A 117,032-nucleotide genomic window follows, 5' to 3' on the forward strand; every position below is an offset into this window, starting at 1 on the left:
TTTGGAGTCAGGAATCCGGTGTAGGCTCCCGTGGCCCCAGGGAGGTGCTGGGGAAGCGGAATCATTGCAAGGTGATTTCAACAATCACTTCCCAGGCCAGCGGGAAGCCTGCTTAGAAAAAACCGGTGTGTGTAGAGGGCCAGACCCAAAGCAGCCTGGGACGTTCCAGATTGGTATCACATCCTCTGGCTGGTTCTGAGGCCATCCAGAGGCCAGAACCCCATCAGAGGAACTGGAAAGTGGAGAGTGGACTGCAGGGTTTGGAACGAAGTGAGGACTGTCTGTCGCCCAGAAGGCGGGAGGGAGGAAAGGAGGAGGGCAGTAGGGAGCTGAGGCCCCACCTCATTCCAGCAAAGTGCAGCAGCGGGGCAGGGGTGAGTCAGAGGCACTGGCGCTCAGCCTCCCAGTAGGTGAGGGGCTGGCTCTTCTCTCCGGGGAGCAGCGCGGTTTTGTTCTTACCGGAGTGGCCTTGGCAGGCTGCTGGAGCCCTCGGTCTGCCCGGTCTGGTCTCCGCGGCCAGGGCTGGGTTCCCTCATGTATGGCAAGAGCCCTTCGCGTGCTGGGCTGCTTCTCCTTGGCATACAGCTCACAGGTAAGGGCGGGGGGGGGGGGGGCTTCTCTCAGCCTCTGCTCCTTCCCTGCCTACCCCAGAGAGTTAGCTAAGTGTCTCCGAAGTCACAAGAGCTTTGTTTGGTAGCCTGAGCCACAGTGACCGTCCGTTCTGGTTTTGACTTTACTGAAAACTGAAGTTGGTGGGTTGTTTTTGGAGAACTGATTTCGGACAAACAGGTTTAGGTGTGTTTCGGCAGCTAGTGATTCGGGCACAGAGAGGGCTTTTTAATCTCAGGTTACAAGCCTTTTTTCTTTTTTCCCGTCTGGCTACTCTCAACCTCCCACTGCAGGCAAGACTTGGCACAAGGATTTCTGTGTGTGGGTCTCATCTGGGACTCACAGCAGCCCTGGAAAAGCAGAGAATTTAAGGAGAGAGGACCCCCCCACCCCGTAATTTTGAAACTGCCCCAATGTGCAAGTTCTCAGTGTAAATGTCATGATAAACAAACAAACAAAAAACCCCAAAAAAAACAAAAAATGCCACGTGGTATAGAAGTTCCAGGGGTACAAGCAGCAGAAGCTGGCGGGGGTTGATGAACTCAATTTCTGCAGAAGGCTACCAACAGCATGACATCATGACCTAACAAGGACCCTGTCCGGAAAACTTCTAGGGGACCGTGATTCACATGCTACATAATGCTTAATCTGAATCCGTGTCTGATTCATGTTATGATTAGTTTTGATTTGCTTGTTTGTGCTTTCAATTGTATTTGCCGACATCTGTAGTTTATTAGAACAGCTTGGAGTGGGTACCCGGAGGCTGGGGTACGGTGCCGTGGAGAAAGTGAGGGCACTAAGAAGGCTCGCTGAGTGGTATTCTTCTTTGTTCTAGGGCATGGGAAGGTCCCAGGGGCACGTAGGTGGGAGTATGCAGACTCAGGATGAAGTAAATTTGAGAGCTGGGGCATCTCTGGTTTCATGCCTCGCTCGGACATTTATTTTGGCTCACAAATTCTCTTAATACACTTCTTCCCTTTTTCTTTTCTTGGCAGCAGCCCTTTGGCCGATAGCAGCGGTGGAAATTTACACCTCCCAAGCGCTAGAGGCTGTCAACGGGACAGATGTTCGGTTAAAGTGCACTTTCTCCAGCTTTGCCCCCGTGGGTGATGCTCTGACGGTGACCTGGAACTTCCGGCCTCGAGATGGGGGGCCTGAGCAGTTTGTAAGTAGATTATTGTCACTGGCCAGGGAACTTTGGTTGGGAGAATAAGCCAGTCTGTTTCTCCTCGCACTTCCTTTGCTTTTCTTAGCAACGAGGGCAGGGCAAAGCTGAGAAACAATTCTTGGGACAGAGACAGAACTTCGAGGTCCATCAATGGGAGAGCAAGAGGTTCTTTTTAAGAAAAAAAAAGATTTTATTTATTTATTTGGCAGTGAGAGAGAGCACATGCAGGAGAAGTGGGAGTGGGAGAGGGAGAAGCAGGAGTCCCGCCGAGCAGGGAGCCCAGTACTGGGCTCCATCCCAGGATCTGGGATCATGACCAGAGCTGAAGGCAGATGCTCAATGACTGAGCCACCCAGGTGCCCTGAGTGCAGGAGATTCTAGGCAGAGAGCTGCAGATGGGGCAGTGAGTCTGGCTGCCTCCACTTCAGCCTCCTTGCCCACGTACTGAAGAAGACTTTTGGCCGCTTCTGCCTTCTAGGTATTCTACTACCACGTGGATCCCTTCAAACCCATGAGTGGGCGTTTCAAGGATCGGGTGGTCTGGGACGGGAATCCTGAGCGGTATGACGTCTCCATCATCCTGTGGAAGCTGCAGTTTGATGACAATGGGACATACACCTGCCAGGTGAAGAACCCGCCTGATGTTGATGGGCTGATAGGGGAGATTCGGCTCAGCGTGGTGCACACTGGTAGGTCATGCGGGGTTGGTGGGGAACGGTTTGGGGAAGGGTGAGAGCATGTTGAAAAGAGGGGGGGTAATCTTCTGTGATGGCTGAAAGGGTGGAGAGCGGGGATAGCCCCTCAGATCTGCAATCTACAGAGGGAGACTGAAGAGTCAAGGGGTAAAAAGAGAAAGGCTTTGTTTGGCTGTGGAAAGAAACAGAGAGTTAAGCAAACTGAGGAGGGACTCTGTTACAGGAATGGCATTGAGACTGTAAAACAGAAAGGAAGCAATTCTCTGGTAAAAGGCTAACAACAGATCCGTTCATCCACTCGTTTGTTCTCCAGATATGTATTGAGTACCTACTCTGTTTCAGGCACTGTCCCACACTGGACCCACACTAGCTCATTTAACTCAGACGACCATCCTAGGCAGCACATACCAATATCAAAAGCTCTCCTTTACTAAGTCCTGCAACATGCCAGCGGTTTTGCATACTTCCGTCTTTATGTATCATGTCAGTTTATTGTGCTCTCAGTGCTCCCCATTTTACTAATGAGGAGACTGAGGCTCCCAGAGATTAAGTCACTTGTCCAGATTCATAGAGCTGATACACGGAGCCATTTAGAACTCAAACCCAAGCATCTTTAACTCCAAAGCTGTACGAATGCACCATATCGCTTGCAATCCTGTAAAGGCAAACCCGGGAACTGCGCCAGATAATAAAAAGCAAAGACCATAAAACTTCAGAGCTGTAAATCTGGGTTTGAGCCACTGTTATCATTTACCAACTGTCAATAAATCTTTTCTTTCTCTCCTTACACTAAGAATAATAGAGTGAGGATTATAGTGAGGATAAAATGAGATAATAGATATAAAAATTCCCTAGATTCTCACCTGCACTGAAAAAAATATGTTTGCATTGAAAATGATAATAGCGACCACATATTGAGTGTTTATGACGTGTAGACACACCATGGAACAATTTACACAAAATTTTATTTTTTTAGTTTATTTATTTTAGTGGTTGCCACGCCCAATGTGGGTCTTGAACTCACAACCCTGAGATCAAGAGCTGCACGCTCTTCTGACTGAGCCAGCCAGGCATCCCAGGAATAGATTTTTTAAAAATACGAACTCAAGAAATGGATACTGTTACCCCTGTTTAATACCTTGAAGAAACTGAGACTCAAATGTTAATTACCCCAAATCACACAGCTGGTGAGTGTTGGAGCTGGTATTTGGACCTAATTCTCTCTGGTGCATGCTCTTAACTAACGCATAATATTACTACCCAAAATGTATAAGCCTGTAAAGTGGTAGGGTTTTTCCTCTTTTCATTCCTAGTATCACCCTTGGGGCCCCATCAATAGAGCTGTGTGACCTTGGAGAAGTCATTTGAATACCGAAAGGAGTAGTAGAATGTCCTGGGACCTCAGTTTCTGAACTCATCTGCATCTAACCTGCATGAACAGGTTAGACGAGAACATGTGGTTCTTAAACATACGGTGATCACTGCTCTGAGAATCTAATGAAATCTGCAACTCTGCTTCCCACAAAAATGTACACATACACATACTATGACACGGGGTTTGTGGACTTGCAGCCCCCCTTTCTCCCCATCCTCCTTCATGGACTCCAGGCTGGGAACCCCCGGGCTAGACATTTTCTTTTTTTTTTTTAATTTTAATTTTATTTTTTTTAGACATTTTTTCTAATGTCTTTTCTGTCTCTGAGGGTTTACTGAAGTTTATTTATTTAATTAAAAATGATTTTTTAAAAAGATATTGTTTATTTGTTTGACACAGAGAGTACAAGCAGGGAGAGCTGCAGGCAGAGGGAGAGGGAGAAGCAGGCTCTCTGCTGAGTAGGGAGCCCAATGCAGGGCTCTATCCCAGGACCCTGGGATCATGACCTGAGTTGAATGCAGATGCTTAACCAACTGAGCCACCCAGGAAACCCTTTAAAAAAGATTAAAAAAAAAGATTTTATTTATTTATTTGACAGAGAGATCACAAGTGGGCAAAGAGGCAGGCAGAGAGAGAGGGGGAAGCAGGCTCCCCACTGAGCAGAGAGCTCGATTTGGGACTGGATCCCACGACCCTGAGATCATGACCTGAGCCGAAGGCAGAGGCTTAACCCCTGAGCCACCCAGGCACCCCTAAAAAAAGATTTTACTTATTTGACAGCACAGAGGGAGAAGGAGAAGCAGACTCCCCGCTGAGCAGGGACTCAGGTCTCCATCCCAGGACCCTGAGATCATGACCTGAGCTGAAAGCAAATGCTTAACGGAATGAACCACCCAGATGCTCTGGGTTTACTGAAGCTTAAATCAGAAATCAGACTAAAAGCCAAGAGACCCAGGCTTCACAGTTTCTGCCTGGTTTAGGGACCTTTCCCTCTGGGTTCCCTCTTGCATCATTTTATCTACTAGACTATAGTTACTGGTTAACTTGCCTATCCTCCGGGTGGGCAAGAGTTCCCTGAAGGTAATGCCTTTTTTGGCTTTGTATTTCCATTGCAGTGTCTGAACATAGTAGGTCCTTAATAAGCTGGAATCAATGACTGACTGAATGCCAGAGGTGAGAGGGAGTCGGGGAGAAACGTCTCTGGGTTTGATGAGGTCAGCAATCACCTTACCCCACAAAGTGGTTCAACTGGCTCAGTGGTTCTGGAAGTTTCAGGCTGCATCAGAATCACCTGGAGGACATGTTAGAACAGATTGCTGGGCCCCGCCCCGCCATTCAGCCCGTGCCTGATAATTTTCATTTCAAAGTTCTTAAGAGCGCCGCTGCTGCTACTCCTGGCACCGTCGTTTGAGAACCACTAAAGTAATTCATGTGGCTTGCTTATTGCTCCTAGAGGTCACATGGTCATACAGTGGGAGAAAGGAAGATTCCATTTAGTGGTGAAAATACATCCTTCTTCTCGCTTTAGGTTTCAACACGTCCCTTCTCTTTTTAGAAACATGAGATCCGCCTTTTCTCCTTACAGTCCGCTTCTCTGAGATCTATTTCCTGGCCCTGGCCATTGGCTCTGCCTGTGCACTGATGGTCATAATCGTAATCGTGGTGGTCCTCGTCCAGCATTTCCGGAAGAAACGATGGGCTGAGAGAGCTCATAAAGTGGTGGAGATAAAACCGTAAGGCTGGGCAGTTCTGGGAGGTCTTCTAACACTCTTCTGTGTGACTCTTGGTATTTTAACGATTGTTGAACAGATGTTCTTCCCTCTGAGTAAGTCTTGTACAAGAATTTAAATTCACAGGATGGATAAATTAGAGGGTGATTTAGTAACTTTGCAAAAGCTTTCTTAATGTTATAGAAGATTTCATTATAGGCTTTATTATGGAGGATTTGATATTATCAGGATCTGCTTACATAAAACTTTTCTAGGCTATTCCTTACTTTTAACGTAAAGTGTACATTTGCGAGGACCGCTGGGCAGTCAGCAGGGGTGCCGCAAACCAGTGCCTAGGAAATGCTGATAGAAGGTGCTCAATAAATTCATAGTTTCTGAGATGAAATTGACCTATCATAAATAATCACCTTTTTAAAAAAAATTTTATTTATTTATTTGACAGAGAGAGAGATCACAAGTAGGCAGAGAGGCAGGCAGAGAGAGAGGGGGAAGCAGGGTCCCTGCTGAGCAGAGAGCCCGATGCGGGGCTCGGTCCCAGGACCCTGAGATCATGACCTGAGCTGAAGGCAGAGGCTTTAACCCACTGAGCCACCCAGGCGCCCCAATAATCACCTTTTTAATGTTCACAAAATTGTTGACCATCACCACTAACGCCAGAATTTTCATCATCCTCAAAAGAAACTCCATACCCGTTAGCCGTCACCATTGTTCCTTCCACCTGCTGCTGGCAGCTACTTATCTATCTGTGGATACGCATATTGTTCAAAGGTGAGGAGAATGTAGAGTGCCCCCCAAGCTGAGGAGGCACTTTGAAACATGAATGAAGTAGGCAGCCCCATACAGAATACACCGAGTTTTATGTTGAGTGACTACTGACAGGGAGGGTTGAGAGGACCGCCATCTGGACAGCTGCACAGGTAGTCTCCTCAGAAGTCCCACGTTTTAGTTTGCTGGTTTTATTTATTTGTTTGTTTGTTTGGCAAAGAGAGCACAAGTAGGCAGAGCTGTAGGGAGAGGGAGAAGCAGGACCTTGGGATCACGACCTGAGCTGAAGGCAGACACTTAACTGACTGAGCCACCCAGGTGCCCCTCATTTGCTGGTTTTAAAGGAGCGGGACGTGTGGGGGAGTGTCAGACACACGTGATTGGTTGCTAACGTTTAACGGACTTTCTGGCACCACCTGTGCCTCTGTAGAAAACTGTTATCTGCACCAGTATCTTAATGGGCCCGTTGAAATCCAGAACAGCCTCCCTGGATATTGCGGTTTTGGAATGTTGAGTACGGAGTTTTCACATTTAACTTTTACATTACATCTTTTTTTTTTTTAAGATTTTATTTATTTGACAGACAGAGATCACCAGTAGGCAGAGAGGCAGGCAGAGGGAGAGAGAGAGGGAAGCAGGCTCCCCACTGAGCAGAGAGCCCTATGCGGGGCTCGATCCCAGTATCCTGGGATCATGACCTGGGCCGAAGGCAGAGGCTTAACCCACTGAGCCACCCAGGCGCCCCTAACTTTTACATTACATCTTATACATTACTCTAGAACATGTAGCCACGAAGAGGTCATCAAGGAGACTACAACAAGATGGTGGGTCAAAGATAGAGTCAGCATGGCCAGCATTCCTACACCTACTCTGGACATTCATGTAAATGGATGATCATACAGTGTGGCCTCTAATGTCTGCTTCTTTGACTTAGTATAATATTTTAGGTTCATCCATGGAGAGCATATAGTAGTAGGAGTACTTCATTCCTTTTTATGGTTGTATAATATTCCATTGCATGTACATCCCATACTTGGTTATCCATTCAACTGATGGACTTTTAGGTTTTTTGTTTTTTTTTTTTACTTTTTGGCCAATATGACTAATGTTGCTATGAACATTTATTTATGAATTTTTGCATAGACATGTGTTTTCAACTCTCCTGGGACTGGAATTGTTGGAACATATGGTTACTATATGTTTACCTTTTTGAGGAATTGCCAGACTGTCTTCTAAAACAGCTACACCAATGCATACTCTTACCAGCAACATACGAGCTTCGAATTGGTCCGTATCCTTGACAGCACTTGTTGTTTGACCTTTAGATTATAGCCACCTACTGGGTGTAGAGTGGTATCTCACTGAGGTTTTGATTTGCATTTTCTTAGTGACTAACGATGTTAAGCATCCTTCCATGTGTTTATTGGCCATTTGCATATCTTATTTGGAGATCTATCTATTCAAATATTTTGCCTATTTACAAGTTGGGTTTGTCTTTTGTGGGTTGCCTTTTCACTTTCTTCTTCATGTCCTTTGAAGCACAGAACTTTTTAATTTTGATGAAGTCCCAATCATCAATTTTTTCTTTTGTTGCTTCTGCTTTTGGTGTCATATCTAAAAAACCATTGGCTAACCCAAGGTCCTGAAGATTTATGATTGTTTTCTTTTTCTTTTTTTAAGATTTTATTTATTTATTAGACAGAGATCACAAGTAGTCAGAGAGGTAGGCAGAGAGAGAGGGGGAAGCAGGCTCCCCACTGAGCAGAGAGCCTGATGTGGGGCTTGATCCCAGGATCCTGGGATCATGACCTGAGCTGAAGGCAGAGGCTTAACCCACTGAGTCACCCAGGTGCCCCTTGAGTTAATTTTTGTATATGGAGTGAAGTAGGAGTCCAAATTCATTCTTTTGCAATTGCAGTTTTTCAGTTGTCCCAGCACTGTTTGTTCCTTTTCATCAAGAAATATTTACTGAAGGGGCGCCTGGGTGGCTCAGTGGATTAGGCCACTGCCTTCGGCTCAGGTCATGATCTCAGGGTCCTGGGATCGAGCCCCGCATCAGGCTCTCTGCTCCACAGGGAGCCTGCTTCCTCCTCTCTCTGCTTCCTCCTCTCTCTGCCTGCCTCTCTGCCTACTTGTGATCTCTCTCTCTGTCAAATGAATAAATAAAATCTTAAAAAAAAAAGAAATATTTACTGAAGCAAAAAGAATTGATTTTGAGATGCCCAATAAAGCCAACTCTACATTAGGGATTGACCACAAAGCAATAAAGATGGCTTCTAGGTCAACACAGAACTTTTTCTTTTTTCTTTTCTGAATAAGGAATGGAATTAGAGGCTGGATACTAGTGATAAACTAAGGTGTCTGTTTTACCCCCTTCAGGTTCCCAGGTTCCCATCTAAAAGTATTCTGAGGCATGTAGAAGTTCACAGACCCAGGGGCATGTGGAGGCATGTGTATTATTAGATAGAAGGTACTAGTGGTGTAGCTTTCTGTAAGCTTGGATCTGTTCCCAGATGCAGGTAGTGCTTCCCAAAATATGGGAGAAAATACATCGCCCGGAGCCTGCTTTCTAAGATTTGCCTCCTTTTCTTCTTAACATTTTCACCTGACGTTGGTTTCTCCTTCTTTGTTACAGAAAAGAAGAGGAAAGTCTCAATCAAGAAAAAAAGGTCTCCATTTATTTAGAAGACACAGACTAACATTCTTAGATGGTGAGGCTCATAAATGAGTTGATTTCTTTCCTTAGCTTTCTCGTCTGGCCCATCTCTAATGTGGATCTCCCAGATTTTAGGACTGTTAGGTGTTTTCTGCATGAAACTGGAGGAGCCGCGTCAGGGAGATAAAAGTCTTCTACTAGTGTTATGGACAGCTTCCTCTTTGGGTTTTGTGCAAGGGATGAGGCTGTTAGACCGTACGGCCATTGAAGATGGGAGAATTCCAAGATTATTCGAGGGTTTGTGGGTATGTTTACCACGACCAGGAATAATTCACTTTCAACATGTAAATAAATCTTTATTTTTTTAAATGAAAGAAGTGATATCTGCTTGTTTTATTTTGTTGTAAACCGATCGTGGCATCAAGAGAATGACTCAATAGATATGTCTGACATTTTGACAGAACTTTTATACTACTTGGAATTGATTTCAACTCCATTCATGTAGTTATTGGAACTACAAATCTAATTTTAGTATGTATAGTTTTATTTTCCCATTTTCAGGTTTTTTTTTAAAGATTTTATTTATTTACTTGACACAGAGGGAGAGAGGGATCACAAGTAGGCAGAGAGGCAGGCAGAGAGAGGGGGGAGAAGCAAGCTCCCTGCTGAGCAGAGAGCCCGATGGGGGGCTCGATCCCAGGACCCTGAGACCATGACCTGAGTTGAAGGCAGAATCTTAACCCACTGAGCCACCCAGGTGCCCCCGTTTTCAGGTTTATTATGCTTAAAGTGTAGGATGATTTATTTTTTGTATGATCAGAATTTTTTCTATTTTCTGAAGTAAGTCCACTATTATTATTTGCAAAAAGAGTCACATTTTTGTAGCCTAAAGTTTAGGGAAAGACCTCAAGGATTTATAAAACAGAATATGGAAAGAAATTATTCTGTTGTAAAACCAGAAGAATTTGATATCAGAGAGAGATTTTACTGAGGGCAATTGCCTTTTTAAAACCAAGCAGATATGGTTTTTATAAAACTTGGATCAACAAAACAAAAAGCAAACATCATCTGGATACTGAAAGAGTTTAATGGTCAGGGTTATGGAAAATGAAGATGGAAATGAAAAGAAATTTAAGGAACTAACGCAATCAAGTGCAGTGTGACTGGATGTCCTCACTGGATGGATACTAGGTTTGAACAAACCAGTTGTAAGAAGATTTGGGGGGGACAATGGGAGTCTTTGAAAAGTTTGAATATGGATAATATTGGGGAATTACTCTTAATTTTATTAGGTATAATAAAGGTATTATGGTTACAGAGAAAAATGTCCCTATCTTAAGTATACATTTATATGTAATATACACTTATTACATATAAATTTATATATACTTATATGTAACAAATTAAAAACCAAATAAATATATGGCAAATAATGCAAAAATGCTTTAAAATTAGATGATGGGTAAATTCTAAACACTGACTTTTCTGTTTTTCTATGTGCTTGATTTTGTTTGTAATAAGAGAGGACAGAGAGAGAGAGAGAAAGAGAGAGAGAGAAAGAGAAGGCGTGCATGTATGGGCGTGCGCTACGGATCTTCCAAATGTCCATGCAAGGCAGAGGCTATGAATTAATGACACTAACACTGAGAAGTATATAATAAGGATCAGAAACACATTTTAAAAGTTGAATTAGGAGGAGAACAAGTACATTAAGAATATTTTCCTTCACAGTGGAGAACATGCCTAATAATATACATTTAGTTTGTAATTCCAGGTACATTACTGCACTCTTCCCAAATGTGTTATCCATTTAAACTTTTATATTTCAGGAAGCTGAAGGTTCCCAAGAACAAGAACCCTAGGATAAGCTGAAGTTAATGGAAGATTTCTTTGGCTTCTCCAGTTGTGACCTGGCTTCCAACCAGCTCTGCAGTACATAACCATCTCGATGAGCAACATCTCTCTGGAGCTGGCATAGGGCCCTTTTGAGCAGATATCAAACTCACACACAAACTATTACTAAGGTTTTATTTAATTTCAAAGTGCAAATATTTTTCAAATGCTCATTATTGGCCTTTTGTACTAAGAAGCTATATTTTTGCCCTCAGACACTCCTTGTGGATGATTAATTGTACACACATACATCGGTATCAAATGAGATGAAAGCCAACATGTCTGTCGTGACATTTCCTTTAACATGTTAGTTTCTTTAGAGTAGTACTTTTGCTACTAAAGTTAATGTGTTTACTCTTTCCTTTTCACTTAATTAAAAGCGAGCTAATTCTCCCAGCTATTTTTGATTGATTAACAGGAAGACTTAAATTCAAACTGTTAAAGAACAGTTTGATTTTTTTGTGGCTATCCTTAAGGATGGGACACATCTTGTTTTATTGACTTTCTTTCAGTAACCTAGATGATGTTTGTTTTTTGTTTTGTTGATCCAAGCTTTATAATAGCACAAATCTAAATTACAGAGTAGCTGGAAAAGTTTATAAATGCTTGTAGATTGACAAGTGCCACCCCAGGATGAATTACTTGTCACCTTTTTTTCTGTGTTGTGAAAAACAACCCATAGTGCAGGTTTTTCATGAGTGGTGAATGCTGCTTAGCTTACGATTATTCAGTTATTTTATAACAACAGAGCAAAATCTATGCTCACTTGCGGAATGGAATCATTAAGCAGTTACATGGGAGGATTCTGAAACAGTAAATTATGACTGTAAAAATTTAGGGCTGGTGAAAAAAATCAACCCTAAGTGATGATAATTTTGTCCATGTTATATAAAAAGCTCTGAGAACTGTATGATATTATTTATTCTTTCCTTTTCTTTATCTTATTTTGCTTTAATTTACTTCCTTTGTGGGAGGGAAGATTTAGTATGGGGCAAAGAAAACCAAAACTAACAATATGAAACCAACTTTGTTTTTTCCTTTATATTAGTAGAGAAAACAAACTTTATAAGTGGGCTTCAGAAAGAAGAGTGCCTTTTAAAGTGTTTAATCTCCCCAGTGTCTTTCCAAACCTAAGCTATAGCAGCATTTATTCAAAATGTACAAAACTTTTGAAAGCTTAGTTGTCCCTCTCCCCCATCTTTATAGCCTAATATTTTCAGTTTTTACTGACTGGGCCAAAAGTGTTCTTTCTTTTAACAGACTGGAATTTTCAGATAGGTTACCTGTATTTAAAGATGCTGAACTTTGATGTTTTTTTGAGTATTTTAAAAATAATTGGTACAATTTACACATGAACCTTGATTCTGAATTCATTCTGTACCTGCCTTATTTTGTCTATTACACTAAAAAAGTAGTTTTAATACTTAATTTTGAAACTAAAAGTTAGATTTAAGGTTTATATTATCTTTAACTCACATTTTCTATTTTTCTCCATAATTCAACCTTTGAAAATAACATATTTTTTCCAAACAGTTGGCTTGGATGATATTCCATAAGTGTAATGAAGAAGTGGTTAAAAACTCATGGAAAGTCTTTTCCAGTAAAACCTGTAGCTTGTGTCTTGGCTAAATATTATTCAGGGGTTAATACGACCCTGTTGTTCAGTGTCTTCTTCCTAAAGATAACTTTTGTATTGTAATTTATTTTTTATTATGCCTTAAACACATATGTAAATAACCTTTAGTAATAAATAATTATCAGTTATATAATTTGCTTATATACAAATCTAAATATTTTATACAGCAAGTACCCCAAAAACAGATGGTTATATATTTTATCTTCACTGAGGAATTTTCTTAGAGGGAGCCTGGAAGTCAATAATGGATAAAATTAGTTTATACTGGATAAATGTGTATTCCACATTGCTTTGGACAACTGGGAATTGGGCACAACAAACTGCTTAGTTTGCGAGCTCTTCTGAAGGAAGGGTGTCATCTCTTCTGCTCGGTACCTTCTCAATTGAGAACATCACCAGCTTTCAAGTCTGGTAACGGAATCGGAATTGAAAAATGAGAGCTTATCAAACTTTCCCAAAAGCTGAAGCATACTTCTGTTCCCCTCGTTTTCATTAAATACACGCAGATTGGGGCACCTGGGTGGCTCAGTGGATTAAGCCACTGCCTTCAGCTCAGGTCATGGTCTCAGGGTCCTGGGATCGAGCCCCACATCAGGCTTTCTGCTCAGTGGGGAGCCTGCTTCCTCCTCTCTCTCTGCCTGCCTCTCTGCCTACTTGTGATCTCTGTCTGTCAAATAAATAAATAAAATCTTAAAAAAAATAAAAATACACGCAGATTCCGAGAGGATAGGGTGACTAATGATGGGAGCAGGGTACCATCCCATCTCTTTTTATTAGAATGGGACACTATTACTTCATTTCACTCCCAGCACTGTAAAAAATTACTTGCTCACTTTTCCCACCAAAAGAATTCCTTTTTTCCTCTATTATATGTTGTAGTCATTTCATCATTGCCACTGCGAAGAGCAGTTTAATAATAAAATGCCCAATTTAGGGGCGCCTGGGTGGCTCAGTGGGTTAAAGCCTCTGCCTTCCGCTCAGGTCATGATCCCAGGATCCTGGGATCGAGCCCCGCATCGGTTCTCTGCTCCGCGGGGAGCCTGCTTCCTCCTCTCTCTCTGCCTGCCTCTCTGCCTACTTGTGATCTCTGTCTGTCAAATGAATAAATCTTTAAAAAAATACCCAATTTACATAGGTACTGAGCTGGATGCTGTGCTGGCTAAACACAAAACACCAACCAGAGACACTTGACGTACAGATTCGTCACGAAGGCCTAATACCTATTTGTTGACGGATCCTGTACAATCTCCTAGGTCTCTTCTAACTCTAAATTTATAGAAACCCATTTTGAGATAGTTCAAATAAAATAATCTGTAGGGAGTAAAAAATGATTTCTGAGGAGAGTCTGAGGATCGAGACTCGTACGACAGAATTCCATACAAATAAATTGTGATCTTTCCAAAGTCTGTGGCTTATTTCACTGTCAAGCAGAAGTGAATAATTGATTCCTACTGGAGGTTTAAGAAAATCGCGGGTCGGAACAGGTTCAGGTGTGGCTCTGGAAAGATGCCACGTTGCTATGGCAACTTCGAACCGCCATTTTAAGTGTTCTCGCGCCTCCCGCCCTGACGTCACTTCCGGTATCACCTGTGTGGTTACCGGGAGCCGTAAACAAGGTGTGCAAGCATCCAGAGAGCTGTCGGGATGCAGCAGAGCGGAGCGGCTGGAGGCCGTGGCTGCGCTCTGTTCCCACTGCTTGGCGTCTTGTTCTTCCAGGGTGAGAGCGCCCGCTGGGTCCTCCAACTTCCGGCCGGGGGGGGTGTTAGGGGAAGACGGTCGGCTTTCCGGTTCCGGTGGGGGGGTCTCAGGAAAGCCCCCGTATCGCGTCTAGACGTGCAGGAAGTGGGGCCGTGTGGGCCGTGCGTTCTCTTGTGTTCACCGCCCGCTTGAGGGCCGTTGGCAGCTTCTCAGTGCTTTCCCGAGCCCGGGGGAGCGCCACCGCCTTGCGTGACTGCTTTGTATTCGGGGGATCACGGCGGGCTCTGGCGTTGTGGGCACCCCGTGCTATCTGGTGATGAGTTACCAGCGGTCGTCTCTGCGGTGGTTTTGTGGGCTGTGTGTCCTGATTAGGAAGGGCCGTTCTAGCGTTCAGCAGTTCGTCTCTAATTTTGCGAAAGGAAATCGTGACTGTTGGTACTTTATCTTTTGTAGGTGATTGATTGTCAGGGCCTCGGAAGTAAAATGTTTATTCGTCCCAGAAAGGGGTGTGCTGTGATTTCGTTACAGGAGAGACGCAGTTTGTTGAGGAAAAAGCAACGGCTGTAGCATTTTACTAACATTTTTGAAATACAAGAAAGAGCCTATCAACTCTGTTAAAAATTTTAATCTATTAACCAATATCCTAAGTACAGTTTTCACACTATGGCATATTTTTAGAGTTTGGATAAAGTTTGTTTTCATGCAGTTTTAAAATTGCATGAGTTTCAGCCCAACCTAATTACCTTCATTTTAGGGCGCAATTATGGATTTGTGTGTGTGTGTGTTCTCAGGAACTTGTGTGTTAATAGAGCTATGATCAGAGTGAATTGTTAACTTCATAAAATCTCCCTGTGGGTAAGTGGGAATTTCTGAAGAGGGCCTTTGACATAAAGAGTTCATTTGTTCTAAATCTCAGCGGGTAAGGCCAGGAAGTTACTTATTTGGTGACTAATACTCATGTTGCCAGCACACTCCCTGATCCCTCCCAGCGCTCTGTCATCACAAGTGTCCAGTTTTTCAGCTGATTCTTTTGCAATATAATATTTAGGCTGACCTATCACTCCAAATAATCCCAGTTTCATCTCTCTGTCCCTCTCACAAATACTCAAATATTTTCCCGTTGAGAAAAAAAAAATGCTAGCAAGGATAGGTGGTTTCTTAAACTTGATGCCATTTCACATTGAAAAGCATCCACCAAATACAGCAGACCAAATAATTCAAAAGTAAAAATTTATTTTATGACCCATATGTACTTGAATTGATTTATCTTTTTTCTTAAAAAAAAAAATAGCAGAGGCATGTGGGTGGTTCAGTGGGTTAAAGCCTCTGCCTTCGGCTCAGGTCATGATCCCAGGACCTGGGATCGAGCCCCACATCAGCCTCTCTGCTCAGCAGGGAGCCTGCTTCCTCCTCTGTCTCTGCCTGCCTCTCTGCTTACTTGTGATCTCTCTCTGTCAAATAAATAAATAAAATCTTTAAAAAAATAGCTTTATTGAGATAAAGTTCACATGCCATACAACTTTCCTATTTAAAAGGGAAAATTGGGTTCATACATTCACGATTTATGGCATCACTACAATTTTAGAATATTTTCATCATCCCAAAGAAAAGTTCCATACACAGTAACAGTCACTCCCCATTCCTCCCTTCCTTCACCCTCTGACAGATACCAATCTACTTTCTGTAGCTATGACCTGTTTATTCCGCACATTTCACATAAATGGGATCATACAATATATGTTCCTTTGTGGCTTGTTTCTTTCACTTAACATGTTTTCAGGGTTCACCCATTTTTTAAATGTTAGGCAATAGACTTTGGTTTCATACCAGTGTTTATTTGCTTTTCCTCTTCAAAGATAGCACCCATTAAATGATTAGCTTGTCTGAATTCTCCAAGTTATAAACATGGTCCTGTTACATCAGTTGTCCTAGTACATAGAAACAACAGATCAGATAGCTTACGGTTCTTATACTTAACCTCCATTTAGGTATGTACTTTTATAAACCAAACGTTGACAGATTGTATTTTGGAAAATTAGGTGTACAAAACTGGGAGTTTTGTTATATTTTTCATTCCTTCTTTTATAAAAATACATATATTTAAAGTGATTTTCTTGTTTTCCTCCAAAATTTAAAAATTGTTAATTATTATTATTAAAAATAATTACTATTTCTATGGTTGACTATTTTGACCTGGCAGTAATTTTTTTTACTCAGGAGAAAAGATAAATATCCCAAAGGACATTAGGCCTAGGATGAAAAAAAATTTTTTATTTTTAAAATTTATTTATTTTACAGAGAAAGATACAGTGAGAGAGGGAACACAAGCAGGGAGAGTGGGAGAGGGGAAGCGGGCTTCCCTGTAGAGCAGGGAGCCTGATGTGGGGCTCAGTCTCAGGACCCTGGGTTCATGACCTGAGCCGAAGGCAGACTCTCAACCACTGAGCCACCCAGGTGCCTGTAGGATGAAAATTTCTAAATGAGTGTAACAGTGGTTTAGTAATTTTTTTCTTATTTTTTGAGTGGAGTAGACAAATTATTTTACATTTGTTGATTGTAAAACACTTTTTTAAAAAATCTTTTTTTTTTTTGGAAGATTTATTTATTTATTTATTTGACAGACAGAGATCACAAGTAGGCAGAGAGGCAGGCAGAGAGAGAGGAGGAAGCAGGCTCCCCTCAGAGCAGAGAGCCTGATGTGGGGCCCGATCCCAGCACCCTGGGATCACGACCCCAGCCGAAGGCAGAGTCTTTAACACACTGAGCCACCCAGGTGCCCCTCAAAAACATAAATCTTTTTTTTTTTTTAAGATTTTATTTATTTGATAGAGATCATAAGTAGCCAGAGAGGCAGGCAGAGAAAGAGGAAGGGAAGCAGGCTCCTCGCTGAGCAGAGAGCCCGATGCGGGGCTCCATCTCAGGACCCTGAGATCATGACCCGAGTCGAAGGCAGAGGCTTTAACCCACTTTTAACCACTGGGCGCCACCCAGGCGCCCCTCAAATACATAAATCTTAAAAAAAAAATTTAGTTTCAGATGTAATAAATGTTGATTTGTGAAAAATAAATTACCTTTGACTTTAGTCTAAGATCTTACCTTAGCTGAAATTAAGAGTTGGATGGTTAACCGACTGATCCACCCAGGCACCCCCAAACACTTTTAATTTCAGTATAATATATATAGAGAAAAATGAACATATCGTAATTGTACAGCTTAATGCATTTTTAGAAACTGAACATACCTGGGTAACCAGCACCTAAATCAGAGTACAGGGTGTTTCTGGTATTTCAGAAGCCTTCCTTATACTTCCTCCCAGTCATTATCCATTCTCTCCCAAGGGGAACCAACATCCTGACATGTAGATTAGTTCATCCAGGGATCTTACCTTTCTCTATACATTTAAGACCCATTTGTCCAGTGTTTAGATTTCAGTGAAATGACTTTAGATATTGATAACTTTGTGGCAAAATTATGCTCATGAATATGAAATTCATATATATTAACAAGAAGTTGGTTGGTAGGTAGATTTATTAATGGTGTACTTACTCTGATTCAGTAACCAAATTTTGCTCAGAACTTGAAGTTTTTATGCTTATTTTGCAATAATTTTTGTTTCATAAAAAGGAAACTGTTGGTTTGGTTCAGTTTAATATTACTGAGCATCCACTATGTGCTAGTTTCTGTTTTGAGGAGCTCAGGGTCTATCGGAGAAGATAGACAAGTCAACAGATAATTTTATTTTATTTTATATTATTTTATTTTTTAAAGGATTTTATTTATTTATTTGAGAGAAAGAGAATGAGAGAGAGAGCGAACACGAGAAGGGGAGGGTCAGAGGGAGAAGCAGGGAGCCTGATTGGGGACTCGATCCCAGGACTCCACGATCATGACCTGAGCCAAAGGCAGTCGCTTAACCAACTGAGCCACTCAGGCACCCCAACAGATAATTTTAGAATCTGGTACTAAGAAATGGGGAAGCACAGAAGAGGTGCCCTGAATATGCTGTGAGGATATAGGGAAGACGTCGTGGATGTGCCACCAAAGTTAAATCTTGAAAGAAGAGTTAAAGATAGGGAATGAGTAAAATTCCATCATGGAGAGGAACATGAGCAAGGCATAGAGGCATTAAATAATTTTCCAAGCAAATTTTCTGAAACCTACACTTCGATTGGGTTAACTCAAATCACATGTGGAGTTTTATGTGTATATAACAATCAGTGTACTAAGTTAGCTAGAGGATGTTAATGAGATTCTGACTAATAACTGTGACCTATACATTTCTTCTTTGCTCTAAACCAGGGTTGGCAAACTTTTGTGAAAGGCTAGAAAATAAATATTTTAGGCTTTGTGGGCCATATGATATCTGTTGCAACTACTTAGTTCTGTTTGAGTAGCACAAAAGCAGCCGTAGACAATACATAAATGAATAAATATGGCTGTGTTCTAATAAAACTTTATTTACAAAGACACATTGGAGGCTAGATTTAGCTCAGGGGCCATAGTTTGCTGACCTTTGCCCTACACCAACTATCCACTGGCATTATCTCTTGACTATCTCAAAGGCAAATTAAACTTATCCAAAATCAAGCTCATTTTCTTCCCTGCCCTGCCTGCTACTTTTCTAGTCTTTCCTATGTCAGTGAATGTTATCACCAAGTCAGAAACCTGGGAGTCATCCTTGATACCTCTGTTTCCCTGACATTCCACATCCAATCTACCACCAATTCTTGATGATTTTACTCTAAGTATTCTTAGTTCTTTCCATGTCCACTATCACCAACTTAGTTCAAGCTTTATTTCTCATTTGACTATTGTAGTAGCCTTCTAAGTTTTCTCCTTGTATTTACTGAACATCTCCTAAGTGTCTTCCCTAGAGTGATCTTTTAAAAATGAAAACTTCATGTCCCTTCTCCCTCAGTCCCACATTTAAGTATTTTCCATGGCTTTCCCATTACTCTAAGAATAAGGGCCCATATTTGTGAAGTTCTGCGTGATCTACTTCCCGCTTACCTCCTAGCCACATCTTTCTTTCTCTCATGCTTTTTGTGTTGGAGCCATACTGCCTTCCTTTTGGTTCCTTGGCTGATTGTGCTTCTTCCTGGCACAGGACCTTTGGATATGCCGTATTCTCTGCCTGGAAGGCTCTCCCTCTCCTCACCTTGCACCCTTCCTTCAGAGCTCAACTCAAAAAGTAACCTTTACAGAGAAGCTTTCATTAATCAATTCCTGCTCCTCTCCATAACTGATGAAGTTCCCATAGTCACTCTTTGTCTTTGCTTCATAGTACTTATCAGATTTGTAATTATACATTTGTCTTTGTGATTATTTGATTAATGGGTTGAGTTTTTGCTGTATTTTAAGGTCCAAAGTAGGGAGTGTATTTATTTTGCTCACATTTAATTCCAGGCTCAGAGGGTGGCACAAAACAGATCCTCAATAACTATATGTTTGAAGAATGAGTGAATGAATAAGAGTATTGTCATGGAAGCCTGGGGATAGAGAAAGATAGAGAAGAAGAAGAGGTCACTGCATCAGAGAGATCCAGTAAGATCAGGGTAGAAAAGTACCTAGTGGAGTTTTTAATCCCTTGGGTTTTGTCATTTTAAGACATGACACCCTTTACCAGAAATGGTAGTAGAGTGTGTTTTGTACTCAGTGGGATCCAGAAGTGAATGGGAAGGGAGGAAATGGGAATGCCAGGTGTACACTGCTCTTTCACAAAGTTGTCTTAGAAAGGAAAGAGCGGGTAGTAGTTGGTAACACGTAGTATCACAGGGTTAAGGAGAGAGCATTATTATTTTGTTTTATTGTTACTTGTTTTTAAGGATGGGAGAGACTTCTTTGAGTTTAGAGGCTGAAGAGGGAGAGAGCCCCTCTGGAAAGGAAGAGTTTGAACAGAGTAGAGAGAGTTTTTCTGCTGAAGCAGGGCTTGGAGGGGAGGAATCTAAGGGCAGAACAAAAGGGGTTGCCTTGCATTGGAAAAGGGATACCATACCCTTTCACTTTGGAAGTATGGATGGTGTAGACACAGGAGAGTGCATGGCTGGGCAGTTTGTATAGCCTTAAATTTCTCGAAAGAGTAAGAGGAGACATTTTCTTCTGAGAATGAGGGATTTGGAGGTTTCATAGCGGGTAGTGAAATGGCAGAAGTTGGAGGAATTAGAAAGAGGAGCTGACTGAGGCTGGTTAAAGGGTCATCATGCTTCCTTAAGGGCTCAGCTGTAGATGGATGCCATGAATCGCTTATGGGAACGATCCGTGCATTTGTGTAATTTTTTTTACCTTCTTTGTACACCAGCCATTGTACTCCAGCCATTGTACACCACTTCCATAGTCTAGAAGTTGTCATCTAGGACTGAGCTTTTCCTGAATGGGTTCACTGGAGAGAGAGGAACGTACAGGACTTAAGAATGTTGGAAATACTGTATAAAGGGAATAGGAAGACAACGGGTGACTGATGAGCACTTGTTCCTATCCTAGAATTTTTGGTGACCTGTCCACCTCTTTCTCTCAGTCTCCATCTGCTCCCTTCCCTCTTGAGTTTCTGCCCTCCAGGTGCTTATGTGTTACAGGAGAAATAGTCTTTACAAACTGAGGTACATGTGCTTATTTGGCCTTATGGACTAAATGTTATGAGAACAGTGAAGAAAGAGCAGTGAGCTGTACCAGGGAATTTGGGAAGGCATTCCAAAGGGGACTGCTGTTTGAGCAGGTTTTTGAAGGTTTGTGAGAATTGGGGGGTGTGGTATGGTAGGAACAGGCAGGATTGGTAGAAATGGGGAGAGCCTTCCAGACAAAGCCATACTCAGAGAGAGGCACAGTGGCATGAAAGGACAGAGTAAATTTGGGAAGTGGTGGACATTCTGGGCATGGTGAAAGGGATGGGATGGGTAGGTGGGCAGAGTGGTAGAAGTTTAGGGCCAGATTGTCACTTTATGGATTTTATTCTATAGCCCAAGAAGGAAATATTGAAGGTTTTTTAATGTATGTGGTGTTCATTTTAATAACAACAGCTAGGTTTATTGAAAGGTTCTCGTTTAGTTGCTGTGCTAAGCTTTTTTAAAAAAAAAAAGATTTAAGAAATTTATTTATTTGACAGAGAGAGATCACATGTAGGCAGAGAGGCAGGCAGAGAGGGGGGAAGCAGGCTCCCCGCCGAGCAGAAAGCCCAATGCGGGGCTCGATCCCAGGACTCTGAGATCATGACCTGAGCTGAAGGCAGAGGCTTAACCCACTGGGCCACTCAGGTGCCCCTGTGCTAAGCATTTTATGTATTATCCTATTTAATCTCATTGGACCCTCTCAGTGATCCAGTGAAGTAGGTCTGGTTGTTCTGCCCATCTACTGAGTAAGGAAATTGAAACTGGGACAGGTTAAGTAACTGTGATTAAAATCTTAACAGCTAGAAAGTAGCTGGGCTAGAATGCAAGTCTAGGTCTATCTACTTCTCAATCCATGTTTTCAAACCCCTCGACCGTACTTAACTTTTAGGATAAGGAATGGAATGGGGGAGAGTGTGGATTATCCATCGATTTCCAGCTTCCGGTTTTAGAGCTGGATCTTTAGTGGTGTGTAGCGTGGGTTGGGAGTATAGGCTTGGGAGAAAGCAGGAGCTGAGGGATGAAGGCTTTCCAGGCAGAGGAACAGCATTTGCCAAGTTACAGAAAGAACAAGTTTAGCAACAAGTTTAGGCAAAGTCAGAGTGGATGCTATGGAGGAAACAGAGGCAAGCCTCATTTTTGGGATGGGTCAGATGCTTATTAGAGCTGTGAGCTCAGTCTTGGTCTCCTCCTTTTAAGAAGAATGTGAACAGACTAGACTGTCCTGAGCGGAGCAAGAAAAACCGATTCAAAGCAGACAGAGGTGAAGGTGTTGATGACTCATGACTGTCTGTGATGGGGAAGGTTGAGGGAGAGCAGGCAGAACTGAAGAGGTGCACTGAGCTCTCACACTGGGGGGCAGGCAGGCTTTCCATTGTTACACCTGTTTTAACTCATTTATTCCTCACACTGACCTAAGGTATGTGCTGTTATTAGCATTCTCACCACGGTGAGAAACTGAAGAGTCAAGTAACTTGCTGTGACCACAGAACCCATAAGCCATAGTGCTGGGATTTGCATCCTGTCTCAACCAGAGGCACGGCGGGTGTGTGGCTGGTGTGTGGGTTTGCTCTCTTCTGAGTCCTCGCTGCTCTGTGTGCCTTTGGCCTGCCAAAAGAATCAGGGTTTGTTGCAGTGGAGAAGAAAACAATAAAAACAAAGTGCTGGTGACTTTGCTAAAAAATGGCTCCCTCGTGGAAGATAAATTTCTACTCAGTGTTTCCTGAAAGGGGATTGGTCAGAAGAAAGGGGGATCTGAGTTTGGTAGGAGCTGGAATGCCAATGCTGGATATATGAGCCCATTTTGGCAAGAGTCAAATCTCTAGAGAGCGTAAACATGGTATCTGATTTTTACATTTTAGAGTGCATTAAATTGTTCTGTTTTCCTTACCGTGATTTACTTTTAATGGATGCAGGATTCATTAACCAGTTTTAAGAGAGGAGAAGGTAAAACACGACTGGATAGAACAGTTTTTTAAAATTCTTGAAAAAGTGTCCTCTTCTTATTTCCTGTTCTCGTTTTGCTGGCGGTTGAGAAAGTGGTAGCTTCAGGTTACAGCCAGGCTGTGCTCGGGTTAAGTCCCTCAGACCACAGCAGCTGCTATGATTCCTGGGGCGTCAGTGTGTCACCGAGGGGGTGCATGGTATCGCCTTTTAGCAGCTGTGGGCGGACCTACTTGTTTGTACTGCCTTTAACCACAAGTCTGTGTTTGGAAAAATGCTGGTGTGAACAGGTTTCAGATTTGTACTCAAGCATCCATTCTATGACTTAATACTATAAAACGACAAAAATGCTACACCTGATTCAGGCAGATATCTGCTCCTTGCCCTTCTGGGCCTCCCTGGGAAGATACTTATTACTCCGAGAGCCCAAAAAACGATGGTGTCTCTGTATGGCTCCCTCACATCCTATCCATCCCACCAAATGCATACCTTTTAAATGTTTGGGCTTGCTTTGATCAGGTGTTCACATCGTCCTTTCCTTGGAGATTAAAGCAGATGCCCACGTCCGGGGTTATGTGGGCGAGAAGATCAAACTGAAATGCACCTTCAAGTCGACGTCATCTGTCACGGACAAACTCACCATAGACTGGACATACCGACCCCCCAGCAGCAGTCGAACAGAATCAGTGAGTGTTTCCTGTTAAGGAAATATCTTTGAGTCTTCAGTGGTCAGCAGCATCGGAATCCTTTTATTCCAAGTCCCAGGCACACCTCGGGCCTTCGCATCCGAGAATCAGACGTGAGCTTCTGTATAAATAGAAGAAGATGACCTTCTACCTGATACGGCATTCAATTGGTCTCATAGGGCTTTTTATTTTTCCATATGAGAATCTTGTAAATAAGCTATAGGAAAAAATTGTCAGAAACTCAGAGGAAATGTGGTTTAATTTTGTTCCCCCTTTGTTGTTTCCTTTTGTGTGTTTTCAGATTCAAGTACTAAACAGAGTACCTCCAGGACTGTTGGATAGAAAAATTTTGTAGGTCCCAATCACAGACATCTTTTCTCATAAAGCTGCTCATTTTTTGCAGTATGATGTTGTCCCAGTGGGTGTATCAATTGGTGGATCTGTACTCTGTGGATTTATCTTGGCCTCGTCTCCTAGTACATAAACACCTGCATTGATTTATATGGTTCCCTTTGAAGGAGATGGTGGCCTCGTGTGGATGACAGATACTGTTGGTGACGGATGGTCTTGCAGTATTAGAAGCAATATAGTAGTTTATACACACATATAAAACCCGTTTATGGTTCAGATCCCATTGTGGATGTCTAATTGAAGATTGCAGTGCTATAAAAAACCCTTTCTCTTTATGCTTCCGGCAACATCTTTAGTTCAGGATAGATGCTATCAAGAATGTGAATGTTGCTGTATGTAAGATTGTATTTTTTCCAAGTATCCTTAATTCTTTTATCCTGTTTTCTTCATTGGAGAACTTTCTTTTTAGTTTTAATATCTAAGCTTTGAGTTTTGTTTTAGGACCCACTAGCGAATGCCACGTAGCTAGGAGCCAGGAGGGGGCTCCAGCCAAGGCAGCTAGGCTGTATTCATGGTTACTTTTCCTTTAGATTTAAAACAGTTCACGTTATTTCAAGTGGCCAGAAAATTATGGCTGGCCTTGTTCGACTCAGCCTCCTTGGCCAAAAGTAGGACAGAGCAAGCAGCGGGGGATCTTCTTGGGTCAGAAACCTTAATTGCAAACAGCGCTTCCTGTATGGTGCTGTTTTCTGTGAGCCTGGTCAGAAAGCAAGCGCACGCACGTTGTAAATCCGTGGACCTTTCAAGTCATGTGACGTGACTGTCATAGTCAAGGGATAATTCAGGTCACGTCAGTCAGGAGTCTGTCAGACTAATTGTTTGGCAAGGATTTGGGAATCACCAGTTTAACTCAGAACTTACAGGTTGGATTCATTTGAAGATACATAGCAGGCCTCGTTTTGTCAGTAAGGAGTTTCAAACCCTTTTATATAGATGCTGGTAATCATTGGTAGTCATTCTTTACCTCCCTCTTTGTGTGTGTGTGTGTGTGTGTGTGTGTGTGTGTGTGTGTTTTAAAGATTTTATTTTTAAGTCATCTCTACACCCAAAACTCTACACCAACATGGGGCTCGAACTCACAACCCTGAGATCAAGAGTCACTGCTCCACCAACAGAGCCAGGCAGGCGCCCCTTACCTCCCTCTTTGGAACACTCATCACACATGTTATTATTTCTTAATCTCTGTCTTTCCCCTTAGACTGTAAAGTCTGTGAGAGCAGGGACTATGCCTGTTTAGTTCTCACCTTGTGCTTAACACAGTGCCTAGCACATAGTAGGTGTACCATGACTTGTTGTTGAGTGAATGCATGAACAAATGAACTGAGAAGTGATCCAACAACTTCTTTGGGAAGTTGCTCTTCAAAATTGGGCAATTTAGTGGTTGTAAATGGGGGAGGTACCAAGTAAACAAAGAAAGAGGAAACGCTTGAACCTTGCATAAGAGAGAAAGATCATATTGTCTTGTAGTCCCTGCCTGGCCTACCACCCGACATAATGAGGTGCTTTGGGTGACAAAGTGTCTGATCATCAATCTGAAATAGCACCATTTAAATTCAGCATCCATTCATTGAGTCCTGATCATCATTTGGCTTGGGGTTTTTATTAATTGCCAAGATAGATAACCTAAGACAGGCTTGATTATATTGTACCTACAAAAAGTACAAAAGTTTATCCTCACAATAAACAAAAGCTTCCTCTGCCCATTTACTACTTGTGCGCCTTTGAAGTAACTCACTTAGTTTTTGGCCTTGTTTCCCTCATGCCCCATGGATTGTTCAGTGTTGTTATGTGGCTCAAGTGAGTAAACCTGTGGGAGTCATTTGCAAACCAGAAAGGACCACGCAAATAATCGATGCTACTTTAGAATAGGGTTTCTCAGCTTTGGCACTGTTGACATTCTGAGCTGGAGAATTCTTTGTTGTGGGGGACTATCCTATGCATTGTAGGATTTTTGTCAGTATCCCTGACCTCTGCTTGCTAGATGCCAGTAGCACTCTGCCCAGACTGTCTCCAGATATTGCCAGATGTCTCCTGGAGGCCCCCATTGCCCCCGGTTGAGATCTTCTGCTTTAGGACTTCAGGGAGAATTTAGAAGATCTTTGAGAGCTATGATCCTAGGATACTTCCATCAGGCCTTTTCCCGATACATTGTATTAACCTGTCTTTTAACTTAATGATGGAAGTGAGCAAAACATTTAAAAAAAAAAAAACCACCCCAACCGAGAAAACCCAATATGCATTTGTATTTTATTTGGGACCTTTTTAACTTGACATTTTCATTGCATTTTGCAAATTAACTTTGGTTTTGTTTTGTTATGGTGTTGCTTTCTTAGATTTTTCATTACCAGTCCTTCCAGTACCCAACCACAGCAGGGACATTTCGGGATCGAATTTCCTGGGTTGGAGATGTATACAGAGGGGATGCGTCTATCAGCATAAGCAACCCTACCCTCAAGGACAATGGGACATTCAGCTGTGCTGTGAAGAATCCCCCCGATGTGCACCATAATATCCCTGCAACAGAGCTAACAGTCACAGAAAGGGGTAAGCTAACTGCCACTGACCTTCTCCTGCTGGGCTCTGTGACTGCTGTGCTGCCTACCGGAGAGGTCTGGGACAAGCAAGACTACCTGCGGGTGTACGCCAGTCTGCCATCCTGAATTGTCTACTAGGATGAATTTCTTAACTTGATTTTGCAAACTGAAGTTGTAATTCAAATATTGTTTTAGTTTCCCCGTTATCTATTCCTTATTTTAACTTCAGGTGACCAGAGGTCTTGTGGAACACGTGGCAAACCCCTAAGAAGATGGAGGCTTCTTATCTGTGATTTGATTTCCCCAGTCTGTTCATACCCTCAGTTATGAGGCCGTCTTCTTGCCCATGTGTTGAAAGGGTGCCCCTTCTAATGATGGGAGGCAGCACATTTCTTTTATGTTGCAAAGGGCTGCAGTTTCCTTTTATCAAGAAAGCGCAAGAAAGTAGGTTAAGGACTGACTTTTTTTCATTATTCTCGGGTGACTACTGAGTGGTCATTCTCATCCTCAGCTGGACTTGAACCAAAGATGTACAGATACAGAACTGCATTATGGTTCATGATAGATGCCTTACCATCTCCCAGGTCTTTCTCAAGTCTGTCTGTCTCTCTGTCTTTTCCCCCCCTCTCTCTTTCTCCTTCCCTTTCCCTTCTTCCTTTCTTTCTTTTTTTAAGACGATAACTCAAGGTTTCAAAGGTAACAGGCATGTTCATGCTGCAGGCTGAGTAGGAGCTGAGTAGAGTTTGGTTGCATGACTCTGATGCCTTAAAAGTATGTGCCCTTTGATCCAGGAATTCCATTTTAAATTTTATCTTAACGAAAAAGAGGTAAATATGAGGATTTATGTACAAGGATGATCATCATAATGTAGCTTGTAGATTCAAGGAATTAGAAACAGCTCGAGTGTCCAGCATCTCAGAACTGGTTCAGTAAATTACTCAGTATGGTAGGATACGGTGCATCCATGATAAAGTAGCACATGGAAGGAGTTTTTGATGACGTGGGAAAAATTGATCATCTATAACAAAAAAAAGGAGCTTAGAAATAGTCTGTAAAACATGATCCATACTTCTAAAACTAGGCACTCTCCTCCCTGTCTGCAGACCCATACCCGCATACTCCTAGAAAGAACACCAAGTGGGTGGATACCAATGTGTCGATCCTATGTAGTGGGTTTATGGCTGCATTTTTGTTCTTTGTAAATTTACAAAGAACCTCTTTGTAAAACCTCTACCTCTTCCACAATGAATTTATTCTTGTTATAATCAGAAGAAATATAAGAGCAAAGGTAAAATGTAGCTCATGTCAAAGGAGGCCCTTCTCCACGTCCCTCTCTCTCACCTTCCCTTTTTCCTCTTCTAGGTTTTGGCACCATGCTGTCCTCTGTGGCCCTCCTGTCCATCCTTGTCTTCCTGCCCTCTGCCGTGGTAGTGATTCTGCTGCTGGTGAGGATGGCGAGGAAGTCTGCAGGGCTGAAGAAGAGGAGCAAGTCTGGCTATAAGAAGTCGTCGATTGAGGTTTCGGATGAGTAAGTTCAGCTGGAGCGCCGAGCAATTAACCCCTTTCCTCTTCAGAGCCCTGCTTCGTGGATAGTCCCTAGAGCCCTGATCCATCCCTTTTCTCTTTCCCCAGGCCAAGGTTAGTTCTAGGAGTACTGGAAGGAAGGTTGGAAGTGAAACTAGTGGATATTAATATGGAGAGAGAGATGGAGGGGTGAAGGTAGGGTCCTAGTCTCTGCTTTGAAAACCAGATTGTACTATGCTATGGTTCTTTTTTAATAAAGATTTTATTTATTTATTTGACAGAGAGAGAGTGAGAGAGGGAACACAAGTAGTGAGAGGGGGAGAAGGAGAAGCAGGCTTCCTGTTGAGCAAGAAGCCCAATGTGGGGCTTGATCCCAGGACTCTGGGATCATGACCAGAGCCAAAGGTAGACACTTAATGACTGAACCACTCAGGTGCTCCTATGCTATGGTTCTGCATATAAATTCTGAAGTGGTGGGGGTGTCTGCCTGAATCAGTCGGTTCAGTGTCCCACTCTTGACTTTGGCTCAGCTCATGATCTCAGGACTGTGAGATCAAGCCCTGCATCAGTCTCCGTGCTGGGCATGAAGTCTGCTTAAGATTCTCTCTCTCCCTCTCCCAGTCCTCTCTCTTCTTCTCCCCCTCTCTAAATAGATAAATAAAAATTCTGGAGTGGCTATCACATTCCTTCAGAATCAACGGGCAATTCCGACAAGTCAGTTACTTTTCCCTTCTTGTTTTGGCACCAAGCTGCTGTGTCCCGGCAGAAGATACCTAAGCACTGAGGAAGGCTTTAAGGACAAGGCTTCCTTGGACAGGAAAACCAATTTAAATAAGCAAGATGTATTCTTGGTCAGCCGATGCTCAGAGGAGCTAATGGGATTGTGATTATCAAAGGCATTTATGAAATGTCATGTTGCCAGGGAGCAGGCCTGATCCAGTGTTTTCCCTGGGAATATCTACTAAAAACAGGTGACAAAAGTCTGCACAAAACCCATTTTGATTCTCCATTGTCTCTATCTGAGGCTCTTAGCCTTGGGAGGAAGTCTTCCCTGGGGAGGGTCTAAAATTTTCTTTTTCTTTGTATGTGTGCACATGTGTATTTGTGCATGCGTGTTTGTTTCATGGGAGAGAGTGCCCTTTACAGGAATCTCTAGCCCCCCCCCCCACCCCAAGATAAGGCGCTCTCAGTAGAAATACCAGGATGTCTATTTCTAAGCACCATCTAACAAGATTTCTTATGCTCCAACCTTCAGGCCCCTTGTTCCCTGACATTTCATCTCATTCACTCCACGGGCCAGATACACAGCACATTTTCTTCTCTAAATAAGCCGTACTCACTCGGATCTTTTTTCTCCCCCCCCCCCCCCCCGCCCCCCACATGCTTTTCTCTTGCTTGGAATCCTCTCCTTCCCTCCTTTGTTTGCCTGGAAAACTTTTCCTGATCCTCCAAGACCCAGCTGAAATGTCCCCTGTCTGGAGTTTCCCTGAGTCCTTACCGGAGAACAGGTCACTCCCTCCTCTTTCCTACCCTAGCAGTTTGACCTTAAGCTTATTAAAACATTTTATTACATTGTGTCATAATGTACTTGTCAGGTTGCAACAGGTTCCTCACACCCAAGAGGCTGTGAGCTCTTCAAGGGGCCCTGTCTTCTTTATGTCTTGGTCCCCAGCCCAGCATAATGGCTCAGTTGTGGTTGGTGCTCAGTACATTTCTAAGCAAATGATTGGGTCCAGCTCCAACTTACTGGGCACTTGCTACGTGTCAGACACTGTGGTGCGTGGTTTGCATGTGGTTATTTTTTATCCCAATGCTTAAGTAACCTGCCTACTCACCCTCCTAGTGAGTGGCAGGACTGGACTTTAAAACAAGACCTGTCTGACTTGGACAGCTATGCTCTTACATGCCCTACTGTTTGGAGGACAGTAATTGTTCAGATTTGCTTTGTCCTTTTTCTCCAGCACGGACCAAGAGGAAGGGGATGACTGCATGGCGAGGCTTTGTGTGCGTTGTGCTGAATGCCTGGTAAGCCTGTGCCATTTCTCTGTTCACCATTCATGTTCTATTTTCCTGCTTACTTAAGGGGATCCCTTCCCCTCAGGAGTAGCAGAGGATATGCAGGTAAGGTCCAAAGCAAGGTATGAACCAAGGTACTCCCCCAAAGCATTTTGGTCTCAGGGGACCGATTCTGACCATTATTTTGTTTTCTGTCGCATGGGCATAGGGTGGTGTCCTTAGGTTGGGGAAGGTTAGGGAAGTCTCAGCTTACTGACCGAGAGCACCCTGAAAGAGGGAGGCCTGTGCCACCAAGGTCATGCTAGGAAACTTTGGCTGGCTCTACTCAGAATCCTGAATTGAACTTTCCTGCTGTGCCTCAGTTTTTTCCCCCAGGGAATTAGAGTGATACAACCTTTTAGGTGACTTATTGCTTTATCAGTAAGAAATACCCATGATGGAGGGGCACCTGGGAGGCTCAGTTGGTTAAGTGTCTGACTCTTGATCTCAGCTCAGGTCTTGATCTTAGGGTTGTGGGTTCAAGCCATGTGTTGGGCTCCATGCTGGGTATGGAACCTCCTTAAGAAAAAAGAAAAAAAAAAATACCCATGTTGGAAGATGTAAGTGTTGATTTAAATTTCAAAAGGCAGTCATCTCTCCATTTTTTAAGCTCTTGCTATGACTGGTAGGCTTGCGTGGCTGTCCCAGCAAGCTAGGAGGAGAGAGTCTCTGATGTGGGGCAGTTGGAAACAGGTCAAAAGCAACTTGTGATATAATATGAGACATACCTGTCATTGCAGGGTTTTAAACTCGAGTTCTCTTTGTACTCACTGCCAAGCGCAGCACTTGGCCGGACGGCTGTAGCCCCGCTGTTCGCTGCAGTGTCCTTTGTTTCTCTGTGGCAGACTGGAGCGTAGTAGCTAAGATGAGAGGAAGGTTGAAGAGAATCTAACAGTAACCCTTCAGGGTTTGAATACTCTAATAACACAAAATAAGTTAGTGTCATGCTTATCACCATCCATATTTCGGATATTAATTCATGTAGCAGTTATTTCCTGAGTATCTGATATGTGCCAGACGGGATTCTGGGTACGTAGGAAACACATGTGAACAATACTGACGAAAATCTCTGCCCTCAAATAACTTACGTTCCTTTCCATGCATAGAAAACTCTCATTCTTTAAGACACAGCTTCAATATCACTTTCTCTTAAATTGCCGGTACAAACAATAACAAATCTTTTAAAAATAAGCAAAACATGGAGTATACCAGGTGGTGTACTTAATTCACTAGAGAAAAACAAAATAGGGAAAGAACATGGGTTGGCTGGATAGAGGGGTGTGATATATACCTCACTGAAGTGATATTTCAGGAAGCCAGATAGCTGTTGTGGAGGAACATTCGGAGGAACGTTCTGGACGAGGAAATGGTAGGCGTGGTGACTCTGTGGAGGGGTCATGATGGGCACATTCTTGGGACAGCAAGGAGACCCATGTGGCAGGAATGAAATGAGCAAGGTGAAGAATAGCATTTTTTGATATCAGAGCGACAATACCATATATTTTTAAAAAGATTTTATTTATTTATTTGACAGAGAGATCACAAGTAGGCAGAGATGCAGGGGAGTGGGGGGAAGCAGGCTCCCCGCGGAGCAGAGAGCCTGACTCGGGGCTCGATCCCAGGATCCTGAGATCATGACCCAAGCCAAAGGCAGAGGCTTAACCCACTGAGCCACCCAGGTGTCCTGACAATACTATATCTTATGAACATAATAAGTGAATGGAATGAATTGGGCTTTTATTCTTAATGAAATGGGATGTGCTGGAGGTTTTTGAGAAGAGAAGCACTATGTCTTTCCAAAGGCTCACTCTGGCTCCTGTGTTGAGAATAGGTGGTACCCTGGTCAAGGGACCATGACAGTCAGAGAGTCCAGTTAGGAGACTTTAGCAATAACGCAAGTGAAAGAAGATGGTGCTGGTTTGAACCAGGGTGGTAGGGAGTGGCTGTGTTCTCATTATAGTTTGAAGGTAAAGCTGGAAGGATTTCGGGATGGGTTTCACATATCTGTGAAAGGATGGGAGGAAATCAGGGATAGTTCCACGGCTCTGAACTTGAGCAGCTGGTGGAATAGTTAGAACGGGTAGAGTGGGTGTAGACTAGAGCCCTGGAGCTCTCCAAGGTTGATGAGTTGGAAGGACGAAGGGGAATTGGTAAAGGAGGCTGAGAAGGAATATCCAGTGAGGTAGGAGAAAACCAGGAGGGCATGCTATCCCGGGAACCGAGTGAAGAATGTGTTTCAAGGTAAAGAAGGTGATTAACTAGGGCGCCTGGGTGGCTCAGTGGGTTAAAGCCTCTGCCTTTGGCTCAGGTCATGATCCCGGGGTCCTGGGATCGAGTCCTGCATTGGGCTCTCTGCTCAACGGGGAGCCTGCTTCCCTTCCTCTCTCTCTGCCTGCCTCTCTGCCTGCCTGAGATCTCTGTCTGTCAAATAAATAAATAAAATCTTAAAAAAAGAAAAAAAAAAAGAAGGTGATTAACTGTGTCCATTGCTGCTGAGTCAGGTCAAGTAAGATGAGGACTGAGAATTGATTATTGGCTGATCTGGCGATGTGGAGGTCATAGGTGACCTTGGCAAAAGAAGCTTCAGCAGAAGAGAGGGGAGGAAAGCCCGATGGGGGTCAGGTTGAGAAGGAACACAAAGAGAGATATTGGTGACTGTGGGTGTAAACAGCTCTTGCAAGGAGTTTTGCTGTGAAGAGATGCAGAGAAGTAGGGTGATAGGTAGGAGGGAGATGTGTGTCAAGAGTTACTTTCTGTTTAAGATGGGGGAAATTATAGCACATTTGTGTGCTGGTGGAAATGATTCAGTAGAAAAGGGGAAAATGATGCTGCAGGCGGCTGGAGTAGCTCTAGGATGGGACGCACAACAGGGATACTGGCCGTAGACAAAGGTGGGGAGGGAGCGTCCGTAAGAAGAGTGAGGAGGACCATACCATTGTGTCCAGATGCCAGTGAGTGCACATATATGGTGCCGGGAGCTCCCTGATGACCCCTCTCTTCCCAGTGTCAGGAGAAAGCAAGGTCATCCGTGGAGAACAAAGTGAGGAGGAGGTGCTGGAGGTTTGAGGTTTAAGGAAAGAGGGAAAGGTGTGGAACAGTCGTCCAGGAGAACAGGAGAATGACGGGCCAGAGAAATGTGGTGTGCCAGGTAGGACTAATGGGCCACTTGAGCTTAGAAGTAGTGAATACAAGTTTAAACAATAAAAATAAGAACAATGGTAACAGTGGCTAATCTTGACTGAGTGCTTACACAGTGCTAGGCACAACGCCAAGTGATTTCCATACACTGTCTCATTCAGTTCTTGTCCCCTTTCTATGACGTATTTTTATTACCTACCCCCCATTTTACAGACAAGGAAACTGAGGCCTAGAGATGTTTAATAACTTTGCTCAAGGTCACACAGCCGGCAAGGGTGGAGCTGACGTTGGAACGGAGAGAAACCAAGAAACCCAGACTCCTAGCCACAGTCCTCGTGCTCTGATGCCGACAGCCGCCTTTGCTGTTCTTTCTTTTTTTTGTTGTTTTTTGAAGATTTATTTATTTATTTGACGGAGAGAGAGAGAGATCACAAGTAGGCAGAGAGGCAGGCAGAGAGAGAGAGAGTAGGAAGCAGGCTCCCTGCTGAGCAGAGAGTCCGATGCGGGGCTTGATCCCAGGACCCTGAGACTATGACCTGAGCCAAAGGCAGAGGCTTTAACCCACTGAGCCACCCAGGCACCCCAGACAGCTGCCTTTTCATGTGTGTTGAGGTTTTAAAAAACATCCGTCATGGAAAAGGGAACTATTAGGGTTTCAAAGCATTAATTAGTCCAAAGACAGCAAATCTATCGCTGGTCCGTGAGGCTTCATGGGAACGCAGGTGCGCTGAGCCTGTGCCGTTTTCACTGTTAATGTCACTTCATGCTGAGTTCTGTCAAGGGGTCTTAGCGCGACATCTTTGTCTAAACTCTGCAGTGGCCGCGTATCAACACCACGACTGCTGTTCTTTCCTCCAGGACTCAGACTATGAAGAGACATACTGATGACGGTGTTGATGCCACCAAAAGCGTCACCTGCTAGCAGAAAATGTCCCGTCCCACTGGCAGCTAAAGCCTCTCGGAGAAGCAGGGCCGGCTTGGATGGCAGTGTTGGAGGATTCTAGAAGTCGTCAGGAGAGACTTCGGGAACCATTTATTTATTGAAGAAATGTTCTTTTTATATTTATAAACTGTTTAAGGACTCTTCGAAGAAACTCATAACTACCCCTTTTAATGACTTACACTCTAGTTGAATGAAGGAGTTCTCTTCCTGAATAGAAAGATGGCTTTTGTTTCCCCTGTGTTCTTGAATGTATTACATGTTTTCTTCCAGTTATTTGAGGGGAATCCTAAATGTTGGCCACACCGTGGATGCCAAAATATCTTTAAAAAATGAAATGGAGCTTGTAGCTTCCGGATAGGCTACCAGATGAAGTGTTTGTTGGGTATAAGTGTCCTTTGTTATTTGCTCCAGGAACGTTTTCAGCTGGTGAATCAGCAAAGAGCATACACTCCTTGGTTTCGTGACACCATTGGTTCTGTTTGGATGACTTGGAACCCTAATTTCCGTGGAGCTGGCAGGGCTGGTCATCCATGGTTTGCTTTGACAGGGTTTTAAAAGTATTAAAGTGTCATCAATTTATAATTAAGGAAGGGAATGGCGACCTAAAGGGATCCCTTCCTTTTGTCTTGCTAGGTGCAGTTTGTTACTTTACTCTCTTACAGCTGACTGATTGGTGGTTTCCTTCTCGATGTCCCCGAGCAGAGGCAAGAAAAACTCTTTGACAGGCTTTTAGTGGGGAATGTAGAGATATTTTCTCAGTAATTTGCAAGGAAATACTCTTTTTTAACAAATGCCATTCCAAAGTTCAGATGTTGGATTGGCTTTAATGAGGCTTCTATTTATAGGAAATAATCTTTTTGACCTAAGTCATGCTTCAGAACTTTTTTGTGTTCTAAAATGCGCCAAATATGAGTGAGCTAAGGTATTTATGTACAAACGGTTTTAACATAATATTTGACATAAGGAAGTGAGGTGGTACATAATGTTTACTCGTTTCTGTTCTCTGATACCTTACGTCAACTTCCTCCATTTTCCCGCAGCAAGCGATTTCAAACTTTCATTTACATAGGATTTTCTGTAAGCCATTAAGAGATACGCATGACATGTCCAGAAGGATCGACAGCATAGTCCTCTGTAAAACAGTGATAGAGTTTACTTCTCAATTATGAGAGAGAAAAATTATCCCCTCTTCCCGTGGTCGTTTTTTTCAGCAGGAGGGTCCATGATCCTTCACTAGGTGGCTCAGGAGGTTTCCATATTATAGCCTAATACACTGTATACAGTATCCAAAAAAGTCACTTCCCCAGGATTTATTTTTTAAAAATTTGGGTTATTAGTTCTGGAAGTCATCAGTGAAGACTTTTAAAAAGATGGCATAGGTTTGGCCTAGCCTCTTTTGTCAATCTAGTCCTTACATAAGAGAGTCTGGTTAGTTAATTAGAATTATGCCTTTGTCTGGTCACGTAAGGAAGTGGAAGAGGAAAAGACACATTGACTGTTTATTTCCAGTGGTTAAGCCTCAGACTCTTGAGCTGCTTGGTCTCGTCTGGGGCCAGTCTAGTGAGACAGTCTGACACCTCAGCAGAGAGGGGAAAATGTGTCTGAGCAACAAGAGTAAATACTTTGGGCTCTAGGAGATCGGAAGATAGAGATCTAATTGTGAGGCAGATCTCATGGGTCCTCCTGTCTCTGCGAAAGAGATGGTGCTACAGGAACCCAGCTAAAACCGCATTTCATGAATTGAGGAACTGGTTTTATCTGGGTTTTCTTGTAATTTCCCTTCAGGCCTGTGATGAGGATTAATCCGGGGTGGGGGAGGGTGTTTGTCCCTCCAAGTAGATGCTGCCGGGTGGAGACTTGGTCGTCCTAATTTTGTAGCCTTGATCATGATTTGAACAAGTCCCTTTCTTCTTAAGTGACTGAGTGGTAGCATCCTTCATGGGAAGAGAGTAAGCTGATTGATTATTCAGTCCGCTCCATGGTTTTAAAAGGTCACATCAGTCATAGGGCTGCTGTCCTTGCTCATCTCTTATCCTGAGTCTGGCTTACAACCTTACAGCTTTTTTTCCCTCCTCTCCCCTCCCTTCTCCTCTCTCCTCTCCCCTTTACTTCCATCTGTCCGTCCTTCCTTTCTTTCTCTTTCTTTCATTCTTCTTTTTCTTTCTTCCCTTTCTTTCTTTTTCTTTCTCTCCTTCCCCCAAAGGAGCAAAAAGCAGTGTTTGGATACCTGCCTTCTTTAAGAATGGAAAGAAGATAAAGGTTTTTTTTGTTTTATTTTGTTTTATCTTTTAAAATATCTTCTCAGGTGCTATTCCCTCTCTTTTTATTTTCTTGCTAGTCTGGATACAGAGCACACTGTCTGAAGACCAGCCTTGTCTAGAAAGGAAATCTGATTCTGAAAGCTTCAGACGGGGTGAAAAGCCTTTCAGAATTTTTCTTTGGCTGCTGAAGGCTTTACTCGTGGTTACATTACCTTGTAAGTTTTGCACATTGAGCTCTTTATTCTTTTACCAAATGTGAATTTATAAAATGCTTTGTGTTTCCTATGTGGCCTGTTACCCCAGGCTTTTTAGAAAATATCTTAGTTCTCTGCAGCTCCCAAACTGAGCACTGGTGCTTCGAGAGGGGATGTTGTATGTCCCTCTGTAAAAAAATTGCTGGAGGCCAAATCCTGACTTTGAATGTTCTATTGTGTCACTCTGTTATGGTTCCTGATGAGTGCTGTAGGAAGACCCAGAGGGAGCAGACCAAGACCATCATTTAATTGGGTTACTGGAAACTTCTGGAAACTTCGCTGCCAGAAGAGGTGTCTCCCTTCCTTTGACCCCCGTGTGGGGCTGTTGCAGTGTTAACAGCTGCATTTCACTGTGTTTTTTGTTTTTGTGTTTTTGTAGGCGTGTGTATACTGTTGGGTCATATGCACAGACATCGTAACTCTTGAGATCTTTACCACATCACAATTAATAAACTGCTTTGCACTTTCTGGCTACTTTTTGGTATGTGTCTACATATAAAATGAGAGCTGTCAGAGGCAAGGGGAGGAGGTTGTGGTTTCCAGCAGCAAGCAGGCATTCGTCTGTAAGCAGTGCCCCTGCAACAACCCGCATAGCTTCGGTGGTCTGTGGGAGCTGGCTCACAGAGCAAGAGCTGATGGTTCAATTTTTAGGAATTTTACAAGCTTGAAACAGGCCATGGAGGGAGTATTTATGTACGTTGCTGGCTTACCATGCAACCATGTAGCATACTCCTGGAGGGTGCAAGTATTCAACAACTTTTCTTTTTATTTTTAAGAGATTTTCTTTCTTTCTTTCTTCTTCGTCTTTTTTTTTTTTTTTTTTTTTGGAAAGACAGAGAGCAGGAGCAGGGTGGGGGAGAACAGCAGAGGGAGAGGGAGATGCAGGCTCCCCGCTGAGCAGGGAACTGGATGAGTGGCTCGATCCCAGGACCCTGAGATCATGACCCAAGCTGAAGGCAGAGACGCTTAACTGACAGCCACCCAGGTGTCCCTTCAACAACTTTTTGAATGCTACAGGACAAGTTCCAAAAAATGGCCATGTGTAGTCAAGCCAAAGTTGAAGGTGTATACTGAGAACACTTATTTTGAAGGGGCAACTTGCAAGCAAAAGATGTCTTGCGGTGAAGAAGCTTTGAGTTCTTATCTACGATGTCCAAATCGCCCAAGGGGTTCTCGGGATAACACACTACCCGTCTCCTGGTCAGAGGAGATCAACATGGTAAGTTGGAGGACTGAGCAGGCCTATCTTTGGACACAGGGACTGAGTGATTGCCTGGCTATGTTGCCCTTCTCTGTTGAGAGAAAAAAATGAGAGGCCACTCTATTTTTATTTTATTTTGTTTTGTTTACTTGGGGGTCACAGTATTTTAAACAGAACAAAACATTTTGTGTTCATCTTAAATTTGATGTCTTCTGTTTGCATGCAGCTGGTTTCTTTCTTGGAGAAGGTCCACCCAATGCCATTGGAGTTCATAATCGAGAAGGGGAGACAGCACGTGCCCTGGTCTGGACTCAGGCTCTCCTTAGTAAGTCAAGTTTATTACTCCCTTTTAGAACAAAGGTATAAAAAAGAATTGGGCCATGGGCCAGATGACATAAAGAGAACCTCGTGGAGGTTCCTGTTTGCTTCTCTGTAGCTACCCCAGAATGTATGCATTTGGTTTGTTCTGAGCCTGACCTTCCGTCAGGCAGAAGTCTCTGGAGTCGGACTCCGGTACTGCACTCAGCAGAGCTACTGTGTTGCTTCCCCTGGGTGCGTCTCATCATCTCATCGTCCCTTCGTGGGTAAGCCGTTGCTTTGCATTTCTTAAGAAGCGATTAAAACTTTGCTCTCTCAGGAGAAGGCTGGTTCTGAAGGTTTTAATTTGATGACCACATTTGTAGGAGGAAACTGGCATAATGTAGGCTGCTGAGTGCAGGTTTCCTTTCTGTCGAGTAGAGGTCACTTCTGATAAGATCCCCAGAGAAAAGTGGGGTAAGAGGTTTGCTCTTAATGAAAGAGCAGATGATGCTGGTGGTCGTAGGACTTCAGCTTGTAAGTTGCCTGTGTTTTTTAGGTAGAGCAGTGAGTGACTAGCTGTCCTCCTGACTAACTGTCCTCCTGACCAGTTGTCCTTCAGCTCACAGCTGCACTTCTCCCTCACTGTTGCCCTTCTCCCAACCCTAGACAGGCCAATATTTTTTTTTTAAGAATTATTTATTTGTTAGAGAGCACAGGCTAGCAGGAGGGGCAGAGGGAGAGGGAGAAAGAATCCCAAGCAGACTCCACTCTGAGTGGGGAGCTGGATATGGGGCTCCATCTCACAACCCTGAGATCATGACCGCATCTGAAACCAATAGTCAGGGCTTGACCGATTGCATTACCCGGAGGCTGCTAGACAGGTCAATATCTAACCTTAAGAAGCCAGGAACTGGGGCGCCTGGGTGGTTCAGTGGTTTAAGCCTCTGCCTTCAGCTCGGGTCATGATCTCAGGGTCCTGGGATTGAGCCCCGCATCGGGCTCTCTGCTCGGTGGGGAGCCTGTTTCTCCCTCTCACTCTGCCTGCCTCTCTTCCTATTTGTGACCTCTCTCTCTGTCAAATAAATAAATAAAATATTAAAAAAAAAAAAAAGAAGCCAGGAACTTAAACCTCTCAAGAGAGCTAGACTCGTGTTCTTGCTCGTCATGCCCTTGGCAAAGCTCTGACCTCATGAAGGCCTTTTGTAGGGTGGTTTGGGTGTAATCCCATCAGAGGAGGGAGCAGCAATAATGATTTCCAAAGTCCCGTTCAGGTTAGAGGGGTGACCAATGTCACTGAGACTGTCTTACATGGAGCCATGTAACCCCCCAGCCCAATGTCGGATAAGTGGTTTTGGAAGGGAAAATGAGGATGCATTTCAAGAAGTTCGTGCCGTGGAAGGGTTACATGGATTCATAGACCTAAAAACAATGAGAGCCTGGAGGTGTGCGGCCACGGGTAAACTGAGGGGACTTAGCATGGAGGGAGTGGGGGGTGGGGAAGGGGGAGGGGAGCGGGGGGGGGCGGGCCATGGGAAGGAAGGCTGTGCAGTTGCTGTTTGCTCAGTGGTTGGTTGTCCTTATGGGGAGCAAACGGCTACACTCAGAGAGAGCACCTCTCCCTATCTTGTCTTGTGATATTGTAATATTCGGGGGTCATTCTCACATCCTGTGTGCTAGTCTCATTGTCACGAGTCTCTTTTCTGAAGGTGTTTTTCTGCCATCATTGTGCCAAGGGAAACAGTTCCTCTGCACCGTTAATAAGGGAAAGGGGATCCTTATAGTTACAACTCCCCAGGGGTGACAGAAGACGTTTGCCAGGAGTTCTGTTGTGAAAGCACCATGAGCTCAGGTCAAAATGTTTGGCCCCCATATGAGCTGCCTTACTGTGCAGAATTACCTCAAAACACCTGCTGAGGAGATGGTGGGATATGGGGAAGAAGCAGGGAAGAAGCTGAGAATTTAAATGGAGTCTCATGAAGGTGTTTAAGGAGCATGTGATGCTTTGGTTGGATTTCTAAAGAGGGAGTTCCATTTATATAGATATCCTGTGTATATGTAAAATTGTGAATTTCATTATCCAGATATATACATTCAGGACCTAGCTTTCGGCATACACACACACACACACACACACACACACACACACGATAGGAATTTCTGAATATTTGCCAACTAAAGGAAATTGAAACTTGACTGAAGTATTCTGGGCCTTCTTAGGTGCTGTTCTCTGTTTTGATGAGCAGTTCCCAGATCCCGCGCTGGGCCTCACTCCGCACTGGCCCTGGACGTACAGAGGGACATAGGCTCAGGTCTTGGCTTCCTGGAGCTTATGGTCTCGGGAGGTGAGGGTGGAGAGCAGGACTTTAATCCAGCAGGCACACAAGTAAATAGAGAATTAGAAATTGTGACAAGTGCCCTGAAGGAAAGAGAAATAGAACTATTTAAACTTGTGGCTGGAACTCTGACCTGGTGAGCATGGCTCAGGAGAGCTGTCCCTATGGAGACCATGTTAGCTTGGGATCTGAAAGCTGCACAGGGTTTCACTGGGGGAAGCTGGCAGCGGGAAGAGCATCCAGTCAGGGGAGCAGATTCATCCTGTTGGGATAAATGAAGTTCAGGGAAGTTGGGTTCTAAAATGTGGGATAGCCTCCCAAACATGAGGAGCAGTACTGTGTCGTGAGGGGACAGGTTCTGATCGGGAATGCCTGGGTTTAAATCCTGGCCCTGTCACTGGCTGGGCATTATTAGGGAAATCACTTCACCCGTGTATGCCTTAGTTTCCCCATCTGCCCCGTAGGGTTGTCGTGAAGATCAAGGGGGTCAGTGTGTGGGGCGCTCAGGCGGTTCCTGGCACATTGGCCTCGGTGACTTACTGCACATCAGTGACTGATTTCTAGTGTGCTCCTGTATTAACTGGGAGGGAGAAGAAGTCCAATCCTTGAATGTTAAGGAGATCGAACAATTTCCCAGAGATTGAAAGATTAGTTAATGGAAGGTCTGACCCAGGAGGAGAATTTTTGAGAAATTCAGTGCTTTTTCAATGAATTCATTGCTTCTCTCTTCATTTACAGAGAGTTCTAATGGTGCATGTGAGTACTTTGAACCAAAAATGGTATCTTCTGTTCATTAGATTGTTTGAACATTTCTTAAAATTTGTTTGCAAAGGGTTGAGTGTGGCTCTGAGTGACTTGAGTTTGGTGACTAGGTTCAGAGTCTCTTTGGGATCGCCAGTGTCCTCTTAGAATAGAATGGTCCGGTTGTAGGATATCTAAGTTGGTTTCAACGTGATGGTCACATTGGCAGCCAGTAGCCCTTACCCAGCCTACACCAGGCACCTTATTGGTGCGGTGGTGCAGACCCGGGGCACTGGTAGACAAGAATGCATGGTCCTTCTTGAGATTCTAGACTTACTGGGGTTTGGTGTTAGACCTGTAAGACAGTTGTTCCTCCTCCAAGCAGATGGTGCATTGGACAGACGGGGGAGGACAACCAACTCCCTGAAGAAGAACGCACCCAGAAGGTTCAGGGATCTCGGAAGTCCCAGATATGGTGAATTCACACCATGACACACTATAAAGGAAGTTCTTTATCATGCTCACCCATGTATGTGTGGGGTGGGATGGGCATCAGAGCCAGAAGAGGACTGAGGCTATCTTGAGCGAGAGCTTCATTTTCATCAGATGTCCTTATGTTTGGTGGAAACGTAATGTGACTTTTGGTATATCTGAGTCAGTGTTAATTATTATCTACATCGTCATGGGATTCAAAAATTGAAACTTGAAAGTTTCCAGTTCATTCAGATTCATCATTTGTCATTCTACTTAAAGGTAGATGCTCAGAACCCGAATCTCTTCGAACACAATGAATTCTATTTCCTATCTGGTTTTAGGTTATGAAAAATGGGATCTTATGTGATAATGATTTCTTCTTTTCAAAGCACGGTTATCTACATTATCCTATTTGATCCTCGCATTATTATCCCATGTTGTAGGCAAGGGAACTGAGGTTGAGCAAGGCCAACTGATGTCTTTCATTAGTGGGACCTAGGGTGGGACTTCCTGGACCAGTTTGATCCTGATTTTCCAGATGGAGGATTTTGTTGGTTAGAACTCAGATAAGGACTCTCTTAGGTAGTCATTTTTAACAAATTAAAATGGCCACCATATGTGCTAGACTTCCCAGCAGAGCTGGGTATGGTGCTGTGATAGTAGTACACAAAAGAGACCTTTCCTTCTGGAAGATTCTAGGTAGAGTTCCTTCAGTGGCAGGATGTTTGGGGTGCAGGGGTCAAGACTGAAACCAGCCACAGTAGTTGGTAGGAACTCAAGGCTGGTTGGATTGTAACTCCTTGGAGTTGGTCTTCTTCTGTTTCATGAAGAAAAATATGGGCCAGGGGCACCCAGGTGGCTTAGTTGGTTAAGCATCAGACTCTTGGTTTTGGCTCAGGTCATGATCCTGGGGTTCTGGGATTGAGCTCCTCATCTGGCTCTGTACTGGGCATGGAGCCTACTTAAGATTCTCTCTCTCCCTCTCCCTTTGCCCCTCCCGACTCTCTCCCTCTCTTAAAAAAAAAAAAAAAGGTGAGGAAAAAAAGGCAACCCCACCCCCAAACGTCAACATGGACATTTCAGGCAGCTTCTTTCTGCCACAGGGCTTGGTGAATTAACTAGATTGAAAATTTTCTCCTTGTTTGTGTATCTCCTTTCCCACATGTCATGAACATTTTCTCTATGTTTAAAAGTAGCAATTTGGGGGCACCTGGGTGGCTCAGATGGTTAAACATCTGCCTTTAGCTCCAGTCATGATCCCAGGGTGCTGGGATTGAGTCCCACATGGGGCTCCCCCCTCAATAGGGAGTCTGCTTCTCCCTCTCCATCTACCCCTCCCCCTGTTTGTGCTCACTCTCTCTCTCAAATGAATAAATAAAATCTTCAAAAAAGAAGTAGCCATTTTAATTTAGTTGGATAGAAAGGCAAAACTTTCACGCTGAGTCTCCTGTAATCTCTTGCTTGTGTGAAACCTGAGGTTGTAGGATGGCTAGGTTGTTGCCTCAAGGATATCCTGAAATTAGCTGCTTTTTTCCTCTCGAATAGCCACTTTCGTCTAATTTTCCCTTACAGCCAGTCTAAAGCGGCCCCCAAGTGACTCTCCAAACATCGCTCTGTTTTGTTTCATCAAAGCAGATTCCAGCATCTGCCACTTTCTTGTTCATTCATTTGCCTCTTCCCCCACCCCACCCCCCCAAGTTTGATACTGCACGTGAGCGGGGACCCTGCCCTTTTGGTTCGGGGCTGCATCCCAGAGCCTCAGACAGAGGCTGGGCCCACAGAGACACACTGACTGTGGGTTTGCTAAATTAACAAACTTCTCTTGATGCGGTTTTCTGATTTTTGTTTTCTTTTATCTAAAGATTGAACAATTGGCGAGCAGCATGTTTTACCCACTGAAACTCATCCTGATGCCAGTGTTACTGGGTAAGTGGAAACCAAGGGACCAAGGAGGGGACTAGATTTCTTGTAAGTCTCGTGCAGTTTCAAAAGCCAATTTTATATATTTTCATTTCCCCCTCGGTTTGTTGAAAACGGGAAACCCTAACCTGGAACTTTGGCATTTTGCTGGAACAGCTGTTTTCGAAGCCGGGGAGCAAACTCTTTCTTGAAAAGCTGAATCTTCCACTGTTTCTGTTAGACACTGGAGGCGTCCGGGTCCTGAGCTGGGGATTCTGGGACCTTCCTTTGTGCTACAAAAAAGTGTCTCACCGGCATTCCTGGACTCTCAGTTGTGGCTTGAAAACCACAGCTAGTCTCAGATCAGGAAATGAAATCACCGGAGAGCCCAGAATCCCTGCAGCTGTATTCACGCTTTTGCCATTCCAGCCTTCTTGTGGTTCTGCAAATGCACCCGGCTCTTTCACAGTCCGGGGCAGTTTTTTTTGCCAAGAACTTTCCTCTCCTCACGTTCTCTGGGCAAGCCTGCCTAAGCCTTCCTGACACTTCAGAGTTCTCCTTAAACTCCGCTTCTGTCTAAAAACCTCCTCTGACTGTGGACTCTCTTGTTCTTGAACCCTCCGAACCGTCTGCGCTCAGGGCTGCTGCTTGTGGGTCAGCGGTTCTTTCTAAGCTGCTCACCTCTCTCCCGGCCTTTTCTCTTTATCCACAGATCTAGCTCTGTGGGAGGAATAAACGACTCAGGATGTGCTTTGCTCTCATTGTCTCTTATTTTTCTTCATCATCATCATCATCATCTTATTATTATTATTATTATTTGTACCTGGGCATAGTAACCTAAACACCGACTCAGCCAAGTAAAAAAAGAAATGCCTTTGCTGTAATTCCAGGGAACAGAGAGTGTGCACCCAGGCAGACAGACACATGGACCCACCCCACCTCCCCGGAAAATAGGATGTATTTAAGAGAATTTGTTCTCACAGCTGTCATGCTCTGGGGTCTTTAAAGATTTTTTTATTATTTATTTATTTGACAGACAGAGATCACAAGTAGGCAGAGAGAGAGAGAGGAGAAGCAGGCTTCCTGCTGAGCAGAGAGCCCGATGTGGGACTCGATCCCAAGACCCTGGGATCATGAGCTGAGCCGAAGGCAGAGGCTTTAACCCACCGAGCCACCCAGGCGCCCCGCTCTGGGGTCTTTAGACATTGCCTCAGAGGTGCGGGAAGCAGCCCACGCTTCTACCGTCCCAGCCCGAGTTAACAAGCCAGTCTTGGAGCTAGTGACTTGGTGGTATCAGGGGGTGTTCTGTTTCTCTGTGGAGAGAATTGCCCTCCTTTGAAGAAAGTGTCATTTTTTCAGCCATTTCTCTACAAAGGTGAGAAAGTAGAGGTGGAAGCTTCTCTTCGCTCCCTGCTTTCTAGCTACCCTTCACTTAACTTCCACATACAGCGCTCTCCACAGTAGATTAAATGCACTTCTTACACCTTTAACCACACGTCAGGCTGCTCAGCTCTTCCTTACAGGAAAATTCCAGATTGGCTTTGGAGCTAATTTTGATTTCTTTCAAAACAGGCCCCTCCGGAGGGTTTAGTGTTCCTGTTTTCTTTTCCGTCTTCCCTACTGTGTGCCTGCTGTTGGGCAGCAAGTGAACTGTCTTCTCTCGGGCCAGCAGATTGCACGGAAAGGCTGGCACGCTTTCTGTTTATTCCCACATGCGTTCCCTTGGCTCGTCCTCCACATAAACTGGCCCGCATCTAATCGTGGCTTTCTTGATGTTGTTGTCTCTTTGCATAGAGCACCTCTTGTAAAAACAGAAATATCTGTGTGATGGTTTTCTCTTTTAGTGAAAGAGAGAGGCCTTAAGGAATATACAGATAGCAGAGCGGTGCATGCTGTAAAACACCCTCAGGCTGAGCAGCCAGGGCTGATGGCCAACCTGGAATGGGAAGGTGGGGAGAAGACAAGAACAAAGGAAATTCAAGGGGAGAGCTGTGCTCTGGATTGGCCTCATTTTTTTTTTAAAGAATGTTTTCTTTTTCTTTAAGATTTTATGTATTTATTAGAGAATGTGCAAGTGAGTGGGGGGAGGGGCAGGGGGACAGACAGACTCTGGGCTGAGCACAGAGCCTGACGCGGGGCTTGATCCCAGGCTCCTGAGATCATGACCTGAGCCCTAACTGAGAATCTGATGCTTAACCGACTGAACCACCCAGGTGCCCCTGTATGGGACTAATTACAAGGACCTCTAGGACAGTCAGAATTGCCAGCAAAGTCAGAGTAAGCTTTTGAAAAGGAACAAAGAAAAGGAAAAGAGGAAGGAAGCCAAAATACCTTTAAAAAGCCAAAATATTGGCTTTTCAAATAGGGAACACATGGGAAACTAGGAGCAAGAGACATCTCATTTCCTGTTTATGGATGTCTAAATTCATGACTTGAAAGGAGGATGTCAGGGTTTCTCTTCTTTCTTTAGAAAGGAGCTTGGAGAAAGGAATTCTGGGAAATGGGGAGGGGTCCAGCTAGGAGAATGGGAGCAGACATGCATTTTTGCAGAACGAAGATTGCAGAACCCCTCTGACTTGGGAGGCTTGTGTATAACTAGAGGGTATCTCGCTTACCTTTGGGAATGTCATGCTGGCTTGAGTGACGGGCCTCAGGACTTCATCCATGTCGGGTCATCTGGGAAGGGAAGTTGTAGAGTTACTTAGTGATTGGTACTGATTTTTGTTGTTGAGGGTATTTGTCTAAACGATATCTCCTCTTGCCTTTGACTTCTATAGATTATTCCTTGGGCCTGAATGACTTGATTGTTTCCTCCCTTGAGCTAACAGTCCGTGTGGGTGATTCAGCCCTGCTGGGATGTGTTTTCCAGAGCACAGAAGAGAAGCGTGTGACCAAGGTAGACTGGACGGTCTCATCAGGAGAGCACGCCAAGGTAACAAGGAGGAAACATTACTGTCGAAGCCCTGGCCAATGGTGTCAGGAGAAGGGAGAAGGAGGCATGAGGGAGAACCAGGTCATCAGGTGTCATGAGATGGTGTTGCAAGAGTCTGGGCTCTGAAGCTTGTCAGAACTGGGCCTCTTCCTAGCTTGGCCCTTTGGCTGTGTCATCAGCTGGGCAAGTTACTCAACCTTGCTGAACTTCAGCTTTCTCATCTGTGAAAATGAAGGTCATTATCATGATGGTAATGCTTACCTTTTGGGTCATTGAGAAGTAATGAAAGGTATGCACATAAAATTCTTTTTGTTTCTTTTCTTGATGTCTGCCCTTTGTAGAGCAGTATAGATGGGTGGGAGAGCTGAGAAGGGTGAGAATGTGGGTCTAGACAGAAGAGCCATGAGAATGATGTCACAGGAATCTTTTGTGGGGGAGAGGGCCAGATTCTTTGAGCATTCCATGCCCCATTTATGTGCTTGGGCATCACCTCTCTCTCCTTCATGGCTGTTTCAAATGTTCAAGTGTTGGGATCGTCTGATGTAGCATGGCTGAGGGAGGGTCTTTCATGGGAGCTCTTTGGAGTGGGAAACAGTATATAAACCTCATCAGAGGTTCTGTGGAGATATTTGTATCTTAGGATCATTTAAAATTACATCCTAAGTAATGGGTTACTAACAGTAAGGTCTCAAAGTTTGCTGGTGAAATACTCTTTCTGTAGCTCATAGCATGTTATTCCTGTAATGCTATTCTCACTCAAATTTTTATTAGTATTTTTTATCATAAGAGGGATAGGCCCATGGCGTAAGTAGAAATAAGAATTTCTGGAGGCGCCTGTGTGGCTCAGTGGGTTAAGCCTCTGCCTTCAGCTCAGGTCCTGATATCAGGGTCCTGGGATTGAGCCCTGCATCGGGCTCTCTGCTCAGTGGGGAGCCTGCTTCCGCCTCTCTTTCTCTGCCTGCCTCTCTGCCTACTTGTGATCTCTATCAAATAAATAAATAAAGTCTTAAAAAAAAAAAAAGAATTTCCCAGGGCTTCCCGTCCCAGCCTGGAAACCACGCCCTGAGGATGACTCCTTCTCAGGCTGTGTGATATGCTGCCTGGAGGAGGGCAGAACGGGGAGGAGCAACAGCTAACACACCAGCCAGAGATTATCACAACTCCCAGTCTGAGGGATTGCATCATGCCTTTGAATGCCATCCAGTCCAGGGGCCATGGCAGAAAATAGGGTGAACAGGAGACAAGGTTTTCAAAAATTCTGAGTTGAATTCCCAGAGTGGTCTTCAGAGTGGGTATTACATTTTACCTTAAATGGTAAGAAATGACTATGCTTCACAATTTGTCCTTGTATAAAATAAGGCACCAGGCCTTGTTCTAGTTAGAGCATTGCCTGGCACGTTCTTATTATTATTTCTTATTATTCTTACTATTCTTATTATCTTACTATTCACTGGGTACCAAGTACTTTTTGATCGTGATGATGATGATGGTGGTGGTGATGATGATGGTGATGGTGGTGGTAATGATGGTGATAGTGATGATGGTGGTGATGGTGGTGGTGATGGTGGTGAAAGTGATGATGGGGATGATGATGGTGGTGGTGGTGATAATGGTGGTGGTGATGATGATGGTGGTGGTAGTGGTGATGGTGATGATGGTGGTGTTGCTGGTGGTGGTGATGATGGTGGTGATGATGATGGTGGTGGTAGTGGTGATGGTGATGATGATGGTGTTGCTGGTGGTGGTGATGATGGTGATGGTGACGGTAATGGTGATGATGGTGGTAGTGATGCTGCCGCCGGCACAGAACAGGGTCTTTTGGTTCCAGACTCCTAGGTCTGGTGCCAGTGACTCTAGATTTTCCCTGACGTTGTATTGCCCTCCAGGAGGATTATGTGCTGTACTATTACGCCAACCTCAGCGTGCCTGTGGGGCGCTTCAAGAATCGTGTGCACTTGGTGGGGGACGTCTTACGCAATGATGGTTCTCTCCTGCTCCAAAATGTGGAAGACGCTGACCAGGGAACCTATACCTGTGAAATCCGGCTGGAAAAGGAGAGCCTGGTTTTCAAAAAAGGAGTGGTGCTGCACGTACTACCGGAGGAACCCAGAGGTACGTGAATGGGCAGGAGGAGGGTGAAGGGGCAAGAGATTTAGTGTGCAGAGAAGGAAGGGAATAGATTTTGTTGAACGAATGCCAGCCTTTGGTCCAGACATGTACCACAGAGTGAACACGATAATGGTGCTCTTTAAATAAAAATAATGAGAATGATTATTTTATTTTATTATTTTAAAAAGATTTTATTGATTTATTTAGGGGGGTTATTGATTTATTTAAGGGGGTGCGGGGAGGAACAGAGGGAGAGGGGTAAGCAGACTCCACTGAGCCCCATATGGGACTTGATCTCATAACCCTGAGATCATGATCTGAGCCAAAATCAAGAGTTGGTTGCTTAACCAACTGAGTCACACAGGCGCCCTAAGAATGATTATTTTGTGATTACCTTACATTTGTCCATCCTTGTGAAAATGCTGTGTAAGAGGTATTGATCCTTTCATTTTACAGATGAAGTCACAGAGGGTGAGAACAGGCCAGGGGGTTAATAGAGGACTGGGTCAGGCAGGACCTCAGGCTCCTACCTCCACTATGACCAAAGTCCTTTCTCTTTTTCCTGTTTTATTCACTGGGTTGTTAGGTAAGAGTTTGTTTAAAGAAAGAATTCTGCTGCTTCAAAAAAGTTTGAATTAGCTACATTCTTTGAAAGTGTGCATTGAGGGAGCAGTTCGTGGCCTCAGGAAAGCTTGCAGTCTAGTTAGGGAGCTAAAATCTGGACCTCCTCCCCTCCCCCAGCTGTTTGGGTCCAGTCTGTGAGTGAGCTCCTTTGGAGCACCTGGTGCTCCTCGTTGGTGACACTTACCACACCTATCCAGTTGTGTCTTCGCTGTTCGTGTGGGTCTGTATTCTTTGTCCTCTCTCCAGCCCTGGACACCATGCCTGGCACAGAGTAAGCAATCAATAAACATTCCCCAATTGAGTGAATTTCTTGAATTAGTATCCCTCACTTGAATCCAGTTTCTAAAAAATGGAGTTGTAGGGGCACCTGGGTGGCTCAGTGGGTTAAAGCCTCTGCCTTGGGCTCAGGTCATGATCCCAGGGTCCTGGGATTGAGCCCCGCATCGGGCTCTCTGCTCAGCGGGGAGCCTGCTCGTGATCTCCGTCATCAAATAAATAAATAAAATCTTAAAAAAAATGGAGTTGTAAAAGGGATTGTCTCTCCTCCTTTTCCTACTTTTTTTCCTTTTCTTTTCCTATTTTTTTCTTTTTTTAAAATTATGTTAGTCGCCATACAGTACGTAATTAGTTTTTGATGTAGTGTTCCATGATTCATTGTTTATGTATAATACCCAGTGCTCAATGCAATACATGCCCCTCTTAATACCCATCACCGGGTTCACCCATCCCCTCAACCCCCTCCCCTCTAAAACTCTCAGTTTGTTTCCTGGAATCTGTAGTCTCTCGTGGTTCATCTCCCCCTCTGATTTTTTTTTTAAGATTTTATTTATTTATTTGACAGGGAGAGATCACAAGTAGGCAGAGAGGCAGGCAGAGAGAGAGGGGGAAGCTGGCTCCCTGCTAAGCAGAGAGCCTGATGTGGGGCTTGATCTCAGGACCCTGAAATCATGACCTGAGCCGAAGGCAGAGGCTTAACCCAGTGAGCCACCCAGGCACCCCCCACTCTGATTTCAATTGACATTTTTCTTTCGCTTTTCAAAACTGTAGTTCTCTAGAAAGAGAAAAGGAATCAGGTGTTTCTCCAAGGATTATCTTTGGGCTACTCCTTTCTGCTTTGTCTTCTGATGCCTTGCCCAGACACTTGTCCATACAAGCATGGTGTACAATATGGGCACCTTTTCCCTCTTTGAAGAGACACAGAAGGCATGAACTGAAAGGCAGTTTCACAACAGGAGAATCCATGGAAACAGCCCAGAGCAATTTTAGGGCTAGTCACATAACTTCCCCACTAGTTCCTGGAGCAACCTGTATATTTCCTTCTAGCCAAAAAGGGGGTAGAGCCAATTCCTCAAAATGTGCCTGGTGGCCACTGGGAAGTTGTGCAGCTTGCTTGACAGAGGTTGTCTTCCCCCATGTGAAGCCTCTATACTTTTTTCTACAAAGTTTACTCATCAGTTTATAATCATTCTATGCTTCTACTCCTTCCCTTCCTTTTCTCTCAGTTCTTATTTTAAATACTATAAGCAATATTCTTCTAAAAAATGTTCAAAATAATTTTTTAAAGATTCCACTTATTTGAGAGAAAGAGTAGAGAGAGAGAGTGAGAGAGCATGAGTCGGGGTGCGGGGCGAGGGGCAGAGGGAGAGGGAGAAGACTGCCTGCTCAGTGCGGAGCTGGATGCGGGGCTCGATCCCAGGACCCTGAGATCATGACCTGACCCGAAGGTAGACGCTTAACCCACTGAGTCACCCAGATGCTCCTATAGGCAATATTCTTGCAAATAAAAATAATGTTAACTTCCTGTACCTTTGCTCTGGAGTCAGCTCTCCTTCCACTGATGTGAGATGGCGCAGAATAGTGAGTGAGAGCTTGGGCTTTGCCTCCCTCAGGCCTGGGTTTATGTGCTGGCTCTGCCTTTTACGGGCCATGTGCTCTTGGGCTCTCTCACCTTCTTCCTCTGACAATGGGAGAACAACAGCGCGTATCTCAAAATACTGTAATGACTAGCTGAAATGCTACATACACGGTGTCTGACACATGCCTGGTACCATGAAAGGTGCAGAATCGTTCGGTGTTTATTATTGCATTTTATTTTATCTTGTTTTATTTATTTATGTATTTATATAATTTTTAAAAAGATTTTATTTACTTGAGAGAGAGCATGGGAGGGGGGAGGGTCAAAGGGAGAAGAAGACTCCCCCTTGAGCAAGGGGCCCGATGGGGGACTCGATCCTGGGACTCCAGAATGAGCCAAAGCCAAAGGCAGTGGCTTAACCAACTGAGCCACCCAGGCACCCTTGTTTTTTTTTTCTTTAGTAGGCTCCATGCCCACTCCCAGTGGGGAGCCTAGTGTGGGGTGAACTCACAACCCTGTGATCAAGACCTGAGCTGAGATCGAGAGTCAGATGCTTAGCCAACTGAGCCACCCAGGTGCCCTTATTACTACATTTTGAAAAATAAAGTTCAGTTCTTAATGCACTTTTGGATTTAGAGGGCCTCCCCCCCCCCCCCACTGATGTTTTTTGGAGTGAATTTTTATTACTTTCAAAATGATTCCCGCCATAGAGTTTCAAGTTCACAATATTTTCTCTTGGTTTCCTCCTATCGTGCATCTCGGGCAGGAAGTTCATGTTCTCCCAGAGAAACAATTCCAGTGGAAAGGTCAGCTTATGCACTGTTTGTTCCTTCATGAGCTTTGCCCGATGTGCTTTTGAAGGAATTCTGTCCAGTTAAGACTTGCTACGTCTTGTGTCTCCCTAAATACCACCCTGCCTTTCATTTCTCAGCTGACTTTGTGGTTGATTTGTGTAGAACATTACTGAAAAACCAGAAATGTCTTGCTAATTTTTTTTCCAGGAACCCCTCAAAATGACTTATGTAATAAGCATATGATGGGGTCAGCTGCTCATACAAATAAGCAGAAGGAAGAGCCTAGGAGTTGGGAAGCCTGAAGTAGGGGGAGAGGGATCTTCTGGAGGGAGTGGGGGCAGGGATTAAAACAGAAAAAAGAACCAAGAGGAAAACTGTCTATTGTTTTGGCCTAATTAGCAAGCAGTCCTGTGACCTGTACTGTAGCCAAGACTATCCTAAGCAAGTCCTAAGACAACTTGTAAAAAGAATATAAGAATTTGAAGTAAATCGCCCATGAATCAGTTTTTCAGCCTGAAGAGCTGGTGGGTTAGACATAAGCATGAAAGTTATATAACTCTCTACTTCTTGTTTATGTCCCACAGGTGTGGGTGTCTAAGTTGGCGAATAGAAAGGCGGGCTTCAAGATTTTTTGTACTTCCTTTAGTATAGCTTGAACTGGAGCGGGACCTCAGGAAAAATTCTAGAAAAGGGGAAGGAGCAGGGAATGAAAAGAGAATCACAAAGTGTTTGTTGTAGTTTGAAGACCCCTCAGAGTTGATGAGTGTGGGTAGCTATGGGCACTCTCTTACTCATGGGGTGTCCTGTGAGTGGGAGGCCTCTGGCTACTACTTCGTCCACACAGGGTCATCTGGCTTGTCTGTGGAGTGATTTTGCACATTATTTATTTATTTATTTATTTTTAAGATTTTATTTATTTACTTGACAGAAAGAGATCACAAGTAGGCAGAGAGGCAGGCAGAGAAAGAGAGAGGAGGAAGCAGGCTCCCCACCGAGCAGAGAGCCCAATGCGGGGCTCGATCCCAGGACCCTGAGATCATGACCTGAGTGGAAGGCAGAGGCTTTAACCCATTGAGCCACCCAGGTGTCCCAAATTTGCGCAGTATTTAGTGGTGACGTTGATTTTATGGCTGAGGAGCTTTGGCTAAGCATGAGCTCTTGTGGATGTTCTTTGACTTCTGTAGACGATACCTTGGGTTTGACTTGAGTTACCATTTTATCCCCAGAGCTCACGGTCCATGTGGGTGACTCAACTCAGCTGGGGTGTGTTTTCCAGAGCACAGAGGAGAAACGCATGACCAAGGTAGACTGGACATTCTCATCAGGAGAGCATGCCAAGGTAAGGAGGAGGAACCGTCAGTGTGTAGTGGAGTGCCAGGCCGATGGTGTCAGGACAGTGTGGGGAGAGGGAGAATTTAGGCTCCAGGTGCCATGGCTTTGGAGCTTGCCAGAAGCACTACTTGGCTGGGCAGCTTTGGCTCCATGGTGGGAAGAATAACTCTGATGAAGATGACAAAGAAGAGGATGATATTGCAGCTGCTTTTGCTCAGCCTGTTGGGCTGTTGGGACACATATGCTAGATCGTCCCTGTGAAGCATTTGTGTGTGCAGTGTGCCTTGGCCACTGCATTTGAGTTTCCTTCCTCTTTTCCCATCCCTTCTTTGTAGAGTCCAAGGGAGAAGGAGGGGGATGACTTCTGTGGCCTTGTCTCTAAGCTCTGGGCTAGGCATAAGAACGATTGTATTCTTGTTTTTATTTGGATTATTTTGATAAGTTTTCTTCTGTGTCCCACTGCCCCACTTATGGGATGGAAGGAATTTTCTTTGTCTTTATGGGTGCTTTGATGTTGGGATTAGTAAGTCCTGGGGGCCAGGGTATGGATTGGTTTGTGGGAACTCTGAAGCAGCAAGTGGCAAGTTAGTTCACTAGGCTGGTAGATGTCCTCTGTGCATGGCAATGTCCTCTGTGCATGGATTCAAGGTAGGTTGTGGGGGAGATCCCAGGTCACTTATTGCTAATAAAAATTAAGGTGCAAAGTAGCTTTTCTATTAACATATTCCCAGTCATCCCTATAAAAAAGTCATTTGTACTCACTTGATTCCCATATGCTGAGTGGGCGCGAAAGGGTGGCGTTGTGGTGGAGTGTGGGGAATTACATGTAGTCCCAGGTCCACCTCTGGAGGCTTGTCATGTGTTTAGATGTCTACCACTATGTGAGTCACAGCAGAAAATAGGTCAAGAAAGGACATTTTGATCTGTGAATTCAAAGCACAAGAGATAAGATATTAGGGACCAGTTCTTCTTGTTTATGTTCATGTCTGTATACCTATTTCCTTTCCTTAAAAGCTTTTAAAAATAGTAATATTTACTTCTCTTTATTAAAAATCCCAACACTTACTCATTTAACAAGTGTTTTAAGCACCAATGTGGCAGACACTCAGCGCTCCTGCTTTGATGGGAGACTTAAGATCGAGGGAGATACACGGTAAAATAATGAAGAAATAATTATGTAATATGTCAGGTAATAGAGCTATGGAGAACAAAAAAACAGGCATTTGTGGTTCTTGTTTTACCTAGATGGTCAGAAAGGCCTCCCTGAAAAGATGACATTTGAGCACAGATCTGCTGGAAGTGAGGGAGGGAACCATGCGTATTTCTGGGGGAAAGAGTGTCCCAGGGAAAGGGAGTAGCAAATGCAAAGGCCCTGAGGCCAGTACTCAAGGAAAGCAATAAGGCCAGTGTGGATGGAGTGAAGTGACCCAGATAGGTGAGGGAAGAAAAGGTAGAAGATGAAATCAAAGAGGAAGATGGAGTGGGGCAGGTCGTGGCGGGTCTTCTACTTCTAGTTGAAATGGGGAGCTGTTGGAGGGTTTGGAGTAGAGAAGTAACATGATTTAACTTCTATTTCTAAGGGCTCACCTGTTGAGAATAAACTGTGGTTGGGAGTAAGGACAAGTAAGGAAGCTCCTTGCAGGAATTCAGGTGAGGGATGGGGTGGGTTAGACCAGAATGGTAACCGTGGAGGAGGTGAGAAGTGGCTAGATTTCGGATCTGTCCTGAAGGTAGGAGTGATAGGATTTGCTGAGGGATTTCTTAAACAATTTTTATTTTTTAAAGATTTTATTTATTTATTTGACAGAGAGAGATCACAAGTAGATAGAGAGGCAGGCAGAGAGAGAGAGAGAGAGAGAGAGAGAGAGAGAAGCAGGCTCCCTGCTGAGCAGAGAGCCCGATGTGGGACTCGATTCCAGGACCCTGAGATCATGACCTGAGCCGAAGGCAGCGGTTTAACCCACTGAGCCACCCAGGTGCCCCTGCTGAGGGATTTCAATGTGAGTTTAAGAAAGAGAGGAATTAAGGATGACTCCAAGATTTTTAGCCTGAGCATCTGGAAGAAGGCTTTGCCATTTACCAAAAAGGGATGGACTGGAAGGAGCTGGTTTGGGGGAATAATTTGGAGTTTAGTTTTAGACATGTTTCAAGTGCCTATTGGAAATCCAACTGGAAATGCTAAGAAGTAAAGATGTACCTTTATTCCTTTCACTGGTGAAGTACAAAAAAGGAATGACCCCATCCCCTTTCTTCCTCATGCCTTTCTGCCAGTGGGACAGTTGTTCATTGGTTTGGTGTGTCCTACACAGCTACACACACACGCGTGTGTGTGCGTGACTCATGATGTCTCATACTGTCTGATCATACCTTCACTGCCCACACATTCAGGGCCCTGTGAGTCCCAAAAGTCCCCTACTCCACCTTCCCTGTGCCCCATCTTCAATGGTCCTTGCAAACTCATATGTTGCCTTTCCCTTCTAGGAGGAGGTTGTGTTTCGTTATTACCCCAAACTCAGTGTCCCTGTGGGGTACTCCCAGAACTGGGGCCGCTTCCAGAACCGTGTAACTCTGGTGGGGGACACTTCCCGCAATGATGCGTCTATCCTGCTGCAAAGAGTGAAGGACTCTGACAGAGGAAACTACACCTGCAGTATCCACCTGGGGAACCTGACCTTCAGGAAGACCACTGTGCTGCACGTGATCATGAAAGAGCCCCAAAGTATCTGACATTTGGTTGGGGAGGGTTGAGGGGCCTCCAAGCTGGGAGGCATGGCCAGGACTAGGGTGAGGTCTGAGAGGCATCGAGGGTGCAGAATTGTAGGAAGCATGACTCTGAGATGCTATACTTCCATGACCCTGATACAAGTCCTTGTACCCTGGACTTCTGTGACCTTCACAGTGATGCCTCCTTCAGTCTGGAGCCCGAGGCACCTTGCTTGCCTCATTCTAGTTCTGGTCCTGCGGGTGCCTCAAAGACGAGGGAGCTAATATTTGGTGAACTCCAGCCTTCCGCCAGAACTCACTCCCTGCCTGTCTAATATACTGATTTAAAAATACAGGAGCTCAGAGGTGGATTGGAGCTGATGTCCAAGGTCTTTTTTCCTTGGATGCTGTACACTCTGTAGCAGAAGGGAAAATGACCCTGAACTGGTGAGAGACAGAACAGAGCAGAGAGAAAACAGGAAGGGACCAGAACCCAAAATAGAGGTGTTCTCTGATGAAAGCTTCTCTCTTCTGGCAGACATTGCACATTAAAGCCAGTGGTGTGTAAGAGAATAAAGACTCAATTGTGTGGACCCAGAGAGGTTGATAAGTGAGGGCTTAAAGTTAAATGGTAACGCAGTTAACAGTCAGGATGTGGCCTGTGGACTTTGCCTTTTGCTGGAGCCCTTTGCTGGGGGTTGGCTGTGTTTGTTGGGGGTGGGGATGTGGGTGAGGAGGGAACACACCTCAGTACCTCTGACCAGAGACTTGAGTCTCTGGAGGCACCTCGTTTTAAGACATAACAAAGAGGTGCGCCTGGGTGGCTCAGCCGTTAAGTGGCTGCCTTCAGCTCAGGTCGTGATCTCAGGGTCCTGGGATCAAATTCTGCATCAGGCTCCCTGCTCAGCAGGGCATCTGCTTCTCCCTCTGCCCCTCCCCCCTACTCATCCTCCCCTTCTCTCCATCTCAAATAAATAAAATCTTTAAAACACACACACACACACACACACACACAGAGCAAAGAGTCCCAGCTGGAGGGGGAAGCAGGACAGATGGATTTCTTCACTCTCAGAAGCTTATTTCCATTTCACAGGGAAAATACACACCATGAGTAGGAGCTCACTCAACCTCCAAGCCCCCAGCCCACCCCCCTCCAGGCCTACCTCCATCTGCCCACATCCTCCCCTGTCTGTCTGCCCCGCCACGCCAGGATCCCTTGCACCCCGGGCTCATCCAGACTTCTGTGCTCACGTGGCATTTTCTCCCTGTCTCGGGAAACCAACGCTTTGCAGTGGCTTCTGCCATCCAGCCTATAAATATGCTCACCTCTTCCTCTCACCTTCTGTCCTTGCCTACTTGAGCTCTTATCCCGTGTCGTCGTCTTAAAACAGAAACAACTCACATCCTATACATTCACCCATTTAAAGCCTACAACTCGGAGACTTTAGTGTATTCAGAGTTGTGTGTCCTTCACTGCAATCAGTTCTCGATTTCCGTCTCGACCTAGCCGAGCAGCTTGCTCGGAGACCATATGTGGTGCCTCCTCTCTCACTTCCCATTAATTCCTTCGTGCATTGCATCCTGGCTCCTGCTTCCGCCTCTGCTCTAGCTTAGGTCACCAGTGTGGCTCTAACTGTCCACCCTCGGCCCTCTTTACCCCAGTAGTATTAGACGCCGTATTCTCTGTATATACGATATATTCTATGTTGGATTCATTCTTCCTTCCTTTTTTCCTCCTTCCCCTCCCTTCCTCCCTGTCTAATCCGTCTATGTATCCATCCAAATTCTAGCCAGATAGTCCACAAATACTTCATATGCAACGTATCTCAACCCACTTCTGCACGCCTCTCCCCTTCTCATCTCCTCCTCCTCAGTCAACACCATCACCCTCTACAGTTTCCTAGCTGGATGGCTGGGAGTTATATCTGATTCTTCCCTTTCCCATGACCCCCAGTCTCACAGGTCAACCAGGTCTGTTGTTTCTACTACTGACTTTGAGTACGCCTTCCTTCTAGTCCTACAGAGCACTCTAGCTGTCTTCCTCTCTGTCTTGGCCTGTAGGCCTCCAGCTGGTGTCTGCTCTCATTCTCAGCCCCACTCGCACTCTCCCTGCAGCTCTCTGTGCCATCGCTCTGAATCACAAATCTCAACGTTCTGTCCCGGGGCTCAGAGTCTTTCAGGGGTTGGGTTTCCCATCATTTACAGAAAGAAAGCCAGACTCCCGGGTGGGATAATCAAGGCCCTTCATGACCGAGACTCTGCCATCTGTCCAGCCTAATTCCCCACCATGCCCACAAATGCAACTTCGAGCCAGACCCATGGAACTATTTCTATTTTCTGGAAGTACCATCCTCTTGGGCCTCCAGACCTTGTGTGTAACGCGCCCCCTTTCCCATATTGTCTGCCCAACTCAACATGTGTTTCCCATAGAATTGGGTACCCTTTTGGACTGCCCATATGGACTTCTGTCATGGCCCCTATGGCAGTCTGTGGTTTTCTTTTCTTTTTTTTTTTTTTTAAAGATTTTATTTATTCATTTGACAGACAGAGATCACAAGTAGGCAGAGAGGCAGGCAGAGAGAGAGGAGGAAGCAGGCTCCCCGCGGAGCAGAGAGCCCGATGCGGGGCTCGATCCCAGGACCCTGAGATCATGACCTGAGCCGAAGGCAGCGGCTTAATCCACTGAGCCACCCAGGCGCCCCAGTCTGTGGTTTTCTGTCAACATGTTTGTCCGTGTCCTTGAAGGCAGGGACCACGTCTTATTTGTCTTTGTAGCTTCTTTGCCTAGTGATATTCGGCACCAGGGGTGTTTATGTACATATTCAGAGTAAACTGAAGAAAGGAATGAAGGGTCCCGTATGGGTGGAAAGGCCTCACCTGGTATCAGGACTATGGGTCTGAGTGTTGTCCCATATATGCTTTTGAAACCAATCACTTTCTCACAGAAAGATCTGAAGCCTCTAAAACGTCTGTTATTTTATTTTAAGGTAGAATTGTTAATATCAATGTCTGCTGTTGGTAAAGTGGTATTCTCTTCACCCACCCATCTTAATCTACACTGTAGGTAGGGGTAAGCAAGGCGGCCAGACTTGGCTCTCCACCGAATGGGGACAGCTGGAGTCCCGGTGTTTCAGCGTAGGGTGAAATCTGGCCTTCTCCCCCAAATTCCTGGCTTGGCTGTGTCTCCTTGGCATAGAACTGGTGGGACTCACAGCTCTTTTCTGGAATACTGAGACCCTCTCATTGCTCTTCTCCTTTCCCAAGCATCGGTGACCCCAGTAGCCCTCAGACCCGAGATCCTGGGTGGCAATCAGCTGGTGATCATTGTGGGGATTGTCTGTGGCACCATCCTGCTGCTTCCTGTTCTGATACTGATCGTGAAGAAGACCCACAGGAGTAAGAGGTACAGGGCTGGGTCGGGAGGCCGGCGGTGCTTCGCGCCTGAAGCGGAAGAGTGAGAGGGCCCTGGCTGTGCCATCCTCACAGAAGCGGGTACTTTAAATAGAATTGTCCGTGGTTGGTCCCGTTGGATGTCATCTCTGTAGTGACCCCAACCCTCCACTTGCTGTGTTCCAGGAAGGCCTTGCATGGCCTTACGCCCCTCTTCTTTCATTTTGGTATTTTACAGAGATTGGCAGCTCTTTTGTAAATGGGGTTCTGAGGGGAGCATAATTAAGAGTATGTCTTATACAAGAGCTGTAAGCTGCGTTCAATGCCAGAGAGAAGTGGTTTTTGAATTCTCCACAAAACCCACTCCACAGGGAAGATTGGATCCTGAGGCTTATCGGGGGCGTATTTAAAGAAGCGCATTCCAGGGCGCCTGGGTGGCTCAGTGGGCTGAGCGTCCAACTCTTGAAGTGGGCTGAGCGTCCGACTCTGGATTTCGGCTCAGGTCACCATCTCAGGGTCGCGGTGTGACGCCCCATGTTGGGCTCCATGTTGGGTGCAGAGTCTGCTTGTCCCTCTCCCTCTGCTCCTCTCCTTGATCACCCTCCCCACTCTCTGTCTCTCAAATAAATAACATCTTAAAAAAAATAAAGGGCCACATTCGAATTCTGAGAGGCTATTTAAAAAAATTTTTTTTAAATATTTTATTTATTTATTTGACAGACAGAGATCACAAGTAGGCGGAGAGCCAGGCAGAGAGAGAGAGAGGAGGAAGCAGGCTCCCCGCCGAGCAGAGAGCCCGATCCCAGGACCCCAGGATCGATCCCAGGACCCCAGGATCATGACCTGAGCCAAAGGCAGAGGCTTTAACCCACTGAGCCACCCAGGTGCCCCAGTGAGAGGCTATTTTTGTATGGATGCCCTTAGGTCCTAAGTGGTTTATTGTCAAAATATGTTGTTAAAGTCTTGAATTTCATCACCCCTTCTCCTAGCATCTCCGAAATGCCCAGATGCCCCGGCACGGCAGCCGTGTTTCACCGGCGGTGAGCAGGCCCGTGTCCCTCCGTTTACCCACCTGTCGATGATGGGATCCATTGCTGGGGCAAACCAGCTGTCTTACCAAAATGCTGTCAGTGGGCAAAGACCCCCATTGCAGGTGCTGCCCGCTGAGTCTCCTTTCCCCACAAGACACAGACTCTACAAAAAGCGCTTGGCCTGCTGGGTTGGCACTTCTGTTCCCCAGGGCCTCTCTGACTTGGTTTGCACTTGGTTGGCCTGAGGGTCTTTGCTCTGGGCGTGCAGATGGCCCTGAGCCCAGAGTTAGACGGCCATATCAACTCACCTCCCTGCTCTGGGCCTCAGTTTCCCTCAAAATGAAATCAGTAATTCCACGTCTACTAGCTTATCCTAAAGAAACAATCAGGGGCGCCTGGGTGGCTCAGTGGGTTAAAGCCTCTGCCTTCGGCTCAGGTCATGATCTCAGGGTCCTGGGATCGAGCACCGCATCGGGCTCTCTGCTCCGCGGGGAGCCTGCTTCCTCCTCTCTCTCTGCCTGCCTCTCTGCCTAGTTGTGATTTCTCTGTCAAATAAATAAAATATTAAAAAAAAAAAAGAATCAGGCTGGTACACTGAGATCTGTACACATGGTTGCTGTAGCACAGATGATAATTAAACATGGAAATCATCCGTGGTGACTGTCGGCTAACGAGTCCCTAAATCAGTGTTCCACTCCCGGACATACTGTTCAATCCTGGATGTAGCAACGTGGGAAGGTGTCCCATGTGTAGTATGTAATATGATCTCATCTTTATAAAAAAGAAAATTAGATAATGCTCGCTACAGCAGCATACACAATAAAATATATTTTATGTGAGCACACTTAGGCCTGTGTCGAGGAAGAATAATTCCAATGTGTCAGTCGTGCCATTTGAGAGGAAAGACAAGGTGGGTCCCACGAGGGCAGGAGGTTTACCAGGACTTCAACCTCCAACTCTCTCTGTTTCTTTACTATTTGAATTAATTTTACAATGAGAGCATACAACCTTATAATGAGAAAGTATGAGAAAACGATTTCCTCCACTTTGGGACCAAAAAAATATATATATATGGTTTCTTTTCTAGCTTCAACCCCAATTTTTTTTTTTTTTTTTTAGTTCTACCTTAGGCCAAAACACAAAAAAGGAAGTATATTCAGTGGCAGATGCAGAAGGCAGATGGTCAAGAGATCAAAGGCCAAGGGCTGGGAAGGGGCCAGCGCTGGCCGCTGCGTTGGGGGCGGGGAGGAGGGGGCGATGTGGCGGTATTTCTGCTTGGCCGCCTCCCCCGTGTCGCCGAGCTTCGGTTGCCCCCTGCTGGCTCAGCTGCGCCTCCCCAGTTCTGGATTCTGGTAACATGGAATCCTGTGGCGGCGCTTGCTATGAATTCCTAAAAACTGTGTGGACAGGAAGATGTTGGCTAGGAGATAGAGAAGGCAAAGCTATTGAGCCCAGACTCCCTCCAGAATGCCTCCCTGCTCTCCGCCATAGAGTTGCACTTCCCAGATTTCAGGGCGACCTGGGGAGCCCAGAGAGCAGAGTTCCTCCTCTGGGGACCCCCTCGGTTGGGTCTCAGGCCGGCCCCCTTGCATATACAGTGCCAGCCGGTTAATTCCACCTGCTTTTCCTGTCTTGCAGCTCAGTAACCTCCACAACCCTGGTAAAAAGCCTGGAGAACATAAAGAAGGCTGATCCAGAGGTAAGGAAAGAACTCAAACCTCCGTTTTGCTGCTGTGCCCTGGGAGGGCAGGGCGGATATGGCTCCATCATCCAGGTGGTGTCACTGTCTTTCTCCGTGGCCTGTCTTACTTGGTGTTATATCTCAGCGTGCCGGCCGGTGCTGGGCACGGAGAGGGGCTCAGGAAACCTTCATCACCAGAGTGAGAGCCCTCGAGGAGGGAGTAGGGTGCGTCCATGGGGCCTCCTGGTAGGGCCACAGGAAAGAGCACTGGACTCAGAATCAGAACATTCTCACTCATGGGAGGCGTAGGTGGCTCAGTCCATTGAGTGTCTGATCCCAGGGTCCTGGGATCGAGTCCTGAGTTTGGCTCCCTGCTTGGTGGGGGAGTCTGCCTCTCCCTCTCCCTCTGCTGCTCCCCCTGCCTTCTCTCTCTCTCTCTCGCTCGCTCACTTTCTGACAAATAAATAAATTAAATCTTCAAAAAAAATCCCTGTTCAAGCCCAGCTCTGCCACCTCCCAGAGCCACACTTTTCTCCCCAGTAAAATGAGGATGAGGACCAACATATCTGACCGTTTTAAGGTTCACATCACTTGAGGTTCTGCAAGGGCTTCATGATCTCTGGGCACTGTGGAAGCATAAGGAAGAATTGGGATACATTTAGGAGTTACGTGAAGGAGTTAATGGTGCAGATTAAATACTTGGGAGCCCTAAGAAAGAGGATCAAGAAGAACTTTTTCTTCCATATTAGTTTGTCATGGAGCTATATTGGGGTCTGAGAAATGAATTCATTTCCTTGAACTCCCTTTCCTCCCTCCCTCCCTTGTTTTAAAAACTCCTCTTGGAATATTTACTTTCCCATATTTTGCCCTGTCTGTGACCCAAGGGTAGGATTTTGTCACAACATGGCGCAGGGGCTTCCAGAAGCCCAAGAGTTTGTCACTGGATGACATTACCACCCCAGATAGTCACAGGGATGTGAATCACAGAGTACCAGTGACCTCATAAATACAAGGTCCAGCGAGGGCTGTCCCTGCCCTACCGACCCTCTTGAAGAGCTGGCCCTGGTTAGTTGCCGTGTCATCCTGCCGTGCCTTGAATTAGAAGGACATAAGCAGAAACTACTAGTAATCTGGCCAGACAAGGGTTCCCTGCTGCTACCTTAAAGTGCCCGTCCGATCCCAGGGTCCTGGGATCAAGCCCCGCATCGGGCTCTCTGCTTGGTGGGGAGCCTGCTTCCTCCTCTCTCTCTGCCTTCCTCTCTGCCTACTTGTGATCTCTCTCTGTCAAATAAATAAATTAAAAAAAAAAAGTGCCCGTCCAAGCAAAGAGGTTTGTCTTTTGAAGCAAAGAATTTGGTTCTTGGGGTGCCTGGGTGGCTCAGGTCATGATCTCAGGGTCCTGGAATCCAGCCCCGCATTGGGCTCTCTGCTCAGCAGGAAGCCTGCTTCCTCCTCTCTCTCTCCGCCTGCCTCTCTGCCTACTTGTGATCTCTCTCTGTGTGTCAAATAAATAAATAAATAAATAAATAAATAAATAAATAAGAATTTGATTCTTAAGGTAGTGCTCTTTGCTGACTGGTCAATTTTCTTAATTTTCAAGAAGACTGGGGATTGAATTATCATCATCAATGATCACTTTTCTGGCTCTCAATAGCCCTCTGGTGTCGACGCCCTGCGGATACTTGTAGATGGCTTTTGTCTTTGGCATGGAACGTTTACTGATTTTTCGTCATGTTTATACTATTCTACCCCTCCCCCAGAAGCATGTTTACTCTTCAATAGCCACACGGGAGCAGACTGAGGAAGAAGAATCCAGTGGAAAAGCAGAGGCCACCTACATGACCATGGTGAGAGCGCTTCTGGGCCCAGCTGGGCCAGGTGTCCGGAGGGTGGAAAAGGAGCCGGCAAGGACGTAGCAACGTGGCTGGGTCCCTGGGGGAGGTGACTGCTGAGGGCAGAGACTTTTCAGAGTCCAGAGTGCTGACCATTACAAGAGGGCAGAGACTTTTCTATGCAGCAGGGAAGTGTGGGAAGCTGACACTCTGCTGACGGAAGTGACACCAAACTTACCTTCATACCCAGTCTCGAGTACTTAAAGGTCATTAGGGCTAACGATGATTGATTTTAGTGGTGAAGAGAGGCACCTTTGTCAGGGAGAAGCAAAGTGCCTCTGCCTCATTAGAGGTTAAGCAGAACCTAAAAGAGAAGGTACCACAGATCCTTGGACACACATCGTGTCGCAACTTTCCTTCTGATCCGAGAGTCCCTTCCAATTCTTAAGTTTTTAAATTCTGTGGCTTATGTTGTTCTGACATCCTGTGATCGCCAGGAAGGCGGCATTCTGTATAATAATATGGAGTCAGATTCCTGCTGTCTCCTTCCTCCGCTCCCCAGGGAAGTGCAGCACCTAGAAAAGGCGCCTGGCGTGTAGTGAGTAGGAGTAAGGACAGAAGGAGCGAGCTGGCAGTGGGCACGGTGCTACCGGTAGGCTGGTAATAGGCATCCAGGCCATGCAGGGAGCGGTGTTCTGCTGGGCTCGGGAAGGCTGGCCTCCTCCATTTGGGGGATGGTGGCTTGCGTGTGTTCCCATCACACCAGCACTGAGGACACACGACTCCCAGATGATGGCAGCGGAGAAAGATCAGGGGCCTGGCGGGGTTCCACCTAGTGGAACAGTAGCCCCCCTCGGGAGTCGTGTGTAGTCCCGTTTCCCCCGCCGTCCTTCTCCCATGATCACCACTGGTGCTCCTGGGGCTGCCTGGCCTTGTGCGGCCTCTCGGACACCCGCTGCTGACAGCTGCACGGACCTGTGAGGCCTGCTTCCCCCGTGTTTGGCGGAGGTGCTTGGATTGAGACTCTGCGGAAAAGAGCACTTCTGTTGTTCGGGAACGGGTCCAGTGAAGCGAGTGTGGTGACAGGCCAAAGCCACAAGACTCTTAAGTCCTGTAGAGGCTGGTCAAGTTGTTTTAAAAGGCCGTATTCCCAATTCAGGAAGCCTCTGGGTGAATCCGGGCCCACGGGCAGCCTGCGGGAGATCTCAGGCAGAGAGGGAGCAGGGAGACAACAAACCTTTGGTTTTGTTGTTGTTGTTGAATTGATTATGTTTGCTTCAGAGGAAGGGACACCATGCTGTGTCCCCGTTCTGGGGCCGGACAGCCAGTGGGTAACATCGCGAGCTTTGAAGTTGGGTGGACCTGGGCCCGAGTCCTGGCTCTGTGACTTTGACGCTGGATGACGGCAGGCAGTAACTTAGCCTGTCTGACACTCAGTTTCCTCATCCTTAAAATGGGAATCGTAGTACCCACCTCCCAGGTGGTGAGGCTCTCACACAGGAGGGCTTGCGAAATTCAGAATTGGGCCAGACGGACGGAAAGAGCTCAGTCCATGGCACCTGTTCTGGTGGAAATACTTACACGCGTGCTTTGTTTCTTTCCTCCCCCTGCCCCTGCCCCGGCAGCACCCGGTTTGGCCTTCTGTGAGGTCGGCACCCAGTAACCCACCCGAAAAACGTCAGCTGGGGGAATTCTAAAGCCAGAGCAAGACGTTTGAGAAGAAAAGAGAGTTCCTTTTGTGCTTAGCAATGGCAGAGACTGCTCTGTGTGTCCTGAGTTACTGGACGGGTCCTTCCGGGACCCCTCCCCCCGCCCCCCAAGTTGTTCTCTTGCCTCATTGGTCGAAGGGCTGAAGAAGGAGGGTTCAGAACCCGGCAGAAAGACTGGACAGCTTGGGAGGGACAGGCCCCGGCGGAGGGAAGCGTGGATGTGGTCCTTCTGGCCTGGGACACTGGCACTGGGGACCCTGGCCGAGCGGCCATAGTGGCCTCAAGCCTTCCCTCAGATCCTGTGCTTCGACGGTGCTCTTCGTGCAGGGGTCCCTGGGAAGAATCACAGAAATAAAAACCAACCCAAATGATTCCTTTGGCAAATTACCCCTAAATAAACACAGCTTTGGAAATCATCCTCTTTGTATACCTGGCTGCGGGGGGCAAGCAGAAGCTCGGCGAGGAATTTAGAGTCAGGGACGCCTCGGACAGCTGAAGTGGGGAGAGCCGTTCTTGACTCACACTGGAGGCGGTGTTGGCCCTGGGACCGTGCATTGGTGAGCCGGTTGGAGTGGGCTATGAATACAGCTGGAGGATTTAGCCCGGCCCCTGCTGGCCTGGCTGGGTATCAGATCGGCAGGCGGCTCTTCGCTGGGCTTTGCCAGAGGCATCGGAGCTAGAGCGTGGGCATGTCTTTTTCAGAAGTGGTGCTCACGGGCTGCTGAAGTGGACAGCCACCAATGTAGCTCTTGGTCTGAAAGGTGAGGTTCCTATACTTTTTGGTTACCATCGTTAAGATTTAATGAGGTTTGTTTTAAAGATCCTCTGGTTCTTGAGGCACCTGGGTGGCTCAGTCGGTGAAGCATTGGCCTTCGGCTCAGGACATGATCCTGGGGTCCTGGGATCAGGCACTGTGTTGAGCTCCCTGTTCCTTGGGGGAGTTTGCTTCTCCCTCTGCCTCTCCTCCCTCTTGTGCTCTCTCTCTCTCTCTCAAATAAATAAAATCTTTAAGAAAAAATAAATAAAGGTTTTTTGGTTCTGAGCTCCCATTTCTTGCCTGGGCTCTGCTCAGACCTCCTCTCCACCACCTCCAAGGCCTTTCCTTGTTCTCTGCACCCCATCCCACCCACTTAGCCATTCAGGGCATGGATTTCTGATCTAATCTCAAGAGGAACTTTTTTTTTTTTTTTTTCTTTTAGAGTTGGGGAGGGGCAGAGGGAAGAAAGAGAGAAAGAACCTCAAGCAGACTCCCCTCGGAGCCCAACGTGGGGCTCGATTTCACAACCCTGAGTTCATGACCTGAGCCAAAATCAAGATTTCGATGCTTAACCAACTGAGCCACCCAGGCGCCCCCTGAGCTACATTTTTGAAGGATTCTCCTAACTGTCCAAACTTCAGGACCCTCTTATAACACATTCATTATTACTTCTTTCACTTTTACCAACTGTTCTTGGGTGACTGTTTGGAGTCCTGCCCTGTAACCCCTGTTCTTGGTCAGTTGTGGCCAAGAGTCATTGAATGCATCCTTCTCACCTGTTACTCTAAATAAGGAATATGTCAATAATTTGAAATACATGCTTCCTGTCCAACACATACCAGAGAAGTGACACATGCTGCCATGGTAAGTAGAGCGGAGAGAAAGACTTTCATATCCTAAGAATTCATGGAGAGGAAGTGATTTCATTTGGGGGTTGTTAAGTAAAATGCTCTCCTGGGTTAGGGGTCCTTTTTTACTTCCTGAAATATTATCTGCAGAAGAGGAGGACTTTGAGGATACGAGTTAGGTGGATGGATGAGGATTTTAATTCTGGTAATCTGGATCAAAGAGAATATATTGGGGTGAGAGCTGGAGGGTGGGCTGTGCAGTTACCCACATGCTCCTGCAGGGGGCGCTTGGCTAGGGAAATGTGGGCACCGCCCCCCAGGGGTGGACTGGTCCAGATTTGAACTTGAGTCATTCAAAGTTTGGCTTCCATTCTGGGTGGAGCAGTTATAGCTGAGGAGGAGGAGGAAGAGGAAGCCTACTTCTCTCTCCCAATCCTACCTCCCCACAAACCTTTCTTTGATACACAGTCCTCAAGTCAAAGTGGGGAGTGGAAATCACAGCTGTCACATATTAATTTTGCCTCATACCAGAACAACCCTGTGGGGACCATGAGAAGATCTGCTTGCTTCTTCATGCTCTTCTCCTAGGGGTGGTCGTCTGTTAAATGCAAAAGCATGAAGGAATATGGTGTAGGGAATGGGCTTCAAGTTCAAATAGGCCTGGTTCAAATCCTGGCTCTGCCTTTTGCTAAGTTTACTTCAGTTCTTTGTGGCTGCTTCCCCTATATATAAAATAAAGACTCAAACGGTCTTTTTGTGAGGACTACATGGGGTCGCTTAGGTGCCAGTGCCTGGTGTGGACCCTCCGGCCCCTTCCAGTGTGTTCTTCCCTAGTTGGGTTGGTCTAACGGTGATTCAGTCCCCATCTCTCATTAATTTTTATTTCTATGGGCAGAAAGTCCTTTAGCCCAACACACCTAAATCCCTCTTCCCACCCAAAGGAAGAGAGAGCTAGGATGCTGAGCTTCTGGAAGGGTTTTGCTGGGGTGGGGGGAGGGGGCATTCCGCGGGTGGGAGAGCTCCTGGAGACAGCCAGCTGGATCTCCTTGTGGTCCAGCCTTCAGCTAGTGCTTCTGTTGCTTACATTTGCACTAGTTTAAGTCCCTAGAACACCAGATGCTCCCACATTCAAAGGTTTCCAGAAGTATGCAGGCTTTTGCCAAAGGAAATTGGGCCTTGAAAGGGGGAAAGGGTGGGGCCCCCCATGAATAATGGATAAGTTGGCAGCCTCAGAGCTTGGCTGTTGGAACTGAAAACACTTCAGCCTGTCCCCAGGGACCTGGAGAAGATGTGTCTCCTGGAAAAGGCTGCTGCCTTCCACCAGCCCTTTACTCTTTGTTCTGGTTCCCACCCGGCTTTGTCTCCCTTTGGCTGGTCAGTACGCTTCCATGTCTGCATTGGCGGCTTATCATATAAAACACTAGCCGTGCGCACGCACATGTGCGTGTGTGTATGTGGGTTTGGAAGGGGGCATGCTTCCCCTGAATGATCTTGGCCACTTAGAGCCAGAAAATCTTAGCTTGCAAATTTTGTTCCAACACAGACCAGTTATCCTCTTATTAAGAAAAAAACAAAGTTTCTAAGGACTCTTGACCTTCTGTCCAGGCCAGCTAGCTCGTGAATGTGGTCTGGTCCTCCTCAAGGGATATCAGGCAATCCCTAACCACTTCTGTAAAACTCAGCTCTCAAAACATGTCTTCTTCACCAAAAAATAAAGGAACTCAGAGTTTCTCAGAAGGCTAAAACCTTTCTTAAAAAAAAAAAAGATTTTATGTATTTATTTGAGAGAGAAAGCAAGCACAAACAGGGGAGGAGGAGAGGGAGAGGGAGAAGAAAATATCGCTCCCCCCTCAGTCCATCCCCAGCAGGGAGCCCGCGGGGCTCGATTCTGGGACTCCAGGATCATGACCTGAGCCCAAGGCAGACACCTAACGGACTGAGCCACCCGGGCACCCCTAAAACCTTGCTTATTTTATAGATGATGAGAGCAACAGTGATTGGCCTGTCCCAGAACTTTCAAAGCACCTGTCTGAACCCCACTTCTTACGTTCATGGCCTTCTGAGACTGGGGGCCATGTTGTCTGCCCATCCATTCCTCGCTCTCTTTTTTTTTTTTTTTCCATGGCAGGACCTCTCTGTTCCATATACCCGTGTCCTTTCTGCTTCTGAGCCTTTGCTCTTGGTGTTTCCCTGACTAGAATTTCCTGTCCCTTCTTGCTTGCCCAAATCAACATTCTTTCAAGGCCCTGCTTCAGTCCTCTCTCTAACATCTCCCCGAATGTGTCTCCATTTACCAGATCTTATCTCCCAACATTCTCCAGTTGTCTCATGGGTGTGGGGCTTTATTTTCTCAGAGATCGTAAGCTCTTAGAGACCTTGTTTTAGGTCTTTTCTGTGTCTTTTGCAACATCTGACTCCCGTGGATCAATCCCTTGTTGAATGGGATTCCTAGAAATGGCGTGGGACAGCATGTACAGGGAGCTGCTGGACCTGGCTTCCGGTTGGGGTTCTACCCCACCTTGGCTGCGTAAGTTCAGGCTGATGGAGTTTCTGCCCTTTCCCCAGATTTATTTATTTATTCTCATGTGCTCAGGGGCAAGGGAGAGGCTCTGCTCAAACTCAAAATGAGACCCACCCCCTGTCCTTAGCTGTAGTTAAGTTGGGGAGACAAGACAGGTAAACAAAAAAATGACAATCCTTTCCGATATCCAGGCAATACCGGGTGTACCTTTGTTCCTGTCCCCTTGTTGAGGGGAATTTATACCTTTGACTCCCCATCTAGAATGGGAGGAGGGTGAGCTGTATTTCATCGGCGGTTGAGTCTCTAGCTTCTAGCCTGGTATCTGGTGCACGGGGGACTTTAAGTGGATATTTGAGTTTGTTGAATGGGGGAGTTGATAAACAAATGAGTGAAAGTACCCAGTGTCGCAGGTGCACAGAGAGAAGGGGTCCATAGGAGGTAAGGAAGAGGTGAGTTGGTAGCAGATATATTTTTAAAGACTTTATTTATTTGACAGACAGAGAGAGATCACAAGTAGGCAGAGAGGCAGGCAGATAGGAAGAGGGGAAGCAGGCTCCCCTCTGAGCAGAGAGCCCAATGCGGGGGCTCAATCCCAGGACCCTGAGATCATGGCCTGAGCCAAAGGCAGAGGCTTTAACCCACTGAGCCACCCAGGCAGCAGAGTTTTGAAGAAAGACTAGGAGGTTGCCGTACAGACAAGAGAGGAGGGGCACTCCCAGAGGAAGAAACAGCAAAGGAAGGACGCCAAGATGTGAAGAGCTGGGCTGGGTGAGAGGACCACCCAGTATGCAACGGCTGGAGAGAGGTGAGTAGGACAGTCCCCCGCTTTGTTATTCCTCTGGCTCTGCAGACCCTGGGACCAGCGTCTCATCCTCAGCTCGCTCCTGCTTCCTGGACCCGGCTTCTCATTGCCCCTTGCTCAAGGATTGCAAACCTTTTACTGTTATTTGAAGTCAAGACTTAAATGTGCTCAGAAGCACATGGAGATCTTATTAAAAATGCAGACTGTGGTCTCATGGGTCTGAGGTGGGGCCTGTGGCTCTGCATCTCTCAGCAGCTCCCACGTGATACTGCAATGCTGGTCCGGGGACTGAGCTTTGAGAAGTGAGGCTTTAAGACAAACGGGCTAGGGAGGCTCTCTGTAGAATGGGGATTGGGCATTCCAAAGACAAAGGGAAACTACATTCCTTTGGATTACTGAGAACACTGCTTCTCCCAGCAGGGTGGGTGACTGAGTGTTATCTAATAAAATATTCAGGGGTAAATGGCACCGGGTAGAAATGCCAAAATAGAGGGCTTTACTCCCCCCATCGCCCATTTTTTGATACTGGTGTCTTCACTCTGTGAAACGCCTCTTTGAGTTTCAGCTGTCTCTTTGAGTTTCAGCTTCCCTGGCTTTGCTGGATCCCAGGGAACAAATGGGCATTTGGAGGCCCAGGTGAGCCATGAAAAGTTTCTGGGGTAGCCCTCCTCCTGCCTCACCCTTCTGCCCCTGATCTTTTGACCCTTAGTCCTGGGGGATTGAGTTGCATAAAGGCTATTCTGTTATAAATTGTACACATGGTTTCCCTTTCCCAAATTTTGGATAGAAGCAGAGGGACATTCCTTATCTCAGATGTCCCTAGAACAGAAGTTTCTGGACCCTATGTGAGACCCAATGAGCCAAGGAAGCAGCTTCTCTGAGCCCCACAGTCACCCTCCGCGACATTAAGGAAAAGGAGGAGGCCGGCTACGTCAAACCAAAACTCTCCGGCTGACATGTGCCTGCGGCAGCTTGGGTGCCTGAGCTGCAGACCCGCGCTGGCGTTGCTGGCACCGGGGAGGGGGGGGGGGAGCCTCTCCCTCTGGACACACTGGAGAGCAAGGCAGCTGCCCGTGGTGGAAGAGGGCTGCGGGGATGGACACAGGCTGTGGCCACTGGAGGACACTTTTCCCTAGGCTGCCCCTCTGCTCCTTTGCTGATCTCCCTTCCCCTGGGCTGTTCTGCCCACGTGGAGGAACCTGCTGAACCAGTCACAGCCAGACACGAGTTAAGTGATGGAGTCTGTGAAGATCTGGGTGCGGAGAGGCACCTCTCTTCCCAATGCCTGCAGCAACTACCCCCACCCCCAAAACCCGGCCCACGTCACTCCTTCCAGCCCAGAACAGCTTCAGCAGCCTTGGGGGCTGATTTCACTGCTTTCAGCAGGATTTCTGCTTTCCCCCATTTCCTCTTCAAATTCATTCATTCGTTCTTCATTCCCTCTTCGCTTCCGTCATTCAGGCTTGCTCCTTGCAGCTACTACGTATCCCTGTGTGTTGTCTGCCTGCTCTGAGCCAAACACCGCACTGGGCTCCCATTCTGTTCCTCCACACCCCGCGCTCTAGCACCTTCTTCTCATAGCCTGTGCAAAGGTCCCTCGCTTTGTCCTTTCCAGTCTTCTCTTCCCTGTGTCTCTAAACAACCTGATGGGAGGTCTGGGGTCTCTTCCCCTTGGTGATGGGTTGTGTAGATACTGGAAGTACCCCCTGGCTCACACAGAGCTCAGTTTGAATCCTGGCTCTGACTCTGCCCTCACCGCCTACCATGTGTCATCTTGGGTGGGTTAAGGTCTGTTAGCCTCAGTTTCCCCATTTGCAATTTAAAAAAGAGAGAGAAGAAGAAATCCCCATCCCAGGGCTAGAGTTCAGTCGAGATATCACCTGTGAAGTACCTGGCACAGAGTTATTATTCAAAAGTATGAGCTGCTCCCTCTTTGGTGCCTTGGTGGCCCTGGACAAGTGTGAGGAATTGCTGCACAGAAACCTCCATTCTACTGAACGTCTCCCCAGACGGGCCACCCTGGTACTCCAACCCAAGTCCTCCTACTTGCGACGTTTGCCTATTTTTTCAAATGGAAAGTTTTCAAACCTGTACCACCAAAGACAGCACTGTGTAATGAGCTCTGTGCACCAGCCACCAGGTTCAACCATGAACAGCTACGTCCAGACTCGGGTCACCTACCCGCCACTCCTTTGTGTATGTGTGTGTGTGTGGAATATCTTAAAGCAACTTCAAGCCACCCTATCATTTCACTTTAACACTCCAGTGTGTATAACAGATAAAGATGTTCAAATCAAAATCACAGTAAGATACCATCTCACACTGGTCAGAGCGGCTTAAATGAACTACCCAGGAAACAACAAGTGTTGGCGAGGATCCCGAGAAAGGGGAGCCCTCTTGAACTGTTGGTGGGAATGCAAACAGGTGCAGCCACTCTGGAGAACAGTATGGAGGTTCCACAAAAAGTTTAAAATACTTACTCCACGGGGGCGCCTGGGTGGCTCAGTGGGTTAAAGCCTCTGCCTTCGGCTCAGGTCATGATCCCAGGGTCCTGGGATCGAGTCCCACACTGGGCTCTCTGCCCAGCAGGGAGCCTGCTTCCTCCCTCTCTCTGCCTGCCTCTCTGCCTAGTTGTGATTTCTCTCTGTCAAATAAATAAAATATTAAAAAAAAAATACTCCACGACCCAGCAATCGCACTACTAGGTATTTATACAAAGGATACAGACATAGCGATTTGAAGGGGCACATGCAACCCAGTGTTTATAGCAGCAATGTCCACAAACTATGGAACTATGGAAAGAGGTTCTGGGGTAGCCCTCCACTATCCCAGAACCACGGAAAGAGCCGAACTATGGAAAGAGCCCAAATGTCCATCGACAGAGGAACCGGATAAAGAAGATATGGTATAGATACACAACGGAACAGTACTCAGCCTTCAGAAAGAATGAAATCTTGCCATTTGCAATGACGTGGATGGAATGAGAGGGCACAGTGCTAAGTGAGGTAAGTCAGTCAGAGAATATCATACGTGATATCACTCGTATGTGGCATTTAAGAAAAAGCAGATGATCATAGGGGAAGGGAAGGAAAAACAAAGATGAAATCAGAGAGGGAGACAAACCATAAGAGACTCTTAACTCTGGGGACAAACTAGGGTTTGTTGCTAGAGGGGAGGGAGGTGGGGGGTGATGGGCATTAAGGAGGTCACGTGATGTAATGGGCACTGGGTGTTACATGCAACTGATGAACCACTGAACTCTACCCCTGAAACTAAAAATCCAGCATATGTTAACTAAATTGAATTTAAATAAAGAATACAAAAAAAAAACCAGAAAAAGATGTTCAAGAACATAACCACAATATTTTATCACACCCAACAAAACTAAGAATTATTCATGAATATAATTTAATACCCAGCCCACATTTATTTTTCCCCAATTGTCTCAAAAAATGTCTTTTTACTCTTGATTTGACTGGGTGTCAGGATTTCCCAAAGGTTCATATTACATTCCATTGTAAGATCTCTTAGGTGTTTTTACACCAACCTGCTTTGACATGTTCTGTTTTCAGTGGTAATGGTAGAAAAATGAGGAAGTCCTCACTTCCAGAAACTCTCCCCAACTCACTTCCCAGAACCCTTTCCAAATAACACAAAACAAGCATCTCCTTTTTGGGGTGTTTTAAAGAGCCCCCCCCACTTTATAGCAGTTTTGAAATGAATGAGCTTCTCTAACAACCTTTAAATCCCAACAGTCATCCAAGAGAAGAAGAAAGAAGAAGGGAGGCAGGACTTGGTTTAGTTCTTGGTTTAAGGGGAAAAAAATCCTGGGGAACTTTGTTCTTTTCAGAAAGACTTTTTTATGCCCTCCCACCTGCTTTTCAAAATCCACCAACCACAGAATTTACTCCATCCCCCTTTTTCTCTCTCTCCCTTACACACTCCCTCTCTCTTTTTAGCAGCAACATACAAGCCGGCCATATTAGAGAGATGGAAATAAAGCTTCCTTAATGTTGTATGTGTCTATGAAGTACCTCTGTGCATTTTTTTTTTTAGCATCTAACCATTCCTCCCTTGTAGCCCTCGGCCCCTCAAATCACCCTCTCCCTTATCCCACCCGACTAAATCTCAGTCTCTGAAAATGCACAGAGATGCCTGGCTACCTCGCCCTGCCTTCAGTCTCACGGGGCTCAGTCTCTTTTTCTCTTTGGGTAAGTTAGACTGCACATCTGCATGCTCCTGAGGGTCCAGAAGTGTAGCCACAGCTGGAAAGAGGATGGGGGCGGGGGGCAGGAAAGGAGACTTCGCTGGAGCTTCCCTTCATGTCCTTGGGAAGGGAGGTACCGGGGACTGGGGGAAGACATTGTTGGGGACTGCATAACGCTGGGACACAGAAATGTTGGGTCGGGGATTTGAGTGTTCCTCGGGGGTGACAGTTATCACGGGAAGTGATTTTTCTTTGGGTTCCCCTGAAATGGACTTACGTGGGGGGGGTGGGGCAGGAGAATAGGTCGATCTGCAAAGTCTCTTCGTGGATTTTTTCTAAGCTGCTGCAAATATGGGGTCCTGGGTCTTCATGCTCTCTTAAGGGGCTTCTCTTGTGGACCATGATCTTTGGACTCTGGTGGATTGAGGATATTAGGAAAGAATGTTTGGGGGAGTGGGAGGTAGAAAGTTGAGTCTGGGTCTTGTTTCCTGGAAATCTGTACCATTGATTTGTGGAAATGTGTCGGGGAGCAAGGGGAGAATCTGGCTTGAAGTATGGTCTCTGCATTGGGGAGAGACTTGCTGAAGCAAGCGCTGATGGAGGCCTCTGGCGTGGGCCAGATGGAGTGGAGGAGGGAGTCAGGTGAAGGGATCAGGAAAAAAAGAAAAAAAAAAAAGGAACTCTTTGGCTGAGTGTGGCTGTGGCCCTTTAAGACCAGCCCAGCCTTGCAGAGGGCCTTGTCAAATGATCCAAATGTTAATTTCTAATTTCACATTGGACCACTCAGGACTTCCTGGTGAGTAGGTGGGCTAGAGAGTTATTTGCAAGCGTGCTTTATAGATAGTTTCCTTCTTGCTCCTAAACTTACTCATTGCTGATGTAGTAGTTGGTCAAGCCCAGGGATTGTCAGTGGGGATAGTCCCCATCACTATCCTCCCTCCTCCTTCCCTCCTTCTCCTTGTCTTTCTCTGGTGTGCTGTGTTGGATACTGGGCAGGAGTGCTAGACAGAGGCAATACAGAGCCCCGGGCAGCTTGCGTCATAAGGCCTATTAGCTTTGCCGAGTTACTAGACATATTAACAACAGAGCAGGAATGTTACGGAAGCCTGGGCCATACAAAGACTGTGAGCCTTGGAATCAGTTCTGGGTTTTAAATTACCTTTACTTCATGACCATAGACAAGTGACTTGACCCTTCTGAGCTTTGGTTCTTTCGTGGGTAAACTGGAGAATGCCTGGGTTTTGTGTAAAGCTGCGGCATACAGCAGGCGCTCAATAATAGCTGGGCTTTTCACATGCCCCGGGGCGGTATGGCTTATTTAGTCCTCAGGATAATCAGTAATCAAATGAGGTAGGTGCTGTTATGATCCTTCTGTTACGGATGAGGAAACAGGCACAGAGAAATGAAGTAAGTTACTTAAATTAAGTAACTGAAAGTCATACGACTAGTTTAAGGTGAGTTGAGATTTGAACCGGTTTGTCTGACTTCTAGTACTTAGCTGTTGAACTCTACTGCCCCCAATGTTCCTGAAATGATACTGCTATATTAACAATAATGGATCAAAGAATCTCAAGGCAGGCAAGGGGGGAGGGGGGGAGTTGGGTGATGACCTGGGTGTAAGGAGCCAGGGATGGAGGACAGGTGACTTCCTTGGCAGTTAGGGAGAGCTTCCTGTGGAAGGGCGACAGTCTTATGAGAGCCTGATCTAAGTGAAAAAAGGAAGGGGGCTCCATGACTGTGACCAGGGAATGTTTTCCTGGAGGATGGGGTCTGGAGTGAAGAGGTCAGGGAATGGGGCTTGTAAGGTGGTGGTGGTGGGAGGAAGCTAGAACCTCTGCAACCTGGGTGGTAGATCTTGAACTTGAACTTGACTGATGCTATGATGAGGTAGGCCCTGGCACTCCAAGTCTAAGGGCTCAGGGGGACAATGGAATTTTGATGATTGTAATGGCGTCAGTCTCCAAGGTGAAGGGACAAATGACAAAGGGGGGACCACATCAGGGGGAGGGTTTGTGAGAATAACCGTAGAGCGGGTAAATCATAAGGATAACCAGCTGTGTGTACAGCAGAGGCACGTGAGACTAGTTTTTAGCTAGAAACAGTCCAAACGACTGGACTTGCCAGAGTTTTTCTTAAGACCATCGGCTCTGCAGTCACCAGCCTTGGTACCAAGTCTGGGTTAAGTTAGGCGAAAGGATTAGAAAGTGGAGTCCTGTCCTCACTCAGGCCCACTGCCTGCACCTGCAGGGCTCTGGACATGGAGGGGAAACACCTTTCCTTCCTTCCACAGACATTTATGGAGTGCCCATCTGGCATCGCATGCTGTTCTGGGCCCAGGGATACCAAGATGAGTAGAAATCAGTTCCCCAGAGCCTCCCAAGGGACACAGACACAGGCACACGAACAGATAATGACAACACAACATCACAGGGCCTGTCCTAATGGTAAATCATAATGATGCTGATCATGATAGCAGCGAGCCTTCATCGAAGGCTGTGTACCAGGCATCGCTGGGAGCTTCACACATTGGCAAGTCGTGTAATCCTCACAACTGCCCTAGGAGTCACATTCTATTATTGTCTCGCATTTTACAGATGAGGAAATGGAGGTCTGGATGGTTAACTCTCTTGCCTAAGATCTCACCGCTTGGCCACAATGCCGTTCTGCCTTCCAGTCGCCTGGAAGTGATAGGAACAGGGCTGGGGAGAGGGCCCAGGTGCTGGGCAAGTTGTCATTGGGGGCACGCCTCGTGAGCTGTGAACTGCAGCATAGGGAAGAGGGCCCCAAGTTGAGAAGGGTAAATGAGATTCCCAGCCTGAAGCATAAACATATGCAGAGGCATGAGGCGTGAAAGAAGGTGGGTTTGTCAGGAAAAGTAAGGAGTCGGAGATGACCGGTGTGGAGGAAGCATGGATGCTTGGGAGCTGGCAGGAAAGGAGGCCAAGACTTAGGTTGGTCCCAGACGGCAAAGGGTTGGAAGCTGTGCCCAGGAGCCTGGACTTGATCCTGAAAGCAACAGGGAGCCAGTGGAGGGGTGGCGAGGACATGCTGCCAGGCGTAGACTTGGCTTGGAGATGGAGATCCTGGTGTGGGGGAGGGTCTGAAAGCAGGAGGCAGGGTCTGTGTGTCACACTCCTCTGGGAGACAGGGGACTGCCTCAGAAGGTTGGGGAGGACCATTCTTCCGCTTAGATACTCTATCTTTTAATTAAAAAGAAAAAAACCTACCTCATTGGTTGCTGTAGGGTTGGAAAGAGGAGTGGAGAGAATTCACTTTTGTCTATGCAGGAGATAGAGCTTGGCAGGAGATGAGCAAATCTGTGTGATCTCTGAAAGATGGGCCAATTAGAACAGTGGATGGCATGGGGCCTGGGGTGCCCAGATGTGGCCCCCGAGGAAGGGGGGAGGCCTGAGTGCCAGTGATGCTTTGGAGCTAAGACCAGAAGCCACATCCTTACTATACCCCCCATTGATCCCCATTTCTTTTCTATCAGTTGGAAATCAGGAGACCCAGACCTGGTCCCAAATGGGACAACCAGGACTGAGCTTCCTTTCATGGATGTTCCTTTAAACAGTACCATTCCCCTCCAGAGCTGGGGGCTGGCAGTTTGGGGCTGGATCTGCTGTGGAGACAGTGGGGTGGGGGGGGAGGCAGGGTTGTTCCCTGGCATGCCTTGGAATATCACCAGGCCTCAACCCCTCACCCCTGTCTGGAGCCTGGCAGCCTGGGCCAAAATGGAACTTTGTCACTTATTAGCTGTGAACTTGGGCTATTCATGTAACTTCTTTGTGCTCAATTGCAACATCTGGAAAACAGGGTGGTAACAGGGCTCTTGTAAGTATCAAATGAGGTCATATCTATGGAATGAGTAAGACAGCGTCTGGCCTGCAAGAAGCACTCTGTTGTTGGGAAGTCTTTTCTGTGGCCCTAGCTGCGGGCTCGGCTACTTTCTGGGAGCCGCAGAGTTTATTGGGGTTTTGCTCACAGCTTTGACCTTGTTGCATGGTCCTTTCTTCGTCTTTAATGGGGGCCTGGATTGGTGAGAGGTCTAAAACCCTGGTAGGGGACTCAGGCTAATGTGGGTGACTTAGAGTAGGAGTCAGGAAGCACGGTCTGGCCCTGGCTTGTCCCTGTCCTCTGTGTGTTTCCCTCAGTGCCTCACTTGCCTCACTGGGAAAGCGGTGGGTCTAGGTCCCCAATTCTGGAGATGCTCCTGCCTGGCTTTCTCTGTTGTGGCAATCCCCGCGTCTCTCTGCGCTTGGGACTCCCTGGTTGTCTCTGACCACTAGAGGGCGCACGCGTCCCTCCCGGGGCCTCCAGCCTGGACCAGGCGGCGGGGCTGCAGGGAGAAAAGGGACTCCGCATTGCACTTCGGCTCCCTCTGCCCAGCCAGAAAGAACCTCCCCACAGCTCTGCCCTTCCACACGGCAGGGTGCTGGCTCCTTCTCAGTGGAGGGGGCTGCCTGTGGAATTCAAGTTCTCATCTGAGGGATGGGGGCTGACCTGGAAAAGAGGCCAGGGATAGGTCAGCCCGATTCACAGCACCTGCTTTCTGGGGTCACTCGGAGGCCCCTTTTGGGAAGGGGCCCTGGGAAGGTAGCAGCACTCGGAGGAGGTTAGAGAAGCGGGGGCCTTGCTCGGGTAAGAGGTGAGCTCAGGACAAGGCCCTGCCTGGTTGCTTCCCTGCAGATTTCTCTGCCTCTGCAGAGCGCGGGCGGCAGTGGCATTTTCTGCACACCTCCTCCTTGCCTGGCGCTGTTCTAGGTGCTTTCATAATGCTGATGAGAGCGGGGATCCGGGAAATGGGCTTTGTTCTTCTTGGCAGGCCCACTCAGCCTCCCCAGGTCACGCTCCTCTAGTAAGCGCAGCCCACGCTCCCAGAAGCCAGGGCGCTGCAGGGGGTTCTGCACGCCTAATGCCTCTACCTAAGACTCCCTGCGACCTCCAGCCAGCAGGTCAGAGCCCCTCCTGTCCTTAAGTCCCGTCCACTGAGCCCTGGCCACTCATCCCGGGGGAGGAGCGGAGCAGACCGACATCCCCGGTTGCAGGCTGCACTGCGGCTGCTTCCGGGGAGGGGCCCAGCAGCTGTGCGCTACACCGCGGTTTGGCAAGGTGAGACCTGCAGGCAATGCTTCCGGCCTGCCGCCGCGGGCCGGCCCGGTGCCAGAGCTGGGGGAATTCCAAGAGGCTGCCCTCTGCCAGGACACTGTCCCAGAAGGCCTTCCTGTTTAGGGGGGCAGGACTTAAGGAGAATGGAGGGTAGCAGGAGCTGCCCGCCTGCGCATCACGCTTTCAGTGTTTTATCTCTTTAAAGTGATGATGGCAGCCCCAGGAGGTGGGTGGTATCACTTGTGTTTTACGGAGCAGGGGACTGGACGTTGAAAGAGCTGCCCACATCCTCCCAGCGATCGAAGGCAGAGCTGGAAGGGGCCCCGTGTCTCAGGGGATCTCCTAGTCTATGCTCTTCCTGTAGCCATAGCTTCCTAGCCACGCCCTCTGCCCCTCCCCCTCCGCACCCCTCCCGCTTCCCACTCCCAGGCCCCAGAGGGCTTCTTATAACACACACAGAAGAAAATCCGAATCCGGAATTCTGGCCCCCCAGAGCCCCTGGTGCCTCGCCCCTGCCTAACTCTGGGATCCTACCTTGCTCCCTGCTTCTTGTGATTCAGACACAAGAAGCTCATTCCAGTCATGGGGACTGTGGTCTTGATGCTCCGCTGCTCTGCACTTGATTCCTTCAGGATTTGAGACCGCTTACTCCCTCACTTTGTCAGGGGCTGCCTACACGCCCGCTCCTCCGAGCAGTCCTCCCTGATCATGGGTAGGAAACAACACCCCTTTGCTTTGCTTTAGTTCTTACAGTAGCTGCCAGACATCACTACATAGTTACATTATAATTTTCTTCCTTGTTAGGGTGTGTTCCTTTCCCTAGATGGCAAACTTCATGTGGCGGGGGACTCTGCCGCCATTGTTCACAGCTGTAAGTCCTGGGGCGTAGGCTAAGTGCAGGGGCGTGGGGGTGGCTTGTAAATATGGGGTAAATGAGTGAATATGTGGCTGATTCTGGACGCTACTGTTTAACTCTATAAACAAAATGAATATTTTGGGATGAGGTTTTGACGATATTGGCAGAAAATCTTAGCGTTAAGGTCGGGACTAGGGTGAGGCCAGTGGGAGACCTACCGTGTGCAGTTTAAAAGGTGTTTTCCTGACCCTGAGGGTGGATGATCCCTTAAATTCTGTGTCCAAGGCTTTCTGCCTCATGGAGATCCCTGTGATTTCAACTGGAAGCGCTTGGGATCCCTCAGCTCACCCCAGCCTCTGCTCTGCTGAGGGTGTCCGAGGGGGCCGAGCAGCCCCAGCACCAGCTCTTCTCCATTAGGCCTGGTGCTCCTTACAGGATTTGACAGAAATCTGCTGTCCCCATCCTGTCCCCCTTCAGCCTGTGTCAGCTCCTTGCTGGGATGTTTCCAGACCTGACATCTCCAGAAGGGACTCCTGTCCTCGGAGACCCATCCGTTGGTGCCTTGGAATTGTGCCTCTTCTTCCGGGATGCCTCTTACCTCCTACTGCTTGGCCGCCGTTTTTCCTGCTTGCCAGAAACCCGGGGAAGAACAGGGGGCTGGGCTTTCCTGTGGTCCTCGTGCATAGAGAGCAAGGCCTTCTGAATCTTCACCTGTCCTGAAGGCTTTCTGCCATGTGAGAGACACTGCGGCTTCGGCTGGAGGGGCTTTGGATCAGCAGAGTTGAGAAGGGGGAAACTGAGGCCAGCACAGAGGAGTCCCTTGTTCACGGTCTTCCGCGAGCAGGTGGCAATAGTAGAGCTGGGGCAGGACAGCCAGATGACGGGCTTGCACATCTATGGTCCTGGGAAAGACTTGGGGCCATTCGTCTGCCCTGGCTTAATAGGCAATTTCTCTCCCCGCCAAGCCTTGCTTTACTCCAAGGGCCACATCCGGTACCTTGGGGAGCTTTGCCTGCCCAACTCCACTCCCTGACTCATTTCAGACCTAAGGGACCCAGCCCAAGGCCAAGGATCTGCTCCTCTCCCCAGCAGGTGCAGAAGGCTTGCTGCCTCCCTGGGCCCATGACCCAGAATCCTCACCAGCTTGTCACTTTATCCACAGTGCCGCCGGGGCGGACCATGGAGGTCACAGTACCTACCACCCTCAACGTCCTCAATGGCTCTGATGCCCGTCTGCCCTGTACATTCAACTCCTGCTACACAGTGAACCACAAACAGTTCTCCCTGAACTGGACCTACCAGGAGTGTAGTAACTGCTCCGAGGAGATGGTGAGTCCCCGGAGGGGGGAGGCGGTGAGGGAGGGGGCAGGAGCTCCTGGGCATGAAGCCCACATTTCCCACCGTCTGCCCCTTGCCGTGGACCAGGACCCTGGGGATCCTGGTGGGCAGTCTGCTCCAGAGGGCTTTGGCAGAAGGTGTGTGGTCACACCTGGGTGGCCCTGGGAGGGCGGCAGAGACCTGGAGGTAACCGCCTTTCTTCCAGGGAATCAGGTGCATGGGGGGAGGGGCACCCCTTCTCCTTGCAGCTCCTTGCTCATGCGGTTCCTCCTCCCCAGTTCCTCCAGTTCCGCATGAAGATCATCAACCTGAAGCTGGAGCGGTTCCGAGATCGCGTGGAGTTCTCGGGGAACCCCAGCAAGTATGACGTGTCGGTGACACTGAGAAACGTGCAGCTCGAGGACGCGGGCACCTACAACTGCTATATCATGAACCCGCCCGACCGCCACCGCGGCCACGGAAAGATCTACCTGCAGGTCCTCATGGAAGGTGAGTGGCGGGCAGAGCGGGGAGCCGGCTGCCCTGGGGCCACTGCCTGTCCCCTGCCCCACCTTCCTGCAGGAGGATCACCCCGCTCCTTGGGAGGGGCTGTGACTTCCTGAGGTGGGAGCTCTGGCTTATGCTGGGGGGAAAGGCATCCCTGTTATTTCCTCGGGTCTCTGAGGACTGGAACTATATCTTATCCTTATAATGACCTTGGTCATGGTCATGATGCCACCATCATTGGTTGGGCACGTGCTATCACGAGAAGTCAGGCACCTAAGGTCATGCAATGAGTGAATAGCACAGTTAGGATTCAAGTTTGGGTCTATTTGATCTCAAGGTCCATGCTCTTAAATTCTGCATTTTACTGTCGTTCCCTGGGGCTTTGAGGTGCCCTGTGATTTTGGGGTGGGGTGCAGAGAGCTCAGGGGCCTGGGTTGATTGTGGCTTTTACTGCAGAGCTTTCTATTCCAAGCGTCCGGTGAGGACCACCCCACGTATACTGCGGGGAGCAGGGGGCTGTGGAGGAGGCTCCCTTTCCCTGCCCCTGTGCTCAGGGGGGGTCTGTTTCTTTTCCTTCTCCAGAGCCCCCTGAGCGGGACTCCACAGTGGCCGTGATCGTGGGCGCCTCCGTGGGCGGCTTCCTGGCGGTGGTTATCTTGGTGCTGATGGTAGTAAAGTGTGTGAGGAGGAAAAAAGAGCAGAAACTGAGCACAGATGACCTGAAGACGGAGGAGGAGGGCAAGACAGACGGCGAGGGCAACGCGGACGATGGCCCCAAGTAACACGGCCCCACAGCCCCTCCCTCGCGTCCTGTCTTCCTCCCACCCTCCACCCTGCACACTGTGCCCCTGCCTGCCCTCTCTTGGTGTGCTTCTCTTGAACCAGGGTCCCAGGGCCCACCTGGGGCCTCCCGAACCCCTCACTTCGTACCCCCCACCCTGCACCAAGAGTGACTCACCTCTCTTTCATTTGGGAAACCTGCCATGGCACGTGGGACGTGTGGGCCCTGGGGAGGGAGAAGTGGCTCGAACTGCCTATCCCTGAGAGGAGGCAGGAGGCCTGAGCAAGGGTCCCAGAGAGAGAGAGAGGGGATGAGGGGGAGGTCAGCGGCCCAGCCTGCCTTGTTTATGGACTGGTCTGGTGGGCCTCAGGGAAGATCTGCGGATGGCTGAGGGGCTCTCCTGGGCTGCCTCAAGAAAGCCTGGGCTGTGGCGTGGCTCTGCTCCCCGAGCTGCTCCAGGCCAGGCAGCCCTGCCAGGCTGGGGGCTGCTGAAGGGTTCCTGTCACGTGGGTGGGGGGGGCATGCAGAAGGGATGACTGCACTTCCTGGGCACTGAGGGGACGCCTTGGCCCAAGGACCTGTGCTCTTACCTCCCCCTCCTTCGACAGCTGTTACCACAGGAGCCTCGGGGGAGTTCTGTTGGCTGAGCATCTCTTGGGATTGGGGCGGGGGGAGCAGCTCGTGTGGGTCGTATCCTGGCAGGTAGTGGTCCTTTGTCACCATAGTGAACTACTAAGAGCAGAGACATCTCAGTCGGCTAAGGTCTGAAGGGGTGGGGGCTCCGTGGTAAAATGGAGTCGGTTACAGTCTGCCTCCTCCAGCGGGGTGATGGCCCTCAGGGCGGGTGCGGGGCTGGGGAGGGTGGACGCGGCCGTGGCGGAGTTGAGGTACAGACTGGGGCCTTCATTCGGGCCTTCTCTTCAAACTTTCTCCATGAGCCTCAGCAGGGTTTTTAGCTTTTCCTTTCCAGGGAAGGGGTTGCCCTGAGGGAAACATCCTGCCGCCATGTTTCACCCTCCAGGCCCCAGGGCCCCCCTCTGTGGGGAGGCAAGTAGCATTTCTGGAAAGCCAACTTTCACTGCCATTTTACTCACATTAAGAGGGAATTATCTAAGCCTCAAGAGAGGGAGAGAGACAGAGAGAACCTGCTGACGTGAACTCTACCTTGGAAGACCCTCAGAGATCCAGGCGGCAAGCCTTTCCTTACGGGTGGGGAACCAGGTTCAAACTGGCAAGACTGAGGGTCCCGCTCTTCCCTCCTCTGGCTCCTCAGTCTCCAGTCTGAACCAACAGAGCCATAGTTTTCCTCGTGGCAAGGGCCTCTGCGGGCTGCTAGACAGGGAGGTGAGGCGCGGGAGCTGGGCTGTCCACTGTCTGATCCTCTCCCAGGGCGCTGGGGATGGAAGGACGGAGCGGGCGGGCAGAGCTGCTGGCAAGGCGCCCCCCCCCCCCCCCCCCCCGCTGCCCCGTCCCAGATTGACCTTCTTCAGCATTTCCCCAGACTTTCCAGGAGCTCAGACCCTGCCCAGGCTCTGCGAGTCAGTGTCCAGGGCAGGAACCGGTCTGAGGAAAGGGGGTAGAGACAGGATATGTGACAGTCTCAGGGACCATTCTCTGCCTCTGCCAGGCAGGTGGCCAATTTGGGGAGAGAACAAGAGCGTACGGGAGGTTAAGTTTAATTCACTTCAATTCGACATCCATTTACTGAGCATCTCCTGTGTGCCGGGCACCGTGCTGGCCGCCGGGGGGGACACACAAAGCCATAACAGAGTTGGGAACTGTCAGGTCAGCACTGTGGGGACCAAGATTCCCTTTTTTTTTTTTTTGGTGCATCTAATTCCACCTCTGAAGCCACTGCTTCCAGGGCTGGAGTTGGAGGAGGAAGGGAGTCCCGAATCTGGGCCCTGGGAAGGGAAGAAAGGAAGGAAAGGGGAGGGGGGAAGTGCACAGGGAACAAGGCGACAGGTCAGACAGAGTGGGCGAAGAGTGGGGGACGGACAGCCTGGGTCACAGCTCCTGGGTGGGGGGAGTCCAGCTCCGTACCTAACTGCCAATCAACACACTGCCAATGGGAGTGGGCTAAGCCACCAGGATGCCTGGGGCAGGTGGGCACAGCCCATCCTTGGAGCCAACCAGCTAAGAGAGGAGTGATGGGTGGTGGGCATCTCATACCAGTTGAGACCAAGGGCGGTTGGGACACACTTCTGCAGCCGGCAGATTTCACTTTACGGCAACCTCTCAAGTGCTCTCCTCTCCCAGGATGAGTGGGGATCTGTGCTGATGCGGGGCACTTTTCTTTTTCCAGGAGGCGTAACATTTCGGGGAAATTTTTGCGCGATTCCCTAGGTTTATTCTAAGAAGTCCTAACTCTCCATCAAGAAGCCCCAGACTTCTGGGTTCATTCCTTTCAACGCCTTGACCCAGTGGGGCCCCCCCGGCTGCCCACCGTCATGGGCGCTTTCTCTTGCAGCCTCTTAGAATCTCTTCTGGAGGTCTCCTAGGGCTGCCTCCCCCAAAGCCGTGAGGTTGGGAACAAGATGGGGCTTCTTTGAGTAGCGGTGGGGAACCAGTGACATGGTCCCACAGCAGCCATTTCTCTACCCTGCTTTCTAGTTTCTGCCAGCAAACTGCTCCTGTCCCTGCGGGGTGGGGTCCAGCTCCACCTCCGGCTGCATGTTCCCATCACTGCGCTCTGCTGGGTCCAGTCTGCTGGTTTCCTCCACCACCCCTGCTTCTCCTGTTGTCTTGGAGCTCCCTGTCTATCTCTTCCTCCTAATCAAGGGCCACTGTAAAGAGATGGGCTGGTCAACCCATGGGACTGAACTTCTAAGAACAAAGTACAATTTTTCAGGACTGAAATGCCTTGAGGTGCCTTGAAACTGGCTTTGAAAATGGCTACCTGCCCCTTAGCTATGGACTAATCACAGTTATTCCCAATTTATAGAAAGCAAAAGCTGATTGGATCCATATTTTCTCCCCAGAAGTCCCCTTGGGGACGTTGGGCTGGTAAGTATTTACAAGGTCAGGTAAAGCAGAAGGACAATGGGAAATACTGGCCAGGTCCCAGAAGATAGTCTCGGGCCGTAAGGATGGCATGGTGCGGTTGGAATGAGTGATAAATCAAGAAATTTCCTTGCAATTTGTCTTAAGGACAGACAGCCTGTGCCTCTTGCTGACGTCTTCCTCTATTGAAGTTTGCTGATGCATTTGCACATAGGTATATAGGTATAGATATATTCTATATACAAATATAAAACATTGTGTTACATCCACCCCAAAAGTGATAATGGGTGAGGTGGGGGAAACCATCATTTCTCAATGTTTTGAGTTAATTCACCAAAGGCAAATTACAGAATGTTCTTACTGCTTTTTGTGCACTTGGAGGAGAAAACCCAACTACTTTTGCACTTTCTAGGTTTTATGTGCTACAGGGTGGTTGGAGGGGGTGGCGGGGAGAAAAACTCAGTGGTCCTCTGTGGCCCAGCTGCTGTGATGTTGCTTCTTGGAGCAGACTGCATTTCTTTTGCAGTTTGCCGTATTGCTTGGATCTCTTGGCTGCAATAAACAGATCATCTCCCCTGAACATCCTCGAGTGTGGCTTTTTTTGGGGGTGCAGAGCGGGGTAAGTTGGAGGCTTTGGCAGGATGCTGCTAAGGATTCCTGCTGCTCGTTTCCTGGGAATCCTGCTGATATTGCCTGGTCCTTGGCAAGAACACAGTCCTGCTCTGCTCCTGTTGACAAATGGCTCATGTCTTTCCCCCTTTGCCTTCTCTTGGAATCCTGGGCACTCCCTCCCCATTGGAAGCATCCTGAAGACAGAGCGGCTGAACACCCACTTCTTGGGGGCCTCTTGGTTATTCCTGGGATGACCAATCTTGGGCACAGTGACACTGTTAAATGGATGTTGCCCATTTTTTCCATAGATGGATGGGCCCCACCAATTTCTAAGCCGTGTCTCACCAGGCAGGCATTTCCTTTGCCTGCTCTGGACTTGGTGGGTGAGGGGAAATAATGACAGCTGCTCAGAGTCTGCCTTCATGCCCGTTCACAAGTGAGGGTGGTCAGGGGGAAGAGTCAGGTTGTTCATGTCCCATCTGAGTACTGCTGGATTGGATTTGCGTGCTGCTGTGGAATCCCACTCTTGGGACTAAGGACGCCCTCCTGGTGGTGGCTGGGTGGGGGGACGCTCCTAGTCCAGACATACCCAGTCTTTTTCTTTCTTGCTTTCTGTTCTTAGTCTCTGCATTTTTTACCTACACACACACACATGCACGCACGTACTCACACACGCGCGTGTGCGTACGGAAGATAAGAAAAGTTGAAACTTTCTGAATGGCAAGGAAATGCGGAAGTGGTTCATTCCAATTTTTCTTCTGGTTTCTCTGTCATTCTGTCTACTCCCTGGCGACCCAGAGACCCTTGCCAGTGGTTAGCGGCCAGGTGCATGTTAGAATATTCCCAGGGGACCCCCGACATTGGTAGTTGTGACACCTGCAGGGGTTCTAGCCGCTACCTGAGAGGGAAGCCAGAGGGAGGGGCAGCATTAAACAGAGATGGCTGGTGTTGAACCAAATGAAAGATGCCTTGGTTTTAAAGGATGTCTGTCCTCCAGAGCCCCTGAGTCCTTCCAAGGATGGGATGTCAGAGAGGCTGCGTCTCTACTTAATAAATAGGGAAACTGAGGCAGGGCAGGGGGTCTGAGCAGCAGAAGGCACTGAGGATTCCGGCTGGCTCTTTCTGGGGTGGGGCCAGCATCTTCCTTATTCTAGGGCTTTTCTCCCAGAACACTTTGGAACCGGGCCTGGCTTCTGGGAGAGTTGGATTTGGCTTGGGCATCTCTCTTAAACTGATGTTTTCTTTAGCTCAGCCTGCTTGGGGCCGGGGTGGGGGGAGTTCTGATTGCAGAATGAGGTTCCCGGTGGAGGAAGAGCTAGCTCCCATTCTGGTGCTCAGAACGGGTCAACAGCCTCTGTATCCCCCACTGAGATATAAGAGCCTCTCAATTCCCACTGCGGGGCTGGGCACCCCATCCGCCTATCCACTGCCTGCTGTCTGGAAGACGAGTCTGTATAGGGGCGGGGAGGGGATGTTTCAGAGTCCCTAGGAGAGGTCCCTTGGCCAAATGGAGTGGGATGGGAGGGGAGATCTTTACAACATCAGAGACAGGAGGGATCTTGGGGAGCCGCTGGCCAAGCCTCCTGAGTATCCTGAAGGGGACGCTGAGGACCATAACAGGCAAGTGACTTGCTTACGGCCACGTGACGAGTCAAGGACAAGACAGGCTCTCCTATTGGACTCTAGGTCAGCAGTTCTCCCCACAACCCCCAGTCTAGGCACAGCTGGGCACAGCTGCACACACCAGCCCCGGATCCTGCCCACCCTCGCCAGCTGGGTCTGGGGAGAGCTAGAAGAGGCCCGGTGCTTCTGCAAGGGCTATATGTAAAGCAGAGATCCAGAGAGCAGAAGTGTTCCTCCCAGAGCCCCAGATGGCTAATGAAGAGCCTACACTGGAAACCAGTCTCTCCTCCCCAGGTAAGACCTTCCCCAGGCTGAGCCGATGCCCATCATGACAAGAAGACGCCTGTCTCCCAGCTCCAAGGCCCAGAGTCCCATTCCCACACTACCTCATGTTGGTTTGTATACGGGCCCCTCTTAGACCACTTGTCTCCTTCTCATTTCGCCGGACTGGGGGCAGTAACTACAGACCTCCAGGTGAGGTGAGTCTGGGCAGTGTCCAGGGGGCTGTGGGCTGGGCAGCTTGGATAGGAGTGTGAGCCCCTACTAGGTCTCTGGCCCTCCCCCTGGTATTTGTGGGCTCAGAAGGTCCATGTTGGCAGGGCACCACAGGGACTCTTCTCAGATGGCCCTGGTGGCCTTGCCCCCCTGCCAGACCTCTCACCCTGAAGCCCACCAGGTTCTAGTCATTCCTGGCTGCCCACTGCCATGCTGGTGTCCAGGACACCAGCCAGCTTTCAAGACAAGCTTGAAAGTCTCGTCTTGTGGACTTTCCAGTGGATGAGCTCCACTGGATGAGCTCCACCCAGTGGATGAGCTCTCCAGGGGGCCTGGGGGAGGGAAGCCCCTCCAAGAACTATATCCTGCCGTTGTGACCTAGATTTGATCCTAAAACAGACTGTCCTCGCCTAGGAGCTCCTACCCCTGCAGGGTTGAGGAGGCCTCTGGCTAGAAGAGTGAGAAAGACTGATAAAGGAGCTTTTCCTTTTCTCTGGCAAGAATGACCTTGAGGGTCCAGGAGGCGCCAGGGAAGGTGGCAAATGGGCAGTGGGCGCTCAGCTTGGCTACTTGGGGTTCCACGGGAGGGACTTGCCCTACAGCCCTGGCGAAGTCACCTTGATCCCAGCCACAGCTGGCTCTGCTTCTCAGCTGGGACAACTGCCCCATAAACAGGTGACACACAGACTAGGAGCCATTTGCCTCAACAGACTGAGAGCCCCTCTTGTGGGCAAATGGGCAGATGAAGAGGGCTTATTCCATGGAGGGGATGTGAGTTATCGCAGCTGTTGGCCAATACAATGGCTGGGTCTGTGGCCACAGGGATAGGGATTAGACTTGTCCCATTCTGCCCCAAGGCGGAACATTAGGGCAGGCGGGCAGAGACAGGTATTGATCCAATGTGAAGTCAGAGCTGTGCCAAGGGTTGAGTTTCTCTGAGGTAATGAGATCCCCATCCCGGAAGGTATTCAAGTGTGGCTTGAGGGTGTTGTTGAGAAGACTCATATATCAGGGCATACTTTTAGATGCCTTCTAAGGTCACTGACATGGCCCTCTGCAGCCCTCATTTTAGGATTCAAGTGATAAAAGGGGGATTAACTCTTGCTTGCCTGAAGACAAATATGACCTAGACACGGACGAGCTTCCATCCCTCTGCCATCTCACTCAGCCACACTCCTCCCCAGACTGCCTCTGTCCCCTTGTGCCCTTTACCCTGTTCATCTTTGCCTGATTTATCCGTGGTGGGGAGAGGGGAGGTGGTGAGCGCCTATTCACACGAGAAATAGACTATGAGAGGCTGGAAATTTGGAGCTGGGCATCCTCGGGAACTTCTCTCCAAAGATCTGGCCAAGTGTAAATTGTGTCCTTGGCTCTTTGGTCAGGGCAGACCTTTCCCGGTCCTTCCAGCCCAGACTGCAGGTAGAAGGTGCTAGCTTTCACAGCTTCCTCCTCGGTGGCCCTCCTAGCTTGGCCAAAGTCTCCAGCCTCTCCATCCCCGTGGCTTGCTCACGCCTGAGCTGGGGTGCACTGCTGCAGCGAATGGCTGTGGGGTCAGGTTCAAGTCCAGCTGAGGGGGTCAGGGTGAGGTGCGGGGAGGGGAAAAGGAAGGGGCAGATGAGTGAGAGCTGGCTAGATTAGTAGGGATAATCACCATTGGCTAAGTACTGTCCCTGTGCCTGGCCCCGGAACTAAGCATTCTATGGATGTCAGCTGATGGAATTTTCAGTGCAACTCCCCAAATATGCATTCTTTTCTCACTTTTACAGATGGGGAGGCCAAAGCTCTGCTATATTAAGTTCGTCTGCGCACAAGGTGACATGGCCATGGCTAGAAAGGGGCAGAGGACTCAACCCCGGGGCAGGGTGATGCAAAAGGCACCACATCACATAGCGAGAAAGGAAAGAAAGGGGCAGAGGACTGACCTCTCGCAGACCAAAGACCTAGGAGTGAGTGGGGGGAAGGGTGCCTTTGCACCAACCTCAGAATGACCGCGGACCAGGTGAGGGCAAAAGGGTTTGGGAGCAGAGGCAAAGCCTCCTCAATGGGCCCCTAACAGCCCACCCGCTCCATGGCTGGCCCTTGACCCCACAGCTCTGTGCCTACAACTCTGGTCTCTGCTGGCCGCCTTCTCCTCTCTTGGCTCCTAAAAACCTATAAAACTACTTCTTGGCTCTGGGCAGTGGTCCCCTGGTCCTACCCCTCCTCCAGGGCCCGTGTCACACTCCAACTTCTCCAAGTTACCCTTCATTCCAGGGAGCCGCCTCTCCATCTCCCCCACCGTCGCCCCCTGCCTTGTCCCCCCCCCATATCCTCCCCTCCCCTCCCTTTGCAAGACCTCCCACTCCTGCACGACAGTGTTCTGGAGCAGACGGGATCAGAATATTCAGGGGCTGGGCCTGGCACTCCCCACCGCACTGTCTTACACTTCTGTTTTGGCCAGGCTGCCTCAGCGCCCCGTTCAGGGCAGAACCAGGTCTAAGGTCCAGGAGGACATCTGGCCATCCAGCTGACAAGGCAGTCCCATGGCTGCAGTGAATGTCGAACCTTCCCAATGCCTCCCGCCCCCAGCCCTTCTGAGCCCCCACGCTCACTTGACAGGATGGCAAGGGAAGCAGGAAGTCAACACAGCTCTGAGGAGCTGGCTGGGTAACTGAGACCCTGCCCTGGGGCTTCACGCCCCGCCCCCATGTGGCTCAGAATCAAGAGATTCCCAGGACTCACCCCATCTCTGAGCTGCGGCAGGGAAGCCAACGTCTGCTCCTAGAAGCGGGCACACGCCCCTCTCCAGCTTGGGACTGTCCGGTGAGCACCTCCTTGGTCAGGACGGTTCAGCTCCCGCCTCCCTCTGCCCTCCTCCTCCCAATGAGCTCATCTGTCTGGGGCTCCCCACCCCCTTTGCCCAAAGGGATGTTTGGATAGAACCTGGAAGAAAACAGAAGAGGAGGATGGGTGTGATGGAGGAGATGGCCGCCTACCTGCCAGTGCCCAGAGCCCTTAGAAAGTGCAGGGTTCGGGAAGAGCTTATCTTTACTCCAACTTCACCACGCGAGGTGGGCTGGAGAGCCCCCGGTCGGTGGCTAGTACCGGTCGGTGTCTGGGACTGCTAGACCACGTGCCTGCAGGCCGGTTTGGTGCATGCTGTCTTGTTAACCCCCTCGGCACCGCCAAACTTCAGTGGATGCCCAGACCATAGCTGGGGGCGGGCACTCGGAGCTGGAGGGAGGGAGTGGTGAGGAGGGACGTGCGGGGGGGACAGACGCAGGTGCACTAGGAAGGAGGCTCCCAAAAGTTTGTCCAAGGAGCAGCCACCCAAGCCCAACCCGAGAGGCAGAAGGGTTTGACGGCATTTAACTTTAAATTAATGCAGGCATGCAGGCAGAGAATCTCGCCTGCATTTCCACGGTCCTGAGGCTGGGGCTCTGTTTGTAGCCAGAGGGAGGGCAGCTGAGGGAAGGTAGTGGAAGCAGATCCTGGTGTAGATCAGAGGCTGGTGGGAGAGGAGCTGTGGGGTGAAGCGTGCGGGGGCTCCCCGCAGAACCCCCTGTTCTCTGCCTTTTCCTGCTGAGTCTGCGCCACCGCCAGTGAGCTCTGTTACCTGCAAGGCCTGGACAGGGACAGGGACAGGGACAGGAGCTGCATGGCGGCTTGTGGGGGAGGAGGGAGAGGAGGGGGAGAGGGGTGGCGGGTAAGGGCCTTCGGGAGCCAGAGGCGGGAGGCTCCCTGCCAGGCTCCTGTTACTTAGGAGAAACTCCTCTTTAAATAGCTCTGGAGAACTCGGGGAGGTCGTAGGAACATTCCCTCCCCCTGCGTGGGGTCTTGGTATCCGCCTTTCTGAGAACTGACAGGGGATGGAGCCTTCTGTCTACCTTCTTTGGTAGAAGGTGGGACCGCCCAAGGCAGGCGGGCCTGAGGGCTTTCCCTTGGGAGAGCATTTCCTCGTCAGTCGCCCGCCCCGGACTTTGAGCTCTGCCCCCAGGGGCTCCCCCTTTCCCCAGCTACACCCTGACCCTCCACTCACTTTCCCTCCTGGAGGGCAGGAATGACAGGTTGCCCGTCCTCAGAGAGGACTATTTGACTGTTTCAAAGAATCTATGTGCCCCCCCCTCTCCTTCCCCTTCAATCTGGACCCTATCTCCCCGCCCCCTCCCCCTCCGCCCAGATGACAGCTCCCTGACAGCTTCTTGGCAAGGGGCTCCCTCCCCATCCGCATCCCTGAAAACTTGTTCTTCCCCGTATTTCTGTATTTCTGAGCCAGGCTGCCCAAGACGTGAGTGTGCATTCCCTGTCACCAAGGGGCAAGCCCGTCAGGGTGCCACTGTGTCCCAGCCACCATCCCCACCCTCAGGGGACTTCCAGCGGAAGGAGGGGAAAGAACCAAAGTGCCAGGTGCTGCAGTGTGTAGTCGCACCCCCACCGGGAGACAGGGGGGTCTTGAGCTGGGCGGAGGGGGCTAAATCAGGGAGGCTCCTCAAAGAGATGGTTCTCCAAGGGTCGGAGAGGAGGAGCTCTGACCTTCTGTCACCCTGTCCTCGAGCACCCTCAGGAGAGTCCTCCAAGCTGGATCAGTGGGCCAGGGTTTTGAGAATTTTTGAGGCAAGTGCTCTAAAAATGTGGAAATCTTCTAGCCACTAATGCATTCCTCAAGCACTTTTCCTGTCGGGGGTGTGGAGCCCTCCTGATGTTCTTTAGAGGAAAGCCGAGGGTGGAGGGAGGGAATCACATAGTGCGGGAGGCTCTAATCCTGGCTTTGAGACACACATTCTCTGTGACCTTGGGCTATGCATTCTACCTCTCTGGGCCCGGTTCTTCAGCTGTGAAATGCGTGTGTCTCCGGAGGATCCTTTGGACAGGCAGTGGGGAGGGTGGAGGGCACCGGGGACAGGGCCCCTTTTCCTGTGGCCAGGATCTAAAGATAGCCAGAGAGCTCTGTCCCCTCCCCTTCTCTGGGCAGGGGTCACTTGCCTTCCCTTTGGCTCACCTCCTCTCTCACCTCTGCCTCCTGTTCTGAGAAACATGAGCCCTGCTGTAAAAATAAAGCCGGCAGGCCTGGATGCCTGGACCTGTGGATCTAGTGTCCAGGACCTCCTTGGGGGAAGGGGAGGGCAGGCCTGGAGATGGGAAGAGACTTAGCATTTTGGGGGGGCCACAGACCTCTTTGAGAATAATGGGAACTAAAATGGACTGCGTGTTTACCCTCTGTCTACCACTCTGCTAAACATTTTTATATGCAATGATACCTCATTCGGTCCTCATAGCGAGGTCCACCCCCAAGGCTTGTAAGGCCTGGAATAAGTGTACAAATGGAAATTACATATGTGCTGAAATATGAGTTCTAAATCGGGATAACAAAGGGTTTAAATTTATCTATTGTCCTCTGACTTGATTACTTTTCCCTGACCTTTATTTGAAGACCTAGTCCAAAAGGCCTTCTCGGGTCCACTCTCATGCGTGCCTGAGAACATTTCACCTGATGTCAAGTTTTGGACACTCCCCAGCCCCCCCTGCCCCCCCCCCCCCCGCAAACAGCTGTACCTTGCCCACCACCTGGGTGCACCGTCAGGCAGGGTTGGCTCCTGGGAGAAGGGGCCTGGGGAAGAGGCTGGCTCAGGGTTGAGTCATCCGAGCAGGGACTTCCAGAGGCCCGGATCTTCAGAGCCTGGTCTAGAAGAGGGAGGTGCATGGACCACCCTCCCTTTCTGCCCCACGGGACCCCCTTGCTCAGGGGGGAGATGATAGCCAGAGGAGGGCCAGAGCAAGGCTCTGGGAGCTCAGGAGCCCAGGGCCCCTGAGGCCCCTCCCTGTCGTCCAGCCCGAGTGTGGCATTGTTCTTAACAATCTCAGGAGGTAAATATCATTCCCTTCACCAGAGTACAGATGAGGCTTCTGCAGAAGATTGCATAACTTGCTCAAGGTCGGACGGCAGTAGACGCTGGAGCTGGGATTGGACTCCCCGGCGCCTAACCCCAAAGCTCCTGCAACACGGTCACAGCTCACGGAGGAAAGGCAGTGGGGCTCTCTTCTGGAAAAACAGGCATTCAGCATTTCTCAGCCACCCTGGGGGTGGGGGGTCCATGATCTCCTTGAAGCCCACTAGGGGACCCAGCTTAAGAAGGTGGGGTGCTGGTGAGGCAGCGGTGGGGCTGTGGCAGGGGTCAGGGCGTGGAGTGGGAGCAGGTTTTCGAGTTTGAGTCAGCCTCCAGATGTACGAGGAGTGGAGGACCAGGGAAGGAGACGGGATCTGTGACTGAAGGAGGGGTCTGGATGGTTGGAGAAGGACTGCTGAAGAGGACAGCGAGGATAGCAGACACTGGCTACCAGACCACCCCAAATAGCGTTTCTCACACTTCCCTCAGAGGTTAGATAAGGCTTGCTGGGTAGCTGTCTCACCGCAGCCCTGCTACCTGCCTGTAACCGCAAGCAGGGAGGCCTGCCCTGGGCTCCTTCACCCCCCACCCCAAAAGGGAGGCCCAGGGAACCTCCTGGAGGAGGGGGCAAAGGCAGAGTCTGAAGGGACAGCCTAGGTGGGAGAAATGAGAAGTAGGGGTGTGGCGGGAGGGTGTAGCTGGACGCAGATAGGGAGTGTTCGGCCTGGTTGCCTAGCTGGGAGCATCACGATTTCTCAGGAGTCCACGAAGAAATGGGAGAGGTTGGTGGACGGTGGGCGGGGGCAGTTTGCAACTGGAAGCTTAGTTCCGGGAGCCCCGCGCCGCAGGGGCAAAGGCCGAGGGCTGCAGGCGCTGGGGGTCCTCAGTAGCCCCTCTGCGGCCCCGGGAGAGGGAGTCGCTGCCCTACTCGTGGTCCCCAAAGCAGAACCAGCACATCCTTCCAACACCAAGAGCTCGCTATCTACTCCCCCCCAAACTATCCTCCTAATTGGCAGCTCAGCGCCAGGGACGATGCGGGCGGCTGCGGGTGGCTCTGCAGTGCCAAGCCGCAGCCGCCCAGCCCGAGCTGGAGAGGGAGTGGGGTGCCCGGCCTGCTCCAGGGGCTCCCGGGGCTCCCGGGGCTCCCGGGTGGCGAGGCAGGGCGCGCCGGGCAGGGTGCGCAACGGGCGGGGGCGCCCCGGGCTCCGCGGCGGCCACCGCCCCTCCTGCGGCTGGAGCGCTTCCAGAGCAGAGGCGCAGCGCCGCTCTCCTCTGCGCCCGCTCAGCGGTCCTCGAGCTCGTCGCCGTCCTCCTCCCCTTGCTCCTCCTTCTCCTGCCGCTGCCCTCAGCAGCAGCTCCGGGAGCCGGCTCCTCCTCTCCCTCCCTCCCCCAGCTCTTGTGCTCTCTCCGCTAACTTTGCCGAGCCCCGGCGGGCGGCGCAGAGCTGCGGGCTGCTTCGCGGCCCACTGCAGACAGCGGGCTGCGAGTGGCTGTGCCCGGTATCTCGTCCCCGCGCCCCCGGCGCGCTCCGGAGACCACACGAAGATGCCCGGGGCCGGGGACAGAGACGCAGCCCGGGCGAGATGGCTGGGCACTGGGCTTTTGGGTAAGGCAGCCCCGGCTTGATCCCTTCTCTTTCTCCACCCTCTTGCCCCCGGGGAGGAGACACTTGGAAGAGAAGTGCCTCGGACCCGGGTGGGCTTTGGAGCGTGGCGTGGTGCGGAATAAGCCCCGCTACCACCAGTTTCTTGCCGGCCGCCCTGCTCGGACGGCTGTGCCCCCTGGGGACCGTGCGCGTCCCCCGCCCCAGCGGCCAGCCCCGTGATTAGTTCTTTGCTGTCTCCGGTGCCTTCACCTCCAGGCTTCTGGAGCTGCCTCTCGGGGCTGCAGCACGGGTCTCCTAGGTTCCGAGGTTTAGGGGTGCTAGGCGAGGGTGTCTGTGCCCTGGGTTGGGGATGGGGGGGATGTCAGGGGGTTGCACGTGTGATTGTTGGGGTGGTGCTTTCTACCCTTGCCCAGAGCTGTTTGCAACTTGGATGCTTGTTGCCCAGGCATCAGGCATGCACCAATTGGAGGGGGTGGAGAGGGGAACGCGGGGGCGGAGGGGGCTCCCCTTCCTCCTGGCCCTTTTTCTCTTTGTCTCCTCTGCCCTCTATCTCCTTCAATGCCCACTGTCTTCCCTGAGGCTCCACACCAAGAACTGGAGAGGGTTGGAGGGACTCAGAGGATCATTCAAGCCCCCTTTTAGGAAGGATCTTGTCTCTCTTCTTAGGAAGAAATCCCACAGGGAGAACCTGTTTAATCTGCTCTCAGCTTTTGGTTTTGGGGGTGAATGTGAAGACTGAGGAACAGAGTCTTAATATCTATTAATATGGACATGATGGTTCGAGTGGCGAACTCCAAAAGATTAGAGAATGAGGTTGGTCCAGAATATAATCTCCTCGTAAAACCATAGCTGGATTTCGACGCAAACTGACTCCATCTCTGGCACCTGGACCTCTTCCTGTTTATACTTGTCAGATTTGGCTTTTGGCAGCTCCCCTCCTCTGACTGGGCGCATGATGTAGGCATTTGTGCTGAAAACAGGGAGACCCAGCTTTTAAGGGTAGTCGTTGCTGTTTCCACAAATGTAAATAAACTGTCTGCAGACCTGCATGTTGGCACATGGTCCTGGAGGGAGACAGAGTATTTTTCTCACTCATGGGCCACTGATTTCATTACATGCCCCCAGCTAGAGAGAAAACGCTGGTGTTTTCTCCTGCCCCTTTGGCACAGATGTGTGCTGGTTTCACCGTGACCCTAATGAGGTTGGTCTCCATGAGGTCTAAGGCATCTCTTTCGGGGGCTGACCACCGTGCTGCTGCACACCCCACTCCCCCCTCCCATTTCTGATCAGCTCCTGTTCTCACGGTGACCATGGCTGGGGTAAGGGGGTCCCTGGGGACTTCACATGCATGTGGTTGTTAATCCAGCCCACTTATCAACACCTCTGGCTTCCCTTCCTCTTACTGCCCAGCTGGGTGGTGGGATGCCAGTGACTGGGCCATTAGAATATTCATAGAACCACTGTGGGAAACCACACAACCCTACACACTGGGGGAGGACTGTGGGCAGAGTCTCAGTACTTTTCTCCAGGGGGGAGTCCCCACTTCTTCCAAGGACTGTTCCGTTGGGTAAACTAGGTAAGAGTAGGAGCTCATTGGAGCAGGTTTGGGTGAGGCCCTGAGCTACCCTCTGGGAGCCCAGGAGAAAGCAGAGTGATTTTCAGGTGGGAGACTTGCAGGCCCCAGAACTGGTCCTGCCTACTGCTTCCTGCCCTTCTGGTTTGCAGAACGAATACCACCAGGGGCCCACTTTGGACCTTGTCCAGGCGGCCACTGCTGAGCCCACCCAGGGGGCATTGCTTTGAGCTCAGGACCCAGACACCATCCTTGCCCTCAGTCTGGCCTGGGGAGAGCAGAGGCGACTGGACAGCCCACTGCAGGAAGTGTGAAAACCATATCACAGAGCTCCTCAAAGGATGAGGAAACCAGTGTCCAGAGAGGGAAGGTGACTTGCCCAACAGGGCCAACTGATGGTCACGTGGGCCAGAATCTGGGTCCCCTGGGCTCTGTCAGCCCGACTTGCCTCCTAGTTGACCAAAGCTGGCTGAGAGGGAAGGTCAGCAGGACTGTGCAGATGAGCCGAGGGAGGGGTGAGGCATGCAGGGATGGAGGCCTGGGGGCCCAGACAGCTGTGGAGACTGTGCATGGAGCATTAGCCTCCCAGGAGTCCTCCACCGCCCCCAGTTCCCTGGCCTCATGTCAAGCTCAGTCTCACAGACTGATCCTACAGATTTCTTCTAACCTCACAAGACGTCCTTCTCTTCAGTGGAGGAAGAGTTTCCCAGGCTGCATCATTGCAGCTGGGGTTTCCGTGGGTGCCAGTCCCCTCCCGAGCTCGTAACTGGTAATATATCTGTCCTGCCCACCCCTTCCTTGTTCCCTCATTTGCTTAATTGCTGTGTTCTGTGTTTAATTATCACTTGTGAGGGCGCTATGTTGCACAACCCTCTTTCCCTTGGTATGTATTTATTAAGGGCTTGTTTAATGAGAGCACAATTAAGGAGAGGGTGCTCAGACCCGCTCAGAGAAAAGGAAAGGGAAGGGGAGGTAAGGAGTTAACGCAGAAGAAGGCGGGAAAGGAGAAAACTGGTGGGGGCGTGGGGTGGGGTGGGGGAGAATGTACCCGGTTTGAATCTGGCTCTGGTGATTGTCTTTTTCTGGAGATGCTGCCTTATGCGGTATCCCAAAGCCCTTTGGCCTGTCCGCCCCCCCACTGGGTTCTGTGTGAAACGTAGACCCTAGCATGGATTCTCAGACTTCGCCCTCTTGCTGAGTGTGGGGATCCCTGCATAAGCCTAGGCGAGCATTCGGCATTCTGCAGCCCTGCAAGAGGAAGGACAAGCACACTGTTTGGGCTTGTTGGCAAAGCTGGTTTTGTTGAGCATCCAGTAGTCCCTAAGGGCCCTGCTTCTGTCTCCTTGAAGCTCCTGGGGGTGGGCAGGAAGTATGCAGGTTGCCTAGGGAGAGGGAGCTAAGATCTTTCCTTTGTCTCTGGGCCCAGGGGCCTTGGTTGGCCCAGCCCTCCCTCCCACAGCCCCTCGGGGCCTGACCCCCAGGAGGGGTCTTGTCCTGCTGCCTCGGCCCACTTTCTGCCTCTCAGCTCTAACTTGGAGCCTGTCTGACTCCCCTGGGGCCCCAGAGTATCAGCTTCCCTATTACAGTCAGCCTGTTTCCGCCTGCCATGCCAGGCCAGGCCTTGGAGCTAAACTTAGAGTCCAGGCCACCTTGCCCCTCTTTCCTCCCTCCCCTTGGGCTCTGTGTGTGTGTGTGTGTGTGTGTGTGTGTGTGTGTGTGTGACAGATCCCTGGATGTGGGAAAAGATGGCAGACCATTTTGTGCCTTGGCATTTGCCTTGGGATGTCTGCTGGGGGCCTGAAGACTGTGGCTGGTGGGAGTATTTAATAGGATTTGCATGCACTGAGTACTTTTATTGCTTTAGTGGAACTATGGAGTCCCGAGTCAATCCTCAGACAAAGCCCCGTGGCACCCAGGTGAGGATGGGAGGGAGGGAAGGCTTCAGAGAGGCACGAGATTGCTGGTTAGGGCCTTTCAGTGAGCAAAGGCAAAGCTTCAGCGCTCAGGGTGGAAAGCTACAGGATCATGGGGACTTGCCCATCGGTCCCACGATGTCAGAGACAGGCCTCCAATCCCAGATACACATGTGCACACACTGAAATTCTCAACAGCTGAAACTCTAAGCCGCTTCTTAACATGAGTTGGTACGGGGGCGAGTACAAAACGTGTGAATGGCCTGGAGACACGCTCGGCAGACACTGGTTATTAAGCGAGGGATGCCCTGGTTACTTCCAGACCCGTGATGAAGGCCAGAACTGCTCCCCTCCCTCCTTCTGAACACCATCCTCCTCTACCCGCAGGGTGCCTCAGGTCAGGGGGATGGACTCACTGAAGCCCTTCCTGTGTTTTGTAAGCCCGTGTTTTGGCTTTACACCAAGCTCAGGAGATAGGAAAGACAACCGTCCTAGTTTGGGGGTGTGCGTGCTGGATGTGGCAACCCTGACTTTCTCAAGGTCAGCAGGCAGAGCAGGGTCTGCCTTGCACCTGCTGACACCCCCACCCCCACCCCCCACTCCTGGCCTGGCCATCCTACTGGAGCTCTTCTCTGGGGGCCTCCAGTGGATCAACACTCTGGCCTTGCTCCCTCTGTCCCCCTAGTACAGCCTCACACGGGACAGAGCACGGGAGATAGGCCCCTGGGGCTTTCCTACGCAGGAGCCTCTCAGACATTGCACGCAGAGCTTCCAGATTGCTGGGAGGATGTGTGGTGCAGAGGCCGGCCCTGCCCACCCTCTCTGATGCCTTCCCTTGGACAGGGCTCTGGACTTATCTGTGAAAGCCTCTGTGCCTTTTCTTTGTCCCCTCCAGGCTGTGGGGAGAATGGCAGTGTTTCACTGTGGCAGTCCTGAGGATCTTAAGTCATTCACACAGGCACGCACTAATCAGGCAGAAATGTGCATTGTCATGAGCTAGACCTTAAAGAAATAGTCCGTCCTCTGTTCTGGACTGTTCTTTTGCGCTTTTTTTTTCCCTTCTACCTATTTAAAGCAGTTTGAAAGATTTTACTTTTGATGTGCATTTTTGGTACTCTTGGAGATCCCATTCTGGCTGGGGTTGGGGAGGTGATCTGACCCCTGACTTGAGTTCCCTCATCTTCCCTAGGATCCAGGTTCCTGGGAAAGGGGTTTCAGGAAGCACTGGAGGCTGGAGCTGGGGTTCTCCTTGGAGCTTGGGCCCCCAGGGAGGCTTGTGATTATCAGGAAGCTTTTCCTGGGGGCTTTCCTGTCATAGCTCTGTATTCCGTTCCTTGGTTTGGAAGAACAGTGGGGGTGGGAAGCAGAGCTGGGTTCTCCTACATCATCTGGGCTGGAGGGCGGGCTCTCCCGTCTGGCCTCTGTCCCCAGACCTCCTGGGGAGGTGTGCTGCAGAGCAGGAGCAGAGGCAGAAAGAAAGTCTTGAGCGCTAAGCAGAGGTAGCCTTGACAGTGTAAATACCTCCTATTCCCCTCACTGGGGGTGTGGCCTTGAGCAAGTTCACGTCTCTGAGCCTGTTTCTTCATTCTGTATACTGAGGATAAAAATGATGACCACACAGGATTAGTATAAGGATTAAATGAGACAATGTATATAAAAGGCCTGTCCTTTCTTAGAGGAAATGCTAAGTCCTCGATTCACCATTGACTCTGTGGCCCTGGGCCAGTTACTTAACCTCTCAGAGCTTCAATTTCATCTAATCTGTAAGATGAGGAAAAGTCTACCTACCCTTTAGTGTTCTAATAAAAGTTGCCGTTCCTAGGTAGCAACCCTCTAGCACAGTGGTTCTCGAGGTATTGTCCTTGACCCCAGCATTCCCTGGCGTCATTTAGAAATGCAAGTTCTCAGGCACTAGATCTACTGAATCAGAAACTCCCGAGGGAGGGCCAAGCTCTTTGGTGCCCCCCAGATGATCTGATGTTCCCTCAAGTTGGAAAAGCCACTGCTCTAGAACACTTCCTGGCACCTAAGAGCCGATCAGAGAAGGAGGGCTAACTTCTCAGCACTGATGGGAACCTTGGTAGGCAAGTCCAGCTATATTAGGATGTAAGAAAGGATCTTTTTTTGCTTTGGGGCTTTGGAATGCTAGAAATGTTTCTTGTTGACCTTAGGCAAGTCACTTAACCTCTCCATGCTTTGTTGTCTCCTCTGTAACAGGGACCTATACTAGTATGTCTCTCACAGGATGGGGGTGAGGGTCAAATGGGCCCATCAGCTATTATCAACAGTGGCAGGGGCCATGATCGGTCACTGGACCCCTGGGGGTTCTTTCTGACCTTTGGAGGTAAGAGCACTCCACTTTGCCTTCAGAAGTGAGGGTGATGTGAAGAAGGTGAGAGGAGCCCCAAGGGCAAGGAACAGGGCAGCCAGCTCTCCTCAAACCTCCTCTGTCATTTAAAAAGCATTGCTTAGGGGAGCAAAGCAAGGGAAAGCTGGATAGGGGCCATGGGGGATCAAGGTAGACAAAGGAGGTCCTTCCTTGGGAGTGAGGACAGGAGAAAGAGCAAGGTTGTTGACCTTTAAAACAAAGACAGCCCTGGCTGTCTTGGGAACAACACCAATTCTGGGGACAGACCTGGGCCGACAGAAGGTTTCAGGGGTCCCGGACAGTACACCTGATCAACCCAACCGAGTGTCCTCCCATGTGGAGCCTTGTAGTCCTGTCTCTACAGCGGCCAGTGAGAGTAACGGATCAGTCTGGGGCCTCAAAGAGTGGCGTTGTGGGATCAAAGTAGCTGAGAGAAGGTGCGGTCTGGGAGGAAACATCGGGAAAACATTGGGACAGGAATTAGTCCAGCCCTATGGCTCCTCTCAACTGCCCACCAGCTCTTAAGTCAGACCTGGGCTCAGACTTCAAGAGTCCCTAGAAGCTGTACAACTTTGGGCAAGACACTTTGCTCTTCTGAGCCTCGCCTTTCCCATCCGTAAATGCAGGATTAGTGATACCCATCTTACTGGTGTGGGGTGGGAAGGCAATGGAATGACCCACTGGCAGCTCTAGCAAGGTTCTGGGCCGGGAAAGGGGGTCACTGGGAACCTGCCTAGGACTCTCTCTGAGACCTCAGGTGCCCCTTTCACGTCGTGGCAAGGACACCACCTAGGCATCTTATTCTGAGCCCCTCCCCTTGGGTCTCCTCCAGGAGGGCCAGGGCCCCTTACAAGGACTTGTGAGGGGGGAGTCCCAAAGGCCAAGAGTGGAGACTGATGGTTTCCACTCGCCCCAGCGGCGGGTGTGTGTGGGGGTGGGGGGGGCCGGGTCCGGAGGGACCAGCGATCCTGCACCCTCTCCAAGCTGCCCCGGCTCCAGCATCCTGGGGTCGGGAATCGGCCTCCACCGGTGTCTCCCGCCCTTCCTCCCACTTTCTCTCCTGCGATCGCGTTCCGCGCGCTCGGCTCGCCGCCACCCGGTACGGCCCAGTCCCTTCCCCGCCTGGGCCGGCTCCCTCCTGTTCCCAGGGTCCCGGCCCGTGGCCCGAGGGTGTGGGACCCGGCCGGCCAGCCACGCTGGGGCGGGAGGTGGCCCTCTGCCTCTCCGCCTGTTGGGGTCGGTGAGCGTGTCCAGGGCTCCTGGATGAGAGGCGGCGGCACAGTGTCTTGGGCTGCGTTTGGCCATTTCCTCTTCACCGCGAGGGACTAGGCTCTGGCACGCCGCCCTCCCCCCCCGCCCCGGACCCCCCCCCGCCCCATCCGGGAAATGTAACCAGGGGTCAGCGCACCATCCTAGACGAAACTCCCACGGCAAACAGGTGGAGCCCGTCCCGCGCACGGAGTGGTGCGGGGATGGCACTTGCGGGGACTGCGCCCGCAGGGTAGGGGCGCGGCCTCGAGGCAAGGGCCTCGTTTTCCTGGGTTGGGGTGACCTCTGGTGGTCATTCCGGGTGCCACGCGGGCAGCTCCCTGGCCCAGGCAGAGGGGGAGAGATGAATGAGGGCAGGTGGCTCAGGCAGTGTTAACTGAGGTAAAGAGAACCATCCTCCGGAAGTTGATACACAGGGTGACAGCGACCTCCCTGCCTGGCCAGGTCACTCCTCCCTGCCCGAATGTCCTCTTCCAGAGCTCCAGGCTGGAGATTCCAGTGGGGTTTTCTTAAGAGGTGCCTGTCACACAGGTCTCTTCCTGCTCCCGGTGTCCCTGTCGCTGGAGGTGTCTGTGGGAAAGGCCACCACCATCTACGCTGTCAATGGCACAGAGATCCTGCTACCCTGCACCTTCTCCAGCTGCTTTGGCTTTCAAGACCTCCACTTCTGGTGGTCCTACAACATCAGTGATACCTACCGGACCGTAAGTAGTAGGGAAGGGACAGGACATCTCAGACACTCCTCCCTTCCCTGTCACTCACCCCTGCCTTCCTTTCCCCTGTTCTGGTCCCTTCTGGACTGACCTCACTGTGATGGTCCCCAGAATCCACCTATTGTCATCCTTTCTCCTAGCATTCTTTCCAGAGCCTGTCCAGAAGGATCTAAGTAGGAAGGATGCTTAGATGGTATTGCCAGAATTTGGGTTTGTTGGAATTCTTGGCTAGAGTCCTTTGTCTGGTCTGAAGAAATGCCTGAAACTTGGATAGCTTGTGTAAAAATAATTCAGTTTAAAAGACAGGAGAGAGAAAGACCTTTGGAAGGCTTGGAGAGAGGAAATGAGACGAGTCCAAATGTGAGAAGGGCTGGGGAACTGGACCTAGAAAGAAGGGAGAGGCGGCTAGGGAAGAGAAAGGTCTTCTTCTTCTTCTTTTTTTTTTAAGATTTTATTTATTTATTTGACAGACAGAGATCACAAGTAGGCAGAGAGGCAGGCAGACAGAGAGGAAGGGAAGCAGGCTCCCAGCTGAGCAGAGAGCCCGATGCGGGGCTCGATCCCAGGACCCTGAGATCATGACCTGAGCTGAAGACAGAGGCTTTAACCCACTGAGCCACCCAGGTGTCCCGAGAAAGGTCTTTTGAGGGAGCACTGGTGGTGAGGTTGGGATGCACAAGTCTGCAGGTATTTAGTGAGTACTCACTGTGCAGTCTCGTAGGGGACTCAAAGTGTACATAAGGAGGCCACAAGAGACCAACTCTGGATGTAATGAAACACTGGGCTCAGGGCCGCTGATGGACAGTGCTGTAGGATTGACCCAAATCTTGATGGAGGGCCAGAATTCAGATGGACAGGGTACAAGTTGTCAGCAAAAGCTGTGGACAGTGGTGGTGACAGAGGGATATGAGAGTGGTAATTGCCAGAGCCATTACGTAAAAGGCTTTTATGAAGAAAGAGATAAAATCTGTGCTACGTTCCAGGGAGATCTTAATGACAGAAAATGGGTTTAGCTTGGAGCAAGTGAAATTCAGGTTAGACAGGCAGCGCTATCGGTACTGGAAGGAAACCAAGTGGGGGGAGCACCTCTGGCTGTATGTAGGCTCTCTCAGGACCTGGACAGCGAGGCACCCAAGGAATGGGCTGGAGTGATGCCATGACTCTTGAGGACCACGATTTTTTTCTGAGCCCCCTCTTCCCCACCCCCTTCTTCCCCTAGCTCATAGACGGGACGGTGAAGAACGAGAAGTCCGACCCCAAGGTGAAGTTCAAAAATGATGATCGCATCACTCTAGAGGGGTCCACTAAGGAGAAGATGAACAACATTTCCATTCTGCTGAGGAACCTGGAATTCAGCGACACAGGCAAATACACCTGTCACGTGCAGAACCCCAAGGAGAATAATTTTCAGCACCAGGCTACCATCTTCCTCCAAGTCGTTGATAAATGTAAGCAGTGGGGGCTGGGATGAGGGCAGTGGGGTGGGAAGCATGGCGGGGTACCCCACTCAGTGGGGTCAAAGGGCATTTCAGTCAAATGGCAAAATGGACCATGCTGGTGTTTTCTTTCTCTTTACGCTTTCGAAAGTTACTGGAGTCACTTCTGGAAGCTCAGATAACATAGCTCTAATACCTATTCTGCCCCTGAATAGCTTATGATACACACTTTGCCCCTCCGAGCCTGGTTTTCCTCACCTGCAAATTCTGCCCCAATCCTAGGATGCTCGTGAGAAGTAGGGATGGGATATAGGATGGTTCGTGGTGGGAAAGTCCTCTGTGTGAGCTGATGATTACCGCTCTTGTGTATGCCCCTAGCAACTGTTAATTGAATGCCAGGCATCAAACCAAAAGGGACACGAATGACCCCCAGTGTTCTTCCTTGAGGAAGGACTACAGTCCAGGGTAAGACCGAAAACGGTTCAACAGAGGACAGACAGAGGGACAGAGCACGTAGAGCCACAGGCAACTGAGACTGAGTCACTGCTCCCCTCTGGAGGTGGAACCACAGCGGAGGACCGCAGTCTGCCACAGGTGGGACAGGGCGACAGGGAAAAAGCCCATGAGGAGCAGCCGGCTGGTCACATGACCGCCGACACTAGAGGTGGTTAGAGAAGGGGCTGGTGGGGTTATGCTGGGCTTCATGGATGCGGAGCCTGGAAGGTGAAGGGGGCACAGAAGTAGAGAAAAAGGGAAGAAACCTGTTTGTGCTGCATTTCTGGGGTGCCTGGGGACTCACTGCTCTCCTGGATGAAGTGAGGTGCTTGGAGAGAGAGAGAGATGCCCATGGGTTCACTATTGGCTGTGCCAAGGGCAGAGCCAGAGGCCTTCCAGGCAGTTCTCTCTGAGCGTAGAGCCATTGGAGTCAAGGCTGTGTATGGCATCATCTCATCCTTTCGGTCTGGATGTTGTCCTGCTTGTGCTCAGCCTTTGCAGGAGGGAAGAGGAGGGGAAGGGAACCAATATTTATGGAGGATAAATTTATGGAGGATCTTGAAAACTGAGTTAGGTGCTGTCCCTTGCCTTTGCACCTTTGTCCTTCCCATGGCCCTTTGAAGGGATCTTTTCTTCCTTTTTATAGATTCTTTCATTCATCTAGTCAACAAATATCTGTTGGGCAACTACTTATGGGGCACCTACTGTGGCATGAACAAGGTAGACAAGTTTCTGCCCTTATGGAATTTCCATCTAGTCAGGGGAGATGTGGAGTAAACAAAATAAAGAAGAAAATGGTGTTGTATGAGAGAGCATGGCTGGTGTTGTAGGGAAAAAGCAAAACAGGGAGGGAGAGATGGGGTGCTAGCAGTGTCACTAGGGAAGACCTCACGGAAAAGGTGACGCAGCATAAGGACCTTTGAGGGAGCAATGGAAGATAGTCCAGGCAGAGGGAATAGCAAGTGCAAAGGCCCTGAGGCCTATACTTGAACATCAATGAGACCAATGTGGCTGGTGCAGGGCAAACGGCAAGAAATGAGTCAAGTTAAGCCATGTTATGTGGGGCCTTGTAAGCTTGCATGAGATGGGAGCCATTGAAGAGCTCTGAGCCGATCAGTTAGATCCTAGAACAAGCTCTCTGTGGGGCCAAGAATAGATAATGAAGTAAGGAGTCCGGTTAGGAGGCCCCTACAAATGTCCAGGCTGGGATGTCTTGAGCCAATGTGGTATTGAGAGATCAGATTCTGGAATTTTTTTTAAAGATTTTATTTATTTATTTAACAGAGAAAGACAAAATGAGAAAGGGAACACAAGCAGGGGGAGTGGGAGAGAGAAAAACAGGCTTCTTGCAGAGCAGGGAGCCCAATGCGGGCCTCGATTCCAGAACCCTGGAATCATGACCTGAGCCAAAGGCAGATGCTTAACGACTGAGCCTCCCAGGCGCCCCTGGATTCTGGAATTTTTTTTTAAAGATTTTATTTATTCATTTGACAGAGAGAGACACAGTGAGAGAGGGAACACAAGCATGGGGAGTGGGAGAGGGAGAAGCAGGCTTCCCGCTGAGCAGAGAGCCCAATGCGGGGCTTGATCCCATGACCCTGGGATCATGACCTGAGCCGGAGGTGGCCTCTTAACCAACTGAGCCACCCAGGCGCCCCGGATTCTGGAATTTTTAAGTTAAGTCTGTAAGGAGTCTCAGGGGGATTGAATGTGGGGTTTGGAGAAGGGAGGGGTCAAGGATGACTCCAAGGATTTTGGTCAGAACAACGGGAAGGATGGAGTTTTCTCAATGGAGGTGAGGAGACGGAGAGTGGAGCAGGTTCCAAAGGTCATGAGTTCAGTTTTCAGATGAGGAAACAGGGAGAGGGCTTATGTGGCCAGTTCAGCCTGCAAAAGTTACCAGCCTGTTAGTGACTGCTGAGACCCTGAAGTTAAAATCCAGACGCCCTGGCCCCAAAGTCTTCCAGCCACGTAAAAGTTGTTACAGGGAGACTCTTGATTTTTCCTGTGTGGACAAAGGAGGTCCAGAAAGAGACAATGACATGTTTAATGTGGCAGTTTGGGGGCCAAGTCAAACCACAGTGGGCCCTGAATGTGAATTATTCCAGAACTGTGTGTGTGTCCATGGGAGGGTATGTGTGTGGAGGGGTTGTGTTGTACCTTAGCCGGGTAGACGCCATGTTCTAGCTTCTGTTTCCTGTGGGGGTGGACACATCCCAGATGCCAGGGTTGGAGGGGTGTAGCCATCAGGCTGCCATCGTGCTGGGCTCCAGGTGACTCCTGCTCCACTCACCCACCCCCTTCTCTCCCTGTTCTGGCCATACAGTGGAAGAAGTGGACAACACGGTGACCCTCATCATCCTGGGCGTCGTGGGTGGGGTCATCGGGCTCCTCATCCTCATCCTGCTGGTCAAGAAGTTCATCGCCTTCATCATCAAGAAGACTCAGGAGAAGAAGTGAGTTGACTCCATTGCATGCTCCTGTCCTCCCACTGGCCCACCACCCACTCTTGTCTTGTGTTGTGGGTGTTCCCAGCATCATCTCATTCCACCGTCATCTGCCCCCATCCGCCTTCATCCTTCCATCTGTCCCTTCGAAACGTCCTCTCTTCCCACTCCTACTACCCTTTCCTGTCTCCCAGCCCCTCTTCCTGTCCCTCCTAGTACATATTTATTGAGCACAGTGGATTCCCTGAGCACATGAACTTACTCTTCCTTATCCTGCTTCCTCAAGCATCCCTTTAGCTTCCCTCTTTCCATTTGTACCTCCCCAACCTAAATCCTACCAAAGGATTTAGATGCCTTGTTTTTTTTTTCATCAGAGAAAAGCCAAGATTCCATGTATAGAAACTCTAAAATGGGAAGACCCTTCTAGAGAGATGGGAATCTTACCGTGAGACTCTGAAAGTTCACATGGGGGAGACTAAAAAAACAACAACAACACAAAGGCTGATAGGGCCTCCCCAGAAGCCTCAGGGTGAGCTCAGATTTGAGATAGACATCCTAAGGGGAAGGGGAGGGAAAACGGGGAGGTAGAGAGGGTATGAGCTCAGGTCCAGAATTTCCAGAACTATGTCAGGCTCCAGAGAAGCAGGAGTGAATGTAAAAAGGCATTTGGAAATTGTATTTTTTTTAAAGATTTTATTTATTTACTTGAGAGAGAGAGAGATTGAGAAAAAGAGAGAGAGCACACAAGCATGAGTTGGGGGAAGGGGCAGAGAGAGGGAGAAGCAGACTCTCCACTGAGCAGGGAACCCTGTGCGGGGCTCGATCTCAGGATCCCGAGATCGTGACCTGAGCTAAAGGCAGGTGCTTAACTGACTGAGCCACTCAGGTGCCCCTGGAAGTTGTATTATCATCAAGAAAGGTGAGAGGAGACATTGGAGCAGAGAGGGGGGTAGCAGCAAGGAGATGCAAGGGGGAAGGGAGAGCTGCTCTCTTTCTGTTCCATTCTGCTTTGTTGAGAAGAGGGAATTAGGCTTGAAACGCAGAAGTTGTGCTGGTAACAAGGGAGGGAAGCTGAAGTCAGGAGGGATGTTAAGGGGACGGCTCCGGGGGGTGGGGAACGGGAGGCACTGACTGAGACAGATGAAGAATTCTTGGATTGTCTCCCTGCGTCGTGGCCAGAGTTTTGGAGATTTTGAAAGAGAGGCCAGGGGCATGGAGTTAGACCAAACTCTCTTTTTGGTTTTGCTACTGATGGTTAGCAAAACTGGAGAACAGATTATTCAACCCGTGGTTTAAAAGCTCCGAGAAAAGAAAATAGCGATCCTTGGGAGCTGCCATGGGCTCATCAAGAACAAGGCAGACCAGACATTTTCTTGCCAGGGCACTGGTGGGTCAGGAGACGGCTACGGTGGTAATGCTTCTTGTTATTCACTGAACGCCCACCACGTGGTAGGTGCTGGGCTGGGTATTTATGTGATAGCCACGATTTTTCTATTTTACAGTTGAGCATGGTGGGGCTCAGAGTGGTGATGTAGCTTGCCCAAGGCCACACAGCTGGAAAGTGATAGACCTGAGATTTGCATCCTGGCTTGTTTGGCTTCAAAGCTTTAACCACGGTCACCGTATCCTACTGATTTGGGGAGTATATCCAGGGTTCATTCATTCCTTCTTTGATGTGATGGCTGTTTCTGAGAGAGTGTGTACAAGGCACTGTGCCAGGGGCTGTAGGAAATTCTGGAAGGAATGAGATTCTGCCCGTGAGTAAAGAAGACAGGGTGTGTATGCAAATCAATGTGAGACAAGGTAGAGAGGATGGGTGCCAGCAAAGATGTGTGATAGAATGATCCAGGGGTTCCGAAGAGGGTGGAATACTAGGGAAGGGTTTTTGGTCGAAGTACGTTTGTGGCAGGCCTTGCAAGACAATCTAATGTAAGCCCTGGGGAGGGTGAGGAGAAGGTCGTTCCTGAACTGCTGAGAGCAGAGGCAGGGTCTAGGAAGAGACGTGTCTGGAGAACAATGTGTTTTGTCAGTGGAGAGACTGCTGGGATTAGTAGGGGGGAAGGAGAGAACAAGCCTGCAGAGGGCATTACGGGGAGACCCTTGGGGACTGGGGAGTCTGGGTTGAGATGGGCTTTTTTCCTGGGTGCAGGGGAGCTGGTGAGGGCTTTCAGGGCCTGGCATGATCAGAAGGCTTTGGAAGAAAGGGTCTGGCCTTGGTGAGCACAAGGACTGGGCAGGGGGAGGCTGGAGGTGGGAGACAGACCACAGGGAAACCTGAGAGGGATCCTCTGAGTGCGAGGAAAGCCTGCATGAACAGCAGAGATGGGGTGGCTTCCCCAGAAGAAGGGAGGTGTTGGACAGCATCTCAGGGTTTCTGCTTGTGGGGCAGTTCCCCCCTCACCTTTCCTGCTCATCTTTGTCGGTCTCAAATTCTGTGACCTGTCCAAAGAGCCCTCCCTGACCCCTTGGAGGAGGCTTCCTATGTGAATCCCTCCTTGGTAAACCCTTCCTCCTATCGCTTATCACATCGTACTGTGGTTACTCATTGAATGTCACGTTGTCTGGAAGACTGTGAGTTTTCTGAGAGCAGGCAGCCTCCTAGCCTGACAACGTGCTTGGTACCCAGCAGATTCTCAGAAAAGCAATATGGAGTGCTTGTGAGCAATGAGGTGGACGGAAATTGTCTGGGTTGACTACCTTAGTTATAGAGATACGTAGGTAGATTGATTGATCGATTGATCGATTTGCATAGAGGTCTTTACTGGTATGCCACAGGCCTCTGCTGATTCATTGTTATTAAGATTTGAATTACACCAGGAATGATATCAAGTTTTCAGGGACCTAGTGACTATGTTGGAGACCAAAACTGGGAGCTAGGAGGAGCTTGAAAGGCTGGAGCTACGGACTAAATTTTGCAGAACAAAACAGATGAGGACAAAATAGTTAAGTCCTTCCTGAAGGCCTTGAAGCCGGCTACATAAGTCTGGGGTGAGGCTGAGATAGTTCAGCCACAGCAGCCGTGAAACAGGCTTGGAAGTTTTCTGGAGCAGCAAGCTCAAACTGATGTAGCTGTCAGGTTCCCCGGAGCGCTCTGCACAGCCCAGGTGCTGCGGGTGAGGGTAGGGTGGAACATGCTCGCTCTGGAGCGTGTCCAGCTGCCAGCAGGAGGTGGGGATGTCTTCCCATGTAGCCATCTCCCCTTCCTGCTGCCACCTCCCATCCTACCACACTCTGCCCACCCCCGCCTTCCCTGCTGCCCAGACCTCTGCCTGCACCGCCGCTTGCGTGAGCGTTCTTCTCCCTCTGGTCACAGCCAGCTCAGAGAGGAAGGGGGTCTGCGGAAGGAGATCTTTGACCTTACTATACTGCCTGCTGGCCTGCACACTTCCCGCTGGGTTGGCACAGCCTGGGAATTAACCTGGTTTGGCTTCCTCTGTGCACTGATCTCTGGGACCAGCGCCTGGTGCCCTTGCCTTTCACCAGGCTGGGATGACTCAGTGATAGCGGGCCTTATCAGTCCTCTCTGCGTGCCGGTTGTAGGTGCTTAGTGATGCCTCACAGCACCCCCATGAAGAAGGTCATCGTCATATCCATTTTATAGATGAGAAAACTGAGGCCCAGAGGGGTTCCGTGACTTGACCTCTTGCCACCTTTGCCTGACAGAGGGCCAGGGGACGGGCATGGGGCTGGTCGCGGGGCCCAGGCTCCTGTCCACAGTCAACCCCTTACTCTGGCCCCTCTCCTCACCCACTCACCAGCTCCCTCTCCTCCTTTCTCCCTCTCCAGGAAGGAGTGCCTCGTGAGTTCCTCAGGGAATGATAACACAGAGAATGGGCTGCCTGGCTCTAAGGCCGAAGAGAAACCACCAACCAAAGTGTGAGCCCCTGCTGGGGGCCAAGTGGCAGCCGGGGCCTCACTTGCTGATGACGAACTGATGCTTGAGCCATGTCCGTGAACCCACGTGCCTGAGACACCTGCTGCTTGGCTCCAACTGTAGTCTTCCTGGGGAGAAACTGGGGTCCTGCCCAGCCTGCCTGCTCCCTCCCAGACAGGGCTCCCCAGGGATGAGGGCTGGCCAGGGGAGGGGGCTTGCAGAAAGTTCAGGAAAGGAAAGGAGGGCTGGGTGGTATGGAGGGCGGTACCCCTGACACATGGGGTACATGGGGTCTTCTTTAGTTTCCTCACCCTGTATGCGCAATACCTTGGTTTTCCTCCAGATTTCTCTTTAAGAGAGGCTTGGGGGGGATCACGAGGCCTGCCCTGATAGATGGACCCCCATGAATAATAGTGTGGAGATCTAACCCTTTTGGTGGTGGATGTGGCCTAGAAGATTCTTTACAGGATCCGGGGTGGGAGCCTACTGGAGGGATGCCAATAGTGAGAGGCTCCGATGGATACTGACCCCCCAGGTCCCTCTGGTAATGCACTTCCCTCCCTCCCACACAGGGTGTCTGGCAGTCCCCGATCCATCACCACTCCCCAGACCCCTGGTCCCCCCACTGCTGCTTGGAGTCTGTGAACCCTCCCAACTAGGGCTGGCCACCCTGGTCTTGGGGTCCTGGCCCCCCTAGACTGCTCCTCTGATCTCTGAGTTTCTAAGGGGCTCATGAGGGGAGCCTCCCACCTTCCTGGAGCACTGGGGTGCTGCCTATGCCTTTCCTAGCATTTCTCCCTGGGGAAGCAGGACTGTAGAGATGGGAGAGCCTATGTCCGGGACCTCTTGGCCACTGGGATGCCCACCCCAGCCCCACCCATCCTGGCTGCCCCTTCTTGGCATGGCCGGCCCATTGCCGCCCCTGGGAACTCCTGAGCTTGCCTCCCTACCCGCTCCTCTTTCCCTGAGGCAGCAGGTGGCGTCATCTTGCTTGAGGTATTGTTCCCTCAAATCCTCCCCTCCTGTGGGTTCACGCCCACGCCTCCCTTGCCCTTGCTCATCCATCACACCTTCTCCCCTGGCCCAGGGTCGTTCACCTCCACCCTGGGGTCAAGGGCTTGCTTTCACCTCAGGGATCCTCTTGCTTCAGAAGAGGGGGCCCCTTGGGTTTTCTGGCTGCTTCCTGTTCAGCTGTGTCACCCCTTCCCCACCTCCTCTGGGGTTGGGGAGGAGCAGGGAGAGGGTGCTCAGTCTTCCTTTGGTTTCCTGAGAACTGGTTTGCACACCCCTGTGTGGGGGGGCTGGACTGTGCCTTAGCTTGTCATGTCCACACTCATCCCCTCCATCCCCTCTCCAGCCTGTGCATGACAGCCAGCCCTGGGGTGCCACTATCAGGGGTTCCCCAAGCTGCCTCCGCCCAAGGTCATGCTGGGGACCAGGGAGCTGGGGTGGTGCCACCCATGGCCCCCTGGACAGTGATGGAATCTTGGAGCTGTCGGGAGACAGTGGTGGTGTCCCCACGGGGCTGGAGGCATTAAGTGAGTGCTGCGGTGTTAGCGGAGGACTCTGCCATCTGCTTCTCCTCGCTTCCTCTCTGATACTCTGTCCTCTGGGCCTGGGAGGGATGGGAGGGCAGTAGCCTCCCTTTCCAGAGGTTTTTTTTTCTTTCCTTCCTCCTTTCCAAAGAGGTTATGGGAACTGCCTAAGGATTCTCCCTGTTAAAAAACAGCTGCAGGCTTCCCCCAGGATGGGGGTAGGGGAGACTGAGGAGCAGCAGCTCCGGCAGGTACCTGGCTGTGGCCTGTGGCCCTCACCCCACCTGATGGGTTCGCAGGGTCCCACTCTGATCTGCCTGCAGGACTCCCATCCTTGTCCCCCCAGAACCCGAGGCTCAGGCTCAAATTGTCCTGGTTGGGAAGCAGACAGACAAGAGCTACCAGCCATTTGGAAAACTTCTTGTGTCTAACTTCATAAAAGCTTCTTCCTCCCCCGCCCCCCATTCCAACATTTGAATGAGCTGAATCAGCTGGGCTCCCCTTAGTGGCTTTGGAGGAGGCCAGGTATATAGAGCAGGGGGGCCGTGGGGGAAGAGCATCATCCTTTCCACTCCTGGGTCTACTGTTGACTGATAGGTGGGTCATGCATCTTCTCTGGGCTCAGCTTTTCCCATCTATAAAGTGGGTGTAATCATATGTACCTACCTCCCGGGTTGTGGGGCTTGGTGATTTTTTGTTTTAAAACAAACCAACCAACCAACCAACCAACCAACCAACCAACAACTTTTTGGCTTGGAAAGGGATCTAGGAGGCCAGGCATTATAATTGGAGGAATTGTTCCAAGTCTGTCCTGTCCTCACCTCTGTGTCCCATCCCTAGGAGACACATGCACACACACTCACACACATGCACACTCGCACGCATGCACTTTCTCTCTCACTCTTGCGTGTACTCTCTCTCTTCCCACTCCTCCCCCTTGGAATTATTTTAGTTTTTGTAATATTAGCAACCTTGGCTCTGATGCTTAAAGCTTCTTATCCACGGCTCTTGTTTGGGAGTTTCCAACAGAGGTGAGATAATAGGGACTCTGGGGGACATTTTGGGTAGTCCCAGTGCCTGGGGGCACTATGGGCATTTAGTGAGTGCTCAGGAATGCTCAGTTTCATCCTCACAGCAGAGAATTATTGTGCCCTAGTACTGGGGTGAAATCCACGGAGGAACATGGGCATGGATTTGCAGTAGAATGTCTGTGGGCAAAGCCATCTTCTCAGAAAGAGCCTCAGTGCGTGCAGATCAGCAGGGGCTGGTGAAGGTGTTTCCAGGACTTGTGGGCTAGAGAGAACCATTTACAGAACTGATCTTGGGAGCCCTGCCGGCACGCAGCTGTGCTGACAGTCAAGTCAGTGAGACCAAAGATAGAGTTTTCTGAGCTCCCCATCTTTGACCTCAAAATGGGACCTCAGCATTCCAGGCCTTGGGTTTCTCCCTGGGTAGGAATTGAACAAAAGCTCATCAGAATGAATCTGTAAGGCTAGAGTGGTCTGGGAGAGGGGTCAGTGGACTTCAGACGTTACCCACCTGGCTGGCTGACCAGAGCAGGAGGTGAAGCGAGGGGTGTGACAGCATGTCCCAGAGATGGTGACAGGTGATGGTGCGTGTGGAGACGCATGCCTGTGGCCTGGGGGGCTAGATGGGGGAGACTCGGCACATTTGGGGAGCCATCTTCCCTGGCCTGAGCTACACCTGTTGGGACACCAGGAACCTGAGAAAAGATGAGACTGAGGGGAAGACCAGCCAGGCTCTTTGGTTCCATAATTCCGTGACTCCATGACTCCCTCCCACTGTTATGGACAGTTGCCAGGAGTGCTAGGGGAGGGAGGGCAAGGAGGGGAACTTCTCGGGGGAAAAACCCTACAGCTTGCTTCACCTCACTGCGTCCCACGTTGGAGTCCCTCCCCTCCCACCTCCCACCTGATATTCAGAGCTTTTGACTATCTTATGCATGGTTTATTCCTCTGGCTTGGATGACAATACCCATAGTCACTTTTTTTTTTTTTTATATAACTATAGATCAAAACAATGCAGCAGTGGGTCTGAGGCCTCTGGTCCATGGGTGCCTCTGGGAGGCACAGATATGCACACACCCAGCAATGACTTGTGTTCAAGCACAGAACAGATGTGATCAACTATCCTGCCTTTATAACACGTTTGGCATTGTAGAATTTTATTTAGCTTTGCCTTGAATGAAATAAAAATTATGTTTAATAGAAATGGCTTGGGGTTTCCATCTTTGACTTATTGAGAGTTGGGTTCTGGTTTTATTGCTTGCCAGCTGTAACTGGGACAAGTTCTTTTACTTCCCTGAGCCCCAGTCTCCATGTCTAAAATATTACCTGCCTAGGTAGGATCACACATGGAAAATGTCGAAGAATGTGTGGCCTGTTCCCAGGCATTCAAGTTATATTAGTGCTGATTCCTTCTCTGGAGAAGTTGGAAAGCCAACCTTTTAATACTGGCGTCATTGGCAGGCCTCCCTGGACTGCTGACCTTGGTAATGATCCCAGTACCACTAAATGCCATTGCATCCCCTTCCCTGGGCCCCCTGCCCCAGGATAACATCTGGAAACAGCTGAAATCGGCTTCAAATGAACAAGGACAGCCTTGGAGAGGAAGAGCACTGGCCAAATACTGCCTAGTGACATGAGCTCCCTGGGCTTTGCTTGGCTGGTCCCTCCAGCAGGCTGTTCCAGGGCACAGGCTATATGGTGGTGGGGGAGGAAAGGAGTTTTGGCTTATTATACCTCAGGAACGACCCTACCCATGCCCACTTCATATCATCGATCTCAAATGAGCATGGATTACTCAGGCACTCCTGCCTTCAGAAGAGTTTCTGGAATTGGGGATATGTACGAACGTCTTCAGGCCAGCAAGAGTGGAGTCTACTATGCCTGCCTATTTCCTCTCACACCTGAAACCGTTTGATCAGCAAATCTCAATCAGTTCTATGTTCCAAACAGGTCCTGAAC

The 117,032-nt window shown here is 49.0% G+C and overlaps 5 protein-coding genes across 8 annotated transcripts; all 5 read left to right on the top strand.

Annotated features, from left to right (window-relative positions):
* The first annotated feature begins 357 nt into the window (after nt 1–357).
* Nucleotides 358–11,801, top strand: MPZL2 (myelin protein zero like 2). 3 transcript variants are annotated; one of them, XM_046015196.1, is made up of 6 exons: nt 359–592; nt 1,605–1,774; nt 2,256–2,466; nt 5,433–5,580; nt 8,978–9,053; nt 10,828–11,801. In XM_046015196.1, exons 1-5 carry the CDS (start codon nt 535–537, stop codon nt 9,039–9,041), a joined length of 651 nt encoding a protein of 216 aa, XP_045871152.1. In that variant the 5' UTR covers nt 359–534; the 3' UTR covers nt 9,042–9,053; nt 10,828–11,801. The 3 variants fall into 3 exon arrangements, with proteins under 3 accessions (XP_045871153.1, XP_045871152.1, XP_045871151.1); XM_046015197.1 differs by lacking the exon at nt 10,828–11,801 and having other exon boundaries at nt 358–592; nt 1,608–1,774; nt 8,978–9,372; XM_046015195.1 differs by lacking the exon at nt 10,828–11,801 and having other exon boundaries at nt 360–592; nt 8,978–9,372.
* Nucleotides 11,802–14,138: 2,337 nt separating this feature from the next.
* On the top strand, nt 14,139–37,048 carry MPZL3 (myelin protein zero like 3). Its single transcript, XM_046015193.1, has 6 exons — nt 14,139–14,244; nt 23,288–23,454; nt 26,199–26,409; nt 27,762–27,927; nt 29,885–29,948; nt 33,975–37,048. The coding sequence occupies exons 1-6, from the start codon at nt 14,172–14,174 to the stop codon at nt 33,999–34,001; spliced, it is 708 nt and encodes a 235-aa protein (XP_045871149.1). The 5' UTR covers nt 14,139–14,171; the 3' UTR covers nt 34,002–37,048.
* A 399-nt stretch (nt 37,049–37,447) lies between these two features.
* On the top strand, nt 37,448–65,930 carry JAML (junction adhesion molecule like). 2 transcript variants are annotated; one of them, XM_046015191.1, is made up of 11 exons: nt 37,448–37,793; nt 38,002–38,100; nt 43,486–43,549; nt 46,300–46,454; nt 48,341–48,566; nt 53,063–53,175; nt 55,650–55,887; nt 59,136–59,274; nt 61,931–61,991; nt 63,734–63,820; nt 65,431–65,930. In XM_046015191.1, exons 1-11 carry the CDS (start codon nt 37,686–37,688, stop codon nt 65,500–65,502), a joined length of 1,362 nt encoding a protein of 453 aa, XP_045871147.1. In that variant the 5' UTR covers nt 37,448–37,685; the 3' UTR covers nt 65,503–65,930. The 2 variants fall into 2 exon arrangements, with proteins under 2 accessions (XP_045871147.1, XP_045871148.1); XM_046015192.1 differs by lacking the exons at nt 37,448–37,793; nt 38,002–38,100 and adding an exon at nt 38,212–38,359.
* An 8,437-nt stretch (nt 65,931–74,367) lies between these two features.
* On the top strand, nt 74,368–86,802 carry SCN2B (sodium voltage-gated channel beta subunit 2). The gene is made up of 4 exons (XM_046015198.1): nt 74,368–74,653; nt 81,777–81,943; nt 82,231–82,441; nt 83,021–86,802. Exons 1-4 carry the CDS (start codon nt 74,584–74,586, stop codon nt 83,218–83,220), a joined length of 648 nt encoding a protein of 215 aa, XP_045871154.1. The 5' UTR covers nt 74,368–74,583; the 3' UTR covers nt 83,221–86,802.
* A 9,304-nt stretch (nt 86,803–96,106) lies between these two features.
* On the top strand, nt 96,107–116,077 carry SCN4B (sodium voltage-gated channel beta subunit 4). Its single transcript, XM_046015194.1, has 5 exons — nt 96,107–96,422; nt 104,077–104,249; nt 105,478–105,706; nt 108,516–108,645; nt 112,423–116,077. The coding sequence occupies exons 1-5, from the start codon at nt 96,362–96,364 to the stop codon at nt 112,514–112,516; spliced, it is 687 nt and encodes a 228-aa protein (XP_045871150.1). The 5' UTR covers nt 96,107–96,361; the 3' UTR covers nt 112,517–116,077.
* The last annotated feature ends 955 nt before the right edge of the window (nt 116,078–117,032 follow it).

The sequence above is a fragment of the Meles meles genome, chromosome 8 (assembly GCF_922984935.1).
Source record: "Meles meles chromosome 8, mMelMel3.1 paternal haplotype, whole genome shotgun sequence".
NCBI lineage: Eukaryota > Metazoa > Chordata > Mammalia > Carnivora > Mustelidae > Meles > Meles meles.

Bases quoted from the DNA above. Each gene is read 5' to 3' on its own strand.
- SCN2B (XM_046015198.1), top strand. From the start codon at position 74,584: ATGCACAGAGATGCCTGGCTACCTCGCCCTGCCTTCAGTCTCACGGGG. The intron at 81,944-82,230 runs GTGAGTCCCCGG...CCTCCTCCCCAG, and splicing joins GTAACTGCTCCGAGGAGATG to TTCCTCCAGTTCCGCATGAA. The intron at 82,442-83,020 runs GTGAGTGGCGGG...TTCCTTCTCCAG, and splicing joins CCTGCAGGTCCTCATGGAAG to AGCCCCCTGAGCGGGACTCC.
- SCN4B (XM_046015194.1), top strand. From the start codon at position 96,362: ATGCCCGGGGCCGGGGACAGAGACGCAGCCCGGGCGAGATGGCTGGGC. The intron at 105,707-108,515 runs GTAAGCAGTGGG...CTGGCCATACAG, and splicing joins CCTCCAAGTCGTTGATAAAT to TGGAAGAAGTGGACAACACG. The intron at 108,646-112,422 runs GTGAGTTGACTC...CTCCCTCTCCAG, and splicing joins AAGAAGACTCAGGAGAAGAA to GAAGGAGTGCCTCGTGAGTT.
- MPZL3 (XM_046015193.1), top strand. From the start codon at position 14,172: ATGCAGCAGAGCGGAGCGGCTGGAGGCCGTGGCTGCGCTCTGTTCCCA. The intron at 26,410-27,761 runs GTAAGCTAACTG...TTCCTCTTCTAG, and splicing joins GCTAACAGTCACAGAAAGGG to GTTTTGGCACCATGCTGTCC. The intron at 29,949-33,974 runs GTAAGCCTGTGC...TCTTTCCTCCAG, and splicing joins TGCGTTGTGCTGAATGCCTG to GACTCAGACTATGAAGAGAC.
- MPZL2 (XM_046015196.1), top strand. From the start codon at position 535: ATGTATGGCAAGAGCCCTTCGCGTGCTGGGCTGCTTCTCCTTGGCATA. The intron at 593-1,604 runs GTAAGGGCGGGG...TTTTCTTGGCAG, and splicing joins CCTTGGCATACAGCTCACAG to CAGCCCTTTGGCCGATAGCA. The intron at 5,581-8,977 runs GTAAGGCTGGGC...TCTTTGTTACAG, and splicing joins AAAGTGGTGGAGATAAAACC to AAAAGAAGAGGAAAGTCTCA.
- JAML (XM_046015191.1), top strand. From the start codon at position 37,686: ATGTCTTGCGGTGAAGAAGCTTTGAGTTCTTATCTACGATGTCCAAAT. The intron at 53,176-55,649 runs GTAAGGAGGAGG...TTTCCCTTCTAG, and splicing joins CATCAGGAGAGCATGCCAAG to GAGGAGGTTGTGTTTCGTTA. The intron at 55,888-59,135 runs GTATCTGACATT...TCCTTTCCCAAG, and splicing joins GATCATGAAAGAGCCCCAAA to CATCGGTGACCCCAGTAGCC.